Source organism: Salmo salar, chromosome 20, assembly GCF_965601325.2.
Source record: "Salmo salar chromosome 20, fSalSal1, whole genome shotgun sequence".
Lineage (NCBI taxonomy): Eukaryota > Metazoa > Chordata > Actinopteri > Salmoniformes > Salmonidae > Salmo > Salmo salar.
Window position 1 is genome coordinate 34,255,425 of NC_138310.1, and position 127,386 is coordinate 34,382,810.

Here is a 127,386-nt window from a genome sequence, read left to right on the forward strand (position 1 = left end):
TCTTTAGACATTGAAACAGGCCTTATCCCCTAAACCAGTCCAAGTTGTGTCGATGGCAAGACGGTTTGACAGAATGCACGGTATCATCCGCCACACTGTCGACTTCAGGTCCTTGGCACCCGTTACAGCCAGAAACCTAACCTACAAATGCAAAAGTTGTGAAATGACACACCATGTTAATATATTTCCCTCCCCCTCCTCCCTATATTTTATATACATTTATTGTGACAGTCTGTAAAGACAGATGTCAGATTTCCAATAAGTATTTACATGTAATGTTAATATAAATGCATTATGTTAAAATTCTGAGCAGAGGAATTTAGAACATGCTGCTGTCACATCAGGTTACAAAGGTCGCAACAACAGGGTCAAAGATGAATGTCTCTTGCTCTTTCCCAGAAAAAGCAATGGCTATATGAAATTCTGAACACACTTACAAGTCTTTCCTGGAGCCTGGTCTCCAGCAGCTCCAGGTCTTTCCTGTCCTCCAGAGGGAGATTGATATCATCAGGCAAGGACAAATCTCCAACTGACCCATTGGCCTGTTGATAAGCTAACAAGGTATTGCAGCCAGGTCTCATAGAATAGATGTAAAAAAGTAAACTTTAATCCCTGGCACTCAAATGAGTATATGTTATGTTTGGTATGATTACATAAGACAGATGGTTACTTACAGCAAAACCGAAAGTTGGGGGGTTGGTTGGGCGTATAATGCGAACGTCTAGCAACCCAAAGGACACGAATTCAAATCTCATCATAGACGACCTTGGCATTTTAGCTATTTAGCAACTTTTCAACTACTTACTACTTTTAAGCTACTTTGCAACTACTTAGCATGTTAGCTAACCCTTCCCTAACCCTAACCTTAACCCTTTTAGCTAGCCCTTCCTCTTAGCTAACCCTTCCAATAACCCTAACCCCTAGCCTAGCTAATGTTAACCAGCTAGCTAATGTTAGCCACCTAGCCACCTAGCTAGAATTTGTAACATATCATACATTTTAGAAATTCGTAACATATTTGTACATTTTGCAAATCATAATATAAAATACGAATTGTAATTCATAGCATATCATACGAAATGGGTGATGAACATCCACAAATGAATACAAATCATACGAAATAGGGTGTCTCGGATTTACACATAGAATAGTACAAAATGCTCTGAGACCAGGTTGGGTATTCATCTTGTTATCCATCACAAGCGTTCAGTTACCATTGTTCCCATACACCGCATAAAAAGTGTGTTATGCGGACCTATAGGGGGAAAAGCAGATAATCACCGTCTAGCTCAGGGGTGTCAAATTCATTCCACAGAGCTCCGAGTGTCTGCAGGTTTTTGGTTTTCGGTTTTCCCTTTCAATTAAGACCCAGACAGCCAGGTGAGGGGAATTCCTTACTAATTAGTGACCTTAATTCATCAATCAGATACAAGGGAGGAGAGAAAACCAGCAAACATTCGGCCCTCAATGGAATGAGTTTGACACGTGGTCTAGCTGAATCACTGAGTATTTAAGGGCTGAAAGAAGAGTACAGACCTTGACAGCTTTTTCTTCTAAAACATTTCCTGCCAAAGATCCAATGGGAGACTTTGCACAATTAATCCTATAACAATGGTGTTTAAAAATGGGGGCATGTCACACAAACACATGACAATCTTTCATAAAACATTTACATTTTAGTCATTTAGCAGACGTTCTTATCCAGAGCGACTTACAGTAGTGAATGCATACATTTCATACAATTTCATACATTTTTTCTGTGCTGGCCCCCCATGGGAATCGAACCCACAACCCTGGCGTTGCAAACACCATGCTCTACCAACTGAGCTACAGGGAAGGCTGTACTATGCATTTCAGACAAAGGCATAGTTGAGCTATTTTGCTATCAAAATTGCAGTGAATGGAGTGGGTACATTCTCAAATAGTGAGCAGAATTTGATGAAACCATATTGTCCAAGAATACCACATTTGTAAGAGATGCACAAAACATAAATCACAAATCTAGCCACGACTAAACACCTCAAATTGGCTGAATGTCATATCATTTTCAAACATGCTCTCTTTAAAAAAAAATGTTATTACATTTTTTTTTTTTTAAATTAGGGGTAGATCAGCTTTAATATTGCAGATAGATTGTAGATTCCATCAATGTAATTGTCTGCATCACTTCCTTCCAATCCCCCATATATTTTTTTGTAAATATATATAAATGACTATTGTAGCTGGAAACGGCAGATTGTTTATGGAATATCTACATAGGCGTACAGAGAACCATTATCAGCAACCATCAATGCTGTGTTCCAGTGGCATGTTGTGTTAGCTAATCCAAGTTTATCATTTTAAAAGGCTAATTGATAATTTCTTTCTGGATATGTATATCCACTTCACCTTCAGACCATTTTATTGGTAAACTACATGGTAAAGTAAAAGTAGTATTTTTCAGTGATCCAATATGTAATATAGTACACTTATCATAATTTGGTTGTAATCCAGAGAGGTTAGAACAATTATCTAGATCCTCTATGAGGTTGTGGAGGGATCCAAATTGTGGATTTAAAAGAAAACATGAATCATCAGCGTACAATGACACCTTTGTTTTTAAGCCCTGTATTTCTAATCCCTTGACATTATTGTTGGATCTGATTTTAATAGCCATAATAAATAGATATGCCGATAGTGGACCACCTTGTTTTACTCCTCTTGACAGTTTAAAACTATACCATTATTTACTATTTTACACCTAGGGTTACTATACATAATTTTAACCCATTTTATAAGAGATTCTCCAAAATTGAAATGTTCCAGGCGTTTATATAAAAATTCCAGTCGTACTTTATCAAAAGCCTTTTCAAAGTCCGCTATGAATAGCAGGCCTGGTTTCCCAGATTTTTCATAGCGTTCTATTGTTTCCAGTACTTGCCTTACGCCCAATGTATCGTCCATGTAAAAAACCTGTCTGATTAGAATGAATAATGTCCGACAATACCTTTTTAATTCTATGCGCTATAGATGTTGCTTGAAATTTTCATCACATCACTGAAGTGTAAGGGGCCTCCAATTCTTTAAATGGACTGGATCTTTATATTTCCCACTTGTATCCTGTTTCAGTAATAATGAAATCAGACCTTCTTGTTGACTGTCTGATAATCTACCATTTACATAGGAGTGATTAAAACATGCTAATAACAGTTCTCTGAGTATACAGTATCAAAAAATGTTTGGTATACCTCAGCAGGTATGCCATCCAGCCCTGGAGTTTTCCCAGACTTAAAGGCTTTAATTGCATCAAGAAGTTCCTCCTCTGTAATTTCACCTTCACATGAGTCTTTCTCTATGGCTGTTAATTTTACATTATTAATAGAAAAAAATCCTTACAATTAGCTTCGGTTAGAGGAGATGTAGGAGACAAACAAAAACATATGCTTAAAGTACTTTGCTTCCTCCTTCAAAATATAATTTGGTGAATCATAGGTGACTCCATCATTTGTAACAAGTTTCAGTAAATTATTTTTGGTAGCATTTCTATGCTCTCTCTTGCATCCCACAAACATTGCATTTCTAACCCTGCACAGTGACCCCCATTAGATTTAGTGTGACCTGGAATTTCTGTTCGTATTGAGTGTGGCCATTGGTCTATTTCGAGTGTGTCTGTCTATGAGACAGAGATAATAAGTGGTCATTAAAACATTCCAGAGTCTAGCGTAACTATGTCAGTGCCACACAAATCTTCTAGGCATGAAACAGTTAATGCCAGGTATGTCACTTTTCTTTTCTCATTCATATGAGAAAAATGCTGGTTACGCTCGAATGTGGTATAAGTATCTTATTTGTAAAAGGAATACATTATGTTGTCCATTTTCAATATGACATAAAGGGTTGGTAATATAACAATATTGCCAATGCCATTAGACCTTGATACCGCTTTGTATTGATTCCTTCCAATGTTCCCACTGGGCACAGACGTCATTTCAACGTATTGTTTTGATTTACATTTGGTTGAGTTGTCAACTTGTTTCCCAAGGCAAGACAGTAAACTTCAGGCTTGTACTCCCTTTAGCCTTAAACAAGAGACACCATATAATAACACAATATTTACCATTCAGTATATCAATACCATAGATTCAATTTTTCAACAGAATGGAAAAAAGTTTGTCTCTACCATTCATTCTGACTGTTGTTTACTTCTCCTGTGCTGATGTTATACGGTGCCTTCAGAAAGTATTCAGACACTTAGAATTTTTCCACATTTTGTTACGTTACAGCCTTATTCTAAAATTGATCTTTTTTAATCCTCAGCAAACTACACACAATACCCCATAATGACGAAGCAAAAACAGAAATGCCATATTTACTAAAGTATTCAGACCCTTTGCTATTAGACTCAAAATTGAGCTCAGATGCATCCTGTTTCCATGATCATCCTTGAGATGTTTCTACAACTTGATTGGAGTCCACCTGTGGTCAATTCAATTGATTGGACATGATTTGGAAAGGCACTCATCTGTCTATATAAGGTCCCACAGTTGACAGTGAAAAAAACAGCCATGAGGTCGAAGAAATTGTCCGTAGAGCGCCAAGACCGGATAGTGTCGAGGCACAGATCTGGGGAAGGGTACCAAATAATGTCTGCAGCATTGAAGGTCCCCAAGAACACAGTGGTTTCCATCATTCTTAAATTGAAGACGTTCTGAACCACCAAGACTCATCCTAGAGCTGGCCGAACGGCCAAACTGACCAATAGGGGAGAAGGGCCTTGGTCAGGGAGGTGACCATGAACCTGATGATCATTCTGACAGAGCTCTAGAGTTACTCTGTGGAGATGGGAGAACCTTCCAGAAGGACAACCATCTCTGCAGCACTCCACCAATCAGGCCTTTATGGTAGAGTGGCCAGACAAAAGCTACTCCTCAGTAAAAAGCACATGACAGCCCACTTGGAGTTTGCCAAAAGGCTGCTAAAGACTGTCAGACCATGAGAAACAAGATTCTCTGGTCTGATGAAACCAAGATTGAACTCTTTGGCCTGAATGCCAAGCGTCACGTCTGGAGGAAACCTGGCACCATCCATACGGTGAAGCATGGTGGTGGCAGCATCATGCTGTGGGGATGTTTTTCAGCAGCAGGGACTGGGAAACTAGTCAGGATCATGGCAAAGATGAATGTAGCAAAGTACAGAGAGATCCTTGATGAAAACCCTGCTCCAGAGTGCTCAGGACCTCAGACCTTCCAACAGGACAACAACCCTAAGCACACAGTCAAGACAACTCAGCAGTGGCTTCGGGACAAGTCTCTAAATGACCTTAAGTGGCCCAGCCAGAGCCCGGACTTGAACCCGATCGAAAATCTCTGGAAAAACCTGAAAAAAGCTGACAGAGCTTGAGTGGATCTGCAGAGAACAATGGGAGAAACTCCCCCATTTTAATTGTAATTTTTTATTTAACCTTTATTTAAGTAGGCAAGTCATTTAAGAACAAAGTCTTATTTACCATGACGGCCTACCAAAAGGCAAAAGGCTTCCTGCGGGGACAGGGGCTTGGATTAAAAATAAAAACAGGATTAAACAGACATCACAACAAGAGAGACACCACAACACCACATAAAGAGGTATCTAAGACAACATGATAGCATGGCAGCAACACATGACAACACAGCATGGTAGCAACACAACATGACAGCAACATGGTAGCAGCACAAAACATGGAACAAACATTATTGGGCACAGACAACATCACAAAGGGGCAAGAAGGTAGAGACAACAATACATCACGTGAGGCAGCCACAACTGTCAGCAAGAGTGTCCATGATTGAGTCTTTGAATGAAGAGATGGTGTGCCAAGCTTGTAGAGTCAGTCCCAAGAAGACTCAATGCTGTAATCGCTGCCAAAGATCCTTCAACAAAGTACTGAGTAAAGAGTCTGAATACTTATGTAAATGTGATTTTCCTTCTTTTTTTAATTATATAAATTAGCAAAAAAATTAAAATGTGTTTTTGCGTTATCATTATGGGTTATTATGTGTAGATTGATGAGGGGAAAAAACTATTTTATCAATTTTAGAATAAGGCTGTAATGTAACAAAATGTGGAAAAAGTCAAGGGGTCTGAATACTTTCCAAATGCACTGTATAGAGGGAACATATGTACTGTAGCAGCCCCCACCACCTCACGGGCAACACATTTTAGTGGCCCCCCTCTTGATGGCAGAGAGAAGAAATGTAAGTTTTAGAATTCATTTCCTGCAATTATAAACATTTTGCCATGACTTATAATATTTAAAAATGTAATATAATATCTGAGTGAGAGTGACTAACAAAATCCATTGGGGTCCCTGGAGGTCAGGGAACCTGGACATTTGCCCTGCTTGCCCGGTCGGTAATTGAACCATGATTACTACAAGTTTATATAGCTGGCTAGACTAACTTACTGTAGAGTAGTGTTGACTTTGCACATCAACGCCAGACAACAAGAGCAAATACAATACACATGGGCCTCTCTTCATTGGCCAGAGAACCCATGAAGCGGGGAGGGACTCTTAGCAGGTTCCCAGCAGGAATCGTCCTTCCCAGGAATCTAAAGTAACACAGTAGAATTGCATAACAATAACGAGGCTATATACAGGGGGCCCGGTACCGAGTAAATGTGCAGGGGTACAGGGTAGTCGAGGTAATTTGTACATGTAGGTAGAGGAAAAGTGACTATGCATAGATGATAAACAGCAAGTAGCAGCAGTGTAAAAACAAAGGAGGCGGTCAATGTAGATAGTTTGGGTGGCCATTTGATTAACTGTTCAGCAGTCTTATAGCTTGGGTATAGAAGCTGTTAAGAAGCCTTTTGGACCTAGACTTGGCGTTCGGTACCACTTGCTGTGCGGTAGCAGAGAGAAAAGTCTATGACTTGGGTGACTGGAGTCTTTGACAATTTTTTGGGCCTTCCTCTGACACCGCCTGGTATATAGGTCCTGGATGGCAGGAAGCTTGGCCCCAGTGATGTATTTGGATGTACGCACTACCCTCTGTAGCGCCTTGCGGTCAGATACGAGCAGTTGCCGTACCAGGCGGTGATGCAACCAGTCATGATGCTCTCGATGGTGCAGCTGTAGAACTTTTTGAGGATCTCAGGACCCAGCAGTATGCGAATTGGAGTGGTCTAGGCTTTCCGGGATGATGGTGTTGATATGAGCCATGACCAGCCTTTCAAAGCACTTCAAAGCTTCTGACATGAGTGATATGGCACGGTAGTCATTTATGCAGGTTACCTTCGTATTCTTGGGCACAGGGACTATGGTGGTTTGCTTGAAACTTGGGTACTACAGACTCGGTCAGGGAGAGGTTGAAAATGTCAGCGAAGACACTTGCCAGTTGGTCTGTGCATGCTCTGAGTACACGCCCTGATAATCCGTCTGGCCTTGTGAATGTTGACCTGTTTAAAGGTCTTGCTCATATCAGCTACGGAGAGTGCCTGCTTCAGTGTTGCTTGTCTCGAAGTGAGCATAAAAAATATTTTTCTCGTCTGGTAGGCTCGAGTCACTGGGCAGCTCGCGGCTGGGTTTCCCTTTGTAGTCCGTAATAGTTTCCAAGCCCTGCCACATCCGACGAACGTCAGAGCCAGTGTAGTACAATTCAATCTTAGTCCTGTATTGACGCTTTGCCTGTTTGATGGTTCGTCTGAGGGAATAGCATGATTTCTCATAAGCGTCCGGATTAGTGTCCCGCTCCTTGAAAGCGGCAGCTCTACCCTTTAGCTCGGTGCTGATGTTGCCTGTAATCCATGGCTTCTGGTTGGGATATGTACATACGGTCACTGTGGGGACGACGTCCTCAATGCACTTATTGATGAAGCCGGTGACTGAGGTGGTGTATTCCTCAATGCCATTGGATGAATCACTGAACATATATATTCCAGTCTGTGCTATCAAAACAGTCCTGTAGCGTAGCATCCGCGTCATCGGAACACTTCCGTATTGAGCGAGTCACTGGTACTTCTTGCTTTAGTTTTTGCTTGTAAGCCGGAATCAGGAGTATAGAGTTATGGTCAGATTTGCCAAATGGAGGGCGAGGGAGAGCTTTGTATGCTTCTATGTGTGTGAAGTAAAGGTGGTCTAGAATTTTTTCCCTCTTGTTGCACATGTGACATGCTGGTAGAAATGTGGTAAAGCGGATTTAAGTTTGCCTGCATTAAAGTCCACGGCCACTAGGAGCACCGCTTCTGGATGAGCATTTTCTTGTTTGCTTATGGCCTTATACAGCTTGTTGAGTGCAGTCTTAGTGCCAGCATTGGTTTGTGGTGGTATATAGACAGCTATGAATAATATAGATGAGAACTCTGTTGGTAGATAGTGTGGTTTACAGCTTATCATGAGGTACTCTACCTCAAGCAAGCAGTACCTTGAAATGTCTTTAACATTAGATATCGTGCACCAGCAGTTATTGACTTATAGACACACCCCCACTCCTCGTCTTACCAGACGTAGCTACTCTGTCCTGGCGATACACAGAAAAAACACCCAGCTTTATATTATCCATGTCGTCGTTCAGCCACGACTCGGTGAAACGTAAGATATTATAATTTTGAATGTCTAGTTGGTAGGATAGTCTCGAACGTAGATCATTGAGTTTGTTTTCCAGTGATTGCACGTTGGCCAATAGAACCAATGGTAATGGCAATTTACTCACTCGCCTACGCATCCTATCAAGGCATCCCAACCTTCTCCTTCGGTATCTCAGCCTTTTCTTCACGTGAATGACAGGGATTTGGACCTGTTCTCTGGAAAGCAGTATATCCTTCGCGTCAGACTCATTAAAGACAAAATCTTCGTCCAGTTCGAGGTGAAAAATCGCTGTTCTGATGTACAGAAGCTCTTTTCGGTCATAAGATGTGGTAGCAGCAACTTTATGTACATAATAAGTTACAAACAATGTGAAAAAACAAACAAAATAGCACAGTTGGTTAGGATCCCGTAAAACGTCAGCCATTCTGTTCGGTGCAATGATTATTACAAAAGTGTTGAGATGTGTGTTTAATAACACTGTATTTAGAATGTGTTGTAATGTTTTCCTGCCATTAACAGGTCTTACCCTTATTGGTCCACGGAAAAGTATACTGTTTGATATCTGTACCATCGGACCGTCTTGACTCAAACGTATAAAGATTTTATGAAAGCGTACAAACACTCTTGCAGTCATGCGGAACCCTTCCCTCACCTTAACCAATCACAGCTCTCCTAAACGGAGGCCTTATCTCTTCCTGTCGCAGAACTACAAAATGGATTGAAACAGCACCTCGGGTTCAGTTTGGCGACCAGACATGGTTGCTGTCATTTATGAACCAAAGAACAATACAAGGCCACTCCAGTGGGGACCTTGTGGAATTCTATTTGGACTACTGGAATTTCCTTTTCGGGCTCTGCGTGCATGGAGAGTTCTCTGAAGACCCTTTGGTGCAGACAGATATACATATGAGTTGTCTAGCTTCATCTCATCTAGTCTTTTCCCTGATTTAACTGTGTAATCTGTATTTGTTACTTTGATTATTATTGCCTATTTTTGTCCTTGAAATTCCTGTCTCTGTTCATAATTAGGACTTTCAAATTACTGCTCCTCTTTTGTCCATTTAATAAAATGCTATAGAAATATCCTATCCCATTTCTTTCTCAGTGCAGTCAAAAACGTGATTTTCCAGTGTTTTATATATATTTCCGAACTATGAGGTTGTAATAATTCTGTGAAAAATATGATAATGCCCTTTTAGTTTGAGAGCTGTTTGAAAAGACTGCTGAAATGCCTGTCTGTTTTTGTGGGATGGAGTTTTGGCCTGCCTGGTGACATCACAAGGTGGTAAATTAGTGAATAGACCAATAAGAAAGAGAGTTCCAATCCCCTAGTTTGCAGTTTTCCCCTCCCAACTGAGACCACTCCCAGACAGTCCTAGCAAAAATTATTATTTGAGAAATTGCTCTTTGTTAAGAAGCTATTTTTGACCATTTTAATTCAAAACAATCATAGTACTTAATTGTTACCAAGAAAGGATTTGATATTGAGATAAAAAAAAACATCTGCATTGGACCTTTAACCTTGGTAATTTTTCATAATAAATATTATTCCTTCATAAAGTATACTGGTCTCTGAGAAATACATTGCCTTGTAATTTAAAAGTACATAAAGCTGCAATATGTAACTTTTTGGGCGACCCGACCAAATTTTCATAGAAATGTGAGTTGTCATTTAAAGCAAGCCTAAGAAGGAGTAGATCTGTTCTATGACAAAGATGGCGCCGACAGAGAGGGTTACCTCGCTTCTTTCTCTCAGTTAACTTTGCCGTATTTAGTTTTTTTATATATTATTTCTAACATTCTTAGCCCAGGAACATTTTTGTCTTATTACATACAGCCGGGAAGAACTATTGGATATCAGAGCGGCGGCAACTCACCAGCACTAACAGCATTACGATCAGGAATACGACTTTCCCGAAGCGGATCCTTTGTTTGCTCCCCCCAGGGCAATTGAACTGATTCCAGAAGCCGACCCAAAAGGAGAGGTACTCGGAGTGGTCTTCTACTCTTGCTTCCGGACAAGATAAACACCTTCTTTGCCCGCTTTGAGGATAACCCAGTGCCACCAACGCGGCCCGCTACCAAGGACTTTGGGCTCTCCTTCTCCATGGCCAATGTGAGTAAGACATTTAAGCTTGTTAACCCTCGCAAGGCTGCCGGCCCAGACAACATCCCTAACCGCGTCCTCAGAGCATGCGCAGACCAGCTGGCCGGTGTGTTTACGGACATATTCAATCAAATTTATTTATAAAGCTCTTTCTACATCAGCCGATGTCACAAAGTGCTATATAGAAACCCAGCCTAAAACACCAAACAGCAAGCAATGCAGATGTAGAAGCACGGTGGCTAGGAAAAACTCCCTAGAAAGGCAGGAACCTAGGAAGAAACCTAGAGAGGAAACAGGGTCTGAGGGGTGGCCAGTTCTCTTCTGGCTGTCCCGGGTGGAGATTATAACAGTACATGGCCAAGATGTTCAAACATTCATAGATGACCAGCAGGGTCAAATAATAATAATCACAGTGGTTGTAGAGGATGCAAAAGGTCAGCACCTCAGGAGTAAATGTCAGTTGGCTTTTCATAGCTGATCATTCAGAGTTAGACACAGCAGGTATGGTAGAGAGAGAGAGAGAGTCGAAAACCGCTGGTCCGGGACAAGGTAGCACGTCCGATGAACAGGTCAGCACGTCCGGTGAACAGGTCAGGGTTCCATTGCTGCAGGCAGAACAGTTGAAACTGGAGCAGCAGCACGACCAGGTGGACTGGGGATAGCAAGGAGTCATCAGGCCAGGTCGTCCTGAGACATGGTCCTAGGGCTCAGGTCCTCCAAGAGGAGAAAAGAGAGAAAAGAGAGAAAGAGAGAGAGTTAGAGGGAGAATACTTATATTCTCACAGGACACCGGATAAGACAGGAGAAATACTCCAGATATAACAGACTGATCCTATCCCCCGACACATAAACTATTGCAGCATAAATACTGGAGCTGAGACAGGAGAGTTCGGAAGACACTGTGGCCCTGTCCGACGACACCGCCGAACAGGGCCAAACAGGCAGGATATTTCCTCACCCACTTTGCCAAAAATCAGCCCCCACACCACTAGAGGGATATCTTCAACCACCAACTTACTACCCTGAGACAAGGCCGAGTATAGCCCATGAAGATCTCCCCCATGGCACAAACCCGAGGGGGGTGCCAACCTGGACAGGAAGATCATGTCAGTGACTCAACCCACTCAAGTGACGCATCCCTCCTAGGGACGGCATGGAAGAGCACCAGTAAGCCAGTGACTCAGCCCCTGTAATAGGGTTAGAGGCAGAGAATCCCAGTGGAAATAGGGGAACCGGCCAGGCAGAGACAGCAAGGGTGGTTCGTCGCTCCAGTGCCTTTCCGTTCACCTTCACGCACCTGGGCCAGACTACACTCAATCATAGGACCTACTGAAGAGATGAGTCTTCAATAAAGAATTAAAGGTCGAGACCGAATCTGCGTCTCTCACATGGATAGGCAGACCATTCCATAAAAATGGAGCTCTATAGGAGAAAGCCTCCAGCTGTTTGCTTAGAAATTCTAGGGATAATAAGGAGGCCTGCATCTTGTGACCGTAGCGCACGTGTAGGTAAACTCAACAAAAAAAGAAACGTCCTCTCACTGTCAACTGCGTTTATTTTCAGCAAACTTAACGTGTAAATATTTGTATGAACATAAGGTTCAACAACTGAAACATAAACTGAACAAGTTCCACAGACATGTGACTAACAGAAATGGAATAATGTGTCCCTGAACAAAGGGGGGGAGTCAAAATCAAAAGTCAGTATCTGGTGTGGCCACCAGCTGCATTAAGTACTGCAGTGCATCTCCTCCTCATGGACTGCACCAGATTTGCCAGTTCTTGCTGTGAGATATTACCCCACTCTTCCACCAAGGCACCTGCAAGTTCCCGGACATTTCTGGGGGAAATTACCCTGGCCCTCACCCTCCGATCCAACAGGTCCCAGACGTGCTCAATGGGATTGAGATCCGGGCTCTTCATTGGCCATGGCAGAACATTGACATTCCTGTCTTGCAGGAAATCACGCACAGAACGAGCAGTATGGCTGGTGGCATTGTCATGCTGGAGGGTCATGTCAGGATGAGCCTGCAGGAAGGGTACTGCATGAGGGAGGAGGATGTCTTCCCTGTAACGCACAGCGTTGAGATTGCCTGCAATGACAACAAAGTCAGTCCGATGACGATGTGACACACTGCCCCAGACCATGAAGGACCCTCCACCTCCACCTTCGACGATAAATGCGAATCCGACCAGTGAAGAGCACTTTTTGCCAGTCCTGTTTGGTCCAGTGACGGTGGGTTTGTGCCCGTAGGCAACGTTGTTGCCGGTGATGTCTGGTGAGAACCTGCCTTACAACAGGCCTACAAGCCCTCAGTCCAGCCTCTCTCAGCCTATTGCGGACAGTCTGAGCACTGATGGAAGGACTGTACGTTCCTGGTGTAACTCGAACAGTTGTTGTTGCCATCCTGTACCTGTCCCGCAGGTGTGATGTTCAGATATACCGATCCTGTGCAGGTGTTGTTACACGTGGTCTGCCCCTGCGAGGACAATCAGCTGTCTGTCCTGTCTCCCTGTAGCGTCGTCTTAGGCGTCCCACAGTACGGACATTGCAATTTATTGCCCTGGCCACATCTGCAGTCCTCATGCCCCTAAGGCACATTCACGCAGATGGGCAGGGACCCTGGGCATCTTTCATTTGGTGTTTTTCAGAGTCAGTAGAAAGGCCTCTTTAGTGTCCTAAGTTTTCATAACTGTGACATTAATTGCCTACCATCTGTAAGCTGTTAGTGTCTTAACGACAGTTCCACAGGTGCATGTTCATGAATTGTTTATGGGTCATTGAACAAGCATGGGAAACAGTGTTTAAACCCTTTATAATGAAGATCTGTGCTGCTATTCAGATTTTTACAGGGTCCTGAAAAAGGGATGTTTCTTTTTTTGCTGAGTTTATGTACAGCAGGACCAAATCGGAAAGATAGGTAGGAGCAAGCCCATGAAATGCTTTGTAGGTTAGTAGTAAAACCTTGAAATCAGCCCTTGCCTTAACAGGAAGCCAGTGTAGGGGGCTAGCACTGGAGTAATATGATCAACTTTGTTGGTTCTAGTCAAGATTCTTGCAGCCGTGTTTAGCACTAACTGAAGTTTATTTAGTACTTTATCTGGGTATCCGGAAAGTAGAGCATTGCAATAGTCTAATCTAGAAGTGACAAAAGCATGGATACATTTTTCTGCATCATTTTTGGACAGAAAGTTTCTGATTTTTGCAATGTTACATTGATGGAAAAAAGCTGTACTTGAAACAGTCTTGATATGTTCGTGAAAAGAGAGATCAGGGTCCAGAGTAATGCCAAGGTCCTTCATAGTTTTATTTAAGACAACTGTACAACTATCAAGATGAATTGTCAGATCCAACAGAAGATCTCTTTGTTCCATTTGCCGCCATCCACTCCCTTATGTCTGAAACACAGGCTTCCAGGGAGGGCAATTTTGGGGCTTCACCATGTTTCATCGAAATGTACAGCTGTGTATCGTCCGCATAGCAGTGAAAGTTAACATTATGTTTTCCGAATTACATCGCCAAAAGGTAAAATATATAGTGAAAACAATAGTGGTCCTAGAATGGAACTTTGAGGAACGCCACATTTACAGTTGATTTGTCAGAGGACAAACTATCCACAGAGACAAACTGATATCTTTCCGACAGATAAGATCTAAACCAGGCCAGAACTTGTCTGTGTAGACCAATTTGGGTTTCCAATCTCTTCAAAAGAATGTGGTGATCGATGGTATCAAAAGCAGCACTAAGGTCTAGGAGCACGATGACAGATGCAGAGCCTTGGTCTGATGCCATTAAAAGGTACTTTACCACCTTCACAAGTGCAGTCTCAGTGCTATAAAGGGGTCTAAAACCATACTGAAAAGTTTTGTATACATTGTTTGTCTTCAGGAAGGCAGCAATTTGCTGCACATCAGCTTTCTCAAAATGTTTTGAGAGAAATGGGAGATTCAATATTGGTCGATAGTTTTACATATTTTCTTGGTCAAGATTTGGCTTTTTCAAGAGAGGCTTTATTCCTGCCACTTTGAGTGAGTTTGGAACACATCCGGTTGATATGGAGGCGTTTATTATGTTGAACATATCAGGGCCAAGCACAGGAAGCAGCTCTTTCAGTAGTTTAGTTGGAATAGGTTCCAGTATGCAGCTTGAAGGTTTAGAGGCCATTACTATTTTCATCAATGTGTCAAGAGATATATTATTAAAACACTTGAGTGTCTCCCTTAATCCTAGGTCCTGGCAGAGTTGTGCAGACTCAGGACAACTGAGCTTTGGAGAAATATGCAGATTTAAAGAGGAGTCTGTCATTTGTTTTCAAATGATCATGATCTTTTCGTCAAAGAAGTTGATGAATTTATAACTGCTGAAATGAAAGCCATCCTGTCTTGGGGAATGCTGCTTTTAAGTTAGCTTTGCGACAGTATCAAACATGTTTTGGGGATTGTTCTTGTTCTCCTAAATTAAGTTGGAAAAATAGGACGATCGAGCAGCAGTGAGGGCTCTTTGATACGCAAGGTACGGTCTTTCCAAGCTAATTGGAAGACTTCCAATTTGGTGTAGCGCCATTTCCGTTCCAAATTCTGCAACAAACCGCACAGCAGCACGTAAACAAGTCCACAAGTTGTGACCGGAAATATTCAATCTCTCCCTATCCTAGTCTGCTGTTCCCACATGCTTCAAAATGCTCTTAAATGCAAATAAAACTAAATGCATGCTCTCTGATCGCTGCCCACACCTGCCCGCCCGTCCAGCATCACTACTCTGGACGGTTCTGACTTAGAATATGTGGACAACTACAAATACCTAGGTGTCTGGTTAGACTAAACTCTCCTTCCAGACTCACATTAAGCATCTCCAATCCAAAATTAAATCTAGAATCGGCTTCCTATTTCACAACAAAGCATCCTTCACTCATGCTGCCAAACATACCCTCGTAAAACTGACTATACTACCGATCCTCGACTTTGGCGATGTCATTTACAAAATAGCCTCCAACAGTCTACTCAGCAAATTGGATGCAGTCTATCACAGTGCCATCCGTTTTGTCACCAAAGCCCCATATACAACCCACCACTGCGACCTGTACGCTCTCGTTGGCTGGCCCTCACTTAATACTCGTCGCCAAACCCACTGGCTCCAGGTCATCTATAAGTCTTTGCTAGGTAATGCCCCGCCTTGTCTCAGCTCACTGGTCACCGAAGCATCACCCACCCGTAGCACGCGCTCCAGCAGGTATATTTCACTGGTTACGCCCAAAGCCAATTCCTCCCTTGGCCACCTTTCCTTCCAGTTCTCTGCTGCCAATGACTGGAACGAACTGCAAAAATCACTGAAGCTGGAGACTCATATCTCCCTCACTAACTTTAAGCACCAGCTGTCAGAGCAGCCCACTGCACCTGTACATAGACCATTCAACTACCTCTTCCGCATACTGTATTTATTTATTTTGCTCCTTCGCACCCCAGTATCTCTACTTGCATATTCATCTTCTGCACATCTATCACTCCAGTGTTTAATTGCTATATTGTAATTACTTCGCCACTATGGCCTATTTGCCTTACCTCACTTATCTTACCTCATTTGCACACCCTGTATATAGACTTTTTCTACTGTATTATTGACTGTATGTTTGTTATTCTATGTGTAACTCCGTGTTGTTGTATGTGTCGAACTGCTTTGCTTTATCTTGGCCAGGTCGCAGTTGTAAATGAGAACTTGTTCTCAACTAGCCTACCTGGTTAAATAAAGGTTAAATATATATTTTTTTAAAGATGGCCACCATAGTTCCTGTACCCAAGAAAGCAAAGGTAACTGAACTAAATGACTATTGCCCCATAGCACTCTCTTCTGTTATCATGAAGCGCTTTGAGAGACTAGTCAAGGATCATATCACCTCAACCTACCTTACCTGTCACCCTAGACCCACTTAAATTTGCTTACCACCCCAATAGATCCACAGACGATGCAATCGCCATCACACTGCACACTGTCCTATCCCATCTAGACAAGAGGAATACATATGTAAGAATGCTGTTCATTGACTATAGCTCAGCATTCAACACCATAGTACCCTGACCCCCGCCCTGTGCAACTGGGTCCTGGACTTCCTGACGGGCGCCCCCAGGTGGTGAAGGTAGGAAACAACACCTACACTTTGCTGATCGTCAACACAGGGGCCTCACAAGGGTGCGTTCTCAGCCACCTCCTATATTTCCTGTTCATCCATGACTGCATGGCCATGAACGCCTCCAACTCATACATCCAGTTTGCAGACGACACAAAAGTAGTAGGCCTGATTACCAACAATGACGAGACAGCCTACAGGGATGAAGTGAGAGCCCTGGGAGATTGGTGCCAGGAAAATAACATCTCACTCAACATCAACAAAACAAAGGAGCTGATCGTGGACTGCAGTGGACTGATCGAGGACTGATCGTGGACGACCCTATCCACATCGATGGGACCACAGTAGAGCAGGTGGAAAGTTTCAAGTTCCTCGGCATACACATCACTGATGATCTGAAATGGTCCACCAACACAGACAGCATGGTGAAGAAGGCTTGCCCATTAAAACCCTCACAAACTTTGAAAGATGCACAATTGAGAGCATCCTGTCGGGCTGTATCACCGCCTGGTACAGCAACTGGACAGCCCGCAACCACAGGGCTCTCCAGAGGGTGGTGCGGTCTGCCCAAAGCATCACTGGGGGCAAACTACCTGCCCTCCAGGACACCTACAGCACCCGATGTCACAGGAAGGCCAAAATGATCAACAAGGACATCAACCACCCGAGCCACTGCCTGTTCACCCCGCTAACATCCAGAAGGCGTGGTCAGTTCAGGTGCATCAAAGCTGGGACCGAGAGACTAAAAAGCTATCTTAAGGCCATCATACTGTTAAATAGCCAGCTTATACCCGGTTACGCAACCCTGCACCTTAGAAGCTGCTGTCCTATATTTATAGATTTTTTTTTACCTTTATTTAACTAGGCAAGTCAGTTAAGAACAAATTCTTATTTTCAATGACGGCCTAGGAACAGTGGGTTAACTGCCTTGTTCATGGGCAGAACGACAGATTTTTACCTTGTCAGCTCGGGGCTTCGATCTTTCAGTTACAAGTCCAATGCTCTAACTACTAGGATACCTGCCGCCCCATAGACTTGACTTCGTCACGTCCTGACCATAGTAAGATGTGATTTTCTATGGTAGAGTAGGTCAGGGTGTGACAGGGGGTGTTTTGTGGTTTTCTATGTTTTGTATTTCTAGGTTTAAGTTCTAGGTTTCCATTTCTATGTTGTTGTTTTTTGGGATGATCTCCAATTGGAGGCAGCTGGTCCTCGTTGTCTCTAATTGGAGATCATACTTAAGTAGTTTTTTTTTTTCACCTGTGTTTGTAGGCAGTTGTTTTCTGTTTAGTCTCTGTACCTGCCAGAACTGTGCGCTGTCGTTTTTTCTCTTTGTTATTTTGCTTCAGTATTTTGAGTTATAATAAATTATCATCATGAGCACTCAACACACTGTGCTTTGGTCCCCTCTCTACAATAGCCGTTACAAACTTGGAATCACTGGCAACTTTAATAATGGAACACTAGTCAATTTAATATCTCATATGTACAGTATATACTGTATTCTATTCTTCTGTATTTTAGTCAATGCCACTCCAACATTACTCAATCTAATATTTATATATTTCTTAATTCCATTCTTTTACTTTTAGATTTATGTGTATTGTTGTGAATAGTTTTTAGATAGTACTGCACTGTTGGAGCTAGGAATACAAGCATTTCACTACACCCGCAATAACATCTGCTAAATATGTGTATGTGACCACTAAAATTTGATTTGGAGGTCCTGGGCTGGCGTGGTTGCACAATGTCTGCGGATGTGAGGCCAGTTGGACATACTGACAAATTCTTTAAAACGACTTTGGAGGCAGTTTATGATAGAGAAATTAACATTAAATTAAACAGCTATGTTGTAAATTCCTGCAGTGAGCATGCCAATTGCATGTTCCCTCAAAACTTGAGACATCTGTGCCATTGTGTCATGTGAAAAAAACATATTTTAAAGTGGCCTTTTATTGTCCCCAGTGCAACGTGCAACTGTGTAATGATCATGCTGTTTAATCAGCTTATTGATATGCCACACCTGTCAGGTGGATGGATTATCTTGGCAAAGGAGAAATGCTCACTAACAGGGATGTAAACAAATTGGTACACAAAAGTTGAGATACATTAGCCTTTTCTAGGATTGTTTTATTTCAGCTCATGAAAAATGGGACCAACACTTTACATGTGTTTATATTTTTGTTCAGTATATATTTGTTCAGTGTAGAATAAATGTATGCACTGTTATAGTTGTAACAGTGTTCTAGGCATCAATGATGAGTACAGTATTATATTGTATCAAATGTTATTAGTCACATGTACCGAATACAACAGGTATTACAGGTATTACAGTGAAATGCTTACTTACGAGCCCCTAACCAACAATGCAGTTTAAAAAAATATGGATAAGAATAAGAAATAAAAGTAACAAGTAAGTAAAGAGCAGCAGTAAAATAACAAAAGCGATACTATATACAGGGGGGTACCAGTCACAGAGTAAATTAGTCGGTTAGTTGAGGTAATATGTAGGTCGAGTTATTAAAGTGACTGCATAGATGATAACAGAGTAGCAGCGGTGTAAAAGAGGGGGGGAGGGGCAAAGCAAATAGTCTGGCGAGTCATTTGACTAGATGTTCAGGAGTCTTATGGCTTGGGGGTAGAAGCTGTTTAGAAGCCTCTTGGACCTAGACTTGGCGCTCAGGTACAGCTTGCCGTGTGGTAGCAGAGAGAACAGTCTATGACTAGGGTGGCTGGAGTCTTTGACCATTTTTAGGGCCTACCTCTGACACCGTCTGGTATAGAGGTCCTGGATGGCAGGAAGCTTGGCCCCAGTGATGTACTGGGCCATTCGCACTACCCTCTGTAGTGCCTTGCGGACGGAGGCCAAGCAGTTGTTGGCCTCATACAGGGCAGTGATGCAACCGGTCAGGATTCTCTTGATGGTGCAGCTGTAGAACCTTTTGAGGATCTGAGAACCCATGCCAAATCTTTTCAGTCTCCTGAGGAGGAAAATGTTTTGTCGTGACCTCTTCAAGACTGTCTTGGTGTGCTTGGACCATGTTAGTTTGTGGGCGATGTGGACACCAAGGAACTTGAAGCTCTCAACCTGGGCCACTACAGCCCCGTCGATGAGAATGGGGGCGTGCTCGGGCCTCTTTTTCCTGTAGTCCACAATCATCTCCTTTGTCTTGATCACGTTGAGGGAGAAGTTATTGTCCTGGCACCACTCGGCCAGGTCTCTGACCTCCTCCCTATAGGCTGTCTTGTCATTGTCGGTGATCAGGCCTAGCACTGTTGTGTCATCGGCAAACATAATGATGGTGTTGGATTCGTGCCTGGCCGTGCAGTCATGAGGGAACAGTGAGTACAGGAGGGGACTGAACACGCACCCTTAAGGGGCCCCTGTGTTGAGAATCAGCATGGTGGATGTGTTGTTACCTACCCTTACCATCTGGGGGCAGCCTGTCAGGAAATCCAGGATCCAGTTGCAGGGTCCTTAGCTTAGTGATGAGCTTTGAGGGCACTATGGTGTTGAACGCTGAGCTGTAGTCAATGAATAGCATTCTCACATAGGTGTTCCTTTTGTCCAGGTGGGAAAGGGCAGTGTGGAGTGCAATAGAGATTGCATCATCTGTGGATCTGTTGGGGCGGTATGCAAATTGGAGTGGGTCTAGGGTTTCTGGGATAATGGTGTTGATGTGAGCCATGACCAGCCTTTCAAAGCACTTCATGACCACAGACGTGAGTGCTACGGGTCAGTAGTCATTTAGGCAGGTTACCTTAGCGTTCTTGGGCACAGGCACTATGGTGGTCTGCAGACTCAGACAGGGAGAGGTTGAAAATGTCAGTGAAGACACTTGCCAGTTGGTCAGCGCATGCTCGCAGTACACGTCCTGGTAATCCGTCTGGCCCTGCGGCCTTGTGAATGTTGACCTGTTTAAAGGCCTCACTCACATTGGCTGCGGAGAGCATGATCACAGTCGTCCGGAATAGCTGGTGCTCTCATGCATGTTTCAGTGTTATTTGCCTCGAAGCGAGCATAGAAGTAGTTTAGTTCATCTGGTAGGCTTGTGTCACTGGGCAGCTCTTGGCTGTGCTTCCCTTTGTAGTCTGTAATGGTTTGCAAGCCCTGCCACATCCGACGAGTGTCAGAGCCGGTGTAATACGATTCGATCTTAGTCCTGTATTGACGCTTTGCCTGTCTGATCGTTCGTCAGAGGGCATAGCGGGATTTCTTATAAGCTTCCGGGTTAGAGTCCCACTCCTTTAAAGCGGCAGCTTTAGCTCAGTGCGGATATTGCCTGTAATCCATGGCTTCTGGTTGAAGTATGTACGTACGGTCACTGTGGAGACGACGTCATCGATCAATCAATCAATCAAATTTATTTATAAAGCCCTTCTTACATCAGCTGATGTCACAAAGTGCTGTACAGAAACCCTGCCTAAAACCCAGCAAGCAATGCAGGTGTAGAAGCATCGATGCACTTATTGATGAAGCCAATGACGGATGTGGTGTACTCCTCAATGCCATCAGAGGAATTCCGGAACATATTTCAATCTGTGCTAGCAAAACAGTCCTGTAGATTAGCATCTGCTTCATCTGACCATTTTTTTATTGATCTAGTCACTGGTGCTTCCTGCTTTAATTTTTGCTTGTAAGCAGGAATCAGGAGGATAGAATTATGGTCAGATTTGCCAAATGGAGGCAAAGGAGAGCTTTGGATGCGTCTCTGTGTGTGGAGTAAAGGTGGTCCAGAGTTTTTTCCCTCTGGTTGAACATTTAACATGCTGATAGAAATTTGGTAAAACGGATTTATGTTTCCCTGCATTAAAGTCCCCGGCTACTAGGAGCGCTGCCTCTGGGTGAGCATTTTCTTGTTTGCTTATGGCGGAATGCAGCTCATTCAATGCTGTCTTTGTGCCAGCCTCAGTCTGTGGTGGTATGTAAACAGATACAAAAAAATACAGATGAAAACTCTCTAGGTAGATAGTGTGGTCTACAGTTTATCATGAGATACTCTACCTCAGGCGAGCAATAGCTTGAGACTCCCTTAGAAATCTTGCACCAGCTGTTATTTACAAAAATACATAGTCCGCTGCCCCTTGTCTTACCAGACGCCGCTATTCTATCCTGCCGGTACAGCGTATAACTAGCCAGCTGTATGTTGATAGTGTCATCGTTCAGCCACGACTCCTTGAAGCATAAGATATTACAGTTTTGAATGTACCGCTGGTAGTTTAATCTTCCGCGTAGGTCATTGATTTTATTCTCCAAAGATTGCATGTTTGCTAGCAGAATGGAAGGAAGTGGGGGTTTATTCAATCGCCTATGAATTCTCAGAAGGCAGCCCGCCCTCTGACCCCTTTTTCTCCACCTCTTCTTCACGCAAATCACGAGGATCTGGGCCTGTTCCCGAGAAAGCAGTATATCATTCGCATCGGGCTCGTCACTCGTTAAAAGAAAAAAAGGATTCTGCCAGTCCGTGGTGAGTAATCACAGTCCTGATGTCCAGAAGTTATTTTCGGTCATAAGAGACGGTAGCGGCAACATTATGTACAATATAAGTTTAAAAAAAGTTAAACACAAATAAACGAACGAAGAAACACAATCGGTTGGGGACACGTAAAACGTCAGCCTTCTTCTCCGGCGCCATTTATTCTATTATGTTAGTGGTTACTCCCAGACCTGGGTTCAAGTACTATTCAAAATCGTTCAAGTACTTAAAGAGATAGTTTAAAAAAATTACACAATAGTTTCCTTACCCTTTTAGCAGTCTATGGATGCAGTATGACAGCAATCCATGCTTTAGTTTAGTTACCCTGGCACTGTTTCCACATGCTAATATTTACGCATTTGTGGCACGGAACCAAGTCATTGAACCGATATTAGCATTTTTCGCGCATCATGTGCAAATGATCCAAAACTATCTCAAATGTATTGCGAAGCTCAACAAAGTCACTTATACAGTGCATTCGAAAAGTATTCAGACCCCTTGACTTTTTCCAACCTTATTCTAAAATTGATTCGTTTATTCCCCCTCATCAATCTACACACAATACCCCACCCCATAATGACAAAGCAAAAACAGGTTTTTAGACACTTTTGCAAATGTATTAAAAATAAAAAGCTGAAATAAAAAGTATTTAGACCCTTTACTCAGTACTATGTTGAAGCACCTTTGGCAGCAATAACAGCCTCAAGAATTCTCTGCAAAGTCCCTATTTAATGTGGCCCATCTGCTACGCACTTTCTCTTACAAACACACCATCTCCTACCCCACCGCTCACAACACGTTCACACCCACACACGCTCTCTCAAACATAGACAAACGGACACACACAACAATAATCAAATAAAATAGTACAAAAAAAACTGGTGATGCAGGCTTGTGAACATGACATCATTTGCTTAACAGATGCGATGTGGCCCAGCAAATCTGTCAGTAAGAAGTCCGTTGCGCTCCTTTTCCAGTATCCCTTTGTCATCCTGTGCTGTCCCTGTTGTGATACAGTCCTTCATGAGTCCCAAATGGCCCCCTATTCCCTATATAGTACACTACTTTTGACCAAAGTCTCTGATCAAATGTAGTGCACTACATAGGAAATAGGGTGCCATTTTTGGGAGACAACCCTTGTCCTGAGCGTACCCAGAACTCCCCCACTCAGCATTGCCCAGCGTCTCGGATGCGACAGGCCACCGCCGTTATGAGAGCTGCCCCCTTCCCACTACCATCCTCTGATTGGATGAAAGTGACCTTGCACTGCGGCGCCAGGTCCCTGACAGTCTCATGCATGAAGTTGGAGAAGCTGTGAAGACGAGAGATAAGAAGAGAGATGAGAGGCAGTTTACAATGTTATTACTGACCAGAAGCTGCAGGGAATGCGGGGGAGTGAGCTCACATGGCCAGAAGCAAGAGAATGAGGTAGATGCGCATAGGCAGATGCACATGCACATGTACACACAGCTACTGTAAAAAGATACGGTGAAAAGGCATTTGAGGGCAGACTTTAGGATTCCTAGATGCTTACTGCTGATTTCAACACTATATCACTCAAATTAAATATATTTGGTAGTAAAATGCATAAAGAAACCAAATAACTATATTTTGTAGCCTACATAAAAAAAAAATACCTTTGAGAATGTTAACATTTACACATAACCTAGAAATCAAAACCATGGAAACAGACAGCTTGCATAAAAAGTTAGGTTAGAAGTTCTCAATGTTTATCTTTTTGTCACCCACTAATTTTATTCATATATTCAGCCAGGTAAAAAAGAAAGAGAAACTAAAGACCATAAAGTAAAAAACTTCCAGATCTCTAGTTATAGTGCCTTCAGAAAGTATTCATACCCCTTGACCTTTTCCACATTTTGTTATGTTACAGCCTCAATTCAAAATGGTTTCAATAGTTTTTTCCCCCTTACCTATCTACATACAATACCCCATAATGACAAAGCAAAAACATGTTTTTAGACATTTTTGCTAATTTATTGTAAATGAAATAAAGAAATATCTCATTTACATATGTATTCACACCCCTGACTAAATACAGGTTAGAACCTTTGGCAGCGAGCTTTGCACACCTGGATTGTTCAATATTTTGACAATCTTTTTAAAACATCTGTTTTAGGTAATTGTCCTGCTGAAAGCTGAATTTGTCTCCCAGTGTCTGTTGGAAAGCGGATTGAACCGGGTTTTCCTCTAGGATTTTGCCTGTGCTTAGCTCTATTCCGTTTTTTTTTTCATCCTAAAAAAACTCCCTAATCCTTGCCGATGACAAGCATACCCATAACATGATGCAGCCACCACCATGCTTGAAAATATGAAGAGTGGTACTCAGTGATGTGTTGTGTTGGATTTGCCCCAAACATAATGCTTCGTATTCAGGACATAAAATGTATTTCTTTGCCACGTTTTGCAGTTTTACTTGAGTGCCTTATTGCAAACAGGATGCATGTTTTGGAATATTTATATTCTGTACAGGCTTCCTTCTATTCTGTACAGGCTTCCTTCTTTTCACTCTGTAATTTAGGTTAGTATTTTGGAGTAAATCCTTTGTTTTCTACTATCATAGCCATTAAACTCTGTAACTGTTTAAAATTCACCATTGGCCTCATTGTGAAATCCCTGAGTGGTGTTCTTCCTCTTTGGCAACTTTGTTAGGAAGGACTAGGTGTAACTTTGTAGTCACTACACCATCCAAAGTGTAATTAATAACTTAACATTGCTCAATAGGTGCCCTCCTTTGCGAGACATTGGAAAACCTCCCTGGTCTTTGTGGTTGAATCTGTGTTTTGAGCTTTAACCTGACAGTATTATCACAATAAAAAACAACCACTCACTGTGGGTGTAGTTTGTAGAGTGTTCCGTCGACACCCACTGTGATTTTGAGCTCAGGGAGGTTGCGGTTCTGCCGGATCTTATCGACCACGGCGGCCAGGCCGGCACCACAGAGCTGGGCAGCGCGGCAAGCCACCACGCTACACACCTCCTTCACCAGGATGCTGTCGTCACACGTAGAGCTGGTTAGACCCAGGTGCTGCAGGATGGAGCGCACGTGCCTCAGGGCCAGACGGTCACTAACAGGGGGGGCACAAACAACAGTCAAGTAAATATCAACGAGATCTATATCAAATCAAAACTTTTTATGAACATACACAGAAAAAGGGATTCACACATTGCTCCCACCATGGCTGTCAACTTTTAAGCAACTTTTGTAATGAAACACTTTTCCAATCTTCCTCTTGCTCGTCATGCATCAACACTAGATATTGATTGAAGGTGTGGTTACCACAAACATGACCAGACACTAGACACTGACTCACCTCTCGATCTGGGAGAGGAACTTGGTTTCAAAGATGCCTCTGGTCTTGAGCCTCTCAGAGAGTTTGCCTCGGAACAACAGTCCCTTAGTAGTGAACTCCAGCAGTACGTTCCTCACTATCTCCCCAAGGTACATCCCACTGATCATCTTCTCATACCTGACAGAGAGAGAGCGAGACAAAGACACTTGATTCCTGTGGCTTACCCCTGGAAAACCAGCTATCAGGCTTTATGGATTAAAGTGTTATTGCCCTGGTGTGTGTCTAGTAGTCCCCAGCCTCCAAAGATACATCAATCAACTTGAACAAACAGTAAATAATAAATCCAATACACTCACAAGAAGGAGATATGGATTTGTAACTTTTTCTTTGTTCAGTTCATCCTTTGTAAGTCAACACCTCAACTAAGGGTGTTCTTTCTTTATTATAAACTGGGTGGATCAAGCCCTGAATGCTGATTGGCTGAAAGCCTTAGCCATGGTATATTAGCCATATACCATACCCCCTCTGGCCTTGTTGCTTTATTATAACACAACTGCAAAGAAACAGTAATAGTCTACGTCTGTTTGCCAGGGTTGGCAGAGTGCTCATCCACGGCTTTGTCGAAGTCTGTGCTGAAGTCGTCCAGCTCTCCGTGGTCCCCAAACGCCCCCCACTCCATGTTAACACACATCTTCCCTTCGCTCCCATCCACCAGCTCCATGTTCTGCATCTCCTCCATGTAGCACACATTGGTGCCAGTACCTGGAAAGAGGGGAAGTGAGTGAGTGAGTGAGTGAGTGAGTGAGTGAGTGAGTGAGTGAGTGAGTGAGTGAGTGAGTGAGTGAGTGAGTGAGTGAGTGAGTGAGTGAGTGAGTGAGTAAACTCATTGAAATAAAAGGGAGGCCGTTGTTGATCTGCTACAGCCTGTGCTTGTGGCCCAGAAGGCACATCCAGTAGGCTCTGAGACTCACCTACGATGAGGCCCACCTCACACAGTGGGTCCTCGTAGCCACATGTCATCATGGTGCCCACCGTATCATTCACCACGGCAACCACGTCCAGGTCAAACTCCTATAAAAACATCAACACGAAGAAGTACGGATCACTAACATGGAACAGTGTTCTATAACCAGTGGATTTCAGATTTGAGACTGGTATACTTTAACATCAACTTCCAAAATGGTTACGGACGGTGTACTTTCATGGTATCATATTACATTTTTAAAGGATTTGAGATCCTACAGGTACTGTTTTGATTCTGGGCAGTGTAGGATTTTGAGAAAGCCCAGTCAGTAGGTGTGACCTCTGACCTCTCTGCGGTAGATAGCATCCTTCAGTAGAGTGACAACATCCTCCCCCTCGCAGCCAGTAGCTTTGAAACCCTTGGTCCACTTTAGCAGGATGCCCTGGAGGAGGAGAAGGAAGAGGAACGGGCATCACATTAGGACAGGCATCTTAATCTGGCCTTTAGCAGAGTGTTGATTAGTCAGAAACCTAAGACATGAAGGCCAGCCTTGGCACGTGAGGGTATATGTTTTTTCTGCACGCCAAGGCATAGCAAGCCACCCCCCCAAAATGTTTTGGTTATGTTCCAGACTTATTCTAAAATTGATTAAATTGTTTTTTCCCCCTTATTAATCTACACATAATATATCATGACAAAGCAAAAACGGTTTTTTAAAATGTTTTAAATATGTATTAAATATAAAAAACTGAAATATCACATTTACATAAGTATTCAGACCCTTTACTCAGTACTTTGTTGAAGCAGCAATTACACCATTGAGTCTTCTTGAGTATGACCCTACAAGCTTGGCACACCTGTATTTGGGGAATTTCTACCATTCTTCTCTGCAGATCCTCTCAAGCTCTGTCAGTTTGGATGGGGAGCGTTGCTGCAGAGCTATTTTCAGGTCTCTCCAGAGATGTTCGATTAGATTCAAGTCCAGGCTCTGGCTGGGCCACTCAAGGACATTCAGAGACTTGTCCCGAAGCCACTTCTGCGTTATCTTGGCTGTGTGCTTAGGGTCGTTGTCCTGTTGGCAGGTGAACCTTCGCCCCAGTCTGAGGTCCTGAGCGCTCTTGAGCAGGTTTTCATCAAGGATCTCTCTGTATTTTCCTCCGTTCATATTTGCCTCGATACTGACTAGTCTCTAAGTCCCTGCTGCTGAAAAACAACCCCACAGCATGATGCTGCCACCACCATGCTTCACCGTAGGTATGGTGGCAGGTTTCCTAAAGACGTGATGCTTGGCATATCCCTGACCAAGGACCTTTCCCCCTGATCGCTCAATTTGGCCAGGCAGCCAGCTTTAGGAAGAGTCTTGGTGGTTCCAAACTTCTTCCATTTAAGAATGATGGGTGCCACTGTGTTCTTGGGGACCTTCAATGCTGCAGACATTTTTTTGGTACCCTTACCCTGATATGTGCCTAGACACAATCCTGTCTCGGAGCACTACGGACAATTCCTTCGACCTCATAGCTTGGTTTTTGCTATGACATGCACTGTCAACTGTGGGACCTTATATAGACAGGTGTGAGCCTTTCAAACTTTAAATACATTTATTTTATTTAACCGGGCAAGTCAGTTAAGAACAAATTCTTATAAACAATTTTTTATTTCACCTTTATTTAACCAGGTAGGCTAGTTGAGAACAAGTTCTCATTTGCAACTGCGACCTGGCCAAGATAAAGCAAAGCAGTTTGACACATAAAACAACACAGAGTTACACATGGAATAAACAAATATACAGTCAATAATACAGTAGAAAAAGTCTATATACAGTATGTGCAAATGAGGTAGGATAAGGGAGGTAAGGCAATAAATAGGCCATGGTGGCGAAGTATTTACAATATAGCAATTAAACACTGCAATGGTAGATGTGCAGAATATATATATAGTATAGTAGCAAGTAGAGATACTGGGGTGCAAAGGAGCAAGATAAATAAATAAATACAGTATGGGATGAGGTAGTGATCTGTGAGCTGCTCTGACAGCTGTTGCTTGAAGCTAGTGAGGGAGATATGAGTCTCCAGCTTCAGTGATTTTTGCAGTTCGTTCCAGTCATTGGCAGCAGAGAACTGGAAGGAAAGGCGGCCAAAGGAAGAATTGGCTTTGGGGGTGACCAGTGAGATATACCTGCTGGAGCGTGTGCTACGGGTGGGTGCTGCTATGGTGACCAGTGAGCTGAGATAAGGCGGGGCGTTACCTAGCAAAGACTTGTAGATGACTTGGAGCCAGTGGGTTTGGCGACGAGTATGAAGCGAGGGCCAGCCAACGAGAGCGTACAAGTCGCAGTGGTGGGTGGTATATGGGGCTTTGGTGACAAAACGGACGGCACTGTGATAGACTGCATCCAATTTGCTGAGTAGCGTGTTGGAGGCTATTTTGTAAATGACATCACCGAAGTCGAGGATCGGTAGGATGGTCAGTTTTACGAGGGTATGTTTGGCAGCATGAGTGAAGGAAGCTTTGTTGCGAAATAGGAAGCCGATTCTAGATTTAATTTTGGATTGGAGATGCTTAATGTGAGTCTGGAAGGAGAGGTTACAGTCTAACCAGACACCTAGGTGTTTGTAGTTGTCCACATATTCTAAGTCAGAACCGTCCAGAGTAGTTATGTTGGACGGGCGGGCAGGTGCGGGCAGCGATCGGTTGAAGAGCATGCATTTAGTTTTACTTGCATTTAAGAGCAGTTGGAGGCCACGGAAGGAGAGTTGTATGGCATTGAAGCTCATCTGGAGGTTAGTTAACACAGTGTCCAAAGAAGGGCCAGAGATATACAGAATGGTGTCGTCTGCTTAGAGGTGGATCAGAGAATCACCAGCAGCAAGAGCGACAATGACGGCCTACCCCGGCAAAACCCTAACCCGGACGACGCGGGGCCAATTATGCACTGCCCTATGGGACTCCCAATCATAGCCGGTTGTGAAACAGCCTGGAATCGAACCAGGGTTTGTTGCACTGAGATGCAGTGCCTTAGACCTCTGCGCCACTCGGGAGCCCCAAATCATGTCCAATCTATTGAATTTACCACAGGTGGACTCCAATAAAGTTGTAGAAACATCAAGGATGATCAATGGAAACAGAATGCACTTGAGCTCAATTTCAAGTCTCATAGCAAAGGGTCTGAATACTTGGTATTTCTGTTTCTTATTGTTAATACATTTGCAAAAAATTTAAAAAAAATGTTTTGCTTTGTCATCATGGGGTATTGTGTGTAGATTGCTGAGGAAAAATATATATATATATTTTAGAATAAGGCTGTAACGTAACAAAATGTGGAAAAAGTCAAGGGGTCTGAATACTTTCCGAAGGAACTGTATATACAGTACCAGTGTCACGTCCTGACCAGCAGAGGGAGTAGTGGTGTAGTATTTTGGTCAGGACGTGGCAGAAGAAGTCTGTATGTGTTGTCTAGTATGTCTGTTTCTGTGTTAGTCTTGTGACTCCTGATCAGGAATAGCTGGGGAGCGTTGTTCCTGATTGGGAGTCATATATTTAGGAGTATGTTTGTCACTTGGGTTTGTGGGTGGTTGTGCTAACACTGCTAGACTTTTGTTTGTACGTAGCCTGTTAGCCTGTCATTAGTAGTTATTGTTTTCCTGTGGATGCTTTGCTCGTATCTATTAAAAGGATGAGTATCCACATTCCGTCTGCAGTTTGGTCCATTCAACACGGCAACACTTGTGACAACCAGTCAAAAGTTTGGACACACCTACTCATTCAAGGGTTTTTCTTTATTTTTACTATTTTCTACAATGTATAATAATAGGTAGGACATCAAAACTATGAAATCACACATATGGAATCATGTAGTAACCAAAAAAAAGTGTTCAACAAATCAAAATATATTTTATATTTGAGATTCTTCAAAGTAGCCACCCTCTGCCTTGACAGCTTTGTACACTCTTGGCATTCTCTCAACCAGGTTTACCTGGAATACTTTTCCAACAGTCTTGAAAAAGTTCCCACATATGCTGAGTGCTTGTTGGCTGCTTTTCCTTCAGTTTGCGGTCCAACTCATCCCAAACCATCTCAATTTGGTTGAGTTCGGGTGATTATGGAGGCCAGGTCATCTGATTAAGCACTCCAACACTGTCCTTACTGGTCAAATAGACCTTACCCAGCCTAGAGGTGTGTTGGATCATTGTCCTGTTGAAAAACAAACGATAGATGGGATGGCGTATCGCTGCAGAATGCTGTGGTAGCCACGCTGGTTATGGGTGCCTTGAATTCTAAATAAATCACTGACAGTGTCACCAACAAAGCACCCCCGCACCATCACACCTCCTCTTCCATGCTTCACGGTGGGAAGCACACATGCAGAGATCATCCGTTCATCTTCTCTGCGTCTCACAAAAACACCACGGTTGGAAGCAAAAATCTAAAATTTGGACTCATCAGACCAAAGGAAAGAAATTCCACAAATGAACTTTTAACAAGGCACACCGGTTAATTGAAATGCATTCCAGGTGACTACCTCATGAAGATGGTTGAGAGAATGCCAAGAGTGTGCAAAGCTGTCATCAAGCTAAATGGTGGCTTCTTTGAAGAATCTCAAAAATAAAATATATTTTGATTTGTTGAACACTTCTTTGGTTACTACATGATTCCATATGTGTTATTTCATAGTTTTGATGTGTTCACTATTATTCTACAATGTAGAAAATAGTAAAAATAAAGAAAAACCCTGGAATGAGTAGGTTTGTCCAAACTTTTGACTGCAACTGTATATATATATATATATATATATATTGTGGCAAACGGCAAGGAGAGGTGAGGGGCATGGTGATTGAAGGAAGATATCTTGCAGCCCGGTGGCTCCACCCCCGAGCCTTATATGGACTTCCTGCCCCAACGAGGCAAGCCAGTGGATTGTTAAGCAATTGAGTGCTTGGGGATAAAAGAAGAAGCGGCTGCACAAAGGGTGAGAGGACCGAGAGGGAAAAGCATGTCATGGAGAGGGTGAGAAGCGGGAGAATTGCCTGTACGATTACCTGTTGTGAACTGGTTGCTGGATTCCCCCCTTTCCCACTGTGTGCAAATATCCCTAATAAATTCCCCATTTGCATTCTAGTTGTGCTCCTTGTGCGTGTTTGGTTATTGAACTGGTGATGTGGAAACCCCACACCCTTGAGCCTACTACAATATAGAATATATATATATATATATATATATACATCCGTTCAAAAGTTTGGGATCACTTAGAAATGTCCTTCTTTTTGAAAGAAAAGCAATTTTTTTTGTCCATTAAAATTACATCAAATTGATCAGAAATACAAGGTAGACATTGTTAATGTTGTAAATGACTATTGTAGCTGGAAACGGTTGATTTTGAATGGAATATCTACATAGGTGTACAGAGGCCCATTATCACCAACCATCACTCCTGTGTTCCAATGGCACGTCGTGTTAGCTAATCCAAGTTTATCATTTTAAAAGGCTAATTGATCATTAGAAAACCCTTTTGCAATTATGTTAGCACAGCTGTAAACTGTTGTGCTGATTAAAGAAGCAATTAAACTGCCCTTCTTTAGACTAGTTGAGTATCTGGAGCACCAGCATTTTTGGGTTCAATTACAGGCTCAAAATGGCCAGAAACAAAGAACTTTCTTCTGAAACTCATCAGTCTATTCTTGTTCTGAGAAATGAAGGCTATTCCATGCGAGAAATTGCCAAGACACTGAAGATCTCGTACAACGCTGTGTACTACTTACTTCACAGAACAGCGCAAACTGGCTCTAACCAGAATAGAAAGAGGAGTGGGAGGCCCGGTGCACAACTGAGCAAGAGGACAAGTACATTAGAGTGTCTAGTTTGAGAAACAGATGACTCACAAGTCCTCAACTGGCAGCTTCATGAAATAGTACCCGCAAAACACCAGTCTCAATGTCAACAGTTGAAGAGGCGACTCCGGGATGCTAGCCTTCTAGGCAGAGTTCCTCTGTCCAGTGTCTGTGTTCTTTTTCCCATCTTAATCTTTTCTTTTTATTGGCCAGTCTGAGATATGGCTTTTTCTTTGCAACTCTGCCTAAGAGAAAAGAAAATATTAAGATGGGCAAAAGAACACAGACACTGGACAGAGGAATATAGATTTGTTTTACCGAAGGACTGTTCTGTTTGCGCTCTCTGTTGTAAAACTGTTGTTTGTGGGACATTAAGTGTATGGCGTCATTTTGAAACGAGACATGGGAAAAACTTCATGGATGAGGCGGACAAGGCTGAAGGAATCAAAAGGGCTGTGTCCAGGTATGAAAAGCAAAGCAGTGTGTTTACAAATCTACATGCAGTCAAAAATCAAGCTACAGAGGGGAGCTACAAAGTTGCGCAGTGCTTTGCTAAACATGGAAAACCATTTACTAATGGAGAATATATCAAGGAGGCTTTACTTAGTAGTTCCCAGGCTTAATTTGATGGATTGCCTAACAAAGACAAAATCATCTCAAAGACATGCCTGTATCTGCCAGAACTGTTGAAGGGCGTGTTACGGAGATGGCTGAAAATGTAAAGGAACAGCAAACTGTAGCGTTAAAAGGTGTGGCTCTTGATGAGTGTGGATGTGAATGACATTCCACGTCTGACAGTTGCAAGATACTGTGACCCAGAGCAGGTACGTGAGGAGCTGCTTGGTCTATAACCCATGCATGGTACTACTAAAGGGGAAGATGTAGCAAAAGTCGTCACAGATCATTTTGAGGAGAGGTGTCGATATTAAAAGCATCTCGCTATTACAACTGACGGTGCCCCCGCTATGGTGGGGAAACAAAAAGGATTCGCAAAGCTGATTGAAGAAAAGATTGGCTGGGCCTCCTGAGTGGCGCAGCGATGTAAGGCACTGCATCACAGTGCTAGAGGCATTACTGCAGACCCGGGTTCATTCCTGGGCTGTGCCACAACCGGCCGTGGCCGGGAGTCTCATAGGACGGCGCACAACTAGCCAAGCGTTGTCAGGGTTAGAGGAGGGTTTGGCCGGGGGGGCTTTACTTGGCTCATCGCGCCCTAGCGACTCCTTGTGGCGGACCGGGTGCCTGCAGGCTGACCCCGGGCGCCAGTTGAACGGTGTTTCCTCCGACACATTGGTGTGGCTGGCTTCCGGGTTAAGCTGGCAGGTGTTAAGGAGCATGGTTAGCTGGGTCATGTTTTGCCTCTCCCAAGCCTGTTGGGGAGTTGCAGTGATGAGACAAGATTGAAATTGGGGAGAAAAAGGGGTGTAAAAAAAAGAAAATGTCACTATCATTCACCAAGAGAAACTGTGTTCCAAGATCAAGCCTGTGGGGCTGATGGACAGCGCCTCTGTTTAGCGAGCTATGGAATTCTTCCATTTGTGGGCAATTAGATATTCAATAGACACAATTAGTTGTAATGCACATATGAAAATCCTAACTGGCACACAGATCGTTAGAAATGGTAGGGTAAATTGTAAATTGGCACTCCACACAAAAAATGTCTATGCTATGTCAGGATCACAGGCTACAGGCACCTACAGCATGCGTGAATAGACCATGTGTTGCACTCCGACCACTCCTGTCAACACTTGTCCTTCCAAGCGTTGCCCTGGGAATGATGAGGTGCAGACAGAGCACAATGTGTTCTCTAGTCTTCTCAACGTTTTATCTGTGAGAGTTTCAGCAGTAGTGGGTCAATCGATAAAAAAGCGATTGAAATGCATTGCTTTTTGTGTATGTGTGGTGTGTATATGTGGTGTGTGTGTGTGTGTGTGTTGTGTGTGTGTGTGTGTGTGTGTGTGTGTGTGTGTGTGTGTTTGCTTTGTTACCTGGTCCAGTTTGCTCTGATGGCACGGGAAGGAGAAGGTGAAGCCGAGGGGCAAGGACGCTCTTTTCATACCCATGTACTCCAGGAAGTCAGCGATGCAGTGCACTATGTGGTCAAACAGCTGACAGGGAGAGAGAGAACAGAGAGAGGGAGAGAATGAGAGACGACAGAGAGAAGGAGAAATAGAAAAGAGTGAGTGAGAGAAAGAAAAGATAGGTCAAATTACCAATGCAGTGGACTGGGACTGAGCTCTACTTATTAGGGTTGGGCAATATTTTATATCTATCGATGATAATTGAAAGCCATTGTCGATGGTGACGACATAGTGAATTGACAGACGATGGTTTAGCCTATTTTAGGCTATATTCCGTCCTCTCCATTCAATATGAATATGGCCCTTGGGCAAGGCTACGCTTTCATCGTTTTATGCATGCATGGCTTTCTCCCGATCAAACACTGAATGAATCTAACGACCTTCCATCTCAAAGTTGTTTGAATATCCTAAATACGTAAGGTAGCCATGGGACTGATAATGAAAGAGAATAAACAATATCAATGGCCTATAGAAAAATATAATGACAAGTTAAATCAAGTTTAAAGTATCAGTGCAGGGTAAAAAAATCCCTCTCCTAGTACGCCTATCATAAAAGCTTGAAGATAAATGAAAGTTATGAACAGCAGCCTATTTCCCAAATATTTGAATAGCCTAAGAAGGTACTGTTGTCCTACAGTTGTCGCTTTCAAAAAGAACAAGAATATAATCCTCAAGTCTCATCTTTCAAAATACATAGAGTCCTCTTAATTTACAGCATTTCTCACACACAGACTGTCACGTCCTGGCCAGTATATAAGGTTAATTGTTTTGTAGTTTGGTCAGGGCGTGGCAGGGGGTATTTGTTTTATGTGGTTCGGGGTGGTGTGTTTGTGTAAAGGGTGTTTGATTTAGTATTTCCGGGTTTTGGTTTATGTTTAGTTAATTCTATGGTTAGTCTAGTGTGTGTGTTTCTATGTTTGGTTGATTGGGGTTGGGACTCTCAGTTGAAGGCAGGTGTTGTCTATCTGCCTTTGATTGAGAGTCCCATATATTAGGGTGTGTTTGTATGTGTTATTTGTGGGTGATTGTTCTGTGTGTAAGCCGTATGCTTTAACAGACTGTTTGTAGTTGTTCGTTCGTTTCGTTTTGTTATTTTGTATGTTCATTTTTGTAGTTAATAAAAATCAAGATGAGCATACACGTACCTGCTGCGTATTGGTCCTCCTTCACCGACAACAACCGTGACACAGACAACCAAAAGTTCCCAAATTAGCAGGAGGGATTGGGGGAAACTTCATTGCACGAGGTGCTCAAGTTCAGAACGGCTGTCAGTGAAAACCCGGTTTACCTCCTCTCCAGTGCCCTGCATGGCCTCCTGGGGAATGGCGTAGATCTTATTGTGCATCTCCACACTGCGTCTCTTCCCACGCCGCACACGCACCAGCAAAACCCGGAAGTTGGTCCCTCCCAGGTCCAGGGCCAAGAATTCACCGCTCTCTGATGAGTTCAATGAGCACAATGGGGAGAGAAGCTAAGAAAGTAAGATAACACTCCAAAATTATATTTAGCAGTTTAGGGGTTATGTGCCATGGATTGTCAGCCATGGATTTCCAACCGCTAAGCTTTTGATTGCTGGCCCATCTCTCTAACCCAGGGGTGTCAAACTAATTTACCCCAGGAGCCGCATTCAGTCTTAAACAAGGTCTGGAGGGCCGTACTGAAAATGTATTACATTTCCTCGCTGTCAATAATTTTATAAAAATAGTCCTCTATCCATTGTTTTTGGAATTTTCTATGCTCTCTGACTGTCTAGCTTTCATTTAGGTGACTATTAGCGAGCTGGACACAATCAAGAAACTCTATTATAAGTCCATTATAATTTCTAATTCGATTTGGTTTTAATAATTTGAAAGTATATTGAGTTTGTTTTTATTTGTAACAGCTTAAGGCTTTCTTCTCAGTTTCCTGCTATAGCCCTGCCAAGGACATCCATCTATTTTCAAGGATTTTCAAGGCCCATCAGTAGCTTATGGCTCCCTCTCCTACCATACACACATGGAGAATCTCAATTGCATTTCCTCGATTCCTCGTGTCCCCTGTCCTCACCTCCTAAAAACCCAGTGGATGAGGTCAGAGGTCCCTCCCCTCTGACTTTCTAATCCAATTGGTTTTGAAAAGCGGTCCGAGGAGAGACGACACAAGGAATCAAGAAAATGCCATTGAGATTCTCCCACAGATAACACTCCTCTCCCTCCTCTCTCCATCTTCTCTTCTCTTGACCCTGTACCTGTGCCGTCGGGCATGGAGCGAACAAAGGTGGGCAGCATCTTGACGGTGGCCTGGTCATGACTCTCCTTGGCCAAGCCTCTGTTCATCTCCTCTCCCATCCTCCTTTTCACATCCAGCAGCTGCTCCTGGCTCAAACGCAGAGCGTCCAGGATACGCTGGCGCCCGGCATGCTGGATAGCCAGCCGAAATGCCACTGCTGTCACCATGGCTGCTCCCTTCCCACTTCCGTCCTCCGAGCGCAGGAAACGCACGTCGCAATCCGGCACCAGCCGCCGCACCATCTTGTGGAGCCGCCGCGCAAACCTGGGAGAGGAGGCACAACTTTATTTTAAGCTTATAAAACGTTATTAAAAGGCTTATTAGCTATTAGTAAACTGTTTGTAAATTAAATATATTTGATCATGTTTCAGTTACTAGTGAATACATGTACAGTACCAGTCAAAAGTTTGGACACACCTACTCATTCAAGGGTTTTTCTTTATTTTTACTATATTGTAGAATAATAGTGAAGAATTCATATGGAATCATGCAGTAACCAAAAAAAGTGGTAAACAAATCAAAATATATTTTAGATTCTTCAAAGTAGCCACCCTTTGCCTTGATGACAGCCTTGCACACTCTTGGCATTCTCTCAACCAACTTCATGAGGTAGTCACCTGCAATGTATTTCAAGTAACATATATGCCTTGTTAAAAGCTAATTTGTGGAATTTCTTCCCTTCTTAATGCGTTTGAGGCAATCAGTTGGGTTGTGACAAGGGTGGTATACAGAAGATAGCCCTATTTGGTAAAAGACCATGTCCATATTATGGCAAGAACAGCTCAAATAAGCAAAGAGAAACGACAGTCCATCATTACTTTAAGAAATTAAGGTCAGTCAATACGGAACATTTCAAGAACTTTGAAAGTTTCTTCAAGTGCAGTAGCAATAACCATCAAGCACTATGATGGAACTGGCTCTCATGAGGACGCCACAGGAAAGGAAGACCCAGAGTTACCTATGCTGCAGAGGATAAGTTAATTCGAGTTATCAGCCTCAGAAATTGCAGCCCAAATAAATGCTTCACAGAGTTCACGTAACAGACCGGTGGAAGAAGCCACCCATTCTGCAGCAATATGCCATCCCATCTGGTTTGCGCTTAGTGGCACGATCATTTGTTTTTCAACAGGACAATGACCCAACACACCTCCAGGCTGTGTAAGGGCTATTTGACCAAGATGGAGAGTGATGGAGTGCTGCATCAGATGACCTGACCTCCACAATCACCCAACTGAACCCAATTGAGATGGTTTGGGATGAGTTGGATCGCAAACTGAAGGAAAAGCAGTCAACAAGTGCGCAGCATATGTGGAACTCCTTCAAGACGGTTGGAAAAGCATTCCAGGTGAAGCTGGTTGAGAGAATGCCAAGAGTGTGCAAAGCTGTCATCAAGGTAAAGGGTGGCTACTTTCAATCTAACATCTTAAATATATTTTGATTTGTTTAACATTTTTTTGGTTACTATGAACACATGATTTCATGTGTTATTTCATTGTTTTGATGTCTTCACTATTATTCTACAATGTAGAAAATAGTAAAATAAATAAAAACCCTTGCATGAGTAGGTGTGTCCAACCTTTTAACTGGTACTGTATGTATAAGCCATTTCCTAATTGGTCTTGTAATTTTAGCTGGCACTTGAGATGTAAGGGTCAACTCCATTGTAATTTCCGTCATCCACTGTGTAATTTAGTTAAGTCTCTTCTAGGAGAATTGCTCTGAGTAGCCATGCTCTCAGGGAGGTGTAGATTGAAACTCAGGGAGGTGTAGATTGTTGTCAAGTTGAGTTGGAATTCATTACAATTTAACTCGACAATGTCCATTGCATTTTATTTTTAATGTCCTGAAACGACTGGAGCTGAAGTGCATTTGAGTCTTGCCTCTTTGGAATCAGACTTGAAGTCTACTTCCTCACTCGTCTTTAAAATATCAAGGGTAAAAAATTCCAAACAGTACCTTATATGACTCATGCTCTGAATGGTGTGAAACTCAGGGAGGTGTAGATTGTTTGAGTATCAAGTTGAGTTGAAATTTATTCAAATTTATTCAAAACTTGACAATGTGCAATAGCATTTCAGTTTTTGAGTCATGACCACATAGGCAAATTACAGTTGGCCCAGAACAGAGCAGCACGACTGGCCCTTAAATGTACACGTAAGGCTTATATCAAGAACATGCATGTCAATCTCTCCTGGCTCAAAGTAGAGGAGAGATTGACATGTTGAAAGCACTGTTCAAATAGCTAACACACAGCTCAGACACCCATGCATAACCCACAAAACATGCCACCAGGGGTCTTTTCACAGTTCCCAAGTCCAGAACAGAGGCTAGGAAACGCACAGTACTACATGGAATTCTCCTCCACCTCGGGTAACTCAAGCTAGCAGTAAAATCAGATTTAAAAAAAAGAAAAAGTTAAAACAACACCTCACGGAACCACACGCACACACACAAAAATTATAAACCAAAAACTGTTTTAAGTGAGAAGTAGGCATTGCTCTGAAGCCGAAAAATGAAGGAAATTCACGAGCACCACAATGCCTACTTCACCCATGCTCTATCACACAGCTTTGACCTACTACAGTAGCTATGTTGGTCTATTGCACTTCAAACAATGTGTAGGCAGGTTTGCTTAGGATTGAAACCTTCTCAAATAGCCTAACTCATACGCTTAGAGAAGGTGCTCCCACAATAATGTGATTTGTTACGCATATAAGGTAAAGTACTCGATTCTTCACACACACCACACTAAGACATTATCCCATTCCACTTATACACAATGTCTACCATCTGCCCAGTACAGATGAAACTGGGATTCATCCTTGAAGAGCACACTTCTCCAGTGTGCCAGTGGCCATCGAAGGTGAGTAGATGCCCACTGAAGTCGGTTACGACACTGAACTGCAGTCGGGTCAAGACCCTGGTGAGGATGACGAGCATGCAAATAAGCTTCCCTGAGATGTTTCTGGCAGTTTGTGCAGAAATTCTTCGGTTGTGCAAACCTACAGTTTCATCAGCTGTCCGGTTGGCTGGTCTCAGATGTTCACGCAGGTGAAGAAGCAGGATGTGGAGGTCCTGGGCTGGCGTGGTTACACGTTACAAAGGAGAAATGCTCACTAATAGGGATGTAAATGAATTTGTGCACAAACTTGGAGAGAAATAAGCTTTTTGTGCATATGGAACATTTCTGGGGTCTTGTATTTCAAGCTCATGAAACCTGGGGCCAACACTTCACATGTTGTGTTTATATTTTTATTCAGTGTATATATTTCATAATCACATCCTTTTTTGGTCAATAGGTGTGAAACATAACAGGTGGTGGTGTGTTGAACACAGTCCCTCAGACGAAGGTCTATAGAACCTGTCTGCATTCCTGATTTCTGTAACCATTAGCTAATCTGTGCAATATTGACATAAACTCAAAACCACTTGTTTTGCAAACATGGGTCCTGTTTTATCAATTGCTGTGCTAATCAATGGACAGTTCATTACCTGTCAAAGGAATATGTAGATTAAAGTTATGTTTGTATTTCTATTTATTTTTGCAGTAAAGATGGTGACACTACAATAAAACACATTTAGGCCTACAATAGGGGCTATATCTAAAAATACATACAGACTAATGATAAATATTAGGGGTGTACCGATCTCATCATACTCGTATTCGTAATTGCATCCGTTTTATCACACTTCATACTGGTAATCGGATTTACTCATGATCGGAAAATTCGGAAGTGCGCTTTAAATGCCGGTAAAGCCTCAAGTGTGCATTACTGCAGAGTGCATCGTTCAGTTCCTTCACACACGTTGTTAAACGACCCTGACAGATGAAAATGCACGATTTACTTACTTCGTCCTATTCAATTTCTCAACAAAGTAGGCTAATAAATAGTCTAATGCATGGCTGGCTACTACTGCCTGCAATTATTCCAGACACAGATTTATATGAAGGTAGGCTAATTCACTTTTGAGAGGAGCAAAACTTCTCTCCCGAAACTTGTGCCAACACATTTGTACAATCAAAATAAACCATCTACATTTGTAATTTTATTTTCTAATTATCTGTCACTCAGTAAACATGACTGGGCGAAAATAAATAATAATAGCAAGAAAGCATGGGGATCACGACATAACGACAGTACATCGTCAGTAATGGAATACTTATACGGACAGACAAAGTAGGCATACTAAACAACACCATGTAAACAGGCAAAAACAACCATATGGCCTCAGAAAAGTCGCCAGGAAAAAACTAAATTGTACAACAATGATGAGCTACGGATTAGGATTCATTCATAATGTTTGGAGAAGGGGAGACTTAACAGAGCCACACGTGTGTCTGTCTGGAGAAATGAGAGCAGAGGGAGAGCAGCTTGTTCAACTGATATCCCGCCTGTTTCTTTACAGACAGAAGAACTAGCCAATAGTTGTTTAGAGCACAGTGTTTCACACTGTTTGAGTGAAAGAGAGATGCGTGCTGGCAGCTGAAAATTCCTTTTTTCCGTTCAAGGATAACTACAAAAAATACTTGTCATAATCCTATTCAGAAAATTCTCCATCCCATTAGATACTCATTTTGTCCGAATACTCGGCACACCCCTAATAGATATACGTTATTTTAATAGCAGAACACTGTAAAGTCCATTATTCTTCTGAAGAGTATTAATTAGGGTGTTTGAGAAGGTTTGAATCCTAAGCAACCTGCCTACACATTGTTTGACGTGCAATAGACCAACATAGCTACTGTAGTAGGTCAAAGCTGTGTGCTAGAAAACCTTGGTAGTTCAAGGGTGATGTAGGCATTGTGGTTCTCCTGAATTTCCTTTCTTTTTTGCCTTCTGACCAATGCCTACTTCTCACATAAAAGTTTTTTGTTTCTAATTTCCATGGTTTTTACACTGGAAGGTGATTATACCAAATTATAATACAACATCACAACCTCTTCCTTGACTACTGTCACATTAGGTGGCTCGGAGAGCGAGGAATGAATTGGGGCAAACTGCTCCATGTTCTGCACCTGCAGAGGTGCTGCTGCTGCCCCTGACATCAGTCATCCACCTTGGTGGAAACGACTTGGGACAGACAAAGGTGACAGCCCTGGTGCGTCAGATGCGAGCTGATTTGGAGGTAGTCATCCAAATGTTCCCCGGGACAATGGTGTTCTACTCTGACATCGCACAGCAGACGAGTTGGATGTTCCAGTGGGAGGAGGACTTCAACAAGCGCATAGAGATGGCCCGGCGCTATGTCAACCAGCTTGTGTTTGCATTTCTCCGTGACAGGCGCATGCCCACAATCCGCCACTCTGTAATAAAGCACAGTTTCCCTGGGCAGTAACATAGGTATGGCGTGCATCGCATGGAGGGTAACAACCTCCGCTGGTCTCGCCTCCGTTCTAGCAAGACGCACACAGTAGTACACACCACCACACTTGGTGGTGGTGCCATTTGCCGGCCACTCCACAAACCCAAAGGCTCTTTTAAGAGCCACCTAATAAATGAAAATAAGTGTGTGTATGTCAGGAAGGTGCTGTCAAAACTATAACCTAAATAATGGTCAAAATGTATCCTACAGAAGGCGAACCCACAATCTTCAGATCCACAGACGGTATCTCTAACCATTACACTACAACATTGACAGACCATTTAAATTCTCGATGCCTTTGTTTCACTGATTGAACATGTATTTATGTTGCTTGGATAAAATACAATAGTCTAAAAAAGCAATTCACTTTTGCCTGTGAAAACACACAATCCTACTCATTAATGACAAAATGGTGCCGCAAGAAATGGCAGCATTTTTACGGGCACCCAACCAATTGATCCATTATGTTTTTTTTGCGTCATTTGTAACTTATTTTGTACATAATGTTTCTGAAACCGTATCTTACGGCAAAAAAGAGCTTCTGGATATCAGGACAGTGATCACTCACCTCGGATTAGACAAAGATTTTATCTTCAACAAGCAAGACGCACAGGACATTCTCCAAACACCCGACAGGGCCAACATCCCTGTTATTCGCAAGAGGAAGCGACGCAGGTACAGAGGACAAAGAGCCAGATGCCTGGTCAGGACCCGGAGAAGGCGAGAGGGAAAGCTGCCATTACCGTAAATACTACTCGCCAATGTGCAATCATTGGATAATAAACTAGACGAGGTACGATCACGAATATCCTACCAACGGGACATCAAAAACTGTAATATCCTATGTTTCACGGAATCGTGGCTGAATGACAACATGGATATTCAGCTAGCGGGATATACGCTGCACTGGCAAGAAAGAACAGCACACTGCGGTAAGACGAGGGGGGCAGTCTGTGCATATTTGTAAACAACAGCTGTTGCACGAAATCTAAGGAAGTCTCTAGATTTTGCTCGCCTGAAGTAGAGTATATTGTGATAAATTGCAGGCCACTACTTGCCAAGAGAGTTTTCAGCTATACTTTTCGTGGCTGTTTATTTACCACCACAGACAGATGCTGGCAAGACCGCACTCAGTCAGCTGTATAAGGAAATAAGCAAACAGGAAACCACTCATCCCAGAGGCGGCGCTCCTAGAGGCCGGAGACTTTAATGCAGGGAAACTTAAATCAGTTCTACCAAATTTCCATCAACATTTTAAATGTGCAACCAGAGGGGAAACAATTCTAGATCACCTGTACTCCACACACAGAGACGCGTACAAAGCTCTCCCTCGCCGTCCATTTGGAAAATCCGACCACAACTCTATCCTCCCGATTCCTGCTTACAAGCTAAAATTAAAGCAAAAAGCACCAGGGACTCGGTCTATAAAAAAGTGGTCAGATGAATCAGATGCTAAACTACAGGACTGTTTTGCTATCACAGACTGGAACATGTTCCGGGATTCTTCCGATGGCAATGAGGAGTACACCACATCAGTCACTGGATTTATCAATAAGTGCATCGAGGACGTCATCCCCACAGTGACTGTACATACATACCCCAACCAGAAGCCATGGATTACAGGCAACATTCGCACTGAGCTAAAGGGTAGAGCTGCCGCTTTCAAGGCGCGGGACTCTAACCCGGAAGCTTACAAGAAATCCTGCTATGCCCTCTGACGAACCAGCAAACAGGCAAAGCGTCAATACAGGGCTAAGATTAAATCATACCACACCGGCTCCAATGCTCGTCTTACGTGGCAGAGCTTGAAAACTATTACAGACTACAAAGGGAAGCACAGCCGCGAGCTGCCCAGTGACACGAGCCTACCAGACGAGCTAAATCACTTCTATGCTCGCTTCGAGGCAAGCAACACTGAGGCATGCATGAGAGCATCAGCTATTCCGGACGACTGTGTGATCACGCTCTCCGTAGCCGACGTGAGTAAGACCTTTAACCTCTTACATCTAGATGTTCCGCTAGCGGAACACCTGCTCCAATATCCAATGATGGGCGTGGCGCGAAATAAAAATTCCTCTAAAATCCGAAAAATTCCATTTTTCAAACATATGACTATTTTACAGCATTTTAAAGACAAGACTCTCGTTAATCTAACCACACTGTCCGATTTCAAAAAGGCTTTACAGCGAAAGCAAAACATTAGATTATGTCAGCAGAGTACCCAGCCAGAAATAATCAGACACCCATTTTTCAAGCTAGCATATAATGTCACAAAAACCAAAACCACAGCTAAATGCAGCACTAACCTTTGATGATCTTCATCAGATGACAACCCTAGGACATTATGTTATACAATGCATGCATGTTTTGTTCAATCAAGTTCATATTTATATCAAAAACCAGCTTTTTTACATTAGCATGTGACGTTCAGAACTAGCATACCCCCCGCAAACCTCCGGTGAATTTACTAAATTACTCACGATAAACGTTCACAAAACACATAACAATTATTTTAAGAATTATAGATACAGAACTCCTCTATGCACTCGATATGTCCGATTTTAAAATGGCTTTTCGGTGAAAGCACATTTTGCAATATTCTCAGTAGATAGCCCAGCCATCACGGCTAGCCATTTAGACACCGACCAAGTTTAGCCCTGACCAAACTCCGATTTACTATTACAAAAGTTTGATTACCTTTGTTGTCTTCGTCAGAATGCACTCCCAGGACTGCTATTTCAATAACAAATGTTGGTTTGGTCCAAAATAATCCATCGTTATATCCAAATAGCGGCGTTTTGTTGTTGCGTTCTAGACACTATCCGAATGGTAAATAAGGCGCATGGCGCATTTCGTGACAAAAGATTTCTAAATATTTCATTACCGTACTGCGAAGCATGTCAACCTCTGTTTAAAATCAATTTTTATGCCATTTTTCTTGTAAAAAAGCGATAATATTCCGACCGGGAATCTGCGTTTCGGTAAATAGAGGGAAAAAAAGAAAGACGGGAGCGGCCAGTGCACGCGCCTAAGCCCTTTGTCCTCTGATAGACCACTTAGCAAAAGCGCTCGTGTGTTTCAGCCAGGGCTTTGAATTACGTCATTCAGCTTTTTCCCAGGCTCTGAGCGCCCATGGAAGCCGTAGGAAGTGTCACGTAACAGCAGAGATCCTTTGTAATGGATAGAGATGACAAAGGCCAAGAAATGGTCAGACAGGGTACTTCCTGTACAGAATCTTCTCAGGTTTTGGCATGCCAAATGAGTTCTGTTATACTCACAGACACCATTCAAACAGTTTCAGAAACTTTGGAGTGTTTTCTATCCAAAGCTAATAATTATATGCATATTCTATTTTCTGGGCAGGAGTAATAATCAGATTAAATCGGGTACGTTTTTTATCCAGCCGTGAAAATACTGCCCCCTAGCCATAACAGGTTAAACAGGTCAACATACACAAGGCTGCGGGGCCAGACGGATTACCAGGACGTTTGCTCCGGGCATGTGCTGACCAACTGGTAGGTGTCTTAACTGATATTTTCAACATGTCCCTGATTGAGTCTGTAATACCAACATGTTTCAAGCAGACCACCATAGTCCCTGTGCCCAAGAACACAAAGGCAACCTACCTAAATGACTACAGACCCGTAGCACTCACGTCCATAGCCATGAAGTGCTTTGAAAGGTTGGTAAAGGCTCACATCAACACCAGAAACCCTAGACCCACACCAATTTGCATACTGCCCAAACAGATCCACAGATGATGCTATCTCTATTGCACTCCATACTGCCCTTTCCCACCTGGACAAAAGGAACACCTATGTGAGAATGCTATTCATTGACTACAGCTCAGCGTTTAACACCATAGTACCCTCAAAGCTCATCACTAAGCTAAGGATCCTGGGACTAAACACCTCCCTCTGCAACTGGATCCTGGACTTCCTGACGGGCCACCCCCAGGTGGTGAGGGTAGATAGCAACACATCTGCCACACTGATCCTCAACACTGGAGCTCCCCAGGGATGCGTGCTCAGTCCCCTCCTGTACTCCCTGTTCACCCACAACTGCATGGCCAGGCACGACTCCAACACCATCATTAAGTTTGCAGACAACACAACAGTGGTAGGCCTGATCACCGACAACGACGAGACAGCCTATAGGGAGGAGGTCAGAGACCTAGCCGGGTGGTGCCAGAATAACAACCTATCCCTCAACGTAACCAAGACTAAGGAGATGATTGTGAACTACAGGAAAAGGAGGACTGAGCACGCCCCCATTCTCATCGACGGGGCTGTAGTGGAGCAGGTTGAGAGCTTCAAGTTCCTTGGTGTCCACATCAACAACAAACTAGAATGGTCCAAACACACCAAGACAGTCGTGAAGAGGGCACGACAAAGCCTATTCCCCCTCAGGAAACTAAAAAGATTTGCCATGGGTCCTGAAATCCTCAAAAGGTTCAACAGCTGCAACATCGTGAGCATCCTGACTGGTTGCATCACTGCCTGGTACGGCAATTGCTCGGCCTCTGACCGCAAGGCACTACAGAGGGTAGTACATCACTGGGGCTAAGCTTCCTGCCATCCAGGACCTCTAAACCAGGCAGTGTCAGAGGAAGGCCCTAAAAAGACCCCAGCCACCCCAGTCATAGACTGTTCTCTCTACTACCGCATGGCAAGCGGTACCGGAATGCCAAGTCTAGGACAAAAAGGCTTCTCAACAGTTTTTACCCCCAAGCCATAAGACTTCCGAACAGGTAATCAAATGGCTACCCGGACTATTTGCATTGTGTGCCCCCCAACCCCTCTTTTTACGCTGCTGCTACTCTCTGTTTATCATATATGCATAGTCACTTTAACCTCTTAGGGCTAGGGGGCAGTATTTACACCGCCGGATAAAAACGTACCCGATTTAATCTGGTTACTACTCCTACCCAGTAACTAGAATATGCATATACTTATTAGATATGGATAGAAAACACCCTAAAGTTTCTAAAACTGTTTGAATGGTGTCTCTGAGTATAACAGAACTCATATGGCAGGCAAAAACCTGAGAGATTCCTTTACAGGAAGTGGCCTGTCTGACCATTTATTGGCTTTCTTTGACATCTCTTTCCAAAACAAAGGATCTCTGCGGTAACGTGACACTTCCCACGGCTCCCATAGGCTCTCAGAGCCCGGGAAAAAGCTGAATGTCGTCATTCCAGCCCCAGGCTGAAACACATTATTGCCTTTGTCAAGTGGCCGATCAAGGGACAGTGGGCTTAGGCGCATGGACTGGTCGCCCCCGTCTTTCTTTTTTTCTCCTCTATTCACCGAAACGCAGATTCCCGGTCGGAATATTATCGCTTTTTTACGAGATAAATTGCATAAAAATTGATTTTAAACAGCGGTTGACATGCTTCGAAGTACGGTAATGGAATATTTCGATTTTTTTTGTCACGAAATGCGCCATGCTCGTAACCCTGATTTACCATTTCGGATAGTTTCTTGAACGCACGAACAAAACGCCGCTATTTGCATATAACGATGGATTATTTGGGACCAAACCAACATTTGTTATTGAAGTAGAAGTCCTGGGAGTGCATTCTGACGAAGAACATCAAAGGTAATCAAACTTTTGTAATAGTAAATCTGATTTTGGTGAAGACTAAACTTGCTGGGTGTCTAAATAGCTAGCCCGTGATGGCTGGGCTATGTACTTAGAATATTGCAAAATGTGCTTTCACCAAAAAGCTATTTTAAAATCGGACATATCGAGTGCATAGAGGAGTTCTGTATCTATAATTCTTAAAATAATTGTTATGCTTTTTGTGAACGTTTATCGTGAGTAATTTAGAAAATTGTTAGTAAATTCCCCGGAAGTTTGCGGGGGGTATGCTAGTTCTGAACGTCACATGCTAATGTAAAAAGCTGGTTTTTGATATAAATATGAACTTGATTGAACAAAACATGCATGTATTGTATAACATAATGTCCTAGGGTTGTCATCTGATGAAGATCATCAAAGGTTAGTGCTACATTTAGCTGTGGTTTGGGTTTTTGTGACATTATATGCTAGCTTGAAAAATGGGTGTCTGATTATTTCTGGCTGGGTACTCTGCTGACATAATCTAATGTTTTGCTTTCGTTGTAAAGCCTTTTTGAAATCGGACAGTGTGGTTAGATTAACGAGAGTCTTGTCTTTAAATAGCTGTAAAATAGTCATATGTTTGAGAAATTGAAGTAATAGCATTTCTAAGGTATTTGAAAATCGCGCCACAGGATTCAACTGGCTGTTACGTAGGTGGGACGATTTGGTGCCACCTAGCCCAGAGAGGTTAAAACCTCTTGGGGATCGAGGGTAACCTAATCCCACTGACGGGATTGCTAGCAAGGCGGGAAATTCAAAACATCAAAAATCTAATAATTTCAATTTCTCAAACAATCAACTATTTTACACCATTTAAAAGATAAACATCTCCCTAATCAAACCACATTGTCCGATTTTCAAAGAGGCTTTACGGCGAAAGCATAAAGTTAGATTATGTTAGGAGAGTACATAGCCAAAAAAAGTACACACATCCATTTTCAATTCAAGGACAGGCGTCACCAAAAGCAGAAAACCAGCTAAAATTATGCACTAACCTTTGACAATCTTCATCAGATGACACTCCTAGAACATTATGTTAGACAATACATGCATTTTTGTTCAATCAAGTTCATATTTATATCCAAAAACAGCATTTTACATCGGCGCGTGCCGTTGTGAAAATGTGTCTCCCCCAAAACTGCCAGTGAATTTACAAAAAATACTCATTATAAAACGTGGTTAAAGTATTAAACTGTTATTCAAAGAATAACGGTTGCATTCTCCTGAATTTCAAAATAACTTTACTGGGAAAGCATACTTTGCAATAATCTGAGTACTCTGGTCAGAAAAATACACTAGGCTATACAGATAGCCGCCATGTTGGAATCATCTAAAACCATAAATAACATTAGCAATATTCCCTTACCTTTAATAATCTTCATCAGAAGGCACTTCCAGGAATCTCAGGTCCACAACAAATGTTGTTTTTTTCGATGAAGTTCATAATTTATGTCCAAATAACTCCATGCTGTTCCGTGTTGTTAGCGCGTTCGGTAGGCTACTCAAAATGAAGGGCGCGGGAGGGAAAGTCACGGCGAAAAGTAAAAAAAAAAATCTATTTACGTTCGTTCAAACATGTCAAACGTTGTTTAGCATCAATCTTTTGGTCCATTTTTAACATGAAACATCAGTAATATTTCAACCCGACCTCTCCTGTGTCTTGAAACACGTTTTGAAAAATGTCTCGCCTCACATGAACGCTCATCTGCGCGCAATAATGAAGTGACGACATCCCAGGGACGTCAACTTCCCTTCCTTCTCACTCGGTCTCTGTTCATCATAGACGCTTCAAACAACTTTAAAAAGATCGTTGACATCTAGTGGAAGCCATAGGAAGTGCAAAATGAATCCTTTGTCACTGTGTGTTTCATTGCCAATGACTTGAAAATAGTACAGCCACAAAATTTTAATTTCCTGCTTGTATTTCTTCTCAGGTTTTTGCCTGCCATATGAGTTCTGTTATACTTAGAGACACCATTCAAACAGTTTTAGAAACTTCAGAGTGTTTTCTATCCAAATCTACTAATACTATGCATATTCTATTTTCTGGGCCGGAGTAGTAACCTGTTTAAATTGGGTACGTTTTTCATCCGGCCGTGAAAATACTGCCCCCTAGCCCCTAGAGGATATTATACATTCATGTACATACTACCTCAATTGGGCTGACCAACCAGCGCTCCCGCACATTGGCTAACCGGGCTATCTGCATTGTGTCCCACCCACCAACCCCTCTTTTACGCTACTGCTACTCTCTGTTCATCATATATGCATAGTCACTTTAACCATACCTACATGTACATACTACCTCAATCAGCCTGACTAACCGGTATCTGTATGTAGCCTCGCTAGTTTTATAGCCTCACTACTGTATATAGACTGTCTTTTACTGTTGTTTTATTTCTTTACTTACCTATTGTTCACCTAATACCTTTTTTTCACTATTGGTTAGAGCCTGTAAGTAAACATTTAATTGTAAGGTCTACACCTGTTGTATTCGGGGCACGTGACAAATAAACTTTGATTTGATTACTACACGTGCTTAATTACGTCACTTTTGTTTTGAGCCGACTTCGCTGCCAGACAGAGCGGGGAACCTGGATCACGCCCGGGAGGCAGCCCGGTTCCAAATCGAATGCAATCAACTTTCAACCAGTGCAAAACAGGCCTACACAGGTACACGGGCAAGATAAATTGAACCCCCTCAATGATTCTGATGTTGTTTTACCTCGGTGCACTGTGGTCAGCACCCGCACCCCCTGACTACTTTTTACTTGTGGATGGCAACTTCTGGGAACACACTGAAAAGAAACTTGACACTGTGTTAATCAGTCAGCACAAATTTGGATTATAATAATAAATACGATAACTAGAAGAGTAAGTTTAAATTACATTTTATTCAACAATCTGCCATGTAGAGCTAGTTAGAGGACATTTTCCAAACAATGTATGACAATGTCTCAGACTGTGTAACCAGGGGTATCACAGAGATGTAGCAATGTCCACAAGATTGGAGAGGAGAAAAATGGTAGCACTTAATTTAACCTCTACGGGATGGGTGTCCCTAAACTGGGACGGTTGTTGCTAACGTGTGCTAAAGTGACTAGAATGACGTTTTATACAACACCCAACTTTCCGAGACATAGACATGTCTTATATAGGCATAAACCTTAAATTATTTTTAATCTAATTGCAGTGTCCAATTAACAGTAGCTATTACAGTGAAAAAATACCATGCTATTGTTTGAGGAGAGTGCACAACAACAAAAAACGTTTACCACGGCAACTGGTTTGATACATTCACCTCTGAAGGTAAATAATGTACTTACATTCAGTAATCTTGCTCTGATTTGTCATCCTGAGGGTCCCAGAGATAAAACATGTAGCATAGTTTTGTTTGATAAAATCTATTTTTATGTTCAAATGTAGGAACTGGGGATAGTGTTTGACCCCACTGCTGTCTCTGGCTCCACACCCACCCCGCCCGGCCATCTAGATGTGTGAAAGTTAGTGCATAAGCTAATAATCTATTATGTATGACATTCCTGGGAGTGTGTAAACTGAAATGTTTTATTACCATTGTATTTTTGTATGTTCTCTATAGTTATGTACTTGAAAATGTATCAATTGACCAATTCGGCACATTTGGGCAAACTCCTGGCAGACTTGATACAAAATATTGTGCAGTAATGTAATTCTTCATTGGATCAGTCTGAAACTTTGCGCACACACTGCTGCCATCTGGTGGCCAACATCTAAATTACACAGTCTCCTATCTGAAATGATGGCCTTTCTCTTGCATTTCAAAGCTGATTAAAAAAAATAAAAAAAATAAAAAAAAAAATGGTTGTATTATCATTTGCCATATCTTATGTGTTATATTCTCCTACATTAATTTCACATTTCCACAAACTTCAAAGTTTTTCCTTTCAAATGGTATCAAGAATATGCATATCCTTGCTTCAGGTCCTGAGCTACAGGCAGTTAGATTTGGGTATGTCATTTTAGGTGAAAATTTTAAAAAAGGGTACGAAAAATGCCTGGAATTTCAGCCTGTTCAGTTGGGATGAAGTTTTTGGCCCAGATCATGACATCGATCTGATCCGATTATAATATGACCATTAATCTGGGTTAGGGAGTGGGCTTGTGTCGGGACTATCTTGTGGAAAGATGAAATAGAATGAAAAAATGTATCAAAATAACGTTTTTAATGAAAATATGTCAATGATTATTTGAATATGTTGGTAACCCGCTATATAAAAGTGATAATGCCCGAAAAGCTGGTGTTTGGAGGGTATATTGGCACGGGTGTTAGGCCCGAGACGAAGTCAATAATGATTGACATATTTTCATTAAAAACTTTATTTTGATGAATGTATCCATACTATTTCATCCTTCCACAAGATAGAGACGTGACCCAGTCGTTCAGTCTTTTTGTTCTGTATCTATGCACGCGACCCAGTCATTCAGTCTTTTTGATCTGTATCTATGGACACGACCCAGTCATTCATTCTAAATGTTCCATTCCCGTACTGGCTTGCTAGTGAAAAGGGTTCACCTAGGGGTCATGATAGGGGCTGTACCAAATGTTTGATGTATTATAATAATTGTTTATGCTTATGTTGTATTAATAGAAGGGGAGGGGTTATAAGACCCCTCCCTCCTTACATTTATAGGGTCCTAGACTACAGATTAACAACACATATACATTATGAGGTTTAATATTGTTCCACAGTACTTTTCTAGGCTCTTTGCCTCTTATGAAGAAACTGTCTGAGAAATGTGTGACTGAAGACAGAACTCTGCAGGGGAGTGTAAGAGATAAGAGATTAGTAAGACATTCCACTATAAATAAACTTTGACATTTACTGCAAGCTTTTAGATAACACTAAAACTCTTGTTTATATAGCTGAGTTGTCACAAGGGTCGTCGAAAGGGAACCAAGGCACAGCGTGTAAAGTGCTCATTTTTCTTTTATTAATGAAAACACTTAAACCAAAATAACAAAACGACAGCCAACAGTTCCGTAAGGTACACTGACAAAACGGAAAACAACTACCCACAAAACCCAAAGGAAAAACAGGCTGCCTAAGTATGGCTTCCAATCAGAGACAACGATAGACACCTGCCTCTGATTGGAAACCATACCCGGCCAAAACATAGAAAACAAAACATAGAAATAGAAATCTAGAAAAAGCCCACATATAAACAGAAAACCACCACCTGTCACACCCTGACCACTCTACTATGGAAGATGACCTCTTACAAGGGTCAGGACGTGACATGAGTAGGCATGGTTTTGGACTCATTTCACCTCATGAGTAAAAGATAATGATGTAGGCAGTGACATCACTAGGGCTGGACTTCGGGTTTAATAAAATAACATGGGACCTTTTCTTTGATACAGAACTTACTCGGAAACATGAGTTATGTTCCTGTTGTCAACTTCTGTCTGCAATTGCATTAATAATGTTTTTTGAATGATTTAATTAAAGATATTGTCATAATGCTAATTTCACCAATGATCCAATGATTGACAAGGAACAAGGATACGAACACCAACACTAGCTAGCCAACTACGGCTAATTTACAGTCTCGTCAAAAAGTGCAGCAAGAATAAGAGCAAAGTAGCAGCATTTGCATAAGCTGTTTTCCAGTGACATTTATTTGAATAAATCCATAACAATTAGTTAATGAGGTGCGACTTCGCCTGGCATAGAAAACGTGCTCACTCGTCAGGACACTGTTGTTCAGAGGAGCTAGCCAACAACACAATCTCTTCAAACAGAAACTGGAAAGACTGCAAATTAGCTGTGTTTCATTTTACCTTTTTTCAATTGACATTTGTTTGTATACAGTTGAAGTCGGAAGTTTACATACACTTAGGTTGGAGTCATAAAAACTAGTTTTTCAACCACTCCTCAAATTTCTTGTTAACAAAGTACAGTTTTGACAAGTCGGTTATGACATCTACATTGTGCATGACACAAGTAATTTTTCCAACAACTGTTTACAGACAGATTATTTCACTTATAAATCATTGTATCACAATTCCAGTGGGTCAGAAGTTTACATACACGAAGTTGACTGTGCCTTTAAACAGCTTGGAAAATTCTAGAAAAGATGTCATGGCTTTAGAAGCTTCTGATAGGCTAATTGACCTCATCAGTCAATTGTAGGTGTACCTGTGGATGTATTTCAAGGCCTACCTTCAAACTCAGTGCCTCTTTGCTTGACATCATGGGAAAATCAAAAGAAATCAGCCAAGACCTCAGGGGAAAAAAATGTAGACCTCCACAAGTCTGGTTCATCCTTGGGAGCAATTTCCAAAACACCTGAAGGTACCACGTTCATCTGTACAAACAATAGTACGCAAGTATAAACACCATGGGACCACGCAGCCGTCATACCGCTCAGGAAGGAGACGCGTTCTGTCTCCTAGAGATAAACGTACTTTGGTGTGAAAAGTGCAAATCAATCCCAGAACAACAGCAAAGGACCATGTGAAAATGCTGGAAGAAATAGTTACAAAAGTATCTATATCCACGGTAAAACGAGTCCTATATCGACATAACCTGAAAGGCCTCTCAGCAAAAAAGAAGCCACTGCTCCAAAACCGCCATAAAACAGCCAGACTACAGTTTGCAACTGCACATGGGGACAAAGATCGTACTTTTTGGAGAAATGTCCTCTGTTCTGATGAAACAAAAATAGAACCGTTTGGCCATAATGACCATCATTATGTTTGGAGGGAAAAGAGGGAGGCTTTGCAAGCATGGAGATGGCAGCATCATGTTGTGGGGGTGCTTTGCTGCAGGAGGGACTGGTGCACTTCACAAAATAGATGGCATCATGAGGCATGAAAATTCTGTGGATATAATTGAAGCAACATCTCAAGACATCAGTCAGGAAGTTAAAGCTTGGTCGCAAATGGGTCTTCCAAATGGACAATGACCCCAAGCATATTTCCAAAGTTGTGGAAAAATGGCTTAAGGACAACAAAGTCAAGGTATTGGAGTGGCCATCACAAAGCCCTGACCTCAATCCTATAGAAAATGTGTGGGCAGAACTGAAAAGGCGTGTGCGAGCAAGGAGGCCTACAAACCTGTGTCACGCCCTGACCATGGTAAGCTGTTATTTTCTATGGTAGAGTAGGGCAGGGCATGACAGGGGGGTTTATTCTATGTGTTCTATTTCTATGTTCTTAGGTTCTAGTTTTTGTATTTCTATGTTGGTTTGTTTGGGATGATCTCCAATTAGAGGCAGCTGGTCCTCGTTGTCTCTAATTGGAGATCACGGTTTGTTGTTTTGTCTATTCAGTTATTTGATGTATTGCATAGTTTCACAGAGTAAATAAAATGTGGAACTACACACACGCTGCACCTTGGTCCTCTCCTTTTGACAGCCGTGACAACCTGACTCAGTTACACCAGCTCTGTCAGGAGGAATGGGCCAAAATTCACCCAACTTATTGTGGGAAGCTTGTGGAAGGCTACCAGAAACGTTTGACCCAAGTTAAACAATTTAAAGGCAATGCTACCAAATACTAATTGAGTGTATGTAAACTTCTAACCCACTGGGAATGTGATGAAAGAAAAAAGTTTAAATAAATAATTCTCTTTACTATTATTCTGACATTTCACATTCTTAAAATAAAGTGGTGATCCTAACTGACCTAAGACAGGGAATTTTTACTAGGATTAAATGTCAGGAACTGAGTTTAAATGTATCTGGCTAAGGTGTATGTAAACTTCCGACTTAAACTGTATATCCATAAAAAGATGCCAGCTGATTCATGATCTAGACTGGCTGAGAAACGTTGCCTGCCTGTCTGCCTCGTCCCAACTCCCGATACGTTCATTACTATGGGACAGCAGGAGATCCAATTTCAATGTTGAAACAATGTTGCAAATGTCGGAGAGAGAGACAGCAAGGTTTATACAAATCTCAGCTGTTGAAAACAAAATGTTAGTTTAAAAGAAATGTGAGATAATGTCTAGATGCTTTATATAGTGGAGATCAAGTTTATAAGTTGCCTGGTTGGGCTGATGAGACAGTGGATTGCGCAGTCAGATGGAACAGAGAAAATAGGCATTTTAACGTCATAAATTTTGCCGGTAGCAACTTCCTGAATAGACACCAGCTGGAATGCGGTTTTAACCAATCAGCATTAGACCATCCTATCAGCCAATCAGGGCTTTGTATGTAAATATCTTCAAATGTGTGTCCTAATGCCCACACGATCAGACTGAGCATTCAATGGCCAAAATCCTCAGGGAGGATTTAAAATTAACACCTGCCAAATGCGAGTAGATTTTGGCATTGGCGGGTAAGTTGTCTATTTCACCAGCCACGTTGGCGGGGGTCAGGGCTCCACAGTGCGAGAATTTCACAATAAAAATAGTCAAGTATGATCACATATATAGCAAAACAAATTCTACAGTAGCTGTTTTCAAAGAATTTGTGCTGTTTTGTTTCATTTCATAGGTGGTAAATTAAATTGTACTAAGTCAAAGAACTACGAATCCTACTTAACCTGTTGGGGCTAGGGGGCAGTATTTGCACGGCCGGATAAAAAACGTACCCGATTTAAACTGGTTCCTACTCTTGCCCAGAAACGAGAATATGCATATAATTAGTAGATTTGGATAGAAAACACTCTAAAGTTTCTAAAACTGTTTGAATGGTGTCTGTGAGTATAACAGAACTCATATGGCAGGCCAAAACCTGAGAAGATTCCATACAGGAAGTGCCCTGTCTGACAATTTGTTGTCCTTCTGTTGCATCTCTATCAAAAATACAGCATCTCTGCTGTAACGTGACATTTTCTAAGGCTTCCATTGGCTCTCAGAAGGCGCCAGAAAGTGTAATGGGGTGTCTGCTGTCTCTGGGCGAAGAACAGCAGGAGAATTTGTGAGTGGTCAGCCTGGGGACAGTGACACTGGAGATGCGCGTTCATGAGAAATCTCTATTTTTTTCTTTCAGCCTTTGAATGAATACAACGTCTCCCGGTTGGAATATTATCGCTATCTTACGAGAAAAATAGCATAAAAATTTATTTTAAACAGCGTTTGACATGCTTCGAAGTACGGTAATGGAATATTTTGAAATTTTCTGTCACGAAATGCGCTCGCATGTCACCCTTCGGATAGTGACCTGAACGCACGAACAAAACGGAGGTATTTGGATATAACTATGGATTATATGGAACCAAAACAACATTTGTTGTTGAAGTAGAAGTCCTGGGAGGGCATTCTGATGAAGAACAGCAAAGGTAATCCAATTTTTCTAATAGTAATTCTGAGTTTAGTGAGCACCAAACTTGGCGGGTGTCAAATTAGCTAGCCTGTGATGGCCGAGCTATCTACTCAGAATATTGCAAAATGTGCTTTCGCCGAAAAGCCATTTTAAAATCTTACACCGCGATTGCATAAAGGAGTTCTGTATCTATAATTCTTAAAATAATTGTTATGTTTTTTGTGAACGTTTATCGTGAGTAATTTAGTAAATTCACCGGAAGTTTGCGGTGGGTATGCTAGTTCTGAACATCACATGCTAATGTAAAAAGCTGGTTTTTGATATAAATATGAACTTGATTGAACAAAACATGCATGTATTATATAACATAATGTCCTTGGAGTGTCATCTGATGAAGATCATCAAAGGTTAGTGCTGCATTTAGCTGTGGTTTTGGTTTTTGTGACATAGGCTTGCTTTGAAAATGGCTGTGTGATTATTTTTGGCAGGGTGCTCTCTTGACATAATCTAATGTTTTGCTTTCGCTGTAAAGCCTTTTTGAAATCGGACAATGTGGTTAGATTAACGAGAGTCTTGTCTTTAAAATGGTGTAAAATAGTCATATGTTTGAGAAATTGAAGTTATAGCATTTTTGAGGTATTTGTATTTCGCGCCACGCGATTCCACTGGCTGTTGACTAGTCCCACCTCGCCCAGGGAGGTTCACCTATCCCACCTCGCACTGCAACACTGCCTGGCTGGGGGCTGTGCACACGTGAAGAGCTGAGTGAAAGCTTCCTTTTTAGAAGCGCTGTGCACAGGTATAAAAAGGGGGATGTTTTGCAGTGGCAGGGAGACTAGTCAGGATAGAGGGAAAGATGAACAGAGCAAAGTACAAAGAGATCCTTGATCAAAACCTGTTCCAGAGCGCTCAAGACCTCAGACTTAGGCGAAGGTTCACCTTCCAACAGGACAACGACACTAAGCACACAGCCAAGACAATGCAGGAGTGGCTTCGGGACAAGTCTCTGAATGTCCTTGAGTGGTGCCGGTGGCTGAATCAGAGTGGTGATGGGGGTTGCCTTAATCGACATCTTTTGCGCCCTGGGAGCAGTTGTTGTTGGGGGTTAAGTGCCTTGCTCAGGGTCAGAATTATATTTACAGACATGTCGGCGATACGATCCAGCAACCTTTCGGTTAGTGGCCCAATACTCCTACCCGCCAGGCTACCTTACTAGTAATAAATGCATTATTGTTTAAGAAACTTTACAAAGCATGTTCATCTGTTTTTTTCTGTTTGTTGGTGTAATTTTAGCAACAACAAAAACATTTTTGGAAGGTAGAAAATCTGAGTGGCTGGTAGACTTTTTTTTTATCTACCTACCACAGTGGTTGGTGGACCAAACTTTTTTTAGGCCCTGGGCTCAAGGAGAAACATTATAAAACATATATTTTGGAGTTATTTGTATTAAATAAACACACACAGTGAGCGCCATGTCAAGTGCAACACTTCATCTGTTCTATCCTGAATTGACGGGAGCTGCAATGACAGCTTCATTGACCCCAACTATGTTAGAGATAACCCCAGAGTACAGTATCTCCATGCTCACACACGTGTGCGCACACACGCACTAATACACACGCAAGCACTCACTCACACACACGCACGGAACCCCACACACTCGCACTCACTCATACATGCACCTGCGCGCCACACACACACACACACACACACACACACACACACACACACACACACACACACACACACACACACACACACACACTTTGTACGCGCCCCCCCGCCCCACTCACTGTGGGTGGTTCTTGTAGACAGAGCCGTCCACTCCTATTGTTGTCCTCAGCCTCTCTGCAGCCTTGTTGTCTCTGATCTGTCTCAACACAGCGGCCAGGGTGGCAGCACACAGGTGGGCGGCCCGGGTCGACACCACCTGACACACCCTCCGAGTGGCCACGCAGTCCTCCACAGAGGGGTCCAGGCCCAGCCCCCTCAGCATCTTCTCTGCACTCACCAGACCCTCCTTGTCTCTGTCAGGAAAATAGTACCACCTCAGTTACATACCAGCTTATAAAGTATAACATTCAGTTTGGTATTTGTATGAATTACATTTACTACCTATCATCATCATCATGAACCAAGTTATATCAAGATAGGCCCACATATTGTACACACACAAAAACTACTAACTTGTCATTCTCGATGGCAGAGACAAAGCTGGTCTGGAGTTGTCCATTGGTGACGAGGTCCGGGGTGATGTGACCCTGAAACACCAGGTCCTCCTTGGCCATCTTTACTAGGATCAGACGCACCAGCTCACCCATGTACATCCCACTGATCATCTTCTCAAACCTACACACACACACACACACACACACACACACAGCAGGCTGTCACACATTTACAACAACACCTGGCTAGATGTGAGTAAATGCTGAGGGTGATAGTTAACAAGCTGAAAATTACACTTTCAACACCACGCCGGATCTATATTGCAGCTGGAGGTTGATATCTTTTCCAGGTGGGATTGGGCAACAGACAGAGAGGACCAGTGTAATAGACAGTATAGTAGAAGTAGAGGGCGGGCCAGTTGTCTGTCTGCCACTCACAGCTGTTTGCCGGGGTTGAGGGAGCCGGCGTCGATATCCTGGTCGAAGTCTGTACGAAGATCTTCCAGAGCGCCGTCGTCCCCAAATGCCCCCCACTCCATGTTAACACACATCCTCCCCTCATCCCCTTCCACCAGCTCCAGGTGACGCATCTCCTCCATGTAGCAGGCGTTGGTGCCAGTGCCTGGGGGGGCAGCAATAGACAACATGGTCATACTGTACTTCTTACTTACCAAGGCCTCATCACGCCATGCGGCATTTAAGGCCTCAAAAAGGCCCCCCTTCTATCTCTTTCTGTGCTGGGCTATTTTAGACACCTCTTTCCAGGCCCAGGTGAGCCCTACATTACACTGGCCTTGAGCTCGGCTCCATACTGTAATTCAAGGATTCTCTCAAATCTGGAAACTAACAGCACTCCATCTGGCCCTCCAGGCTTGGTTACAACAAGAGTATCCCTGCTGTACTTTGTGCCAGCTACATTTTTGGGATGATCAACAAAATAATGTTTATTTTGTTGAACAATAGACACGACATTCTGGGTGGTTTTTTTTCTTTTCCAAATAGTGTTTTAAATAAAATAATTTGTATATTGAGAATGTGTGACTAATCTGATGACGTAAATTGTTTTTCATTTCCAGACTGCATATAGGTTCAGCTTCCCTCAACAACCACACTTCTAGGTTTATAATTGTACTAAACTTACAGATACGTTTCAATGGTAAGCTTTTCTCACCCTAACACCAAAGCACACTTGAACATGTCACAATACAACTAGAGTAGTTCCATTATTTACATACTGATTGAGTCCTACGAATTATGTATGGAATGTGTTCCCAACGGAGGCCTTCAGTGTTCAATATGCAATTACACTCCCATACATATTTACTTGGACAGTGAAGCTAAAACTTTTAATTTGGCTCTACTGTAATTTCCGGACTATTAAGCGCACCTGAATATAAGAATTTATATCCAGAATTTTATTTTTTTTATTTTATTTTGAACATAAATAAGCCGCACGTCTATAAGCCGCAGGTGCCTACCGGTACATTGAAACAAATTAACTTTTCACAGGCTTTAACGAAACACGGCTTGTAACAAAAATAAATAGGCTTTAACGAAACATGGCTTGTAACAAAAATAAATAGGCTTTAACGAAACACGGCTTGTAACAAAAAATAAAAAATTTGCAGTAAACAGTAAGTAGCCTACCAAGAAAGTCATTGGTCACCATCTTCCTCCTCCTGTGCACTGAAACCACTGAAGTCATCTCCTTCAGTGTCGGAGTTGAATAGCCTCAGAATTGCTTCATCCGATATTGGATCATTTTCATTGTCGCTCTCGTCACTGTTTGACCTTAACCTGTTCGGCAATTTCATTGGTCTAATGAAAGCTTCATGCCGCCAAAAAACTGAGCACGTCACAGAATGTGTTTTTTTGGAAGAAAAAAAATTGAAAGCGGGAAAAATCCATATATGAGCCGTGTCATTGTTTAAGCCGCGAGGTTCAAAGCGTGGGAAAAAAGTTGCGGCTTATAGTCAGGAATTTATGGTATACGCCAGCATTTTGAATTTGAGATCAAATGTTTTAAACAGAATGTCACCTTTTTAAGGGTCATTTTATACATGCCTGTTTTAACGTTTAGAAATAAATGCACTTTACATATGTAGTCCGCTCATTTAAAGGTGTCATAAGTATTTGGACAAATTCACTTATAGTGTATTCAATTTAGTCAAAAGATTAGTATTTGGTCCCATATTCCTAGCATGCAATGATATCAAGCTTGTGACTCTACAAACTTGTTGCATGCCTTTAGAATATGTTTTGGTTGTGTTTCAGATTATGTTTTCTGCAAATACAGTACCAGTCAAAAGTTTGGTCACACCTACTCATTCAAGGATTTTCTTTATTTTTACTACTTTCTACATTTTAGAATAATAGTAAACACATCAACACAATGAAATAACACATATGGAATCATGTAGTAAACAAAAAAGGGTTAAACAAATCAAAATACATTTTGTATTCTTGAAAGTAGCCACCCTTTGCCTTGATGACAGCTTTGCACACGCTTGGTATTCTCTCACCCAACATCACCTGGAATGCTTTTCCAACAGTCTTGAAGGAGTTCCCACATATTGTTGGCTGCCTTTCCTTCACTCTATGGGCCAACTCACCCAAACCATCTCAATTGGGTTGAGGTCGGGTGATTGTGGAGGCCAGGTCATCTGATGCAGCACTCCATTACTCTCCTTCTTAGAAAATAGCCCTTACACAGCCTGGAGGTGTGTTGGGTCATTGTCCTGTTGATAAACAAATGATAGTCCCACGAAGCACAAACCAGATGGGATGGCTTATCGCTGCAGAATGCTGTGGTAGCCATGCTGGTTAAGCCTTGAATTGTAAATAAATTACAGACAGTGTCACCAGCAAAACACCCCCATACCATCACACCTCCTCCTCCATGTTTCACAGTGGGAACCACACATGGGGAGATCATCCGTTCACCTACTCTGTGTCTCACAAAGACAGGGCGGTTGGAACCAAAAATCTCAAATTTGGACTCATGAAACCAAAGGAAAGATTTCCACTGGTCTAATGTCCATTGCTCTTGTTTCTTGGCCCAAGCAAGTCTCTTCTTCTTATTGGTGTCCTTTAATTGTGGTTTCTTTGCAGCAATTTGACCATGAAGGTCTGATTCAAGCAGTCTCCTCTGAACAGTTGATGTTGAGATGTGTCTCATACTTGAACTATATGAAGCATTTATTTGGGCTGCAATCTAAGGTGCAGTTAACGCTAATTAACTTATCCTCTGCAGCATAAGTAACTCTGGGTCTTCCTTTCCTGTGGCGGTCCTCATGAGAGCCAATTTCATCATAGCGCTTGATGGTTGTTGCGACTGCACTTGAATAGACTTTCAAAGTTCTTGAAATGTTCTGCATTGACTGAACTTCATGTCTTAAAGTAATAATGTACTGTCGTTTTTCTTTGCATATTTGAGCTGTTCTTGCTATAATATTGACTTGGTCTTTTACCAAATAGGGCTATTTTCTGTATACCTCCCCTACCCTGTCACAACACAACTGATTGGCTCAAACAGATTAAGAAGCAAATAAATTCCACAAATTAACAAGGCACACCTGTTAATTGAAATACACTGCTCAAAAAAATAAAGGGAACACTTAAACAACACAATGTTACTCCAAGTCAATCACACTTCTGTGAAATCAAACTGTCCACTTAGGAAGCAACAGTGATTGACAATACATTTCACATGCTGTTGTGCAAATGGAATAGACAACAGGTGGAAATTATAGGCAATTAGCAAGACACCCCCAATAAAGGAGTGGTTCTGCAGGTGGGAACCACAGACCACTTCTCAGTTCCTATGCTTCCTGGCTGATGTTTTGGTCACTTTTGAATGCTGGTGGTGCTTTCACTCTAGTGGTAGCATGAGACGGAGTCTACAACCCACACAAGTGGCTCAGGTAGTGCAGCTCATCCAGGATGGCACATCAATGCGAGCTGTGGCAAGAAGGTTTGCTGTGTCTGTCAGTGTAGTGTCCAGAGCATGGAAGCGCTACCAGGAGACAGGCCAGTACATCAGGAGACGTGGAGGAGGCCGTAGGAGGGCAACAACCCAGCAGCAGGACCGCTACCTCCGCCTGTGCAAGGAGGAGCAGGAGGATCACTGCCAGAGCCCTGCAAAATGACCTCCAGCAGGCCACAAATGTGCACGTGTCTGCTCAAACGGTCAGAAACAGAGGGCCCGAAGAGGGCCCGACGTCCACAGGTGGGGGTTGTGCTTTCAGCCCAACACCGTGCAGGACGTTTGCAGGACGTTTGGCATTTGCCAGAGAACACCAAGATTGGCAAATTCGCCACTGGCGCCCTGTGCTCTTCACAGATGAAAGCAGGTTCACACTGAGCACATGTGACAGACGTGACAGAGTCTGGAGACGCCGTGGAGAACGTTCTGCTGCCTGCAACATCCTCCAGCATGACCGGTTTGGCGGTGGGTCAGTCATGGTGTGGGGTGGCATTTCTTTGGGGGGCCGCACAGCCCTCCATGTGCTCGCCAGAGGTAGCCTGACTGCCATTAGGTACCGAGATGAGATCCTCAGACCCCTTGTGAGAGCATATTCTGGTGCGGTTGGCCCTGTGTTCCTCCTAATGCAAGACAATGCTAGACCTTATGCGGCTGGAGTGTGTCAGCAGTTCCTGCAAGAGGAAGGCATTGATGCTACGGACTGGCCCGCCCGTTCCCCAGACCTGAATCCAATTGAGCACATCTGGGACATCATGTCTCGCTCCATCCACCAACGCCACGTTGCACCACAGACTGTCCAGGAGTTGGCGGATGCTTTAGTCCAGGTCTGGGAGGAGATCCCTCAGGAGACCATCCGCCACCTCATCAGGAGCATGCCCAGGCGTTGTAGGGAGGTCATACAGGCACGTGGAGGCCACACACACTACTGAGCCTCATTTTGACTTGTTTTAAGGACATTACATCAAAGTTGGATCAGCCTGTAGTGTGGTTTTCCACTTTAATTTTGAGTGTGACTCCAAATCCAGACCTCCATGGGTTGATAAATTGGATTTCCATTGATTATTTTTGTGTGATTTTGTTGTCAGCACATTCAACTATGTAAAGAAAAAAGTATTTAATAAGATTATTTCTTTCATTCAGATCTAGGAAGTGTGGTTTAAGTGTTCCCTTTATTTTTTTGAGCAGTATATATTCCCGATGACTACCTCATGAAGCTGGTTGAGAGAATGCCAAGAGTGTGTAAATATGTCATTAAGGCAAAGGGTAGCTACTTTGATGAATCTACAATGTAGAAAATAGTAAAAGTAACGAAAAACCCTTGAATGAGTAGGTGTCCAAACTTTTGACTGGTACTGTATGTGACGTAATACGCAATTTCCGGAGACCACTTTTGGCTCATGAGTGCTACTTTCAGAACTACTGGATTAAAAGTATATAAAAGTACTGGACAATCTCTTTAATGTGGGTGCTACCATGATTATGGAAAATCATGAATGAATCCAGAATAATGATGACTGAGAAAGTTCACTGTCCAAATAAATACATTGGGGATTTGTATATGGCAAGAACATACGGAGTGAGAAGATTGGGAGCAAGAACATTGAGTCCAATTGATTAGGCCTGTGTGTGGACTGTATCGATTAAGGGCTCAGTACCTTGTACCTCACTCAAAACATTGGAAGTGTGCCATAGGGTTGGGCGATCTCAACCTTTGTCCTATTGTGATGATGTACTCATTAAATATTGTGATATATACTATATCTAGAAAAGTATGTGCACACCTTCATATTAGTGGATTTGGCTATTTCAGCTACACCCAGGTGTATAAAAATCGTGCCACAGCCATGCAATCTCCATAGACAAACATAGACAAACATTGGCAGAAGAATGGCCTTACTGAAGAGACCAGTGACTTTCAACGTGGCCCCGTCATAGGATGCCACCTTTCCAACAAGTTAGTTTGTCAAATTTCTGCCCTGCTAGAGCTGCCCAGGTAAACTGTAAGTGCGGTTATTGTGAAGTCGAAACATCTAGGAGCATCAATGGCTGAGCCGCGAAGTGGTAGGCCAGACAAGCTCAAAGAACGGGACCGCTGAGTGCTGAAGCGCGTAAAAATCGTCTGTCCTCAGTTGCAACACTCACTACCAAGTTCCAAACTGCCTCAGGAAGCAACGTCAGCCCAAGAACAGTTTGTCGGAAGCTTCATGAAATGGGTTTCCATGGCCGAGCAGCCGCACACAAGCGTCGGCTGGAGACATAAAGCTCGCCGCCATTGGGTCTCTGGAGCAGTGGAAACGTGATCTCGGGAATGATGAATCATGCTTCACCATCTGGCAGTCCAATGGACGAATCTGGGTTTGGCGGATGCCAGGAGAACGCTACCTGCCCCAATGCAAATTGAGAATTGTAAAGTTTGGTGGAGGAGGAATAATGGTCTGGGGCGGTTTTTCATGGTCGGGCTAGGCCCCTTTCTTCTAGTGAAGGGAAATCTTAACTCTACAGCATACAATGACACTCTCGACGATTCTGTGCATCTATCTTTGTGGCAACAGTTTGGGGAAGGCCCTTTCCTGTTTCAGCATGACAAGGCCTACAAACCTGACTCAGTTACACCAGCTCTGTCAGGAGGAATGGGCCAAAATTCACCCAACTTACTGTGGGAAGCATGTGGAAGGCTACCCAAAATGTTTGACCCAAGTTAAACAATTTAAAGGCAATGCTAACAAATACTATTTGAGTGTATGTAAACTTCTAACCCACTGGGAATGTGATGAAGAAATAAAAGCTGAAATAAATCATTCTCTCTACTATTATTCTGACATTTCACATTTTTTAAATAAAGTGGTGATCCTAACTGAGCTAAGACAGGGCATTTTTACTAGGATTAAATGTCAGGAATTGTGAAAAACTGAGTTTAAATGTATTTGGCTAAGGTGTGTGTAAACTCCCGACTTCAACTGTGTATATATATTTTTTTTAACTTTATTTATAGATTTTCAGATATAACAACAAAAACAGTACAACCCTAACCCCTAATTCTCCCATCCATCCGTTCTCTCTGTCCCACCCTCCAGTCCCAAACCAACCCACCCACCAAGGCATCTATAAAAGTAAGTTAAATAAGAAAGAAAAACAGAAACAAACAGTAATAGAAACAATAACTATGGAGAAAAAAAGTTCAATAAAAACTCTTATCAGCACAAATGGCCACTAGAGCAGACATGACTGCTTATGCAAGTTACTCTAAGTAAAAGACAGGCTCTCCATGTATTGTATTAATGGGGACTAGGTCAAACCTTTGTCGGGACCCATGCACAGTGTACCTAACCTTCTCCAGAGGCAGAGATGACATCACCTCCTTAATACACTGCATCAAGGTAGGCGGCTTTGCAGACTTCCAGTGAAAGAGGATGCGTGGTAGCATTCTGGTCTAGAGGAAGTACACCAAAAATGTCAGTGACCGGGTTGGGGATAACAGTTGTATTACACATATGTGAGAATGCCTCAGAAATGGGGTCCCAGAGGCCACTCAAAGATTGGCATGACCAAAACATGTGTCCCACAGTCACTGGACACTTGGGGTCAACATTTGCCAATCTGTCATTTGAGTAATGGAGTCGTAGCAAAACCTTAAACTGAATAAGCCCATGCCTTATGCAAAATGATGTGTGGATACACTCAATACTTTGTTGCCATATATCATTGGGTAGCTCGCCACCTATGTCTTGCTCCCATGCAGATTTTGTATTGCAAAGGAAGACAGATTAATGTTCTGTATTATGTCATTTAATCTGGAGATTGTGCCCTTCAGATAAGGGTTAAGATCTAAGCACCTCTCGACTGGACACTTAGTGGGCTCGAGTGGAAATGAAGGGAAATGTTTTTTGGCAAAGCTGCGAGTTTGCAGGTATCTAAAAAAGTGGGTATTGGGAATATTATGGTCAACCGCCAGAGTATCAAATGAGACAAATGAATTATCAACAAATAGGTCACCAGCAAAACACCAGACTGTTCCTATGCCAGCACTGGAATGCCGTGTCAATCTGTGACGCTGGGAAGAGATGATTAGATGTTAATGGGGAGAAGCCGTTTGCTTGTTTAAGGCTAAAGTGACTTCGGTATTGGGACAAGATTTTAAGGGAGTTCTTAACAATGGGGTTCAAAACATGGGCGCCAAGATTCATGGGCATTGGGGAGCACAGGAGCGAGGCTGGAGAAGTTGGAAGGTTGACTGTAACTCCATGATGGCCCAAGTTGGGCCATGCTTGTTTTGAAATGTAGAAACCCAATAAACACATTTAGATATATTTGCTGACCAGTAGTAGTGTAACAAATTGGGAAGGCCCAGCCCACCTGCGGACTTATGTCTCCCTAGATATACCTTTCTCATTGGTGGATTTGACTTATTCCAAATTAAATTGAAAATGTAGCTGTCCAGTTGTTTGAACATCGACTTTGGCAGAAAAATGGGGATCATTTAGAATAAGTACAAAGACCTAGGTAGTACAGTCATCTTAACAGAATTATTGCGACCTGTTAATTAAATGGGAAGAGACGACCACTTTATGAAATCCTGCTCAGTGCGCTCCAGGAATGTTTTGAAGATATGTTTAAACAGAGCCTTAAATGAGTGTGTGACCTTTATCCCCAAATAAGTAAAGAGCTGATGCTCCACCATAAATGGGAAATTGGCATACCCAATTCCTTCTGTTAACTGATTGATGGGGAGGAGCACACTTTTTGTTAGGTTTAACCCCTGTGCGGCCATCCAGCAAAAAATCCTATCGCCATTAGCATAACAAAATGTAATACTTTTTTTTTTCAATTTTATTTTTCAAATTATATCGTTTTATAGATACACCTCTCCTGAATCGAACCACGTTGTCCGATTTCAAAAAGGCTTTACAGCAAAAGCAAAACATTAGATTATGTTAGAGGAGTATATCGTAAAAGTAGCCACATAGCCATTTTCCGACCAACCACATGCATCACAAATAACCAAAAAACAGCTAAATGCAGCACTAACCTTTGACAATCTTCATCAGATGACACACCTAGGACATCATGTTACACAATACATGCATTCTTTTGTTCGATAAAGTTCATATTTATATATAAAAACAGCATTTTACATCGGTGCGTAACGTTGACTAACTATTTTCCCTGAAATGCATCCGATGAAACAGCGCTACAATTTACTAAATTACTATTCGAAAACATTTTTTAAATGTAATATTGTCATTCTAAGATTTATAGATGAATATCTCTTGAAAGCACCTGTAATGCCAGATTTAAAAATAACTTTACTGGGTAATCACACTTTGCGATAAAAGGGGATGCGATACTCAGAACAATAGGCTAGCAATACAGGTCAGTGCCATCTTGGAACAATCGCATATCAAATCTAGTCTTGTATACTATTGTCAATAATCCCTTACCTTTGATTATCTTCATCCTTAGGCACTTCCAGGAATCCCAGGTCCACAACAAATGTATTTTCGTTCGAAAAAGTTCATCCTTTATGTTCCATTAGCTTGTTGTTATTAGCGCGTTCTGAAGGCTGCACCAAAAGTCCGACGTGCGCGGGGCTACTCTTTCAACAAAATGCATTTTTTTCTTATTTAGGTTCATTCAAACATGTCAAACGTTGTATAACATAAATCTTTAGGGCCTTTTTCAACCAGAGCTCCAATAAGATTCAAGGGGGACGATTGCATTGTCTTTATAAACGTTTCGAAAGGGGAGGGTAGCCAGAGGCGCCGGCGTCATAATGGTGATGGCCCTCTCCGTGTGACCACGTTCCACAGCGTGTCATTCTGTCAGTTTTCACAGTAGGAGACTCAAATCACTTTGTAAAGACTGGGGACATCTAGTGGAAGCAATAGGAAGTGCTCAATGAACCATAGCTCATGGTGTGATTAATAGGCAACGTGATGAAGTTGAGTTCGCAATTCAGAATTCCACTTCCTGTTTCGATCTGTCTCTGGGTTTTGACTGGCATATGAGTTCTGTTATACTCACAGACACCATTCAAACAGTTTTAGAAACTTTAGGGTGTTTTCTATCCACAAGTATTAATTATGTGCATATCCTAGCTTCTGAGTTTGAGTAGTAGGCCGGTTAAAATGGGCACACATTTTTTTCAAAATGCGCTGTGGTGCCCCCTATCCTAGGCGACCGTCAAGAGGTTAACTTGTAACCAGAGAATGCCCCAAAACCTTGTAGCATGTCTAAGAGATAGGGCATAGACTCCAGAGGGTTAGAGATGTATAAAAGTAGATTGTCTGCATATAAAGATAACTTGTGAGTCATGTGGCCCCTCAATATTCCCTTAATCCTCTCCTCCGCCCGCAGGGCGATAGCAAGAGGCTCAATAGCCATATCAAATAGGAAAGGGGATAAACAGAAACCCTGCCTGGCCGCCCTGCGAAGAGGGAAGTAGCTGGAGGTAACATTGTTGGTGCGAACAGAAGTCACTGGGGACGAGTACAACATCTTAATCCAGGAAAGGAATGACGGGCCAAACCCAAATCTCTCTAGTACTGTAAATAGATATTCCAACTCAACCCGGTCGAAAGCCTTCTCAGCATCAAGAGAGATGACAACCTCTGGCTGTAGAGTTGAGAGGGCAGAATAGAGAACATTAAATAGCCGGCGCATATTATAGAATGATTGCCTACCTGAGAGAAATCCGGTTTGGTCAGAGTGAATTATTTTAGGCATCACTGTCTCTAAACGGCACAAGAGGACCGTAGTGAGAATTGTATAACTGCAGCACAAAAAGCTTATAGGGCGGTATGAGCCACAGTCTAGGGGATTCTTGTCTTTTTTAAGCAAAACCGAAATAGTCGCCTGGGTAAGTGTCTGTGGCAGTTTCTGACTAGAAAGGATTTCATTGTACATTGAACTGAGAATAGGGGATAATTGAGAGGAGAATGCTTTATAAAATTCAATAGGGAAGCCATCAGGCCCAGGGACTTTACAGCTCTGCATGGACTGGATTGCCAGAGTAGCTTCATCATCACTTATTGAGGCATCCATGTTGGTTTGTTCATCTGAATTGAGGCGGGGGGGATGTCCAGATTGTCTGGAAATGCATGCATACGAGATGTGTCAGGAAGAGCCTCTGACGAGTAAAGAGCAGAATATAATTTCTTAAATTGATTGTTGATTTCTTTGGGATTGGTAGAAGTTAAATCAGCTGCAACACAGATTTCAGGTATGGTGCTGCAAGCAGCGGATTGTCGAAGCTGGTGAGATAACAACTTGCCAGCTTTCTCTCCGTGTTCATAGAATTTTTGCCTCGACTTCAACAGAAGCTGCTCCGTTTGTTTGGTGGAAAGATTGTCAAAGATTTCAGGAGTCGGAGAAGAGGCATATCTATTGTCCACATCTAGCATGAGTTGAGATAGCTCCGATAAGCGTTTGGTGCGTTGTTTGTTGTCATACGGTGTGTATGAAATCATTTGGCCCCTTGGATATGCTTTAAATGACTCCCACACAGTAGAGTGAGACACGTCAGGGGTACAGTTGATCTGTAAAAAGACATCAATGTAAGTTGATATGTATTTTTTAAAAGGCACTACAGGATAGTAGTAGTGGGTCAAGTCGTCACGGGTGTTGTGACACAGGACTGTCCGGAAAGCAGATATCTAGCTGGACAGGGCTATGGTCTTGAGATAACGATGCTGTGATATTTGCTATTAGTTACAAAAGGAAGAATTCTATTGTCCAGCAGGAAAAAGTCAATCCTAGAATATGAGGGGTGGACTGTAGAAAAAAAGGAGTACTGTTAAGCAGTGGGACTGCTCCTCCTCCATGGATCAGACAAATTATAGGATTCTAAAAATGAGTTGATTACTGCACCTGATTTTAAAAGTACATTGTTGGGCTTCGGTCTGGATCTGTCTAGACTTGGATGCAATACACAATTTAAATCTCCGCCCAATATCAAATATCCTCTCTTTAGTTTGTCATGCTTGCTGGACCGGAGATGGGTCTCTTGGAGGAAAACAATGTCCGGACTTAAGGACTTAAAATGACCATACACTCGGCAACGCTTGACCACCTGGTTAATTCCGTTCACGTTCCAGCTGATAAAGCATGTGGAGCCTAGAGTACGTGTATTAGGCATAGTCATAGTAATCAGAAATGAATGTTAGTACAATCACATGGCCAGTGTCCTGAAAAAGGTCAGAGAAATAGAATATAAAGAAAGAAGAAAAAAAAGAGCTAAGAACAACAAAATACCCAGAAGAAAACCTTGGATCCCTATGCTGGGCTTCCCCCTGTTGGATGGCTGCATCTACCTCTCCTAGACTAGAGAAAAATGCTACCATGTTAAACTGAACCTCAGTAGAGCTCTATCCAGGGAGAACACAATCAAGTTTACACCTAGGGAAGAGATTCTGAAGGGAACAACCTTAGTTATTTAAGATATACTATGCAATATGCATATTTGAAGGATAGTAAAACAATATATGAAAGAGAAGGAATAGGTTCCCCCCTCCCCCCGACAAACCCCATCCACTTGAGATGACTTAAAACATAAATAAATATTATATACATATACACATACATACATACAGTTGAAGTCTGAAGTTTACATTCACTTAGGTTGGAGTCATTAAAACTCGTTTTTCAACCACTCCACACATTTCTTGTTAACAAACTATAGTTTTGGCAAGTTGGTTAGGACATCTACCGTAATTTCCGGACTATTAAGCGCACCTGAATATAAGCCACACCCACTGAATTTAAAAAAATATTATTTTGAACATAAATAAGCCGCACATGTCTATAAGCCACAGGTGCCTACCGGTACATTGAAACAAATGAACTTTACACAGGCTTTAACGAAACACGGCTTGTAAAAAAAAAAAATAGGCTTTAACGAAACACGGCTTGTAACAAAAATAAATAGGCTTTAACGAAACACGGCTTGTAACAAAAATAAAACATTTGCAGTAATCTTTAGTTGTCTTTTTGCACTGAGTCAATTCCTCACGCTGCTGTTTCCAACGTCTTATCATCGACTCATTAAGACCAAGCTCCCGTGCAGCAGCTCTATTTCCTTTTCCAACAGCCAGATCAATCGCCTTCAACTTGAAAGCTGCATCATATGCATTCCTCCGTGTCTTTGCCATGATGAGGGTGACAAAATGACTACAGTAATCAGAATGATGGGAAGTTTGAGAGCGCTTGATTTAATCTAAACAGTAAACTAAAAAGTTGTTTGACCTTAACCCGTTCGGCAATTTCATTGGTCTAATGAAAGCTTCATGCCGCCAAAAAACTGAGCACGTCACAGAATGTGTTTGTTTGGAGAGAAAAAAATTGAAAGCGTGAAAAATCCATATATTAGCCGCGTCATTGTTTAAACCTCGAGGTTCAAAGCCTGGGAAAAAGTTGCGGCTTATAGTCCGGAATTTACGGTACTTTGTGCATGATACAAGTATTTTTTCCAACAATTGTTTACAGACAGATTATTTCACGTATAATTCACTGTATCTCAATTCCGGTGGGTCAGAAATTTACATACACTAAGTTGACTGTGCCTTTAAACAGCTTGGAAAATTCCAGAAAATGATGTCATGGCTTTAGAAGCTTCTGAAAGGCTAACTGACATAATTTGAGTCAATTGGAGGTGTACCTGTGGATGTATTTCAAGGCCTACCTTCAAACTCAGTGCCTCTTTGCTTGACATCATGGGAAAATAAAACAAAGTCAGCTAAGACCTCAGAAAAAAATTGTAGACCTCCACAAGTCTGGTTCATCCTTGGGAGCAATTTTCAAATGCCTGAAGGTACCACATTCATCTGTACAAACAATAGTACACAAGTATAAACACCATTGGAACACGTAGCCGTCATACCGCTCAGGAAGGAGAGGCGTTCTGTCTCCTAGAGATGAACGTACTTTGGTGCAAAAAGTGCAAATCAATCCCAGAACAACAGCAAAGGACCTTGTGAAGATGCTGGAGGAAACTGGTACAAAAGTATCTATAGCCACAGTAAAATTTGTCCTATATCGACAACCTGAAAGGCCGCTCAGAAAGGAAGAAGCCACTGCTCCAAAACCGCCATAAAAAAGCCAGACTACAGTTTGAAACTGCACATGGGACAAAGATCGTACATTTTACTGTGGCTATAGATACTTTTGTACCAGTTTCCTCCAGCATCTTCACAAGGTTCTTTGCTGTTGTTCTGGGATTGATTTGCACTATTTGCATGAAAGAAAAATAGAACTGTTTGGCCATAATTACCATCTTTATGTTTGGAGGAAAAAGGGGGAGGCTTGCAAGCCAAAGAACACCATGAAGCACGGGGGTGGCAGCATCATGTTGTGGGGGTGCTTTGCTGCAGGAGGGACTGGTGCACTTCACAAAATAGATGACTTCATGAGGCAGGAAAATTATGTGGATATATTGAAGCGACATCAGTCAGGAAGTTAAAGCTTGGTCGCAAATGGGTCTTCCAAATGGACAATGACCCCAAGCATACTTTCCAAAGAAGGTGGCAAAATGGCTTAAGGACAACAAAGTCAAGGTATTTGAGTGGCCATCACAAAGCCCTGACCTCAAGCCTATAGAAAATGTGTGGGCAGAACTGAAAAGGCGTGTGCGAGCAAGGCCTACAAACCTGACTCAGTTACACCAGCTCTGTCAGGAGGAATGGGACAAAATTCACCCAACATATTGTGGGAAGCTTGTGGAGGCTACCCGAAACGTTTGACCCAAGTTAAACAATTTAAAGGTAATGCTACCAAATACTAATTGAGTGTATGTAAACTTCTGACCCACTGGGAATTTGATGAAAGATATAAAAGCTGAAATAAATCATTCGCCCAACTATTATTCTGACATTTCACATTCTTAAAATTAAGTGGTGTTTCTAACCGACCTAAGACAGGGAATTTGTACTTGGAGTAAATGTCAGGATTTGTGAAAAACTGAGTTTAAATGCATTTGGCTAAGGTATATGCAAACTTCCGACTTCAACTGTACCTTCACGTATCTGAAATGACATGATCATTGATGTTTACTGATCATGAAAAGCATAAAGTTATTTGCTGTACAACTCTGATGATAGGGCTAAATGTGCGCAATTGTTTTGCATGGAATAATTAAACATTTGTAGTTCTGACTATGCTCAATAGGTGATGATATTAAAACAAATAGTTATAACATTTATTTCACAATCCCTTGAAAACGTTATGTTGTTGTCAATGGTTTTAGCAGAGCTGGGGGTTTCGTTTCTGTCTGTAATGAAGCCCTTTTGTGGGGAAAAATGTATTTGGATTGGCTGGGCTTGGCTCATCAGTAGGTGGTCCTCGCTCCCATGTGGGTGGGCCTATGCCCTCCCAGGTCCCTGCCCAGTCATGTGAAATCCATAGACCAGGGCCTAATTCATTTATTTCAATTAACTGATTTCCTTACATGAACTGTAACTCAGTAAAATCTTTGAAATTGTTGCATGTTGCGTTTATATTGTTGTTCAGTATAGTTTTTATGACATGCGCCCCATAAAAATACACACTTTAATCTACACAGGTTTCACACATTTGTTGTTATTGTTGGGCAATCAAAGTGGCACTAGGCTACAATCTGTGGCTCCATGTGTAGCAAGCAATGTTGGAGACTTCTAATCAATGCAAAATTGAATACAAATTATGGAATTAAATGAGCTAAATGAGAATGAGTAGGCTACAACAAGCAACCATTAGGTAGGCTGTTGTTTAATCTGAATGTAGTTGTAGAGAGGGATGGGAAGCGCAGCAAAATAGCTTCAATTAGCCTAGGTATCTTAGCTAAAATAGATTAACCTAACTTCATTACATCGATTTGATGCAGTCAAGAGAAGTACTACAAGATGGGATGATTGACAAACTTGTAGATACTGTAGGTTATCTAACTAGCACGAGTCTGTATGGCTACTCTCTCATGTCAAACTTATCAGCCCCTGCCCGTTAGAATTATTCATTGTTTGATCAGGAGAAAGCCATGCATGCTTAAAACGATGAAAGCGAAGCCTAGCCCAAGTCATATTCAAAGCCTATCGAATGGAGAGATAAGGGAATATAGCCTACATTTTTTTTACTGCTAGATACTTATGGAGATACTTAGGAAGTGTTCATTATTTAACATTTTGACAAGTTTAGGCTATATGGCCCTTGCATCCGACAGAGAGAAAAACAATATTTTCTGACTGGACATTTTGCACTGCTTTGGAAGAATTTTTTGCTCTCTCTTGCGTTCAGTATAAGTATTGTCTTAATCGGTTGTTGTCTAGTACTGTCTTTTTGCTAGCTAGAGCCATCTACTTTAAGTGCCGTCTGTCTTCCCAGTAGCCTATTTGGTGTGTGAACTGTTGACTGCTCATAACTTGCAGCTGATTGTAGACACATCAACCAGGATTAATGAGCAGGGCAATTTGTAACTGTTGTTGTTTTGGTAATCAGTGGCTGTATTGGAGGGGGAGTGGTTTCTCCTCTCCTAGGAAATCAACAATTAGTACAGGGAGGTGTGCCCTTCACCTCTGCTAGATAATTAGCAATTAGTGTTAGTACTTAAGTCTCCCCTGTTTTCTCAGCCCCAGCTGTAAGCGGTGGTCGTGTCAGCGCCGGTCTCGTCGCCGAAAACAAAGACAGTTCTGCCGAGTTGTTCTGCGAAGTTGTTCGAGGAATGCACGACTCTCTCACTTGAGGATCTAACCTAGTTATTTTCAAATGATCTCCTTTTGCTCTTTTGTAGCATTGGCAACCATGTGTGTTTTCTATACCTGTTTGCGTCTCCTTCTAGGCATTAGACGCTCCCCACCCCTTTGCTGCAACCGTTCTAATTTAGTGTACCCTGCGCACACAACCCATGAATTCCTGGTCCCCGGCAGTGTTTGGAACTGCCGATCTGCGGTCAAGAGCGCTGAATTCATCTTAGCCTATGCTGCCATTCAGTACCCAAACTTTTTGGCCCTGACAGAGACCTGGATCACCCCAGAGAACACTGCTACTCCAGCTGCTCTTGTCATCGGACTACGTATTCTCTCATAGTACGAGAGCATCTGGTTGTCAAAGTGCTGGCACAGGCCTACTAATTTCTCCTAAATGGAGACTATATTTCTCCCTCACCTGTCAATCTCCTCATTTGAATTCCATGTTACTGTCACTTGTCCACTTATGCTTAACATTGTTGTCATCTATCGCCCACCAGGTACCTTTAAAGTTCCTCGATGAGCTTGAAACCTTTAAGCTAATTCCCTGATGGTCACCGCTCTTCGTACTGGGCGACTTCAACCTCCCGATGTCTGCCTTCAATTAATTTCTTTCTTCCCTCTTTGCCTCTTTTGACCTAACCCTTTCCCAGTCCCCTCCTACTCACAAGGCAGAGAATACGCTTTACCTCATCTTCACTAGAGGCTGCTCAGCCCTCCCTTCCAACTCTGTGGCTGAGTGACTCATTGCGAGCTTACAGGGCTGCGGGCAGCTGAGCGAAAATGGTTGAAAACAAAACGATCATCCTTTCATTCCCTCTCTACCTTCCGCTGCTAAAGCCACTTTCTATCAATCAAAATGTTAAGCTTCTGCCTCTAACCGTAGGAAACTATTTTCCACCTTCTCCTCCCTCCTTAATTCTCCAACCCCTCCCTACGACTTTATCAACTACTTTGAAAAGAAAGTTGACGACATCCGCTCCTCATTCACTCAGCCTATTGAGTCCACTGGTCCCACTCACTGACAACTACCCTACGCCTTCACTTCTTTCTCCCCTCTCTCTCCAGATGAAATCCTGCGACTAGTGAGGTCCGGCCAACCAGCAACCTGCTTGTTCGACCCTATTCCCTCCTCCAGACCATCTCTGGGGACCTTCTCCCACTCCTCACTTATCTCATCCTTGCGTCCTCTGCCTTCAATGCCAGAGTCGCTCCCCTCCTCAAAACCAACACTCGACCCCTCTGACGTCAAACTACAGACCGGTATCCATTCATTATTGTCTTTCCATAACACTTCAGCGTGCGGTCTCTGACCAATTCTCTTGCTATCTCTCAGAACAATCTTCTTGACCCTAACCAGTCAGGCTTCAAGACTGTCCCCCTCCCGGAGAGCAAAGAACTGTGGCGTGACCCTGGACAACACCCTGGCGTTCTCTGCAAATATCAAAGTCAGTGACTCTGCTCTACAACATTCTTAGAGTACGACCCTACCTCACACAGGAAGCGGCACAGGTCCTAGTGGCAGCAGGTAGCCTAGTGGTTAGAGTGTTGGGCCAGTATCTGAAAGGTTGCTGGATCGAATCCCGAGTTGACAAGGTAAAAATCTGTCATTCTGCCCCTGAGCAAGGCAGTTAACCTACTGTTCCCCGGGCGTCAAAGACGTGGATGTCAATTAAGGCAGCCCCCGCACCTCTCTGATTCAGAGGGGTTGGGTTAAATGCGGAAGACACATTTCAGTTGAAGGCATTCAGTTGTACAACTGACTAGGTATCCCCCTTTCCCTAATCCAGGCACTTGTCATCTACTGCAGCACGCTGTTGGCTGGGCTCCCCGCTTGTGCCATCAAACCCCTGCACTAACTTGATTTTCCCCCCCGACTAGTTCTTACTTTGCTGATAGCTACTTTATTGAGGAAAGACGTACTTACTATGACTGAGATACATTATTTGGTTGTCCAACGTAGCCAACGTTATGAGTGCACTAACTCTAAGTCGCTCTGGATAAGATCGTTTGCTAAATGACTAAAATGTAAATGTATATAACATATTTATTGAAATAGGTTATGGCAAATAGGAAGATAATTTGGAATGTCACTCGTGCTGTGCGCTGCCACTGCGAGGCACCAGTCAAGTTCAAATAGGCTAAACCGTTGTCTGTCAAATCAGACGCCCAACCCATGCCATTTCACACATTTCACACATTTTCACTAATCCCCATATACGTGCAACAGGATCCGGGTGAGACTCACCGACAATTAGGCCTATTTCACAGTGATGGTCATCGTATCCACAGGTCATCATGGTGCCCACAGTGTCGTTGATCACCGACACAATGTCAATGTCAAAGTCCTAGAAAGAAATAGAAACAGGACATAATTAACTTATCAAGTGACTCACCTAGTAGCTAGTTTGCTGTGATTGACATCATTACGCATGACACAACACCGATGAAGATCAACAAGTAAAGATGCAGGTTGTGATCAGGGTAGTAGTGCTGTTCTAGACTGATCCTAGATAAACACTCCTGGTCCGATATGTTATTAGCAGCAAATTTAAATCACACAGAAATTACATATTGGTTCCCTAACCCTGTAAGTGGTCTATGGACAAGGTATGACAGCAATCCATGCTTTGGTTTAGTTACCCTGTGACTGTTTCCAAATCCACACATTTTAGCATTTGTGGCACAAATCCCATGCATGTCGCGCTTCATGTCCAAATCATCTTCGATAAGCTACACTATCAATTTCAGATAATTTAGCATTGGAAAAACATGCTAGGGAAACTAAAGCTGTGTTCGAATACCCATATTAACATACTGTATACTACATAAGTGTATACACCACGAGTTCATTTTAGCATACTGTAAACGAACAGTATCGTTTCAGTTGAGCGTACTAGCATTTTCCCTGTCTACCGGAAATGGATGATGTTGCTATACAACCTCTTGTTAGCATAACTAGCTAGACATTTTAGGATTTCGGGTGTATTCATAAATTCAATCTGGAGTGCCAGAGTGCGCTCAGAGTGCCCTCTGGGCATTTGAAAATCCAGAGCATTGTCAGATTATCCGTTCGTAAACTCAGCGCGTTCAGAGCACACACTGGACGCTCTGGCCGAGGAGTAGAGTTGATCCGAGCGTTCTGACCTCCCAACTGCACCCAAGCTAAGGTTGGCTAGCTACTTCCAGACACAAATGAGAGAACACCTCACTTTGACCATTTTACTTGCCCAAACAGAGCTGTTTAGGCTGTTTTCATGTTATCCAGAGCGTTGGTGACTAAATGTACTGCTGGCAAAATTATGCTTATTTTTTTTGCCGACAGCAGCCATATTCAACAGGTTTTGAGTGTTCGTAAATTCAGTTATTCTGCGCTCTGGAACACTCAGACGAGAGTGCTCTGAAATCAGAGTAGATGGCTAGAATGAACAATGTCCATTGAAAAGGCACAACGACTATACCACTTAGCTAAGAATGAAGTGAATAATCAAGTCAATAAAAGTTGCATAGTTAGCATTTGGTTAATATACTGCATGGCAAGTTCGATGTATTAGTAGCCAACTAACGTTAGGTAACTAGCATACCGGTACATACTGCTGTAATGCTATGCGGTTCGTAAGGATAGCGTAGCTAACAAATTGTCAGCCAACATAACATGTAATGTAATTTATTTGAAAAGTCATTACTTTATTACATTACTCAACATTTTAATGTTTGGCATAATTAGTTAAAGAAATTAATTTGTATCCAATCTTGTTGGACTTCGGCTGCATATTTTCTGTCATTTTCTTCAAATCTGAAACCGTTGTGAAGCCATACCCATTTTCGGAAGAATTGCATTATGTGCCCTAAAAGCACGGAAATAGTGTCAACCGCTTGTATACTTTGTATACATTATGTAAAGTAAAAATCCAAACCGGACAGTGCATGATATACACACACATACAGTACCAGTCAAAGGTTTGGACACCTACTCATTCAAGGGTTTTTCTTTATTTGAACTATTCTCTACATTGTAGAATACTAGTAAAGACATCAAAACTATGAAATAACACATATGCAATCATGTAGTAAACAAGAAAGTGTTAAACAAATCAAAATATATTTTAGTTTCCTCAAAGTAGCAATCCTTTGCCTTGATCGACAGCTTTGCACACTCTTGGCATTCTCTCAAACAGCTTCATGAGGAATGCAGTCTTCAAGGAGTTCCCACATATGCTAAGCATTTGTTGACTGCTTTCCCTTCACTCTGCGTGTCATGCCCTGATCTGTTTCACCTGTCTTGGTGATTGTCCCCACCCATCTCCAGGTGTCTCCTGTTTTCCCCATTAGTCCCCGGTGTATTTATCCTTGTTTCCTGTCTCTCTCTCTGTGCCAGTTCATCTTGTTTTGCCAAGTCAACCAGATTTTCTCCTTGCTCCCATTTTTTCCCCAGTCTGTTTTTTCCTAGCCCTCCTGGTTTGGACCCTTGCCTGTCCTGACGCCGAATCCGCCTGCCTGACCACTCTGCCTGTTCTGACCTCAAGCCTGCCTATCCCCTGGTACTGTTTGGACTCTGACCTGGTTTATGAACTCACGCCTGTCCCCGACCTGCCTTTTGCCTACTACCTTTTGGTGTAATAACCATCTGTCTCCTGTGTCTGCATTTGGGTTTCACCTTGTGCCCTTTATAGTAGGAACTTGCCATGATAGACCCAGCAGACTAGGACCAGCTCCGTCACGCTGTCTCCCTGCAAGGAGCCACCATTGGGAGGCACGAGGAGCTACTGCTGGACCTTATGGAAGGGCTTTGTTCCCTGATGGAACTTCACGGCCAAGGGTTCAAGTCTATAATGGAGCAAATCAGTGAGTTAGCTCATAGGCAGCCTGCCACCTCTGAGACCTCCCAACCACACAGCAACATTTCTACTACTAGTAGATTTGTTCAACCTACCCTGGCTCCTTGAGAATCCCGCTTACCACCTCCGGAACGTTATGCAGGCAATCCTGGTACCTGCCGGGCATTCCTTTCCCAGCGCTCCCTCATTGTCGAACTCCGCCCTCTTTGTTCCCGTCGGATCGATCGAAGATAGCATATTTAATCACGCTAATGTCCGGAAGGGCGCTCTCCTGGGCAACGGCTGTGTGGGAGCAGCAATCAGCTGTGTGCCATAGCCTGGAATTCATGGCAGAAGTGAGAAAGGTTTGATTCTCCGGTGCCCGGGAGGGAGGCGGCTCAAACTACTGCAGGTTCATCAAAACTTCTGTAGCGTGGCAGACTACGCAGTAGATTTTCGCACATTGGCCGCAGAAAGTTCCTGGAATCCGGAGGCTCTGTTTGACACCTTTCTCCACGGAGTGTCGAAGGGGATAAAGGACGAGCTCGCAGTTTGGGAAATACCACGGGATCTCGATTCTCTCATCACCCTGGCGATTAGGATTGATGGACGCCTACGAGAACGGCGGTGTGAGAGGTCGTCGGGTCTCAGGAACACTCGTTCGTCTGCTGATGCTGGAGCCCGGCCGAAGGAATCCGGAAATCCCAGAAGTTGGTATTTCGAAAACACCCGAGGTTCCCAGAGAATCATCGGCGACGGGTGAGTTGGATACTCCTGAGCCCATGCAACTGGGAAGAGCTAGGTTATCGGTTGGGGAATGCTCACGTAGGCTGAATTCTAACTGTTGTCTGTACTGTGGAGGGGTGGGACATTATAGTCACTTGCTCAGTTGAGAAACCCTTTTAGTGTGTACAAGTACTCTGGTGAGCCAGACAGAGTCCCCTAACTTCCATCACCCGTCCACCTTTTTTGTGTGATTCTGCCGTGGGGAGACCAGTCTAAGTCTCGCCGGGGTGCTCATTGACTCTGGGGCTGATGAAAGTTTTATGGATGCTGCCATGGTTTCTGAATTAGGTATTCACACTCAACTTCTCTCTGTCCCCATGGATGCAAGGGCACTGGACGGCTCTATTGGAGTCACCCATAGCACTGTGGCCGTTCATATACGGGTATCAGTAAACCACAGTGAGACCATACAGTTCCTCATCAATTCCCCCCATGTTCCTGTGGTTTTGGGATTTTCTTGGCTCCAGAAACACAATCTTGTTATTGACTGGACCACGAGCTCCATCCTGAGTTGGAGCCCATTTTGTCATTCTCATTGCCTAAAAGCGGCACAGCCTAAAAGCGGCACAGCCCTCAGGACGTAAGCAAAGCCACGGATGTCTCTGCCGTCCCCACTGGGTACCATGACCTGAGGTCTTCAGTAAGGCACGGACTACTTCTCTTCCCCCCCGCACTGTCCTTATGATTGTGCCATTGATCTCCTCCCAGGCACCACACCATCTCGTGGTCGGCTATATTCTCTATCCGGCACGGAGACCGAGGCCATGTAGGAGTACATAGGAGTCTCTGGCTACTGGAGGCATCCGTCCATCTGCATCTCCTGCCGGTGCGGGGTTTTTCTTCGTGGAGAAGACCCTGCGTCCGTGCATTGACTACCGGGGTCTGAATGGTATAACGATAAAGAATCATTACCCCCTACCACTCCTCTCCTCAGCCGTCGAACCTCTCCAGGGGGCCACCATTTTTTCCAAACTGGACCTTCGGAATGTCTACCACCTGGTTCGAATACGCAAAGGAGAGGAAGACAGCCTTTAACACAACCAGTGGACAGTATGAGTACCAGGTCATGCCGTTTGGACTCACCAATGCCCCCGCTGTCTTCCAGGCTCTGGTAAACTATGTGCTCCGGGACATGATAAACCATTTCGTGTTCGTCTACCTTGACGACATCCTGGTTTTTTCCGGTCTGCCCAAGAACACGTTCATGTCAGACAAGTCTGGTCCTGAAGCCAAGTCCGCCTGCCTGACCTCTAGCCTGCCTATCCCCTTGGACTCTGACCTGGTTTATGAACTCTCGCCTGTCCCCAACCTGCCTTTTTGCCTACCCCTTTTGGTGTAATAAATATCAGAGCTCAACCATCTGCCTCCTGTGTCTGCATTTGGGTCTCGCCTAGTGCAATTATACTGCGGTCCAACTCATCCCAAACCCTCTCAATTGGGTTGAGGTCAGGTGATTGTGGAGGCCAGTTCATATGATGCAGCACTCCATCACTCTTCTTCTTGGTCAAAATAGCCCTTACACAGCCTGGAGCTGTGTTTTGGGTCATTGTACTGTTGAAAAACAAATGATAGTCCCACTAAGCGCAAACTAGATGGGATAGCGTATCACTGCAGAATTCTGCGGTAGTCACGCTGCTTAAGTGTGCCTTGAATTCTAAATAAATCACTGACAGTGTTACCAGCAAAGTACCATCACACCTCCTTCTCCATACTTCACGGTGGGAACCACACATGCAGAGATTATCTATTCACCTGCAAAGTTTGGACTCATCAGAGCAAAGGACAGATTTCCACTGGTCTAATGTCCATTGCTTGTGTTTCTTCACCCAACCAAGTGTCTTCTCATTGGTGTCCTTTAGTAGTGGTTTCTTTACAGCAATTCGACCATGAAGGCCTGATTCACGCGGTCTCCTCTGAACAGTTGATGTCTGTTACTTCAACTCTGTGAAGCATTTATTTGGGCTGCAATTTCTGAGGCTGGTAACTCGAATTAACTTATCCTCTGCAGCAGAGTTAACTCTGGGTCTTCCTTTGCTGTGGCGGTCCTCATGAGAGCCAGTTTCATCATAACGCTTGATGGTTTTTGCGACTGCACTTGAAGAAATGTTAAGTTCTTAATTTTTCTAATTGAAATCAAATTTTATTGGTCACATGCAGATGTTATTGCGGGTGTAGCGAAATGCTTGAGTTTGTAGCTCCAACAGTGCAGTAGTGTCGAACAAGTAATATCGAACAATTTCACAATACACATGTAAGTAAAGGATTGGAATTAAGAATATAAAAATACATGGATGAGCAGTGTCAGATCGGCGTAGAATAGAATACAGTATATATGAGTAATGCAAAATAAAAACTAAAGCGGCCAGTGACTTCAAGTCTATGTATTTTGGCAGAAGCCGCTGTGCTAGTGATTGTTATTATTTAAACAGTCTGATGGTCTTGATATAGCTGTTTTTGTCTCTCTGATGCACCTGTACAAACCTCACCTTCTGGATGATAGCAGGGTGGTTGACATGGTTGGGTGGTTGATGTCCTTGATTATATTTTTGGTCTTCCTGTGATAATCGGGTGCTGTAGGTGTCCTGGAGGACAGGCAGTGTGCCTGTTGATGCGTTGGGCAGACCGCATCACCCTCTGGAGAGCACTGCAGTTGTAGCCGGTGCAGTTGCCTTACCAGGCAGTGATACAGCAGACAGGATTGTGCATCTGGAGAAGTTTGTGGGTTTTAGGTGCCAAGCCAAATTTCTTTAGCCTCCTGAGGTTGAAGAGGCTCTGTTGCGCCTTGTTCATGACACTGTCTGTGTGGGTGGACCATTTCAGTTTGTCAGTAAATGTGTACGCCGAGGAACTTGAAGTTTCCCACCTTCTCCACTGCGGTCCCGTCGATGTGGAAAGGGGGGTGCTCCCTTTGCTGCTTCCTGAAGTCCATGATCAGCTCCTTTTGTTTTGATGAAGTGAGAGGTTACTTTTTTCATGGCACCACACTCAGAGCCCTTACCTCCTTCTTGTAGGCTGTCTCGTCATTGTTGGTAATCAAGCATACTACTGTTGTGTCGTCTGCAAACTTGATGATTGAGTTGGAGGCGTGCGTGGCCACGCAGTCATGGGTGAACAGGGAGTACAGGAGGGGGCTGAGCACACAACGCTGTGGGGCCACAGTGTTGAGGATCAGCAAAGTGGAGGTGTTTCCTACCTTCACCACCTGGGGGTGACCTGTCAGGAAGCCCAGGACCCAGTTGCACAGGGTGGGGTTCAGACCCAGGGCCCCGAGCTTAATGAAGATTGCAGGGTACTAGGGTGCTGAATGCTGATCTATAGTCAATGAACAGCATTCTTACTTAGGTATTCCTCTTGTCCAGATGGGATAGTGCGATGGCGATTGTATCGTCTGTGGATCTATTGAGGCGGTAAGCAAATTGAAGTGGGTCTAGGGTGTCAGGTAAGGTAGAGGTGATATGATCATTGACTAGTCTCTCAAAGCACTTCCTGATGACAGAAGTGGGTGCTACAGGGGAATAGTCATTTAGTTCAGGTACCTTTGCTTTCTTGGGTACAGGAACAAAGGTGGCCATCTTGAAGCATGTGGGGACAGAAGACTGGGATAGAGAGAAATTGAATATGTCTGTGCATGCTCGGAGGTTAGGCTAGGGATGCCGTCTGGCACGGCAGCCTTGCGAGGGTTAACAAGCTTAAATGTTTTACTCATGTTGGCCACGGAGAAGGAGAACCCACAGTCCTTGGTAGCAGACCGCCTCGGTGGCACTGTGTTATCCTCAAAGCGGGCGAAGAAGGTGTTTAGCTTGTCTGGAAGCAAGATGTTGGTGTCCGATGTGGCTGATTTTCCTTTTGTAGTTCGTGATTGTCTGTAGACCCTGACACATACGTCTCGTGTATGAGCCGTTGAATTGCGACTCCACTGTCTCTATACTGACGTTTTGCCTGTGATTGCCTTACAGAGGGAAAAACGACCCTGTTTGTATTCAACCATATTCCTAGTCACCTTGCCATGGTTAAATGCAGTGGTTTCTCGCTTTGTTTTGCACAAATGCTGACAGAGTGGATATAGAAAGTCTACACACCCCTGTTAAAATGGCAGGTTTTTGTGATGTAAAAGAATGAGACAAAGATAAATCATGTCAGAACTTTTTCTACTGTTAATGTGACCTATAATGTGAACAATTCAATTGAAAAGCAAACTGAAATCTTTGAGGGGGGGAAAAATAAAAACCTTACAATAACCTGGTTGCATAAGTGTGCACACCCTTTTATAACTGGGGATGTGGCTGTGTTCAGAATTAACCAATCACATTCAAACTCATGTTAAATAGAAGTCATTACACACCTGCCATCATTTAAAGTGACTCTGATTAATCACAAATAAAGTTCAGCTGTTCTAGTAGGATTTTCCTGATATGTTCTTAGTTGTATCTCAGAGCAAAAGCCATGGCTTCCAAAGCATCAGAGGGATCTCATTGTTGAAAGATATCAGTCAGGAGAAGGGTACAAAAGAATTTCCAAAGCATTACATATACCATGGAACACAGTGAAGACAGTCATCACCCAGTGGAGAAAATATGGCACCACAGAGACATTACCAAGAACTGGACGTCCCTCCAAAATGTATGAAAAGACAAGAAGAAAACTGGTCAGGGAGGCTTCCAAGAGGCCTACAGCAACATTAAAGGAACTGCAGGAATTTCTGGCAAGTACTGGCTGTGTGCTACATGTGACAACAATCTCCTGTATTCTTCATATGAATGGGCTATGGGGTAGGGTGGCAAGACGGAAGCCTTTTCTTACAATAAAAAACATCCAAGCCCGGCTGTAGTTTGCAAAAACAAACATCAAGTCCCCCAAAAGCACGTGGGAAAATGTGTTATGGTCTGATGAAACCAAGGTTGAACCTTTTGGCCATTATTCCAAAAGGTATGTTTGGCGCAAAAACAACACTGCACATCACCCAAAGAACACCATACCCACAGTGAAGCATGGTGGTGGCAGCATCATGCTTTGGGGCTGTTTTTCTTCAGCTGGAACCATGGCCTTAGTCAGGATGGAGGGAATTATGAACAGTTCCAAATACCAGGCAATTTTGGCACAAAACCTTCAGGCGTCCGTTAGAAAGCTGAAGATGAAGAGGAAGTTCACCTTTCAGCATGACAACGACCCAAAGCACACATCCAAATCCACGAAAGCATGGCTTCACCAGAAGAAGATTAACGTTTTGGAATGGCCCAGCCAGAGCCCAGACCTGAATCCAATTGAACATCTCTGGGGTGATCTGAAGAGGGCTGTGCACAGGAGATGTCCCTGCAATCTGACAGATTTGGAGCGCTTTTGCAAAGAAGAGTGGGCAAATATTGCCACATCAAGATGTGCCATGCTAATAGACTCCTACCCAAAAAGACTGAGTGCTGTAATAAAATCAAAATGTGCTTCAACAAAGTATTAGTTTAAGGGTGTGCACACTTATGCAACCAGGTTATTGTGAGTTAATTTTTTATTTTTCCCCCTCAAAGATTTCAGTTTGTTTTTCAATTGAATTGTTCACGTTATAGGTCACATTAAAAGGTGGGAAAAGTTCTGACATGAGTTATCTTTGTCTCTATTTTACATCACAAAAACCTGGCATTTTAACAGGGGTGTGTAGACTTTAAATCCACTGTATATCCACGGTTTCTGGTGAGGGTAGGTTTTAATGGTCACATTCACATCTCCTGTACACTTCCTGATAAACTCAGTCACCATATCAGCGTATTCAATGTATTCTCAGATGAAAAAACAAATCTTGAAGTGTGGATTCCGATTGGTCAGACCAGCGTTGAATAGTCCTTAGCACGGGCACAGTGCCTTGCAAAGGTTTATCCCCCTTGGCGTTTTTCCTATTATTTACTTATTATTTACTTTACTTATACTTATTTCCCTCATTAAAATGCAAATCAATTTATAACATTTTTTACATGTGTTTTTCTGGATATTTTTGTTGTTATTCTGTCTCTCACTGTTCAAATAAACCTACCATTAAAATTATAGACTGATCCTTTCTTTGTCAGTGGGCAAACGTACAAAATCAGCAGGGGATCAAATACTTTTTTCCCCCACTGTACTTTGAAGAAACTCAAATACACCATTTTTTGATTTGTTGAACACCTTTTTTGGTAACTACATGATTCCATGTGTTATTTCATAGTTCTGATATCTTCACTATTATTCTACAATGTAGAAAATAGTACAAATAAAGAAAAACCCTGGAATGAGGTGTGTCCAAACTTTTGACTGGTACTGTACATATATACAGTGCCTTCGGAAAGTATTCAGACACCTTGACTTTTCCCACGTTTCGTTACAATACAGCCTTGTTCTAAAATTTATTAAATAATTTTTTTCCCCTCAATCTACACACAATACACCATAATGACAAAACAAAAAAGATTTAAATGTTTGCACATCTATTAAAAATAAAAAACACATACCTTATTTATAGAAGTATTCAGACCCTTTGCTATGGGACTTGAAATTGAGCTCAGGTGTATCCTGTTTCCAGTGATCATCTCTAGGAAGAGTCTTGGTGGTTCGAAACTTCTTCCATTTAAGAATGATGGAGGTCACTGTGTTCTTGGCGAACTTCAATGCTGCAGAAATTTGTTGGTACCCTTTCCCAGATCTGTGCCTCGACACAATTCTGTCTCGGAGTTCTACGGACAATTCCTTCGACCTCATGGCTTGATTTTTGCTCTGACATGCACTGTCAACTGTGTGAACTTATACAGACAGGTGTGCCTGTCCAAATCATGTCATATCAATTGAATTTACCACAGGTAGATTACAATCAAGTTGTAGAAACATCTCAAGGACGATCAATGGAAACAGGATGCACCTGAGCTCACTTGAGTCTCATAGCAAAGGGTCTGAATACTTATGTAATAAGGTGTCTGCTCTTTATTTTTAATACATTTGTAAAACAAAAAAATGTAACCCGTTTTCGCTTTGTCCTTATGGGGCATTTGGTGTATATTGATGAGGGAAAAAATGTATTTAATCTATTTTAGAACAAGGCTATAATGTAATGTGATGGACATTTTATACATGTGCTGTTCTAATAACCAATTTCTGAGTTCATGCAAGTGATTGATTGAACAAATCCTCACTTATCAGTATCTGCAATTTGGCAGTACGCCTAGACCTTGTTTTGACAACTTAATATTTCAAGGTCTCAACTTAGAGAGAAGAAGCCTCTTGAGGTATTGGTCTGTCACATGATATGAACCAGTCAGTATTGGTCGGTCACATGAATGAAACAAAACGGTAATGATGAAATAATTATGCTAAATCATGTAAATATAACTTGTCTGTGTATAGCTGTATATAAGACAACTGCTGGAACTGCCCTAGCAGAGCTTCTGACAGACATTCACTATGGTGCATTAAGTTTGTTGGAACCTCTCCAGCTCGCTGACAAACAATGATTCATTTAAAAATTGACTTTGAGTGTCCCTGTTTTTAAGAATTTCCACAACAGTAAAAAGTGAAAGGGTCTGAATACTTTCCAAACACACTGTGTACACACACACAGCACATTCCCATAATAGCCATCACAGAGTGGGCTATAAAAAAATATATGTTTTATTGTAACACCAAATAGGTGCAGTAAAATGTGTTGTTTTATAGGGTCAGCCAAAGTAGTACGGCACCTTAGGATTAAGTACACCTGGCCCAACGCTCTAACCGTTAGGTTACCTGCACCCTATGACTTACACACACACACACACCCCCCGAGTTTTGAAAACACCCTAAGACATGAAAGGATAACTACTGTAAAGCTCAGTATAAAGAGTTTGACTTAATGTTCCATACAAAATGGGTAAATACTCCCAAGATTTATCAGTGCTGTAATGTTTTTAAGCATTGGAACAGTCACACAGACATGTCAGCTACTAACAAGCATTATTCAGGGTGTGATGTTGTTATATAATAGAATAATTGTAAAAACAAAAACCTTTATTTCTCTTTTGTGTTATAAAATCTTAATCTTAAGGTTTTTCTTTATTTTTACTATTTTCTACATTGTATAATAATAGGGAAGAAATCAAAACTATGAAATAACACATATGGAATCATGTACTAACCAAAAAAAAGTGTTAAAACAAATCAAAATAGATTTCATATTTGAGATTCTTCAAAGTAGCCACCCTTTGCCTCGATGGCAGCTTTGCACACTCTTGGCATTCTCTCAACAAGCTTCATGAGGTAGTCACCTGGAATGCATTTCAATTAACAGGTGTGCCTTGTAAAAGTTAAGAAACACAAGCAATGGACATTAGACCAGTGGGAATCTCTCCTTTGGTCGAATGAGTCCAAATTTGAGATTTTTGGTTCCAACCGCCATGTCTTTGGAGAGACGCAGAGTAGGTGAACGGATGATCTCTGCATGTGTGGTTCCCACCGTGAAGCAAGGTGGAGGAGGTGTGATGGTGCTTTGCTGGTGACACTGTGATTTATTTAAAATTCAAGGCACACTTAACTAGCATGGCTACCACAGCATTCTGCAGCGATATGCCATCCCATCTGGTTTGCGCTTCGTGGGACTATCATTTGTTTTTCAACAGGACAATGACCCAACACAGCTCCAGGCTGTGTAAGGGCTATTTGACTAAGAAGGAGAGTGATGGAGTGCTGCATCAGATGACCTGGCCTCCATAATCACCCGACCTCAACCTAATAGAGATGGTTTGGGATGAGTTGGACCGCAGAGTGAAGGAAAAGCAGCCAACAAGTGCTTAGCATATGTGGGAACTCCTTCAAGACTGTTGGAAAAGCATTCCAGGTGAAGCTGGTCGAGAGAATGCCAAGAGTGTGCAAAGCTGTCATCAAGTCAAAGGGTGGCTACTTTGAAGAATCTAAAATATATTTTGATTGTTGAACCCTTTTTTGGTTACTACATTATTCCATATGTGTTATTTCCTAGTTTATGTCTTCACTATTATTATACCATTTTTGACTGGTACTGTATATTTGTATGGCGTATCTTTTTGTTTGATAGTGTGAGTGTGATGGTCTCTTTCTAAAAACTTGAATAAACACTAGGTTTCAGTTCATCTTAATGCTGCTGGCCTGAAGCCTTCATGTTATACTTTCAGCATAACCTATATAGGTCAGATTACTTTTGTAGCACACAATGTCTTGGAGTTTGCTGGGAGGCCATACATTATCTGTATGGAAAGAAAATGCCATGATGTGGCAAGGCACAGAGAGTGCTGCATTTACGAGTGCTGCCACTGGTGCATAACCTTAGCCCATTCATTTTCCACTGACTCACCCCTCTCTTTATGATGGCTTTCCTCAGAAGGCTGACCACATCTCTCCCTTCCACCCCATGCGACTTGAAGCCCTTGGTCCATGACACCAGAATACTCTGCATGAACATACACACGCACGCACACAGACAATGACAACTTCTGGATCATTCTGAAGGCTTAAACCTCCAAATCACGGTTCCTTTTTTCTGTTTAAATTTCAAATGCGGTCCTCAATAGTCAACCTCCTTATTCCTCACCTCATCCAGTTTGGTCTGCTGGCAGGGGAAGGAGAAGGTGAAACCCAGAGGAAGCTTCTGGTTCTTGATCCCCAGCTTCTCCAGGAAGTTAGCAAGACACTCAGCAATATGGTCGAAAAGCTAAGGGCGAAACAGAGGGGTGTTAACATACAGCAGCAAACTGATCAACGTAATAGTAACCCCTTCAGTTCATTGATATGATCTATGGTTTTTCCCACCCCATTTTTCTCGTATTTTAGCGAAATTATAATGTTAGGGTCAAATATTACAAATATGACATAAAAGCCATTACCAACCTCAACCCTTATTGAACATCCCAAATCAAATGTTATTGGTCTCACACACACACACACACACACACACACACACGTGTTTAGCAGATGTTATTGCGGGTGTAGCAAAATGCTTGTGTTTCTAACTCAGTGGAATAATATCTAACAAGTAATATCTAACAATTTCACAACATATACCCAATACACACACATCTAAGTAAAGGAATGGAATTAAGAATATATAAATATACCTGAGATAAATATGACAACCCTAACCAAGAGGACTAAAACAAAGTTGTGTTCAGTAGGCACCAAATGGTAGAAAACCTTTTAAAAACAGAGGAGGTAGCTCGTAGGTGTTCAATATCAATACGATTGTTTTGTTTTCAGTTCTCTATTGTGGAAGGACCACCAGAGGGCAGGCTGGGCTCACGGATAGTAGCCCAACAAGGCATGTGAGACAAGGTAACCAGAGTCAATTAAGCACAGCTGACAGTACGAATGAGATATTCTCTTTGCCCTACAAGAGAGAGGATGGAACCAGCAAGAAGGGGGGAAGATAAACTATCTCTGGAGAATGGCTACGGGGAGATAGGTGCTATCCAAGAAGATCCATTAAGACGGTGACGAATATGTGATTGTTGTTATAGTTTGAAGATAATCGTAATGTGATCCTGTGTCATCTAAAGAAGAAGATGTATGTTGTTCCTTTAGAGATTCTCATTGACTGTGTTGGAGTGTTTGTATTGTCAGAAATCCATCAATAGAGAACTGTGTTGAATCAAGAAAACCTACTCTGGACTCGTTTATTCCACCTTTCCACTTTAGAGTGACACCAAATGACTTGGTCCGCTCACACTATTTTGCACGTACTGAACTTGACCCAGCCTCCGTACTTCCCAGAGATTCAGTCATCCGTTGTCTTTACCAAACACAGTTAGACTTAGAAATACCTATGAAACCCCTATTCCAGAACCAGATGTTCTTCCCAGCATCAAAGTTGGCGATGTTATAGAAATGTCATAAAACAGACCTACCGACATTGATACTGCTTGGTCTGAACGATGAGGGAAAGTGTTTAAAAGGGACAATCAGCAGTTGCTACATACATATCATTCATTTATAAGTAAAAAAATGTATCTGTTGATTCTTGAAGAATATAACTTATGACTCATGAGCTTATTAGTTTCGTACCCCATCAGAACCCAAAATAGAAAACCGTTTTACACCAATATTTGTAAATAAAGTAAATGTAAACAAACAAGTTACAGCCTCATAACATAGTTAAAACTATAATTTTGATATCATTGATGGTCAGTCCTTGCATCCATAGGTCTGTGTGTTAATTACATTTCTCCAGCCCCATCCCTCAGCTTTTTACAGAAACAGTGGTGGGGTGGTTGCTTTGTTATTGTTTCAACTCCCGATTGGCCGTTTAAGAAGTCACTGTAATAAGGTCAAGCATCTGGCCCATTGCAGGGATTTGCTGTGTGAATTTAGGTCATTCCTGATGTCCATTGAAATGAACATCCCCTTCTCCTCTCACCTCTTCGCCACTGCCCCTCATCAGCTCCTCAGAAATGGCATAGATCTGGTTCTCCATCTCCACCTTCTGCTTCCCGTTGTCAGACACCTTCACCAGCAGGACCCGGAAGTTGGTCCCACCCAGATCTAGAGCCAGGAAGTCTCCCTTTTCTGGAAGAGTCAGGGAAAAAACACACATACTCAAAAATGCTGTAAAGCAAGAAAAAAAAATAGATACAAAAAAAATTACAAATAACAGTACTAAGTCTACTAAACTGCAATAGCGAGGGTAAAGAAAACAGGTATGCTCTACCAAATATTTAAGTGGGAATGTGGTGCTCGTCTTGGTAAATAAATTATATACTACAAGTCTTCCAAACAGCCTATATGGAGGAGGACAACAATAAATCCAAGAATGTACCAAAACTAGGCCTAATGGTATTTTTCATGTCAAAGTACTATTTTATAAAAAAAGTGTATACGTTTCTACCACAGTATTTATGAAAGCTACAAAGCTGCAATAGAGATAACCATGAGCAGCAATAATGTTGATTGGAGCAGAGGTGATCACGGGTCAGACAAATGAATTTCATTACAACCACAAAGGACTTTGACCATGAAGCAGTAGGCTCCTTCTGAACATCGGAGTCCTCTTTGAAAAGTGATGTCTTTCACCCATTGCCAATAACATACCCATGACCTGCTACCATTTTTATGAGATATAAAGGTGAATCTTTCAATGGACTGACCTTATGTTATAATACATAACAACCAACATAAAATGTTAATACCAAACTAAGGTTTTATTCAACGCAATAAACAAGTATAAAATACGTTTTGAATCTTGTCACATTTTTTGAGTGAATAGACTACCTAACATTCAACATTTCAATGTCCCTTTCATTGAAATGTCCTTTTCAAAGTGAGGTTTACATGATCAATGGCTAACCACATAATTTAGACTGAAAAGAAAACCACATCGAAAGGAAGGAGAGAGAGAACGAGGAGAGAGTCAGAAGTAGTGCTGTCACACACACACACACACACACACAATACCAGATTTGTTCGATACAGATAATATTTTTTTTAACATTGAACAATATATTGATAACTGGTAGAACAAATAAAATAACAAATAGAATATCTAATTTCTGAAGCTTCTATACTGCAATAGTCTGGTCACATTAGATGTCGAGAGTCTATATACCAGCATTCCCCATGCGGGGGGGCTGGCAGCACTAGCTCACTATTTGGGAGACAGAGATACTAATGAATATCCACCAACAAACTTTATTTTAGAGCTGGCAGAATATGTTTTAAAGTATAACTATTTTAGGTTTGATGATGAATACTACCTCCAAACGAATGGAACGTCGATGGGCTCCACATTCGATCCGAGCTATGCTAACCTTTATGTGGGTCTATTTGAAGAACGTTTAGTCATTAACAAAAACGAAAATCCATTTTTGAATAAAATCCTGAAGTGGTATCGATATATTGACGACATTTTTTGCATATGGGAAGGAACTGAACAAGAGCTGTCAGATTTTATGGCACTACTCAATGACATGGATCCCAATCTCAAATTTACTATTGAAAGTGACACTCAACGCGTTCATTACCTCGATATGTGGATTGAGAAATCAAATGGAACCCTGTTTACAACTCTGTATCGAAAAGAAACAGACAGAAATACTCTATTACAGGGGGACAGCTTCCACCCTGAGCCATTAAAAAGAGGACTTCCTAGAAGCCAGTTTTTCAGACTGCGCCGTATATGCTATTCCAATGATGATTATCTAGAAAAAGCAGCGGAGATGCGCACTAGGTTTCTAAGAAGAGGCTATTCGCCACAATGTGTGGATGAAGCTCTTCATTTGGCATTGGGAAAAACACGAGATGAATTGTTACAAAAAAGACCAGCTAAAGCAAAAGAACACTCCGTTATGTTCACAACCACATATACTTTGAATTCGCGAAAAGTGGGAGGTGTGGTTAAGAAACATTGGCATATTTTATCATCGGAACCCAGCTTTGCCGGCTGAATTCAAGAATCCACCACTCATTGTGTATAGGAGAGGTCGCAATTTGCGCGATAAATTGGTTCATGCCAACTGCCAGCCACGAAAGAAAATCAGCCAGGCTCTTTTACGCCCGCTACCAAATGGTAGCTATAAATGTAGAGGATGCGCACAGTGCAACAATATGATGTGTGAATATTTCTGCCACCCACACACAGGAAAACGGTTTCAAATTAACGATATCATCACGTGCACCACCACCCATGTTATTTACATTATTAAATGTCCATGTGGGCTCTGCTATGTCGGTAAAACCTCTGGTTCTCTCAAACAGAGAATTAGTGAACATAAAAGTTCAATCAGGAGAAACGACAGGGATTATCCAGTCGCAGTACATTTTAATGACCAAAAGCATGACATTTCTACCTTTAGATTTTGTGGTATAGAGAAAGTTAAGATATCAGACAGGGGAGGTGATATTAATAATACTCTGAGCAAAAGAGAATGTTTTTGGATTTTCACCCTCCAGACATTATTTCCTAAAGGACTTAATGATGAAATGCCTATGTATGTTATGTTGTGAATTTAAAATATGTTCCTATTTAAGATTACTTTGTTTTTTCGTATGATGTACCAAATGATTAATGAAAACTTGCTATGTCCTCGTTGTGATTTTATGGACGTGTTCGGTACGTCTTGTCTATACACTTTTGTAATATTTGTGAAATGCATATTGTTATGTTTGGTAGCACTTATTTATTTTTCCTTTGCCTCCAACCCCTTTCCATACGTGGAACGGATGTGGGTGGGGCTAGGTCTACATAGAGGTGCTGTTTTCTGAAAATTCACAAAAGCTCTGACGAAGGCCGTTAGGCCGATACGTAAGCTTATTAAATATCAGTGATACTATCAAGAACAGTGTGCGGTTTCCTTTTTTCATTCATACTGCAATAGTCTACCATAGACATTTAGTCTACAGCAGTGTCCCCCCATGCACTAAACAACTGATTCAAATAACCAACTCATCATCAAGCTTTGATTATTTGTTGACATAGTGCACATAAAAATAACTTTTGACGTTAAATTGCCATGTACCGAACACAAATACAAGTTAAATGGCTTTCGTTCGCCTTTTCAACTCTACTGATGGTTGTGTCAAAAACTGTTGCGTTATATAGCAAATGTGCCCACTCTGGTCTTGGCATGTGCGCTATAGACAACAACTCGCAGATAGGCCACCTACATTATGAGATTATTATGGATAAGAGAGTTATTTGTATTTGTCAAATGGCAACCAAGCATTGATCATGTCACCAGAATAAAACCCTCATTATTTATTGGAAAGGAGCATCAAGCTCATCACTTTGCACATTCACCACCCTGTGAAGTTCATCACTTATTTAATCTGTAGCCTAATAAACTGCACTGTACTGCTTTGTAACACCTTTTACTTAGTTGTTGTAACACCTTTTACTTAGTATTCCCATAGTTCGCTTCTGCAGACAGTTTGGTCAACAAGCTGCGGGCACTGAGCTATAATAAAAGTTGTGTGTGTGAAGGTATGAAATTTAAGTTTGAAGAAGCCATGCTCTTCTTGCTTGCTTCTTAAGTGGCTTGCTCGTGTCAGCTGCATGTGCAAACACAGCCTGGCTAGCTACTGCCCCCTTCAGTAATTTGTCTGAATCTTTGACGTCACCTGAGACACATTTGAGATAAGTACAGAAAGTAACAATAATTTGTCTGACTCTTTGACAGAGTCGATCCTTTCAATCCATATATGATGTCACGTGAGACACATTTGACATAAGTACAGAAAGTAACAATTCTAGTACCAAACCGCTTTTCATGTTTTAGTATAAAAAAAGTACAGACGTTTCGGTATATCGTGCAACACTAGTCAAAAGAGCGAGAGAGAGAGAGACAAGATAGAGAGGCAGAGAAAGTGATGAGAAAGAGGGAGGGAGACATAACAGTGGTTCAGCTGGATAGACACTTATCTGCTAGGTTGGCGTTTAATATGCCAATAATGACCAGAGTCAACAGGCTGAGCAAACAGAGGTTTGGCCTGGGTGCTTTTGTACTTCCTCTGCAATTCACATTTACCATTCCTCTCCAGTCACTTATGACAAATCACCTTCCCCAGTCTCCAAGAGTGGTTTTTGATATGCCACCTGATATACTTTTGATATGCCCCGGTCACAGTCACGAACACAGGTCAAACTCAAAGGAAAATGCAGCTGGGACATTTCAATGTTCATGCAGCATAGGCCTACCGCTAGAGTGTAATGTCTAGATGGGATACAGCTACGTCAACATTTTTTTGGGGGGACATTTTAGCTAACCTTAACCCTTTTCCTAACCTTAACCTAATTCTCCTAAGCTGCTACGTTAATTCTCCTAACCTGCTGGTAAGTTCTTCTAACCTGCAAAAAAAAGTCAATTTTGACAAAAGCTGTATCCCTCCTAGAGTGCATGCCCAATTCATTTCATTCAAAGTGGTATGCTAGTGTGGATGGATATTATAACAGAGCCCAGATTTTCTATGTACCATTCTTCACCAGCATACTCTCATTAGCTAAGGGTTCATCATGGTTCTGGAGATCCAAAGGGGTGCACATTTTGTTCTTGACCTAGCACTCACACACCCAATTTAAATCAAAAGGCTTGATGAGTGGGTTAGTTGAATCAAGTGGGTGAGTGCTAGGGCAAGAACAAAAAGGTGCCCAGATTGAGAAACTAGGGCGAAGATTGAGAAACCCTGATCTAAAGGGCTGTCAAACAAAAGAACTCCCTCCTATTCTCACCTCAACAACCAGTCCATAGTTGACATATATATATATATATATATATATATATATATTTTTTTTTTAATTTCACCTTTATTTAACCAGGTAGGCAAGTTGAGAACATGTTCTCATTTACAATTGCGACCTGGCCAAGATAAAGCAAAGCAGTTCGACAACATACAAAAACACAGAGTTACACATGGAGTAAAACAACATACAATCAATGATACAGTAGACAAAAATAAGACTATATACAATGTGAGCAAATGATGTGAGATAAGGGAGGTAAAGGCAAAAAAAGGCCATGGTGGCAAAGTAAATAAAGTATAGCAAGTAAAACACTGGAATGGTAGAATTATAATTTGAAGAAAGTTCAAAGTTAAAATATAAATAATATGGTGCAAAGGAGCAAAATAATAAATAAAATAAATAAATACAGTAGGGGAAGAGGTAGTAGTTTGGGCTAAATTATAGATGGGCTATGTACAGGTGCAGTGATCTGGGAGCTGCTCTGATAGCTGGTGCTTAAAGCTAGTGAGGGAGATAAGTGTTTCCAGTTTCAGAGATTTTTGTAGTTCGTTCCAGTCATTGGCAGCAGAGAACAGGAAGGAGAGACGACCAAAGGAGGAGTTGGCTTTAGGGGTGACCAGAGAGATATACCTGCTGGAGCGCGTGCTACAGGTGGGTGCTGCTATGGTGACCAGTGAGCGGAGATAAGGGGGGACTTTACCTAGCAGGGTCTTGTAGATGACCTGGAGCCAATGTGTTTGGCGACGATTATGAAGCGAAGGCCAGCCAACGAGAGTGTACAGGTCGCAGTGGTGGGTAGTATATGGGGCTTTGGTGACAAAACGGATGGCACTGTGATAGACTGCATCCAGCTTGTTGAGTAGGATATTGGAGGCTATTTTGTAAATGACATCGCCGAAGTCGAGGATTGGTAGGATGGTCAGTTTTACGAGGGTATGTTTGGCAGCATGAGTGAAGGATGCTTTGTTGCGAAATAGGAAGCCAATTCTAGATTTAACTTTGGATTGGATATGATTGATGTGAGTCTGGAAGGAGCGTTTACAGTCTAACCAGACACCTAGGTATTTGTAGTTATCCACAAATTCTAAGTCAGAACCGTCCAGAGAAGTGATGCTGGACAGGCGGGCAGGTGCAGGCAGCGATTGGTTGAAGAGCATGCATTTAGTTTTACTTGTATTTAAGAGCAGTTGGAGACCACGGAAGGAGAGTTGTATGGCATTGAAGCTCGTCTGGAGGGTTGTTAACACAGTGTCCAAAGAAGGGCCAGAAGTATACAGAATGGTGTCGTCTGCGTAGAGGTGGATCAGAGATTCACCAGCAGCAAGAGCGACATCATTGATGTATACAGAGACATTTATAAGCATGGGTTGTGCTGTTTCTTGAAGATTCCAATGACTGTGCATGAGAAGGCTTGAAGGCCAGGTCTTCTGACACCAATGGCACTTTTTCATTCAATACAGGTAAAATAAGATTAAAAAACACTTTAGATGGGGCCAGAGTCATATAGCTATAAATATATATATATCCATCTATGGCTCTTAACTGGGCTTAGCTGTATCATTCTGAACACAGTTCACTGACACAGGTCATAATCTGCAGCTGAGACACACAGCTTCAGGATTTATGTGCTTTTCACCACCAGTCTCTCATTTGCCATCTAAACAACTGTCACTCAAAAAACTTCCTACCAGCCTGCCCTCATCTAAGCAAGTTACCAATATGAAATTATTGATGGATTGTGCAATTTTTCTTATTCCTGCACAGTGCATTAGTAGGCAAGGCATGGGTCTCTATGGACTCTAAGAAGGGCCTGTGGCATGGATGTACTGAGATTTCTCCAGGCCTCCCTGAAGAAAGAAGTCTTCTGACCTCAATGGGACTTCATGATTAAATAACATTTAAGTCTGCGTCCCAAATGGCACCCTATTACCTTTATAGTGAACTACTTTTGACCAGTACTTTTGGCCAGTCCCACTGTAAAGGGAATGTGGTGCCATTTGGGACACAACGTAAATAAAATAGAAATTACTCAACAGATGTCTGTGAGACCCCCTCTCCACCGACCCCCTTACCTGTCCCGTCAGGGGTGGAGCGCACAAACGTGGGCAGCATCTTCACAGCGGCCGTAGGGTTGGAGTCACGGCCCAGCCCCTTATCCATCTCCCTCCGGAACCTCTCAGACACGTCGATCAGGTTCTCGTCCGATAACCGCAGGTGGTACAAGAATTTATCCACCTTAAGAGGGAGAGAAAGAAAACAGAGTAAGATAGAATACAGTGCATTCGGAAAGTTCAGACCCAATTACTTTTTCCACATTTTGTTACGTTACATCCTTATTCTAAAATTGAATGAATAATTTTTTTCCATCAATCTACACAAAATATCCCATAACGACGAAGCAAAAACAGGTTTAGACATTTTTGCAAATATACACTACCGTTCAAAAGTTTGAGGTCACGTAGAAATGTCCTTGTTTTTGAAAGAAAAGCAATTTTTTTTGTCCATTAAAATAACATCAAATTGATCAGAAATACAGTGTAGACATTGTTAATGTTGTAAATGACAATTGTAGATGGAAACGGCAGCTTTTAATGGAATATCTACATAGACGTACAGATGTCCATTATCAGCAACCATCACTCCTGTGTTCCAGTGGCACGATGTGTTAGCTAATCCACGTTTATAATTTTAAAAAGGCTAATTGATCATTAGAAAACCCTTTTGCAATTACAGTTGAAGTCGGAAGTTTACATTCAAAGGCACACACCTGTCTCTATAAGGTCCCACAGTTGACAGTGAATGTCAGAGCAAAAACCAAGCCATGAGGTCGCAGGAATTGTCAGTAGAGCTCCGAGACAGGATTGTGTCAAGGTACAGATCTGGGGAAGGGTACCAAAACATTTCTGCAGCATTGAAGGTCCCAAAGAACACAGTGGCCTCCATTATTCTTAAATGGAAGTAAACTCAGCAAAAAAAGAAACGTCCTCTTTCTGTCAACTGCGTTTATTGTCAGCAAACTTAACATGTGTAAATATTTGTATGAACATAAGATTCAACAAATGAGACAAAATGAACAAGTTCCACAGACATGTGACTAACAGAAATGGAATAATGTTTCCCTGAACAAGAGGGGGAGGGGGTGGGGGGGGGGTGAGATTTGCCAGTTCTTGCTGTGAGATGTTACCCCATTCTTCCACCAAGGCACCTGCAAGTTCCTGGACATTTCTGGGGGGGGAATGGCCCAGCCCTCACCCTCCGATCCAACAGGTCCCAGACGTGCTCAATGGGATTGAGATCCGGGCTCCTCGCTTGCCATGGCAAAACACTGACATCTCTGTCTTGCAGGAAATCACGCACAGAACGAACAGTATGGCTGGTGGCATTGTCATGCTGTAGGGCCATGTCAGGATGAGCCTGCAGGAAGGGTACCACGTGAGGGAGGAGGATGTCTTCCCTGTAACACACAGTGTTGAGATTGCCTGCAATGACAACAAGCTCAGTCCGATGATGCTGTGACACAACGCCCCAGACCATGACGGACCCTCCACCTCCAAATTGATCCCGCTCCAGAGTACAGGCCTAGGTGTAACGCTCATTCCGTCGATGATAAACGCAAATCTGACCATCACCCCTGGTGAGACAAAACCGCGACTCGTCAGTGAAGAGCACTTTTTGCCAGTCCTGTCTGGTCCAGCGACGGTGGGTTTGTGCCCATAGGCAACGTTGTTGCCGGTGATTTCTGGTGAGGACCTGCCTTACAACAGGCCTACAGGCCCTCAGTCCAGCCTCTCTCAGCCTATTGTGGACAGTCTGAGCACTGATGGAGGAATTGTGCGTTCCTGGTGTAACTCGGACAGTTGTTGTTGCCATCCTGTACCTGTCCCGCAGGTGTGATGTTCGGATGTACCCGATCCTGTGCAGGTGTTGTCACACGGGTCTGCCACTGCGAGGACGATCAGCTGTCTGTCCTGTCTCCCTGTAGCACTGTCTTAGGTGTCTTACAGTACGGACATTGCAATGTATTGTCCTGGCCACATCTGCAGTCCTCATGCCTCCTTGCAGCATGCCAAAGGCACGTTCATGCAGATGAGCAGGGACCCTGGGCATCTTTCTTTTGGTGTTTTTCAGAGTCAGTATGTAGGCCTCTTTAGTGTCCTAAGTTTTCATAACTGTGACCTTAATTTCCTACCATCTGTAAGCTGTTCGTGTCTTAACGACCATTCCACAGGTGCATGTTCATTAATTGTTTATGGTTCATTGAAAAAGCATGGGAAACAGTGTTAAAACCCTTTACAATGAAGATCTGTGAAGTTATTTGGATTTTTACGAATTATCTTTGAAAGACAGGGTCCTGAAAAAAGGACGTTTCTTTTTTTGCTGACTAGTTTGGAACCACCAAGACTCTTCCTAGAGCTGGCCGCTTGGCCAAACTGAGCAATTGGGGGGAGGTGACCAAGAACCCGATGGTCACTGACAGTGCTCCACAGTTCTCTGGTGATGTTTTTCAGCAGGAGGGACTGGGAGACTAGTCAGGATTCAGGGATATATGAACGGAGCAAAGTACAGAGAGATCCTTGATGAAAACCTGCTCCAGAGCACGTAGGTCCTCAGACTGGGGTGAAGGTTCACCTTCCAACAGGACAACAACCCTAAGCACACAGCCAAGACCAAGCTGGGGTGGCTTCAGGACAAGTCTGTGAATGTCCTTGAGTGGCCCCAGCCAGAGCCCGGACTTGAACCCGATCGAACATCTCTGGAGAGACCTGAAAATAGCTGTGCAGTGATGCTCCCCATCCAACCTGACTGAGGTTGAGAGGATCTGCAGAGAAGAATGGGAGAAACTCCACAAATACAGGTGTGCCATGCCTGTAGCGTCATACTCAAGAAGACTCGAGGTTGTAATCGCTGCCAAAGGTGCTTCAACAAAGTACTGAGGAAAGGGTCTTATGTAAATATGATATTTCAGTGTTAATACATTTGCAACAATTTCAAAAAACCTGTTTTTGTTTTGTCATTATGGGGTATTGTGTGTAGATTGATGAGGGGGGAAAATAATTAATCAATTTTAGAATAAGGCTGTAACAACAAAATAAGGAAAAAGGCAAAGGGTCTTAATACTTTCCGAATGCACTGTAACTGGAAGGTGGTAAAGGTATTTAACCACCTGACCTTAGGAAAGGGCAACAGAGAAAAGAAAATGCATTATTACAACAGGCCTTGTTCGAGACAGAAAGGCTAATAGGGCAGGAGCATGTGTCACGTCCTGACCAGTATAGAGTATATTTGGTTATTGTAGTTTGGTCAGGTCGTGGCAGAGGGTAGTTGATGTATGTTTATGGGGTTTGTCACTGGTCTATGTCTGTGTTTCTATGTTTAGTTTGATTGGGAGTCCTATATAGTAGGGTGTGTTTGTCTTTGTGTTTCGTGGGTAGTTGTATTTCGCACTGCTAGGGAATGTATAGCCTGTGAAACTGTCACTAGTCGTTCTTTGTTTTCTTGTTTTCACGTGTTCACATTTATTTAATAAATTAAGATGATGAGCACGCAACCCGCTGCGTATTGGTCCACTTTCTCTGACAGTGACTTCAACATATCGTCAGAAGACGAGGATCGTGACAGCATGTTTCCTGTTTCTGTAGCGTGAGGCAGCTTGACGTACCAGTCTACTCCCTGGACAGGACGCTATTGATTCCTTATTGAATGTCTGACTTATAGCCTGACATGAGTAGTCAATGCTTATGAGGTTTACGTGCAGTGACAATGGGTAGCTAATAGCTATACAAAAGGAACCATCTGTTTGTTTACGTGGTTATAAGTGTATGTCTCTATTTTGTTGCTTTCCCACTGAAGTTACATAATGTTGTGTTCAATTAGCGTGTGTGTGTAACCACTTATATACTTGTGAGAACCAGAAGTCCTCACAAGATTAGTAAACCAAAGATAATTCTGAGAATTGAGGACATTTTGCCAGTCCTCAAAGGGAAAAGGGCTATTTTAGGCTTAGGAGTTAGTGTTAGGTTTAAGGTTAAGGTTAGGGTAAGGGTTAGGTTAAGGGATAATAGGATTTTGAATGGTAATCAATTGTTGGTTCCTAAAAAGTCCTCACAAGTATAGTAAAACAAACGTGTCTGTGCGAGTTAGAGCTGGGACGATAAATAGAAAATTATCGGCAACGACCATACCGATTACTTATCACAGGCATTTTACTGATATTGTGTATTATGATAAGTAGCTTATACAAGAGAAATGTGAAGTTTGAAATTAAATCAGTTTGCTCATATGGGTTGTTAACCCTTTACACTCATGGGAATTGGCCTATATCGATAGGGCTTAATTCAAATGTTTCTTACAGAATAAATATGACAAGCATATGCATAACGTTGGTAGCAATTGAAAAGGAACAGTTTGGAGAACATTTAAAAAAATTAGACCACAACAGTTCCCCTGAAAAGACTGAATCCAAACATTACAGTGTTGATTTTATGTTTACTGTACTTTTTGACAGGAACTAGAGCAAGCTAACTTGTAGGTCATTTCATTTGGAGCACAACTCTGCATCCCCGGCATCACACATTACTGTTGTTGTTTAAAAATCCCAAAACATTTTTTTGGGGGAAAGCTTGTTCTATTGCCAACATGACTAAGTTATAAAATGATGATCTTACAGTGTTGATCTTACAGTGTTCACCTTTTACAAGGTAATTCAGAGAAACAGATCATTTTGGTGCGCATAAAAAGGAGTCTTGAGAGCATTCAGGTGTATGCGCCCGGGCAAATTTCTTCACAATAAATATAGGCTCCTTCTGTTCAGAATAACCCAGGGTATGATTCCATTTAATCTTGTAACTGTACATCAAACATAGTGATCATAAATGTTGAAGCTGTATATGACACTTTTTTATGATTTCGAAATGTGAAGTGCACATTTGACCTCACAGGTGTTTGCCTAGCTTGTGTAACATCAAAGCACTATTTATTATAATCCTCAACGTCTCATCTTTCAAAATACACTTCTTGTCGAGCGAGGTGCTCAAGTTCAGAACGGCTGTCAGTCCAAACCCATACAGTGCTGTGAAGCGCAGAGCCTGACTTCATGTATAGCATGTTACTGTACAGCTACTATGTTCCAATTTAGGTGTTTATTAGTGTCCAAATCTGGCAAATCGCGATATGGATTTTTGTCCGTATCACCCATTTCTAGTGTGTGTAGCTATTAGGGTTGCAAAGGGTCGGAAACTTTCGGGTAAATGTATTTTATCCGAACATTTTGTATGGGAAGTTAGGCCCGGGAATATGTGGAATTTTGCTTAAATTCATCAAAAAAAGTTAGCTTATAACAGTGAACCTTTGAGGGATACACATAAGGCAATTCTAGGTCTTGTGGCATATTTTGGTTAAACTATCTCCAATGCAATAGAATTGCAACCCTCTCCATACACAGTGCATTCTTCCATCACATGTACAGCTGATTCTCAAGATCTTGCACACTATTGAGATGTTATTGAGCCCACACTACTACACTGTCTGAGCCAAGGACTACATGCTTTCTGGTAAGTTTTGATTACAATACTGGGTGGGGTGAATATATTTTATATGACATACATTATTTTTTGTTAACTAGTAAATAGTAGCCTACAGCAAAGTGTGTTTAAATAATTTCTAACTTGTTAACAATTTCTGCTAGTTCGTTTTTGCTACCATGTGGGTTTTAGCTTGCTTGAGCCTGCTAACTGAGGACTGTTAATTCACCTGTTTCCATACATGTTTCATTTAAAAACATGTATCTTACAAAGGAGTTGTTTAATCTAACTGCTTAACTATTTATCTGTACATGGAATTGTATTTGGGTTTTGTTACTCATTTTTTTCTAATCTTTACAGGAAAATGCCACGGGCACTATCTGATGTGTGGAGACATTTCACTGCAGCTAATGTAGAAGGAAAAGCTGTGTACATTTGCAAATACTGTGCCAAATCATGTGAAGAATGCAACAAAGATGCAGAATCATCTGGCCAAGTGCATAAAGTTCCCTCAGCGCTCACAACAAACAACCTCTGACAAAAGTCCCTCTACTTCTATTCGAGGTGAAAATGATGAATCAGACACCTTATTGACAGCAACAGCTCATGGTCCTCCTGGAATCAGAAGTGTTTTTGGCTCAATGGAGGAGAAATGCTGATGAATGTCTTACTCAAGCTGTGTATACAACTCGTTCACCTCTGATTCTCACAGGCAATGTGTATTGGAAGAGATTTCTGAATGTTCTTCGCCCAGCATACATCCCTCCAACCAGACATTCTTTATCTACTCATTTCATGGATACAGAGTTCAAGTGAAGGTCAAGCAAATCATAGAGAAAGCAGACTGTATTGCAATCATCTCTGGTGGGTGGTAGAATGTTCATGGGCAAGTGTCACGTCCTGGCCAGTATAAGGGTTAATTGTTATTGTAGTTTGGTCAGGACGTGGCAGAGGGTATTTGTTTTATGTGGTTCAGGGTGGTGTTTTTGTAGTAAGGGCATTTGATTTAGTATTCCGGGTTTTTTTGGGCACTGTTTGAGATTCATGTATTCTATGTTTAGTCTAGGTAGTCTGTTTCTATGTTGAGTTAATTGGGGTGGACTTCCAATTGAAGGCAGCTGTGTGGTGTTGCCTTTGATTGGAAGTCCTATATTAGTTGGGTGTGTTTGTGGGAGATTGTTCTGTGTTTAGCCTTGTGCCTTGCCAGACAGTTTGTTGATCGGTCGGTCGGTCTCTTTTTTGTTATTTTGGTGTTCATTTTGGAATTTATTAAAAGTCAAGATGAGCATACACATACCTGTGGCATTTTGGTCCTCCTTAACCAACGACAACCGTGACAGCAATGAATAATTAACTACATCCTCTCCACCCCTCAACCAGTATTCTACAAGAGCAGATAAGGGACAAGACACACCGGTCTCTACATTGCAGATGAGCTGAAGGCAGTCATCATTGACCTTGGACTACAGAAGGTATTTGCAAGGATTTAATCATTTGCAATTGTCTACTTATGATAAACCTTTTTTTTACCTTATGTTTCTGTCTCCATATGATATGGTAAATACATCCAATGCAAAAAACATTACATTTAAACGGTATTAATATTAATTCCCATATTCCCGTTAATTCCCCACCTCTGAATATTCCCCAAAATGTGCAACCCTAGTAGCTATTGACCGGAGCCATTAGGGCCAGTGGCAGTACCATCTTGTCACCGCTAACAGAATACATCTGGCACTCCATTATACTACAATCTACCCTGCTGAAATGCCAACAGTAATCTGAGATTTTTAAAAGATTTTTTTTATTAACTAGGCAAGTCAGTTAAGAACATATTCTTATTTATGACAGCCTAGCCCGGCCAAACCCAGACGACGCTGGGCCCAGGGACGTCTTCCTGGGGGCTTGGAAATTTCCCCGGACCTCTCCGTCTGCTCCACAGAGTACCAGGACCTCTGGGAGGGGTTCAGTAAGGCTCGGGCCACTTCGCTTCCACAGCACCGACCGGAATCCAAGAAGGTCAAGCCTGAGGCGCTGGCTCGCCACTACCCCAGAAGCAGAGACCTTTCCTCCCCGCTCCAAGATCATTAGCCCCTCTGCTGTTCGTCCTCTGTTGCCCCATACCCTCCGTATTGTTCCTACCTTTTCTGTATCTAGAATTAAAACCATGTCTGACTGCCCCTTGTCTCCTGTTTCAGGCCCACCCCTCTCATCGACGGCCGACCGGCGTACATGGTGAGACACCTCCTGAAGGTTCAACCTCGGGGCAGGGGATTCCAGTACCTGGTTGACTGGGAGGGTTATGGCCCGGAGGTGAGGTCCTGGGTCTCCACTAGGGACATCCTGGACCCAGGCCTCATCTCATCTCCAGCACCGGCACGCCGCTCAACCAGGTATGCACCCAGGTAGGACACCTGGTGCATCCCTAGAAGGGGAGGGGGTACTGTCTAGAGGTCGACCGATTAATTGGAATGGCCAATTAATTAGGGCCAATTTCAAGTTCATAACAATCGGTAATCGGCCACCGATTTGCCGATCATTATTTAACTAGGCAAGTCAGATTAAGAACACATTCTTATTTTCAATGACGGCCTAGGAACGGGGGTTAACTGCCTTGTTCAGGGGGGATTCGGGGATTTGTTTTTGCAACCTTCTGGACATTGCACTCCACGAGGAGCCTGCATGTTAAACATGTATTGTAAGTGTTTATCAGCACAGCATTATGGCAGCATTTTCTAAACTGTTACGCAAGGGCAGCAAGAAGCCAAGGTAAGTTGCTAGCTAGCATTAAACTTATCTTATAAAAAACAATCAATCTTAACATAATCACTAGATAACTACACATGGTTGATATTACTAGTTTATCTAACGTGTCCTGCGTGGCATATAATCGATGCGGTGCCTGTTAATTTCTCATCGAATCACAGCCTACTTCAACAAACGGGTGATGATTTAACAAGCGCATTTGCGAAAAAAGCACTGTCGTTGCACCAATGTACCTAAACATCAATGCCTTTAAAATCAATACACAAGTATATATTTTTAAACCTGCATATTTAGTTAATATTGCCTGCTAAAATGAAATTGTGTCACTGCTCTTGCGTTCATTGCCTGGCTCGTTGCGAACTAATTTGCCAGAATGTTACGTAATTATGACATACCATTGAAGGTTGTGCAATGTAACAGGAATATTTAGACTTAGGGATGCCACCCGTTAGATAAAATACGGACTGGTTCCGTATTTCACTGAAAGAAAAAATGTTTTGTTTTCGAGATGATAGTTTCCGGATTCGACCATATTAATGACCAAAGGCTCGTATTTCTGTGTTTATTATATTATAATTAAGTCTATGATTTGATAGAGCAGTCTGACTTAGCGGTGGTAGGCACCAACAGGTTCGTAAGCATTCATTCAAACAGCACTTTCGTGCATTTTGCCAGCAGCTCTTCGCAATGCATTGCGCTGTTTATGACTTCAAGCCTGTCAACTCCCAAGATTAGGCTGGTGTAACCGATGTGAAATGGCTGGCTAGTTAGCGGGTGCGCACTAATAGCGTTTCAAACGTCACTCGCTCTGAGACTTGGAGTAGTTGTTCCCCTTGCTCTACATGGGTAACGCTGCTTCGAGGTTGGCTGTTGTCGATGTGTTCCTGGTTCGAGCCCAGGTAGGAGCGAGGAGAGGGACGGAAGCTATAATGTTACACTGGCAATACTAAAGTGCCTATAAGAACATCCAATAGTCAAAGGTATATGATATACAAATCGTATAGAGAGAAATAGTCCTATGATAACTACAACCTAAAACTTCTTACCTGGGAATATTGAAGACTCATGTTAAAAGGAACCACCAGCTTTCATATGTTCCCATGTTCTGAGCAAGGCACTTAAACGTTAGCTTTCTTACATGGCACATATTGCACTTTTACTTCTCCAACACTTTGTTTTTGCATTATTTAAACCGAATTGAACACGTTTCATTATTTATTTGAGGCTAAATTGATTTTATTTATGTATTATATTAAGTTAAAATAAGTGTTCATTCAGTATTGTTGTAATTGTCATTACAACAAATAAAAATACAATTTCAAAAAAAAACATCGGCCGATTAATCAGCATCGGTGGTTTTTGGTCCTCCAATAATCGGTATAGGTATCGGCGTTAAATCATAATCGGTCAACCTCTAGTACTGTCACACCCTGATCTGTTTCACCTGTCCTTGTCTCCACCCCCTCCAGGTGTCACCCATCTTCCCCATTATCCCCTGTATATTTGTACCTGTGTTTTGTCTGTCTTTTGCCAGTTCACCTTGTTTGCTCAAGCCTACTAGCATTTTGTCTCAGCTCCTGTTTTTCCCTTAGTCTCGCTTTTTCTCATCCTCTTGGTTTTTAACCTTTGCCTGTCCTGACCCTGTACCCGCCCGACCACTGCCTATCTGAGCCTGCCTGCCCTTCTGTACCTTTGTTCCACCTCTGGATTATCGACCCCTGCCTGCCATGACCTGTCATTTGCCTGCCCCTGTGGTTACAATAAATATTGTTACTTCAGTCTGCACTTGGGTCTTACCTTGATTCCTGATAGGTTCAGATTGTTTCCACAGCCAAGGTGACATTACAGACAAGCAGTCATCACAGAGACTACACAATGGAAAATCATGATATGTTCTTTATCTTATTTAGATTTCCAGTTAGGTACATCATCTACAATAGGCCTAGGCCAATTTTGTTTTCTGTCAACCATACCACGGTCAAACAAAGCCAAATCTGACTTTCTGAAGGCCATCTCTCTCAACTCCTTAAATTAACATTCTGTATCAAGCCTCCGTCCTGACAACATTTTCTTTTACTGGAACACGAGTCACACTTCCCCAGGGCTAACTAAAACCACCCCCTGCTCTACTGGTTGGCTCCAACTCCAGGAACTAGCCTAGATGCCTCTGCTTAGCACCAGCCATATGTACTGATAGATGTTCCCCAAGGGCCCACCACACTATTTAATAAATACAAAGTATTCAGACCGCTTCCCTTTTTCCAAATTTTAAGTTACAGCTTGATTCTAAGAATTAAATAAACAATGTCCTCAATCTACACAAAGTAACTATGACAAAGTGAAAACAGGTTTAGAAATTTTTGCAAATATACCAAAAAGAATGTAAACACCTTATTTCCATAACTATTCAGACCCTTTGCTATGAGACTAAAAATTGAGCTCAGGTGCATCCTGTTGCCATTGATCCTCCTTGAGATATTTCTACAAATTGGAGTCCATCGGTAGTAAATTAAATTGATTGGACATGATTTGGAAAGGCAAACACCTGTCTATATAAAGTCCCAAAGTTGACAGTGCATGTCAGAGTAAAAAACCAAGCCATAAGGTCAAAGGAATTGTCCGTAGAGCTACAAGACAGGATTGTCTATAGGCACAGATCTGAAGATCTTTCTGCAGCACTGAAGGTACCCAAGAACACAAGTAGATTGGAACCACCAAGACTCTACCTAGAGCTGGCTGCCCAGCCAAACTGAGCAATCGGGGGAGAAGGGCCTTGGTCAGGGAGGTGACCAAGAACCTGATGGTCACATGGACAGAGCTCCAGAGTTCCACTGTGGAGATGTGAGAATCTTCCAGAAGGACAACAATCTCTGCAGCACTCCACCAACCAGGCCTTTATGGTAGTGGCCAGACAGAAGCCACTCCTCAGTAAAAGGCACATGGCAGCCCGCTTGGAGTATCGACAACCTGAAAGGCTGCTCAGCAAGGAAGAGGCCACTGCTCCAAAACCGCCATAAAAAAGCCAGACTACGGATTGCAACTGCACATGGGGACAAAGATCGTTCTTTTTGGAGAAATATCCTCTGGTCTGCTGAAATAAAAATAGAACTGTTTGGCCATAATGACCATCGTTATGTTTGGAGGAAAAAGGGGGAGACTTGCAAGCCGAAGAACACCTTCCCAACCGTGAAGCACAGGTGTGGCAGCATCATGTTGTGGGGGGGCTTTGCTGCAGGAGGGACTGGTGCACTTCACAAAATAGATGGCATCATGAGGCAGGAAAATGATGTGGATATATTGAAGCAACATCTCAAGACATCAGTCAGGAAGTTAAAGCTTGGTCCCAAATGGGTCTTCCAAATGGACAATGACCCGAAGCATACTTCCAAAGTTGTGGCAAAATGGCTTAAGGATAACAAAGTCAAGGTATTGGAGTGGCCATCACAAAGCCCTGACCTCATCCTATAGAACATTTGTGAGCAGAACTGAAAAAGCATGTGCAAGCAAGGAGGCCTACAAACCTGACTCAGTTACACCAGCTCTGTCAGGAGGAATGGACCAAAAACATCCCATGGTGTTTATACTTGCGTACTCTTGTTTGTACAGATGAACATGGTACTTTCAGGCATTTAGAAATTTCTCCCAAGGATGAACCAGACATGTGGAGGTCTATTGTTCTTCTGAGGTCTTGGCAGATTTATTTTGATTTTCCCATGATGTCAAGCAAAGAGGCACTGAGTTTGAAGCTAGGCCTTGAAATACATCCACGGGTACACCTCCAATTGACTCAAATTATGTCAATTAGCCTATCAGAAGCCATGACATTTTCTGGAATTTTCCAAGCTGTTTAAAGGCACAGTCAACTTAGTGTATGTGAACTTCTGACCCACTGAAATTTAAATACAGTGAATTATAAGTGAAATAATCTGTAAACAATTTTTGGAAAAATTACTTTTCGCATGCACAAAGCAGATGTCCTAACCGACTTGCCAAAACTATAGTTTGTTAACAAGAAATTTGTGGAGTGGTTGAAAAACTAGTTTTAACGACTCTAACCTAAGTGTATGTAAACTTCCGACTTCAACTCTACATATCCCAACCAAAAGCCACGAATTACAGGCAACATCCATATCGAGCTAAAGGCTAGAGCTGCTGCTTTCAAAGAGCGAGACACTAATCCGGACAACTATAAGAAATCCTGCTATGCCCACAGACGAACTATCAAACAAGAAAAGCGTAAATACAGGATTAAGATTGAATCCAACTACACTGGCTCTGACGCTCGTTGGATGTGGCAGGGCTTGAAGACTATTACGGACTCCAAAGGGAAACCCAGACGTGAGCTGCCCAGTGATGCGAGCCTACCAGATGAGCTAAAGAAGTTCTATGCTCGCTTCGAGGCAAGCAACACTGAAGCATGCATAAGAGCAAAAGCTGTTCTGGATGACTGTGATAACGCTCTCGGTAGCCAATGTGTGCAAGACCTTTAAACAGGTCAACATTCACAAAGCCGCGGGGCCAGATCGATTACCAGGACGTGTACTCAAAGCATGCGCGGACCAACTGGCAAGAGTCTTCACTGACATTTTCAAACTCTCCATGACTGAGTCTGTAATACCTACATGTTTCAAGCAGACCACCATAGTCCCTGTGCCCAAGGAAGCGAAGGTAACCTGCCTAAATTATTACCGCCCCGTAGCACTCACGTCAGTAGCCATGAAGTGCTTTGAAAGGCTGGTCATGGCTCACAACAGCATCCTCCCAGATACCCTAGAACCACTCCAAATCACATACCGCTCCAACAGATCCACAGATGACGCAATCTCTATCGCACTCCATACTGCCCTTTCCCACCTAGACAAAAGGAACACCTATGTGAGAATACTGTTTATTGACTACAGCTCAGCGTAGCACCATAGTGCCCACAAAGCTCATCACTAAGCTAAGGACCCTGGAACTAAACACCTCCCTCTGCAACTGGATCCTGGACTTCCTGACGGGCCACCCCCAGGTGGTAAGGGTAGGCAACAACACGTCTACCACGCTGATCCTCAACACTGGGGCCCCTCAAGGGTGTGTACTTAGTCCCCTCCTGTACTCCCTGTTCACCCACGACCGCGTGGACAAACATGACGCCAACACCATCATTAAGTTTGCTGACGACACAACAGGGTTAGGCCTGATCACCGACAACGATGAGACGGCCTACAGGGAGGTGGTCAGAGAACTGGCAGTGTGGTGCCAGGACAACAACCACTCCCTCAATGTGAGCAAGACTAAGGAGCTGATCGTGGACTACAGGAAAAGGCGGGCCGAACAGGCCCCCATTAACATCAACGGCGCTGTAATGGAGCGGGTCGAGAGTTTCAAGTTCCTTGGTGTCCACATCACCAACAAACTATCATGGTCCAAACACACCAAGACAGTCGTTAAGAGGGCACAACACCTTTTCCCCCTCATGAGATTGAAAAGATTTGGCATGGGTCCCCAGATCCTCAAAAGGTTCTAGAGCTGCACAATCGAGAGCATCCTGACCGGTTGCATCACCGCCTGGTATGGCAACTGCACAGCATCTGACCGTAAGGCGCTACAGAGGGTAGTGCTTACGACCCAGTACATCACTGGAACCAAGCTTCCTGAAATCATGGACCTAAATAATAGGTGGTGTCAGAGGAAAGTCCATAAAATTGTCAGAGACTCCAGTCACCCAAGTCATAGACTGTTTTCTCTGCTACCGCACAGGAAGTGGTACCACCGGACTATTACATTGACCCCCCCTCCATTTGTTTTGTACACTGCTGCTACTCGCTATTTATTATCTACAATGGGGGGAAAAAGTATTTGATCCCCTGCTGATTTTGTACGTTTGCCCACTTACAAAGAAATGATCAGTCTATAATTTTAATAATACGTTTATTTGAACAGTGAGAGACAGAATAACAACAGAAAATCCAGAAAAACGCATGTCAAAAATGTTATAAAATGATTTGCATTTTAATGAGGGAAATAAGTATTTGACCCCTCTGCAAAACATGACTTAGTACTTGGTGGCAAAACCCTTGTTGGCAATCACAGAGGTCAGACATTTCTTGTAGTTGGCCACCAGGTTTGCACACATCTCAGGAAGGATTTTGTCCCACTCCTCTTTGCAGATCTTCTCCAAGTCATTAAGGTTTCGATGCTGAAGTTTGGCAACTCAAACCTTCAGCTCCCTCCACAGATTTTCTATGGGATTAAGGTCTGGAGACTGGCTAGGCCACTCCAGGACCTTAATGTGCTTCTTCTTGAGCCACTCCTTTGTTGCCTTGGCCGTGTATTTTGGGTCATTGTAATGCTGGAATACCCATCCACGACCCATTTTCAATGCCCTGGCTGAGGGAAGGAGGTTCTCACCCAAGATTTGACGGTACATGGCCCCGTCCATCATCCCTTTGATGCGGTGAAATTGTCCTGTCCCCTTAGCAGAAAAACACCCCCAAAGCATAATGTTTCCACCTCCATGTTTGACGGTGGAGATGGTGTTCTTGGGGTCATAGGCAGCATTCCTCCTCCTCCAAACACGGCGAGTTGAGTTGATGTCAAAAAGCTCAATTTTGGTCTCATCTGACCACAACACTTTCACCAGTTGTCCTCTGAGTCATTCAGATGTTCATTGGTAAACTTCAGACGGGCATGTATATGTATTCTTGAGCAGGGGGACCTTGCGGGCGCTGCAGGATTTCAGTTCTTCACGGCGTAGTGTGTTACCAATTGTTTTCTTGGTGACTATGGTCCCAGCTGCCTTGAGATCATTGACAAGATCATCCCGTGTAGTTCTGGGCTGATTCCTCACCGTTCTCATGATCATTGCAACTCCACGAGGTGAGATCTTGCATGGAGCCCCAGGCCGAGAGATATTGACAGTTCTTTTGTGTTTCTTCCATTTGCGAATAATTGCACCAAATGTTGTCACCTTCTCACCAAGCTGCTTGGCGATGGTCTTGTAGCCCATTCCAGCCTTGTGTAGGTCTACAATCTTGTCCCTGACATCCTTGGAGAGCTCTTTGGTCTTTTCCATGGTGGAGAGTTTGGAATCTGATTGATTGCTTCTGTGGACAGGTGTCTTTTTTACAGGTAACAAGCTGCAGTTAGGAGCACTCCCTTTAAGAGTGTGCTCCTAATCTCAGCTCGTTACCTGTATAAAAGACACCTGGGAGCCAGAAATCTTTCTGATTGAGAGGGGGTCAAATACTTATTTCCCTCATTAAAATGCAAATCAATTTATAACATTTTTGACATGCATTTTCTGGATATTTTTGTTGTTATTCTGTCTCTCACTGTTCAAATAAACCTACCATTAAAATTATAGACTGATCCATTCTTTGTCAGTGGGCAAACGTACAAAATCAGCAGGGGATCAAATACTTTTTTCCCCCACTGTATGTATAGTCATGTCACCTACTTACAAGTACAAATGACCTCTAACCTGTACACCCGCACACCCGCACACTGACTCTGTACCGGTACCTCCTGTATATAGCCTCGTTATTGTTATGTTATTGTGTTACTTTGTTTATTTTACTTTCGTTTATTTGGTAAATATTTTCTTCACTCTTCTTGAACTGCACTGTTGGTTAAGGGCTTGTAAGTAAGCATTTCACGGTAAGGTCTACACTTGTTGTATTCGGCGCATGTGACAAATACAGTTTGATTTGATTTGAATGCCAAGTGTCCCATCTGTAGAAAAGCTGGCTCTATCCCTAAGGTGAAGCATGGTGGTGGCACCATCATGCTGTGGGGATGTTTTCAGCAGCAGGGACTGTGAGACTAGTCAGGATTCAGGGAAAGATGAATGGAGCAAAGTACAGAGAGATACTTCATGAAAACCTGCTCCAGAGCGCTCAGGACCTCAGACTGGGGCAAAGGTTCACCTTCCAACATGACAACGACCATAAGCACACAGCCAAGCCAATGCAGGGGTGGCTTCGGGACAAGTCTGTGAATGTCCTAGAGTGGCCCAGCCAGAGCCCGGACTTGAACCCGATCGAACATCTCTGGAGAGACCTGAAAATAGCGGTATAGCGACGCTCCCCATCAAACCTGAGAGCTCGAGAGGATCTGCAGAGAAGAATGGGAGAAACTCCCCAAAAACAGGTGTGCCAAGCTTGTAGCATCATACCCAAGAAGACTCGAGGCTGTAATCATTGCTAAAGGTGCTTCAACAAGGTACTGAGTAAAGGGTCTGAACACTTATGTCCAAAAATATGTTTTCACTTTGTCATTATGAGGTATTGTGTGTAGATTGATGAGGGAAAACAACTATAAGATCCATATTAGAATAAGGCTGTAATGTAACTAAATGTGGAAAAAGTCAAGGGGTCTGAATACTTTCCGAATGTACTGTATCTAATACACTGACGGGACACAACGTTCCAGCAGCAATCTGGAACAAACTGACGATACAGCATTCAAATCTGAAACTGGAGATAGCAAAATCTCACGAGTGAGAGAGTTGAGAGGGACGGAGAGTTGAGACAGCAAAAGGCGTATCTGACTTTTTACACTAGACTGCAGTAGGAATCATATTGTCATGGCGTAAATCAGAAGTAGGATAAAGCCTAAAGAGAAAATCTCAAAGGCGAGAAGCCCAAATTAGGAAAGCCAGTGATGGAGAGGCAGGCAGGAGAAGTAGCCTGTGGGCTGTCCAAAATTGTACATTTTATTGACCTAAGTAGGAGCTGTGAAATGTCAATAAAGTTAGAGGCTAGTAGTGCACAGTTTGTGGCTGGCCGAACCTAACAGGCTTAGCAAGTCAAACACAGCTGGCGAGCAGAGCCTATACTATGAATGTAATTTGAGGAGTTAGCTAGGTAACTTTGGTTAACTGAGTTCAACTCGGGGTAACCGGTACCACAAAAGTGGCTCACCTATAAGCCAGGCAAAATTCTACGGCAACAAATCATTCAGAACTAACTTGCAGTGACTGATGACAAAGGGGCTGTCTTATCGTAGTGACATCAGGCCTGGATAGAAGCAGTCTACCGTCTTCAGAACAGGATAATAATTGGTTTGACACGAAATAATAGAAAAATAAATAACACTGTTTGTTCCATCTATCATAAAGTTGTGATTGAGAATAGCCTATGCCTACGCTATAAACTTTCATTCTTGTTTTTTTTTTAAAGCCATAACTTTAGGACAACACCTTCGTAGGCTAGAATACATTACATGGCCAAAAGTATGTGGACACCTGCTCGTCGAACATCTCGTTCCAAAATCGTGGGCATTAATATGGAATTGGTCCCCCCTTTGCTGCTATAACAGCCTCCACTCTTCTAGGAAGGCTTTCCACTAAATGTTGGAACATTGCTGTGGGGACTTGCTTCCATTCAGCCACAAGAGCATTAGTGAGGTTGGGCCATGATGTTGGCAGATAAGGCTTGGCTCGCAGTTGACGTTCCAATTCATTCCCAAAGGTGTTCGATGGGGTTGAGGTCAGGGTTCTGTGCAGGCCAGTCAAGTTCTTCCACATCAATCTCAACAAACCATTTATGTATGGACCTTGTGTACAGGTGCCTTGTCATGCTGAAACAGGGAAGGGCCTTCCCGAAACTGTTGCCACAAAGTTGGAAGCACAGAATTGTCTAGAATGTCATTGTATGCTGTAGCGTTAAGATTGTCCTTCACTGGAACTAAGGGGCCTAGCCCGAACCATGAAAAAAATAGCCCCAGACCATTATTCCTCCTCCACCAAACTTTACAGTTGCCACTGTTTGCTCGGGTATTTGTATTTATTAAGGATCCCCATTAGCTGTTGCCAAAGCAGCAGCTACTCTTCCTGGGGTCCAGCGACATTAAGGCAGTGTGGCTGAAATAGTTTTTGTGTATATAGTGCATGTCCTGCTCCTTCCCTGACTTTATTGTCAATGTCAGAATTTTGAAATCACAAACAGAAAAGTATTTAGAGACTTTTTACCAATTTTTTTCACACCTATTCCTAACTTAACCCACCAAGACAATGTGCTGTAGTATGTTGGTACCCAGCCAGGCGCTAATGCGTCACTCTCTCCTCACTGATCGAATGACAAATGGGTGATAATTGTGCACCTTACTTCACAAATTAATTTAAATTAGGCCTAACTGAATGATGAGGAGGGTGAAGAAGTTGATTTAATTTAGAAAGACAATAGTGTAATGATGAGTTTGTGTTAGGCCTATTTACCAGCAGCAAATAATTTGACCTCGGACCTTGCGGGTTCATAGTATTCTCTTTTACGTTTCACTTTGTAAAACGAAGCTGCTATGGGACTGTTTTAATTACTATAACTCTATTACTAATCAAATTTACTGTCAGGGAAACAAAAACATGCTACATGTTGAAGTAGGCCTTTAGAATAACGCAAAACATATCCTTGACTGTAGAGTAGATGAGCGGGAAACAAACGATGCAAGTCAACCGGCACAGCCGGTCCTTCGAAATTACACCTAAACTACAGTACCAGTCAAAAGTTTGGACACACCTACTCATTCAAGGGCTTTTCTTTATTTTTACATTGTAGAATAATAGTGAAAACATCAAAACTATGAAATAACACATACGGAATCATGTACTAACCAAAAAAAGTGATAAACAAATCAAAATATATTTTATATTTGTCCTGATAGCTTCTGGTGTGGATGAACAAAATCAACATGCGCACCATGGCGCACGCAGACGAACGCGCGTCCCGGTCTGGTCTGCATGGTAAAACTTTTTCCGCACCCAATGTCATTCAGCCATCCCTGATTAACGTGCCTTGGTAGCCTACATAAACCGTTGAAGTAATGGTTAGACAATCAGATGAAAACAACATGATTGGTTGTGTTCATGCCACATTAAAAGGTAGGCTAGTAACGTTACATTTAAACGTTAAAAGGACAAATCTTTACTATTAGGCCCATAGAGATCCTATTAAATTCATATGGATTGTATATGTAATTATATGATTAAGCGGCCACATAAGAGGTTCCCGTATCTGTAAGAAATTAAATTGACTTTCACCCGTGCATAACATAGTCAAACACGAGTTACATTTTTAACTAGCCATCCATAGACCAGGCCAACAGCTTTAACTGGCCGAAGCTAGAAGATGCGCGCTTATTGCATGTCTGATAACAAGTCAGTAAAAGTCAATATTTGGGCATAGCTTGCCAATCGCCAGTGTCTTCAAAATTAATTTACTTAGCTAGTGTTGATAGACATTGATGTGGTGCAATTTGAACGGAAAATAAAACTAGCTAGCTAACTACCACTGATAAGAGTAAATTCAAGTCAATAGTGAATGGCTCGAGGAGGCTGGCTAGATGTTCTGACCCTGCAATGCCAACGTGATCAGACGTCACGTGGCGTACCTTCCAGTAATTTAGCTTCTTCAAAATAGCAAAAATACATGTTTCTAACCAGTAGCCACTTACCTGTTGAACCTTGTCATGGTGGAGCTCCGTGAAGTAGTATGCCAGAAGATGAGAGGCTATCATCGTCGTTATGAATGTCCTTCTCCTCTACCACTTAGCTAGCAAACTATGTTAATTAAATTATTTCCTAATAGCGGGCTTGTTCGTTAAACATTCGGCAACTAGTCATAACATTGAACAGAATCTGCACTGGCCTTCGTAATGACACTGTTAGCTACTACGACTTTATAGATATGTTGACTACAGAAGTCATATACTTCAAACAAGTCATTCGAGAATAACGAGTATTTTTACAGTCATTGCAGGCACGAGGAAGGTGTGGCTTATTTCGTGTCGCCGTCTAATGAAAAGCAAATTATGATATATATATACTCTAATAGTTTAGGAATGGATTTGATAGCCTACCTATAATCAAATCTTCTCACAATTATACAACATCGCATTCAATATTATGATTGAATTAACTCTCAAAGCAACTTTTAATTACTTTGATATATAGTGTATCTTATTGATAGAGATACAACTCCATAATCTTATTTCTGTAAAACAACACTGACCTTGGTAACTGCTATTATGTCAACGTGATATCACAACATAATGATTTGATTATCTCTCAGAGCAACTTTTAATTAGTTTTTTTTATATAAAATAGTGTATCTCATAGAGCTATAACAGCGTTCCCCAAAACTCTGTCCTCTGGACCCCAAAGGGTAGTGCTAGGTCAAAAACCAAAATGTGCAGCCCTTGGAGTCCCAAGGACCGAGTTTGGGAAACCTTGCTATACAGCCTAGATACAAACAATCAATTAATCAAATGTATTTTATAAAACCCAATTTACATCAGTAGTTTTTACATCGGTAGTCACAAAGTGTTGTACTGGTCACTTAAATAATGTTTACATACTGATTTACTCACTTCATATGTATATAAGGTATTGTAGTCAAGGCTCATCCTATATAACTATTGCTATACACACCTTTTCTATTCATATACTGTCCATAACGTCTATACACACCATTATTTGTATACAGTTGAAGTCGGAAGTTTACATACACATTTAAATACATTTAAACTCAGTTTTTCACAATTCCTGACATGTAATCCTCGTAAAAAATTCCCTGTCTTAGGTCAGTTAGGATCACCACTTTTTTTTAAGAATGTGAAATGTCAGAATAATAGTACAGAGAATGATTTATTTCTGCTCGCACACGCTTTTTCAGTTCTGCCCACACATTTTCTATAGGATTGAGGTCAGGGATTTGTGACGGCCACTCTAAAACCTTGACTTTGTTGTCCTTAAGCCATTCTGCCACAACTTTGGAAGTATGCTTGGGGTCATTGTCCATTTGGAAGACCCATTTGGTACCAAGCTTTAACTTCCTGACTGATGTCTTGAGATGCTGCTTCATTATATCCACATCATTTTCCTACCTCATGATGCCATCTATTTTGTGAAGTGCACCAGTCCCTCCTGCAGAAAAGCCCCCTCACAACATGATGCTGCCACCCCCGTGCTTCACGGTTGGGATGGGATTCTTCGGCTTGCAAGTCTCCCCCTTTTTCCTCCAAACGTAACAATGGTCATTATGGCTAAACAGTTCTATTTTTGTTCCATCAGACCAGAGGGCATTCCTCCAAAAAGAACAATCTTTGTCCCCATGTGCAGTTGCAAACCGTAGTCTGGCTTTTTTATGCCGGTTTAGGAGCAGTGGCTTCTTCCTTGCTGAGCAGCCATTCAGGTTATGTCGATACAGGACTCATTTTACTGTGGATATAGATACTTTTGTACCTGTTTCCTCCAGCATCTTCACAAGGTCCTTTGCTGTTGTTCTGGGATTGATTTGCACTTTTGCCACAAAGTACATTCATCTCTAGGAGACCGTAACGCATCTCCTTCCTGAGCGGTATGATGGCTGTGTGGTCCCATGGTGTTTATACTTGCGTACTATTCTTTGTACAGATGAATGTGGTACCGTCAGGCATTTGGAAATTCCTCCTAAGGATGAACCAGACTTGTGGAAGTCTACAATCTTTTTTCTGAGGTCTTGGCTGATTTCCTTTGATTTACTTGTGTCATGCACAATGTAGATGTCCTAACCGACTTGCCAAAACTATAGTTTGTTAACAAGAAATTTGTGGAGTGGTTGACAAACGAGTTTTAATGACTCCAACCTAAGTGTATGTAATCTTCTGACTTCAACATACAGTTGAAGTCGGAAGTTTACATACAATTTCTTGTTAACAAACTATAGTTTTGGCATGTCGGTTAGGACATCTACATTGTGCATGACACAAGTAATTTTTCCAACAATTGTTTACAGACAGATTATTTCATTTATAATTCACTGTATCACAATTCCAATGGGTCAGAAGTTTACATACATTAAGTTGACTGTGCCTTTAAACAGCTTGGACATTTCCAGAAAAATATGCCATGACTTTTGAAGCTTCTGATACAACAACGTTGCCTATGGGCACAAACCCACTGTCACTGGACCAGACAGGACTGGCAAAAAGTGCTCTTCACTGACGAGTCGCGGTTTTCTCTCACCAGGGGTGATGGTCGGATTCGCGTTTATCGTCGAAGGAATGAGCGTTACACCTAGGCCTGTACTCTGGAGCGGGATCGATTTGGAGGTGGAGGGTCAGTCATGGTCTGGGGTGGTGTGACACTGCATCATCGGACTGAGCTTGTTGTCATTGCGGGCAATCTCAACGCTGTGCGTTACAGGGAAGACATCCTCCTCCCTCATGTGGTACCCTTCCTGCAGGCTCATCCTGACATGACCCTCCATCATGACAATGCCACTAGCCATTCTGCTATTTCTGTGCGGGATTTCCTGCAAGACAGGAATGTCAGTGTTCTGCTATGGCCAGCGAATAGCCCGACTCTCAATCCCATTGAGCACGTCTGGGTCCTGTTGGATCGGAGGGTGAGGGCTAAGGCCATTCCCCCCCAGAAATGTCTGGGAACTTGCAAGTGCCTTGGTGGAAGAGTGGGGTAACATCTCACAGCAAGAACTGGCAAATCTGGTGCAGTCCATGAGGGGGAGATGCACTGCAGTACTTAATGCAGCTGGTGGCCACACCAGATACTGACTGTTACTTTTGATTTTGACCCCCCCTTTGTTCAGGGACACATTATTCAATTTCTGTTAGTCACATGTCTGTGGAACTTGTTCAGTGTATGTCTCTTTTGAATTAACATGTATTTGAATGTTCATTCAAATATTTACACATGTTAAGTTTGCTGAAAATAAATGCAGTTGACAGTGAGAGGAGTTTATTTACATACACTACCAGTCAAAAGTTTGAACATACCTACTCATTCAAGGGTGTTTCTTTACTTTTACTATTTTCTACATTGTATAATAATAGTGAAGACATCAAAACTATGAAATAACACATATGGAATCTTGTAGTAACCAAAAAAGTGTTAAACAAATCAAAATATATTTTATATTCTTCAAAGTAGCCACCCTTTGCCTTGATGACAGCTTTGCACACTCTTATATTTACATGATTCCATGTGTTATTTCATAGTTTTGATGTCTTTACTATTATTCTACAATGTATAAAATAGAAAAAATTAAGAAAAACCATTGAATGAGTAGGTGTTCTAAAACTTTTGACCGGTAGTGTATATATTCCGGACTCTGACATATATTTCTTATATTTCTTAATCCCTTTCTTTTTGTTTTGGGGATTTGCATGTGTTGCTTTGTATTGTTAGGTATTACTGCACTGTTGGAGCTAGGAACAAGCATTTCACTACACCTGCAAAATATGTGTACACGACCAATAAAATGTTATTGTAAGGTCTGTCGTCAGGAATGGACCAAGGCGCAGCGGGAATGTGGATACTCATATTTTTAATAAACACAAGTAAAGCATCCACAGGAAAAAAAACAAGAAACACGACAGGAACAGTTTTGCAGGCACACAAAACGCAGTGCAAAAACAACTACCCACAACCCCAAGGAAAAACACACACTACTATATAGGACTCCCAATCAAAGGCAACTCAACACACCTGCCTTCAATTGGGAGTCCAACAACCAACTCACACGTAACACAAAATCTCTGCCACGTCCTGACCAAAACTAATACAATTGCTCCCTCTGCTGGTCAGGACGTGACAGTTATTTGATTTAAAGATACCTAGCCTAAAACCCCAAAGAGCAAGCAAAGCAGATGTAGAAGCACAGTGCACAGTGGCTAGGAAAAACTCCCTAGAAAGGCAGGAAACTAGAAAGGAATCAGGCTTTGAGGGGTGGAGATTGTAAGAGTACATGACCATAAAGTCCAGACGTGAAGAACTTGTCCTTACTTTCAGAAAGTAGTTCCATCTATTGGCATGAAGTTTCTGTAATGACTGATTCTGTCACTGTGAAAATGCACATTTTCACATTCTTGTACTGAATAGAAAAAAAGTAAATCTCAAGAATGTGTGGGAAGAATCTATTGTATGGCACTAAATCAACAAGACAGAGAGAAGTATTTCCACAACGCTGTTGTCTAGCCAGGTGCCACTCAGTGTGTGTGTGTGTGTGTGTGCATTATATGCGCCAAGCCAAGGTCATTCTCTGCAACAAGTAATAAAAAGTTGTATCATACTAACTAACAAAATCGAGGTGCTTTGGTTCACATACATCTGCAAGTCCCACAAAGCTAGGCATTACAAGGCCATTTCACACTGCATTGTTATTATCCCCGGGCTATCTTATCCCCAGTCTAGACTGGCCCTGGGCTAGCTTAGCCTGTGTTTACATTTACATTTAAGTCATTTAGCAGACGCTCTTATCCAGAGCGACTTACAAAATGGTGCATTCACCTTATGATATCCAGTGGAACAACCACTTTACAATAGTGCATCTAAATATTTTAAGGGGGGGGGGGGGGGGTTAGAAGGATTACTTTATCCTATCCTAGGTATTCCTTAAAGAGGTGGGGTTTCAGGTGTCTCCGGAAGGTGGTGATTGACTCCGCTGTCCTGGCGTCGTGAGGGAGCTTGTTCCACCATTGGGGTGCCAGAGCAGCGAGCAGTTTTGACTGGGCTGAGCGGGAACTGTGCTTCCTCAGTGGTAGGGGGGCCAGCAGGCCAGTGGTGGATGAACGCAGTGCCCTTGTTTGGGTGTAGGGCCTGATCAGAGCCTGAAGGTATGGAGGTGCCGTTCCCTTCACAGCTCCGTAGGCAATCACCATGGTCTTGTAGCGGATGTGTTCACACAAGCATTTGTTAACCTTGGGCTGCTTTAGCCCTGGGCTAAGTATTCACACATACTCCACAGCCTTGGGCTAACGGACAAACAGACATGCGACCAACATTCTATCTCTGCCACATGACCAATGTTATAAGTAATAATGTATTTATTTTTAGACATTATTTCCTCCTGCTTCTATTCTAGCCTAGCATTTTATTTCTGACAGTGATATTTTGTATAAACCTTGCTGTCTGCCTGTCCGACCTCGGAACAATGAGCATGGTTACATGCACACAATAATGCGATTATTGTGGATAGTCAGGTTAATATAATAGTTCGTTTAAAACATTTGCATGCTTTGCAACAAGAACGATTTCCAAAATAATGGACACATCTGAAATCATTTAAATTTTTACAGACCGCAAGTAGGGTTAGCATAAGTGCGTTGCTCATGGGCACATCGACAGATTTTTTACCTAGTTGACTTCGGTGTTGTGCCTAAAATCTCCCCCCTGCCAGAATTCTCCCCCCCCCCCCCTTCATGTGAACGTGCACACACTCAATTCTTCATTACTGCAACTTGCTTACTAGTTGAGATTCCTGCTCTTCACTCCGTTGTCAGTTTAGCCTACATTTCACTGATCTTAGTAGCAGAAATCATTTTTTATTTGTGTCCTTCAAGGCAGCTGTCAATGATCACGTTAGTCTGCGTTTCAGTTTATTTTTTATGGCGGTTTGATAGCGGGGAGGCACTAGTAATGTCTGCAGTTTTCAGTTTGGCTATTTGTTTCAAGTGTATAAGTCTACAAATAAATCTCTTTGCCAACATTTGTCATCTCTCCCATGTCTTATTCAACTAGTAGTTGTTCTGAAATGTTTATTGCTGGCCTACATTTTACTACCTCCTCTATGTTTAATATAACACACATACATGAATTATTAATTTCGGTTGCCTATCCTGACGTGAAGTTTGTTCTATAGAAAGTATTTGACTGATGTGTACCACAGAAAGTATTTGACTCTAGTGACAAAATTAAGGAAATTAGAAGGGGGGGAGGGGATTTCAGCAAGGCTATTTTCTTGCCTGCCGAAACCCCCCCCTGCAAGGCCTGGCACACTTCATAATCATTTTGGTAGCTGTTGACCACAAAATAAAAGAAATTAGAAGGGGGAAATAAAGGTAATCCTCTCCCCCTTCTAATTTCCTTAATTTTGTGGCTAGAGTCAAATACTTTCTGTGGCACACACAACTGGTCAACATGAGCTACCAAAATGTGCCAGGCCTTGCAGTCTCAAGATAGAACGGTGGGGTGGGGGGGTATTTCGGCAGTCAAGAAAATGGCACTTTTTGTGGCACACATCAGAGTCAAATACTTTCTATAGATCAAACTTCACGTCAGGATAGGCATCCGAAATTAATAGCTATTGTATGTGTGTTATATTAAACATAGAGGAGGGAGTAAAAAGTAGGCCAGCGATAAACATTTCAGAACAACTAGTAGTCGAATAAGACATGGGAGAGATTTTGGAAAAGTTATTCATTTATAGACTAATAAACAAATAGCCAAACTGAAAACTGCAGACATTACTAGTGCCTCCCCGCTATCAAACCGACATAAAAAATAAACTGAAACGCAGCCTGACGTGATCATTGACAGCTGCCTTGAAGGACACAAATAAAAAATGATTTCTGCTACTAAGATCAGTGAAATGTAGGCTAAACTGACAACGGAGTGAAGAGCAGAAATTTCAACTAGTAAGCAAGTCGCAGTAATGAAGAATTGAGTGTGTGCATGTTCACGCGAAGGGGGGGAGTATTCTGGCAGGGGGGAGATTTTTGGCACAACACCGGGAGTTGAACTAGTGACCTTTTGGTTACTGGCCCAACACTCTTAACCGCTAGACTACCTACTGATGAGACTTTGATAAATTCAGAAAATCGCCAATCTAAATAAACGTTCTGCCACAGTGAGCATGTTGTTTTTGGGAAGACTATTTGATTCAGAGTTTTCCGAACTCACATCACTCACATAAGAAGGAAGCTTGCGCTACCCCGATGCTGACCAGTGCGCACATCAAATACACATCTGGAATGCGATTAAGCTGTTTAGGCCTACATGTCCTCATAATTCTAAATATTTCTCAGACAACCAGGTGTTTTAATCGGCATATGCTTAATTAGATTTTAACCTTACATCGAATTAAGATAAAGAGTAACGTGTTCATATGACTATTGCATACTCTGTCTACTGCCGTAACCCATTTAATGACAATTATTAGCGTGCATGTTAACATTGGCTACTCGATGACGAGGCAGTGCAGGGCTTGGGATCCCGGGATCGCAGGCAGTTGGATCAGGAGGGCCAAGAGGTTGTAAATGAGGGGGTCCGCATACCGGGACTAGATGTACCCCAACAGTCCGATGACAACAGGATGGTGGACATGCACATCATTGACGATGGTGAGGGAGACATACAAATAAAATGTATGATTCTCTCATGCCTGGTTCTGTTCAATATTATGACATCACACTTTACTCTTCCTTCAGAGGACTTCACCCCCCAGAGCCAACTGTGTTGGAGGAGGCAGAGCAGGAGCAGCAGATGTATCTGGAGAAGCAGAGGAAGCTCAAACAGAAGCAGCTGTTCAAAGACTCGGGAAAAGATGTGAACATTCTGTTCATAACTGTTCCTCTCTTTACTTACAATGCTAGAATATAACTGTGGCCAAAGATCCTATCCAGTGCAAGGATCTCTTCTTTGACAACTGAAAACAGCAATATTGTGTGGATTACTATAAAACATGTGATATTCAATCACTAATAAATGTTAAATGGTTAAAAAATTGTTCTCACTCTCTTGCAGAGCAGGT

At 42.4% G+C, this 127,386-nt stretch overlaps 1 protein-coding gene across 2 annotated transcripts; it reads right to left on the reverse strand.

The window, feature by feature from the left end:
- Positions 1-18,882: 18,882 nt before the first annotated feature.
- LOC106580495 (hexokinase-2) lies at positions 18,883-119,575 on the reverse strand. Of its 2 annotated transcripts, XM_014161633.3 has the most exons (18): positions 119,312-119,575; positions 99,665-99,827; positions 92,778-92,926; positions 90,960-91,079; positions 90,723-90,818; positions 78,052-78,151; positions 59,550-59,733; positions 59,131-59,292; positions 58,737-58,970; positions 36,659-36,963; positions 35,720-35,868; positions 34,339-34,458; positions 26,872-26,967; positions 26,533-26,632; positions 26,140-26,323; positions 25,583-25,738; positions 25,100-25,336; positions 18,883-23,562 (listed from the first exon to the last, which is right to left on the reverse strand). In XM_014161633.3, exons 1-18 carry the CDS (start codon positions 119,372-119,374, stop codon positions 23,418-23,420), a joined length of 2,763 nt encoding a protein of 920 aa, XP_014017108.3. In that variant the 5' UTR covers positions 119,375-119,575; the 3' UTR covers positions 18,883-23,417. The 2 variants fall into 2 exon arrangements, with proteins under 2 accessions (XP_014017108.3, XP_014017109.3); XM_014161634.3 differs by lacking the exons at positions 59,550-59,733; positions 78,052-78,151; positions 90,723-90,818; ... (2 more) ...; positions 99,665-99,827; positions 119,312-119,575 and adding an exon at positions 59,407-59,504.
- Positions 119,576-127,386: the final 7,811 nt, after the last annotated feature.

Coding starts and splice junctions, on each gene's coding strand:
- LOC106580495 (XM_014161633.3), bottom strand. CDS start 119,374: ATGATAGCCTCTCATCTTCTGGCATACTACTTCACGGAGCTCCACCAT. Junction 78,152..90,722: donor AAGCCATCATAAAGAGAGGG/GTGAGTCAGTGG, acceptor ATTTCTTTCTAG/GACTTTGACATTGACATTGT. Junction 59,293..59,549: donor CTCAACCCCGGCAAACAGCT/GTGAGTGGCAGA, acceptor GTGTGTGTGTAG/GTTTGAGAAGATGATCAGTG.